This window comes from Durio zibethinus, chromosome 5 (genome assembly GCF_047325235.1).
Source record: "Durio zibethinus cultivar Kanyao isolate XHJ-2024 chromosome 5, ASM4732523v1, whole genome shotgun sequence".
Taxonomy (NCBI): domain Eukaryota; kingdom Viridiplantae; phylum Streptophyta; class Magnoliopsida; order Malvales; family Malvaceae; genus Durio; species Durio zibethinus.
In genome coordinates, this window is record NC_143166.1 from 25,338,041 (window position 1) to 25,482,219 (window position 144,179).

At 30.7% G+C, this 144,179-nt stretch overlaps 1 protein-coding gene and 3 pseudogenes across 2 annotated transcripts; 2 read left to right on the top strand and 2 right to left on the bottom strand.

Annotated features, from left to right (window-relative positions):
• The first annotated feature begins 21,071 nt into the window (after window positions 1-21,071).
• LOC111282355 (glutaredoxin-C9 pseudogene) lies at window positions 21,072-21,837 on the top strand (annotated as a pseudogene). Its single transcript, XR_016342200.1, has one exon. The product of XR_016342200.1 is annotated as a glutaredoxin-C9 pseudogene (transcript).
• Window positions 21,838-22,366: 529 nt separating this feature from the next.
• Window positions 22,367-92,407, bottom strand: LOC111282354 (uncharacterized; annotated as a pseudogene).
• Window positions 92,408-101,310: 8,903 nt separating this feature from the next.
• LOC111281589 (homeobox protein HAT3.1-like) lies at window positions 101,311-102,191 on the bottom strand (annotated as a pseudogene).
• Window positions 102,192-136,226: 34,035 nt separating this feature from the next.
• LOC111282833 (zinc finger protein MAGPIE-like) lies at window positions 136,227-139,262 on the top strand. Its single transcript, XM_089761487.1, has 4 exons — window positions 136,227-136,394; window positions 136,520-136,668; window positions 136,824-137,220; window positions 137,797-139,262. The coding sequence occupies exons 1-4, from the start codon at window positions 136,315-136,317 to the stop codon at window positions 138,668-138,670; spliced, it is 1,500 nt and encodes a 499-aa protein (XP_089617613.1). The 5' UTR covers window positions 136,227-136,314; the 3' UTR covers window positions 138,671-139,262.
• Window positions 139,263-144,179: the final 4,917 nt, after the last annotated feature.

Consider the following 144,179-nt stretch of genomic DNA (forward strand, 5'->3'; position numbering starts at 1 on the left):
GCAAAATGTATTATAAAGATAAAGAAAAACCATTTTCTCACCTTTCAGTTCATGTCCATTGAAGTGAGCCACTTTTTTCTCTCTCTTCTTTGCTATGAGTCTTTTTTTTTTTTTTTGCTTTATTAGCATTAACCCAAATCTTCATTTGTTTTTGACTATCCTTGATGGCTCTTGATTCCTTGTAAGTTTACCTTTAAACCTTTTCTAAAATGTCACCATTTCCTAAATATTTGCTTGACAACCATCTCTATGACCCTTGATAAATGTGGAATTGGTACCTTTGACCTTTTTCCTATGAAGTTGTATTGGCAAATTTAAAAGACCTAAAAGAGAACTCTAATGCCTTTTTGACAACTTCCACATATAGAGTACTTAAAGGTTTGTTCACCAGTAGATCTTCCTTTCCAAAAATACAAACATGTTTGTCTTCAACAATGAACTTGATCTTTTGATGCAAAAAAGATGGAATAGCACTAGCCATGTGAATCCATGGCCTTCCAAGCAAACAACTATATGATTGTGAAATATTTATGACCTGAAACTCTATAGTGAATGTACATGGCTCGATTTCAAGGTTATCTCAATGTCTCTAAGTACTTCACATCAAAAACCATTAAATGCCTTCATGATCATATGACTTGGCTTTATATATAACATGTCAATGAGCAGCTTCTTTAAAGCGGTCATGGTTATGATGTTGATCAATGAACTATTATCAATGAAAACATTGCTTATGATGTGGTCTTTACACCAAATGAAAATGTGGAGGGCTTTGAAAACTTTCTTAACCTTTCAGTGAGATCTCATCATTATTAAAAGTAATGTAATTTAGTGCAATGATGTTCCCCATGATGTAGCCCACATTTTCAACTAATATATTTTGCTTTACATATGCTTCATTTAACACTTTCAATAAGGCATTCTGATGTGGTTTAGAGTTTAACAATAAAGAACAAACTATTTTGTGCCAAATTGCCTTAGAACACTATTAATGGGGCATAACTCACCATGCCTTATAGTCCTAATAATGGTATCCATGGCTCATTTCCTCTTTGATATAGTACAGGCACATGAGGCATCTAAGGCAACATCCATTCTATTTTCTCCTAGGTAAGCCTTTGTAAGAATGTGATCCATTCTTTCTTAGTTTTCAATGTCGACCATTAGCTTTTGCAAAATTCTTCAACTGGTGCCTTGTTTTGAAGATACGACTTTAAGAATGCACTATTGTCACACTTGAAGTGACTTTTTACCTACACATACAATAGCGATGCATATCCTATGAAGTGACCTTTTCCCTTTTGTCAGTAAAAAATTCAATGACTTTATAGTTTCAACTAAAATTGTTGGTGAATGATTGATTGCTTAGGTTTCAACTTGCTTGAAAAAATCTACCATAATTATCTCGATGTAAGTTAAAGTCTTTGGCAAGTCACCATGCCATATATTGCCAAAGCAAAAACAACCATCCCTTGATCCTTATCTAAATGCCCTCAAACAAAATTATGGAGAAAGTCTTAATGGATACCAAGATGTTCACCTTTGGGTTATATGAATGATCTATAGTTTCAACCTTAACCCTTATAAGTTTTGCAAACTTTTTACAATAACCTGATTTCTACTTTCGAGTAAACACCTTGTTTGAACATTGCAGTTCTATCCCAAGCAAAACCTAGTAATCCTCAATGGTTGGCATCAAATCTTTTTAGTTAAAAGTAAAGCATCTATAGGATGGATCCCCAAACTATATAGCTACTTGGATCAACTGTTCCTCAATCACCACCGAAATTAGGGATGCTATCTGCCTATACTTTTCACCAAATCTTTTCTTTCTCTCTTCATTTAGTTGACTTTAGATGATGAAAAAATCTTTTAAATTGTTTTGTGTGAGATCCAAATACACCTTTTTAGGTAACCATGATGCATAACCAGTAGGCAAACAATCTTTATTTTTTTACTAAGCTTTCTTCAACCAAATATGCACCTCACTATACAACTCACATTGGACACTTATGGATGATAAACAAATTTATAGTTTTACGAGATACATAAAAAGAAATTTTCAAAAAAAAAGTGTCCTAAAGAAATATCTCAATGAGAAACTGCATGATATGGCTTATACAAAAGAAAAAAAAAGAAACAAAATTGAGGGTACAAGGATATGATTTAAGATGAGAAAAAAATTTTTTTTCCCATAGTCATAAACATTTAGGGTGCTACATAACCAAATGAAATGACAGCCTTTTTTAATAATCCCTTATTATTTTTTAGTTCTAAAAAATGCTCATTTTTTGTGAATTTTGTTTTAAAACAAAAACCCTTTTTTTGTTTTTCATTTTTCTTCGTTTTGTTTTGGTTTGTTTGAAACACATGATTTTTTATTTTTTCCTATTTTGGAATTGTTATGAAATGTCTCCCCTATTTGTCCTAAACTTTTGGTCCTTCTACAACTAAGTTGGTGAGGCTTTACCTAATATTGGTTTCTTACGACATATTATCTACTCAATTTGGATTGACACACATCTAAAGGTTCTCAAATTATTCCTCATTGTCGTCCATACTGGATTAGTAAGGCATTCTAATCCTCACCTATTACAGGCTATGAACAAAAAATATTCAATTTGAGTGAAAATATTTCGCTTGCCATTACAGAGGTTATCACCATATGAGAGCATAGGTACTTTATTTCCTCCAATAAGAAACAGAGCTCGAGTATAGAATACATACATAAGATGCAAAATGTTATCATGTGTGCAAGGAAAATGAACAAAAATACCCCATAATTTATTGAGAATAATATACAGAAAAGAATAAAATAATTAAAAGGAGATGTAAATGATTTTTTTTCATTCATTCATTCATTATTATTATTATTATTATCATTATTTTTTTTTCTTTTGGTTTTTTAATTTTTTTAGACAAATCAAGGGAGTTAATGTTAAATATCGATTAAGACCATTAAATCAAGATTAAGGATAATTCATAATTAATTTTTGGCCTAAATTTTAAAAAAATGTCTCTAGTAAAGTCGTCAAACTATCATAACAGTTTTTGGACTGCTAGACGAATTTAAAAACAAATAGAGTTGTCACAAATATTTTTTAGCTAGTATGATTGACCAACTATTAAAACTTACCCTTTTAATAAAATTTTTAAATTAATTAAAAGTTTATTAAAAAGATAATTTTAGGGTCTACAAAAACAGTTTGAGTTTGAGAGTACGATTGTGCATGGGAAAGGATTAGTATCCACAGTGCCCATTTCAGAAATCGGTACCAATTAATTATGTAATATCCTTTAATCTTAACAAATGCTCTTAATTTTAATATTTAAGAAAATTCCTTAACTTCCATCTTTTAATTTATTTTCATTTCCACTTTTGTTAATTCACCACTTTTTAAAAAAAAATCTTTTTTTTAAGATTAATCCATTTTATTTAAGAAAAATAAATTAGAACCTTATTATTGAAAAAACTCTTAAAATGTTATAGTACGTTGGTAACATTGAAAGAATTTTTCTTACTTAGAAATTTCTTCGGAATCACTACTAAGATTTTCTTATAATCCCAACTTCTAAGGTTAACATTTAATGTTTCGTAATTGAGTGATATGCATGCAATGCAAATAATGAAACATAATATTCATACATTTATTTTTACATATTTATTTTATTTCATTTTATTTATTATTGTTATTATTTTTTAATTATTTATCTTTTTTTAGAAAATTTTATTTATTAATTTTTTTGCATTTTTATCTTTTCAAAATTTTTTTCATTTTTAGTAGGATAAAAATAAATTTTTATTTTGTTGAAAATTTTTTTTAAATATTTTAATTCGCTGGTAGTATTTAAAAAAACCTTCTCACCTAGAGATTTCTTATATATCACTATTCAAAATATCTTAGAATCTCATTTTTGGATAAAAATTTTCTTTTTCTCTTTCTTTATTTACTAATAATCTTTTTATAAAACAAATACCTTTTTCTTTTAGAAAAATTTGTTTATTAATTTTTGCACTTTTATTATTAATTATTTATTATTTTGCATTTTTTAATGGAAGAAAAAAGAATTTTTATTTTATTAAAAATTTTTTATAAATACTTCAATACGTTAGTAGTATTTAAAAAAACTTATCACCTAGAGATTTCATAGGAATAACTATGCAGATTTCCTTAGAATCTAATCATTAAATGAAAATTTCTTTTCCTCCATTTTTTATTATTTATATTTTTTATTTCATTTTGTTTTATTCTTTTTTTTTAGAAATAAAATTACCAAAAATTTCAATTTTTATTCTTATTATTAAAATAAAATAATAAATATTTATTTTGGAAACTTATAATTTAAAACATGCATGAATGAATAAAAATAAAATAAATAAAAATATATAACTAAAAAATAATAAAATAAAATGTAGAAAATAAAAAAAAATTGAACCTGCTAATCAACGACTTGCACCATTTTGGAGGTTTAGGATGGTTTTCTATCGATCTGGAGTGATTTTCTAGTGGTCTAAGGCATTTTGTATGGTTCAACTAGTATTTCAACGGTTTGGTTGAGCTGGTCAAAGTTCTAGTTAGACCAATTTTGGTTTGATGGGGAATCGGGTTGTCGGTTGGGTGCGTGAGTCAACGGGTGGGGTTGGTTTCATGCACGGATCCTCCCTAGGTGAAATAGTGTCATTTTGCCTGTTACTTTTTTTTTTAAAATAAAAACCCAACTTTTGTTTTTAAATCATTTTAGTCTCCTTTCAAAAAAAAAAAAAAACTTCAAATAAAAAAGAAACTTTAAAGCTACCTTTATTGGTAGCATAAAGCCCAGAAAATTGCCAATCGCCATTGTTGGTCACCATCACCATACTGATAGACATTGTCAATTGTTGAAAAATTCTCAAAAAACCTTTGAAAACTCTTCTCGTCCTCCCTTACCCACTTTCAACCTCTTTTTTGCCTGAAATTGCTTATAAACTCCTAGATTGACCAACAAACTTTTGGTCAAAATTTTTTTTTTTTTATGTTTTGGTTTTTTGTTTTTGGTTGTGGTTTGTTCTTGGCACTAGTTCCTTGTTCCAAGGGATATGGGTTTTGTTTTAAAGATTAGGAAAGGTTTTTTTTTTTTGTTAAAAAAAAGTTTTTTTTTGGCTTTTTTTTTGTTGAGGTTATATTTTTTTTTCTCGCTTTCTTTTTATGCTTAAGCTCTAAATTTATAGAGCTAAGAGAGAGACAAGATCCCTTGATTTCTAAGATTTTAAGAGGTCTTTCAGGTGTCACCGACGGCCTTTATGCTACCAAGGTGATTTCCGTGTCTGATATTGAAATTTTTGTCTAGTTTCCAGGAATTAAGGTTGTTGTTCATCTTATTTTAGCCCAAAGCTAGATATCTTCAAAGGATGGTGATGGCGGACATAACAAAATGTGGTAGGGTTTATCTAGGAAAGGGAAATTATGGGTAAGGGGTCAAATGGCTGCCAGGGATAAGGTTTATGGGTTGTCAATGCCATGCACAGCATCCATAGTCACAGGCTCTTCTTTTGTTCTTTTTATTTTCTTTTTTCAATTAATTAAGTTTTGTTATTTTCATTTTTATTTTACTCCTTTAAAAAAACTAGGGCCCTTACCCAGATTTTAGGTCACAACATCAGGCCTTGGGCCAAAGACACTAAATTTGGGCTTATTTTAGAATTTGGGTTTGTAAGTTCAATTGTCATTAGAATTCAAGCCCATAGACACAAAACAACCCAAATAATAGAGATTGGGCCTCGACCCAATCAACTTTGAATTTGACTTAGACCTGTACAATTAAACTCGATAAAACCTAAATTAATTTGGAGTCAAACAAATTAAATGTCAGCATACGATTGACATAACTTTTAAAAATAATTACGTGATTATTGATAAAGTGTTAAAATCCAAACTCACCCCTAATCTTTGATTCAATGACTCATTGGCATTTGACTATTTCTTAACAAATTAAAATTTCACTTTAACTAGGAATAAATAGCTTTAATTGATTCTCTTGCTTTATTTATGTCGGCCAAACAGTGGAAAGCCAAAGCCAGCTTTGACAAAAAGAAAAAAGAAAACAAGTAAGATGAAAGTTATCATCATATTATGAGATTAAATTAAAGAAATCTATGTTTTGGTTTTAGATGATGAAGTTTGTGACGTCAGGCTTGTAAGCTCAAGCAAGGGGTGGTATATACCCGGGTGGGTAAAATGGCTCTTTTCTAACATTGTTATTTTCATGGGGTCAATTTTCCTTTCTTATAGTAAAGGCTTCAGTAACATTTTTCCCTTTGGCCATGCCCCCCATTAACTCTCTTAACTCTATCATTTGTCTTCGTGTCTTCTCTTGCATTTTAACTATCCATTCTCGTATATCTTCCTAAGCTTTTTCCATTCTCTTTATCCTAGCTACCTACTTTTTTTCCATAATTTTAACTTGTAATTGTGTATTGTATAGGTGGCGAGTAGATCGATTTCAAACGTTTAATAGCTGAGCTATCATTAAACTTCTCATTACCATAATTTGAAAAATTAGGACGCCATATTATTTTTGTGAAAGCAAAATAATTTTTATTTTAATTTTTGAAAACATCATTTTAATGAGGTAGAATACTAAGAAAGAAAAATATGCTAAATGTATGTATGAATGCATTGAGAGGTATTTACTCTAAGACATATCTCAAAATTAGAACTTTTCATTGATTTCGATAAGTTTCTAATTATAAAGAGTCTATCATTTTAGCATTGTAGCCACAAAAACATTTAATTTGTTTATAGTGATCCTTGGCTTAAACTAAAAAGTTTAACAAACATTGCCCATAACTTCCAATTGGGTTAATTTCTTGTATTAAAGCTTCTACTCTATTGACCATCTTCATTGCTTTCCTTACTACCTTTCAAATTTGACTAGCTAGATGCTCTATGTATTGTTGCCTTCCCAAGCTCTCCATATTTCACTTCATACGAGCATCCACTTTAAGATAACAAGTGTATCTCTAATCTTCTTCTTTGTTTTTCCATTCTTTGATGATTGTGGAATTATGGTCTTTCTGGTTTTGTAATTGTTGTTCCTTCTCTTAAATTACTTGGCAAAATGATTCTTTTTTTTTTTTTTCATTTCATAATGTTTTCTTTTTTCATCTTTGATATATGCCTTCAATTTAGCACCCTTTTTTTTGACATCTATCAATCTTGTTGAAGCTGTTGAATACAAACCTTCCCACTCTTATTGTTCTCAAAAAATCTTGATGGCTTTTTCTTCATTTTTCTTGGCTTTGTCTTTCTAACTTTGCATCTCTTATTGAAGCTCAATCATTTCCTTTTGCTACCTAACACTAAATCCAATGCCTTTTCCCTTCTTTAATTGGGTTCATATTTTTTTGTTTTCTTGATGCAAATCCTTAAGATCATTTTAGGCTACATCCCGATCTTGCATTGCCTTTTTTAGTCTACTCTCAAGCTTTCACTTCATATTTCAGTTGTCCTATCTTTTCTTAGAGTTTCAAATTTTCTTTTCTCAAATTTTCTTTTTCTACTTTAAGTTCTTGCTTAATAAGCTTACTTTTGACAATGGTTCTTTTGCCCATGGGCTCACTTATTGAAATGAGAAATCATCTGTGGGGAGCACAATATCTCTAAAATACATTGCTTTACAAATTAAGTAATCGAGGGTGACTTTGTCAAAAATAGGTCCTAATCTTAGCCTCTGAGTCTTCTTCCATATTTGAACTGGCTGCTTCATTTTTCTTGACAAACTCACTTCTTCATAAACAAATTCTACTAAGGTAAGTCTATACATGGTAAGGATAAGCTGTTTCACACCAAATTGCCTTAACACCATTAGTGGAGTGTAACTTATCACTACCTACAATCTCAAAAGTAGTACCCATGGATCATCTCTACCTCAATATAACACTGGCATATGAGGCATCCATGGTGCCATCGATTTGACCTAATCATTAGTATGCCTTTGAAAGAATGCTACCCACTCTTGTTTAGATTTCAATGTTAGCCACTAACCTTCGTAAAATTCTTTAACTGAGACTCTATTTCGAAGATATGACTTGGAAAAAGAACTTTTCCTACATCTAAAATGGCTTTACATCCAGATAAATAGTAGCTATGCACTCTTTGTGAAATGTCTTCCATTCTAGCAACAAAAGTTTAATGATTTGATTGTCTTAGCTAGGATGGCTAGAATGGGATTCATCACTTGACTTTTAATTTATTCAAATAGATCAACTACTGCCAATTCAATATATCCCAAAGTTTTTGGAAAAATCACCATGTTGTAAATTGCTATGGTGAATATTGCCATGTTTTAATCATCTTCTAAGTGTCTCAAAATGAAATCATGAAAAAATGCCAAGGTAAGCTGACATCTTTACCTTTGTCTTTAGTCAAAGCATCCAAGACCTCTAACTTCATTCCCATCAATTTAGCTATCTTTTTACGGTACCTTGACTTTGGTTTTCTAACATATATCTTATCAGGGTATTGCAATTACAATCCTACCAAAATCGAATATTCCTTAATGGTCAATGTCAAATTCTCCTTATTAAATGTAAAACATCTATATGATAGGTCTTAAAATTGAACAATTGTTCAAATCAAATGTTTCTAGATCATTACTGAGATAAGAGATGCAATCTACCCATATTTTTCACAAAACTTTTCTTTCCTAGCTTTACCCATTTGATTCCATATAGTAGCCAAATCTTCTAAATTATTCTGGGTAAGACTCAAATGCACTTTTTCTAGTAACCCGACACAAAACCAATAGGTAAACAATCTTCTTCCTTTTGCTAAATTTTTTTAGACCAATTATGCACCTCATTATATGATTCACACAGGGTAGTTATAGAAGAAAAGCATATCTATAATATTGTGGGATCCATGAAAAGAACTTTGCTGGAAGATGTCTTAAAGCAAATACCTCACTATGTTATTGTATCATGCCAAAGTAATTTATTAAAAAAAAACATAAAATAAAAAAATAAGTCATTAGTATGAAAGAGAGAGAAATAAGAAAAATAAAAAATAAAAAATAGAGTAATAAAAGCTTGAAAAATAAAAGAAACAAAAAGAAATTTTTTTTTTTTAAAAAAGGAAATGGACAAAGATCTTATTGTATTTTTTTTTTTGAAAAAAAAAAACAAATATGAATGCCTACATTTATGATTTTCTTAAAAAAATACAATACAAATATTCCCTTTTTTATTATAATTCATGGAGACAGTCTATGAAAAGGGTGGATATGACTCTACTTCGAGTTCGCTCTTATGGTTTATTAAATGCTGGATTCGAATTGATTTGCATCTAAAGGTCCCCTATCTGTTCCTCAGTGGCGTCTACTATGGACTAGTAAAGCATCCTAATCTTCATCCATTACAAGCTACAAATGGAAATGGTTCAATTTGGGTAGGAGTATTTCGCTTGCTATTGCAAAGGTTATTACTTCACGAGAGCATAGATATTTTATTCCCTCCTAAAAGAGTTGAAGCCTAAGTATAGAGCTCATGCATGATGTGAACGTGTCGTGTGTGAGCAAAGGAACAAAGTATTATCATTCTTATTCTAAACACTTCATAATAACAATAATAGTACATACAAAGCATAAAATAAAAGATCAAATAATAAATAAATAACATGGATAAAATAAAATGTAATTTTTCGTTTCCTTTTTTATTATTACTGCTATTATTATTATTAGAAAGAATTAAAATTAAGAAAATTAAAGTTAAATATCAATTAAGACCATTAAATAAAATTAAAGATAACATATTATTAATTTTTGGCCTGACTCACTCTAAAAAATGATGTCCCTAGTAGAATTGCCAAGCTGTCGTAACAGTTTGGTGGACCATTAGACAAATTTGGAAAACAAAAGATTGAGTCGTCACCAATTTTTTTTGGTTAGGTGTGATTTGGTCACCTATTAAAACTTATCTTCTTAATAAAATTTTAAAATTATATTACAAAGATAATTTTGGGTCTACAAAAATAGTATTGGTTCGGGAGTTGATTACGCATGAGGAAGGATTAGCACCCCTATGACGTCCGTTTAAAAATGGTACCAATTAATTCTATGTTATCCTTTAATTATGACTAAAATGATCTTAATTTTGGTGTTTAAAATTTAATTTCCTTAGTTTTCTTTGAAAACATATTTTTAATTTTTTAGTAAGCTTGAAAAATAAATAAGAACCTTATATTGAAAAATTTTTAAAAATATTCCAATACACTAGCAATATTAAAAGGAACCATCTCATCTAAGAAAATTTTTAAGAATCACCACTCAAAAGTCTTAAAAATCCCATCCTCGATGGTTTATAATTATTTCCAGTATTTATGTTAAAAAAACCATAAAATATGATATCTATAATTTTAAAAACAAAGAGTATTTTCTAAAACTCATTTTTATGCTATTAAAAAAAAGAGAAATCTTTATTGAAAATTAATCTAACTACTTCAATACATTTGTGACATTTTAGATACATTTTCTTACCTAAAGATTCCTAAAAAATCACTACTCGGATTTCTTTATGATCTCATCCTCGGAAATGTTTCATTTGTTTTTAAAAATTATTAAAAGTAATGTAATAATATAGAATCACTACTCGGATTTCTTTATGATCTCATCCTCAGATGTTTTATTTGTTTTTAAAAATTATTAAAAGTCATGTAATAACATAATTATTTACATATATATTTATTTCCAAAAAACACATTCTTATTTATTAAGAAAATTGTTTAAATTATAGAAAATAATTATAAAATGAAAAATTTTCATATTGAAAAGAAACTTTTAGATATTCCAATTCTTTGGCAATTTTTATAAGGTTTTTCTCATCTAGGAAGTTTTCGAGAATCACTACTCGAATTTTCTAGAGTCCCATGATCTGAAATTCTCATTACTTAATTTTATTATTAAAAAATGCATGCTTTTATAAATATTTATACTTTTTTACATTTTAACGAAAATTATTTAAATTAATTAAAAAATCTATATCAAAAAAAGTTCCTAAATATTCCAATACTTTGGTAATTTTTAAAAATATTTTCTTATCTAGGGGATTCTCGGGAATTACTATTTAGACTTCTTGGAATCCCATCATTGAAAATTTTTATTACTTAATTTTGTTATTAATAAAATTTTTATGAATATGTATTTTTTATTTTTTATGAGAATTGTTAAAATTAATTAAAAAATTTTGTATTGAAAAGAGTTTATAAATATTCCAATACTTTGATAATTTTTAAAAATCTTTTCTCATTTAAGGAATTCTTGAGAATTACTACTCGAACTTCTTAAGGTCCTATCATTGAAATTTTCATTTGCATTTAAAAATATGTAATGTAAACATTAAAGTAGAATATGCGTGCGAAAAATATAACACTTATTATTATGTTATACATTTTGTTATTCATTATAATTATGCCTTAATCTTTTTAATTATTTCACAATTATCATTAAAAATTTTTGAAAGGAAAAAAATAAATAAAATCTTTTTTTGAAAATATTCTTAGATACTTCGATTCAGGTAACAAGGGATCTTATAAGGGGGCATTTGGTTTGGAGGAATTCATATATTTTTCTCCAAAATCTTACTGTTGAGTATTTGATTCCAACGTTTGGTTCAGGGTAATCTGACTCTAGAAAAATCTGACATATTCCCAACAACAATACCTAAAGTCTCGAAATAAAAAAACCTACATCTACTTGTGGTATTCTAGGATTCTGGGGGGGAAAGTAACATGATTGCCAAATTTGACCTAACTAAAAAAATTGTGAAATAACCATTACCATTTTGAAATGCATGTTTTAAAATGAATGTAAGTCAATTGTCAGTTTATGTTGGTAAAAAATTTGGGTAATATATGGCATTTGGCATGAAAAACGCCTTCAATAATCCCTTACAAAAAATTGAATCGGGTTATTCAAGGCATTTCAGGCTAAAAAAGCTTTGAATAATCTCCAAAAACTTTTATGAAGGGATTATTGAATGTGATTTTAGCTAAAAATACTTTCAATAATCCCCTGAATTTTTTTGGGAATTATTCGAGCCATTTTTGCCTAGAAATACCTTGAATAATCCCTAAAATAAAAAATTTAATAGAGATTATTCAAGGCATTTTTAAGGCATTTTTGACCAAATATGCCTTTAATAATCCACTTCAATTTTTTTGAGATGATTATTCAAGGTGTTTTTGCCTATAAAATGCCTTGAATAATCCCCTCATAAAATTTAATAGGGTTATTAAAGGCATTTCTAGTAAAAAATACCTTCAATAATCTCCTTCAATTTTTATGATGTGATTATTCAAGATATTTTTAGCTAAAAATGCCTTAAATGATCCCCTTTAATTTTGTATTGAGGGTTATTCAAGGCTTTTTTTTCTTAAAAAATGCCTTGAATAATTCTTTACAAAAAATTTGAATAAGTTATTCAAGGTATTTTTTACTAAAAACACCTTTAATAATCCTCTTCAATTTTTATTAGGGGATTATTCAAGGTATTTTTTTACCAAAAACACCTTGAATAATCCCTAATAAAATTTGAATGGAGGTTATTCGAGGTGTTTCTGGCTAGAAACATCTTAAATGATCATTATTTAAAAACTATTCTTTTTTATGTTCATAGATCAAATTGTTATGACATGTTCTTTCATCAAATATGCCTATAAATAAATGATTAAGGTGTTTGTATGGAAAAACACCTTCGTTGGTTGTCAATTGAAGCATTTTTTTCTTACAATATTCCCATACTAAAATTTTGTTTTCCCTCTCAATGATTGTTTTTTGACAATATAAACGCTCTAACATTTAATCATGAAACAGAATAGATATAACTATCAAATATGTCTTCTTCATGTTTCAATTATAAATACAATTGAAATTTATATTTCAACAGATCTCAGCTCATAGCATTTATTTTTCTCTTTGAAAAAATTTCAACTTTTTCATCTGTCATTTAATCTTTTGTATTGTTAAGTTCATCATTGGTTTTTACATAAAGCGATGTGTATACTTTTCTGATTGATAGTGTATAATCTATGTTGCCTTCCAATGAACTTATTTTTCCTTTTTTAGATGTCATTTAGCTCTGGATTTAAGGCATTTTCGATATATATTATACGTTTTGTGATTAAATTATTTTAGGTCCTTCCAATCTTCTAATGTTTTGTTTGTGATTTATATTTTATTTGATGATGTGGGGGGATTCTATCCACCATATGCCAAGATTTGTTTTCCATTATGTTTTCAACCTTAACGAAATTGTTTCCTCTAAACAATTATGGTTGATTTTTCACTAAGGAAGATACGATTGATTACATTACTTATGATGCAATTGAACCAGATGGAGACTTCGTTGCATTTGTTATGTTTTGTTGCTATAACTTTATTAAATGTTAACGTAAGAAAACCATAGAGACTATCTTATGGTGGAATATCTTATGATAACCTACATATTAAAGAGTTAAACTTAAATGCAATGGTATTTAAAAGCGATATATAGTGTGTAGATCATATTAGAATAGACAGGAGAGCTTTTACAAAATTATGTCATTTGCTTAAAATAGAATGAAGGTTACAGTCATCTAAACAAATGTTAATAGAAAAATTAGTAATTAACTTCCTCCATATTATTGCCTATCATACAAAAAATAGGCTTATGAAGCATCAAGTGATAAGATCTGGAGAGATAATTAGTAGATAATTTCATTCTATGTTGAATTCTGTATTAAGATTACATACATTGTTGTTTAAAAAACCCAAACCCATACCAAAATATTCAACAAATAATGTATGTAAATGGTTCAAAGGTTGTTTGGGTGCTTTAGATATGCAATTCATATATGTTCTATTGGGATGGAAAGGTTCTACAACAGATGGCAGAGTTTTAAAGGATGCCATTATATGCAAGAATGAGTTATGGATCCCATAAGGTGTTATTTGTATTATGTTCGCGTAATGTTAATAACGAGGTTGCTTATTTCGATATTAGTAATGTTGTTGATCATTCTAATAGGTAATTACTATTTTTGTGATGTCAGATATACAAATGGGGAAGGATTCTTGACATTTTATAGAGGTCAACAGTACCATTTTAATGATTGGAGGGTAGAACTCCAACTTATGATCCTATAGGAATACTTCAACATGAAACACTCTCAAGCAAGAAATTATATCGAGAGATGTTTTTGTATTTGAAAGCTAGATGGGCAATTTCAAAGGAGAAGTTATTTTATTCAATTAAGACATAGTGTAGAATTATTTCTGCTTGTTGTCTTCTGCATAATTTTATTAGTTTTGAGATAGTTTTTGATCTTATTGAAGGAGATGTTACCGAAAGAAGTATTTTCCAACTAAATGAATCTGATCATCAACATTTGATTACGTATGTTGAGCCATCTGATTATTGAACTCAGTTTAGAGATAATCTCGCTAATGATATGTTCACCCATTGGTTGCGATCCGAAGGATAATAACATTATAGATATGTTTTGTATTTTATTATTTGTTTTCCCAAATGGTTTTTATTTTATGTACCATATAGTTGATATTGTGCAATGAATATTAAAATTTGGAAAACACATTGCTTTCTCTCCATGTATATTCATTTATTTCGTTCCCTTAATTGTTTTTTATTTACTATATTGATATTGTTTCAAAATGTCTAACCATGTGATTAGGAATAAAAATGTTTTCATTACATGACAAGCCATCACAATCCGTTTGACATGTATCCAGAAGATGATTGGATAGTTCTGGCTTTGGTAACCACTCATGGACTAGAAAAGAAGATTCACATTTGGTTCAATGCCTACATTCTTTAGCTAATTATCCTAATGAAGAGCAGATAATGGGACATTCCACGTTAGATATCTAGTTTATATTGAACAAATGCCGGAGCAAGTCATTCCTACTTCACAACTTAAAGCCACGTCCCACATCGAATCCAGGGTTAATCTACTTAAGTGACAACATTATGCAATTTGTGATATGAAAAATTTTAGTAGATTTAGGTGGAATGATCTAGAAAAATGTATCACAGTTGAGAAAGAAGTATTTTATGAGTGGGTTTGGGTAAGTTTTTTAGATGATATTATGGCTTATCTATCTTTTTATTTTTTTTTCAATGGCTTTTATTTGATTCGTATTTGTTTGAACTTTACCAATCACACCCACATGCTAGAGGGTTATGGAACAAACTTTTCCCATTTTTTGATGATTTTAAAATGATAGTCGGATATGATAGAGCAACTGGTCAAAAAGCTAAAATAGTAGTTGATGCATTTGAATTATTAAATGCTAATAAGGATGATTACTTCTCTCCTGAGTTTGATATCAATGTCAAAGAAAATGAAGAGAGAGGAGATGATGAAGACAACATTGTATCTGCCACTCTGAGCAATGCTAGGATGACATTATCAGGTAAAAAGCATGCTAAGAGCAATGATGAAGCAATCAATGGGTTGGTGCATCAAATTGGCAATATTGTTGCTTCATATGATTGGGTTGTGAATGTTATGGAGGACATTTTAGTCTACTTTAAGATAAAAGTCAAGCATACAGATAGAAAAAAGTCAATTTTCAATGACATTATGCAACTCAACGAATTCACATTTGATGAAATACTCACTGTTTGTGAGTATATAATGAACGAAAATCATAAATTTGAGTTTTTCTTTATGATGCGGGCTGTATTTAAAAGTAATTACATTATGAAATAATTAAACAAATGAAATGCATATCATCTATCATTTGACTTTCTTCATTTTAGACACATGTAGATCACACTACATGTTGTTAACAGATTCATTGTATAATTTTGGAAACCTTTTTCTTTAATTAAGATAGGAAATGGAAGGTTGTAAATATGCAAATCATTACTTCGCATGGTAAGCATCCTTTTATTTATATCGGATTTGTACTTATGTGAATCAAATACATATTTTTGATATCTCAACCTAATGACATCCAAATACCTACCATGTGTAAGCTTAAACAACCTTGAAAAATGAAAAAAAAAAAAAAAAAAGAAACACAAGGACTATAAAGAAGAACACCTAGAAGATGAAATTACAAGGATGTATTTTTATTTAAAAAGAGGTGTTTTGGCTCTTAAATCTTAGGAAATTTGACAACCAAAATAAGAGAATTAAGAAAGAGAAAAAAATAAGGTATACCTATAAACAACTCTCCAAACTATGATTGATATACAGTAACAACTCGGTTTTGGCTTCTTTAACCCAACAACACTATGAGGTTCCAGTTTAACTCTTAAGATAGTTAAAACAAGTACAAAGGCCGGGGTATAACCTAATAAGCCAATAAAGAAACTGATGGGGGAGGTAATAAAATACCAACCAAAACTGCCACTGCTTAATGAGAATGAATAGAGTAAAAATAACATTTTGCCATAAAAGGTGCAACCTCTTTCCTAAATTTACATCTAATACTAGCTAAATGAAAAAGAAATAATAGACAAATGGTCTTAAAGTGGGACTACCTATAAGACCCATAAACATCTAAAATTTTTAGCTTTTCTTCATAGATCATTTATTACAAATAAACATCATTTACATAATGAACTAATGAACATAAAAAGGAGTTTTTCCATGCATAAACTCCTTATTGAAATGAAGAATGGTACACCCATGCAAAAGATGAAGTTTCAAACATCAGTTGACATGCCACATTCAATAAGGTTTAGTATGTTGGGAAAAAATAAATTTTAAACTTCAAACAAAATAGCATGCATTGCACAACTATATGAAAAAAAAAAAGAAAATGTGAACATGAAAGGATAAAGACAATAGGGTTCTTATGAAAACAAACTGAAAGGAAAATGAAGGAACTACCTTTTCAAAAAAAAATTTCCCAAGAATTATAACTTTCTTTTCTTTCGTTAAGCTCCCATTTTTCCTTTAAACTTTCCTTTTCTTGAGTTTCTCTTAGTTGTAAGACCTTTATTTTTTTGGCCACTAAGAAATCTTCTTCATTTCTTCTTTCTGGTTTCCTAAAAAACTTTCATCCTATCAAAGTATTTTTTTTAGAGCCCTTCCTCTTTTTTTTTTCTACTTTTTTTAGAAAGTTCATTTTTTTTCTCCTTTCTCCCCTTCCTCTTTTTGATAGACTATCTCCCCCTTAATGGTCACCTTCATTTTCATTTTAGACCTTCCAAAAATATCTCTTTTTAATGAACATAAACCCTAAGATCAAATCTCATCCAAAGATCAAACTTTTTTTTTTTTTAGGAGTATCTTTTGGCCATTGGATCAAGAACAATGAGAGATCCAATGGTCCCTATTATTCATTGTAAAATTTTAATTTTTATAGCTTCTAAACCCATGGAAAGATCATTTTACCCATAGTATAAAATTTTTGGTGTATAGGCTATTTTCTTGAAAATCAATGTTCTCATGCTCATTTTTTAGATTTAAAAATATCAAAAATCATGAAATATTATAAAATTGAGATCTAAAATATTTCATAAAAATCCAAGCTCGGAAAGGTCAAATTACAAAAATACTCCAATAGGGGTATTTTGATAATTTCATACTTTTTGAGGTACTACTGTTATTTCGAATGCACCAAAAATCATGAAATATTATAACATTAAGATCTGAAAAGTTTCATGAATCCAAGCTCGGAAAGGCCAAATTATGAAAATACTCTTATAGGGATATTTTGATAATTTTACACTTTTCGGGGCACTGTTGTGATTTCAAATGCACCAAAAATCATGAAATATTATGAAATTAAGATATGAAAAGTTTTATGAAAATCCAAGCTTAAGAAAGCCAAATTACAAAAAAACCTCTAAAGGGTATTTTAGTAATTTTATATTTTTTCCAATGCAATAAAAATTTTCAGTGTTTTAAAAACTCACCAAAAATAATTTTAAATCACATTGATTCCAATTAGGTTGTGAACTTTGAGGATTGACCTCGGTTTATTCATTTTGACCAAATTTTGTGCAATTTTAACTAGAGTTGACTTTAAGGTTTGCTCGTTTAATTTATTTTTTATTTCTCATGCATCTATGTGAAAAGGTATCATTCATATAAATTTCATGTGAAAGAATTTGACAGTAACCATACGAGTTTTATTTTTCTTTGTTTATTAAGCCTAAATATCGATGCATTTTATGAGCTCTTTAAGGGATCTTTTTACAAGCTTCAAATGGGTTTTATTCAACCATACTAAAATGTTTCAGACAAAATTTGATGTCTACACTAGTATAACACCCTAAAATTGAAACCCATCTCAAAACCTCACCTCACATCTACTCTTTTTATTTTTATTTTTATTTTTTGGCAATGAAAGAAAGAAATAAAGAGTTTTCTTTTTGGATTTTGTTTGTTTTAGGACTATGAATGAGGATTGCCAAAGCTATTTCTTTTGTGGGTTTGTTGTTTGTGTAAAAAAACTTTTTTTTTTATCTTTTATTAATTTGATTATTGATTTTGATGCATGCAAAGTTTGAATATGAAAGTTTCTATTTTTCTGTTGGGTTTGAGTGATTGATGGTGATGACAACAAGGGCAGTGGTAGGAACAGTGATGGTGACAACGATGGTTGTGGAAGTAGTGATTATGGCAGTGGTGGTTGTGGCAAATGTAATGATGGCTAGCAGCAACAACATTAAGATGGTGTCTTAAATTGTCAATTGTCAAGAATAACTTAAACTTATAAAAAACTTTCAACTTTGTCCTAAAAATGACGTGTCACACATGTCAGCATAAGTAAATATAATAATATTTAATAAAATTGATGTGGTAATGAAATATAGTTAATAATTAATTAATTAATTACTATAGTTATTTTTAAAAAATGATAAGTTAATAAAATTTTTAATATTTAATTTTTTTGACACTTGAGACTGTTAAAATTTAAATCTTAATCATTAAAATTAAGAGTATAATATTCTAACAACATATCATACGATTGTTGGCATATCTATAATTTCTTATCACCAAATTAAAATTTTAAAAAATTAACTCTAATATAAGATAAGGCTTGAAACATTTGGAGGTTGATAGGTTAAGATGTCAATCTTATCCATTCTTGATGAGTAATCCAATTTTTCATTCGAATGAGGATGGGATGGGTATTATATTATGAAGATTGAGAGATGTATGATTTTAAATTTTTATCGAATACAAGAATATAGATGAGTAATATAGTATCCACCTCATATTCGTACATTATATATATTTATATATATTTAGTAAATAAAATTTTTATTAAATAATATAAATTATTATTTTAAATTAATTAAAATGAATATATTTTTATTTAAAAATATATATTAACATATATTTATATTTTAAATATATATTTTAAAAATTTTATATTTATTTTTTAAAAAATTATGAATGCAAAAATTACTCATATTTATTAAATATTTATAAAAAATTAATTTAAAAAACTATTAAATATAAAAATAATAAAGAATACTCTAACCATACGTCACATTTACCCATTGATATCTCTACTAACCGGCGCCGAATGGCTGATGAGAGACAAAGCCCAGAGGAATGAAACAAAAGTTAGAAAGGCCATTTTTATGACATCATGCAAACGTTATCAGTTCGGGAAGGTCCACGTATTATTTAGCTAACTTGGTAAGACAACGAGATGTGGCTTTGGAAATTTTAGACATAGCAACGACAAAATGGAAGGAATTGCTCTGTTTGCCACGTGGTGGGCCCAAGGCGTGACATTACAGCATACGTGTGGTGATGTATGGTAATGGTAAGCTTTGTGTTGGCCCCTCGCTGACTTGGGCTTCCCTCACCGTCCACCAACTGCCTTTTTCTCCGCTCAAAGCTCATTCACAATGACGTGAGCAACTGGGTCACAATAATATCCATTAGCGCACAAAAGAAAAAAAAGGCTTCGAATTTCCAGATTTAAACCTCGTTTTTTTTTTTTTTTATTGTCTGGAAAAATAAAGTTGAAATTTAATATTACTTGATTTTTGTGTTACCTCTTGGCAAATGGAAATGCAAAAATTCCATGCCCAGTAAGATTTCTTTTTTCCTTCATTAAAGCTATCTTACTTTTTTTGTCAAGCCAAATGACGCTAAATCCAAGAACTTAATAAATACTATAATATATTGATCAATGAAATTTATGAATGAGATAACATATTTGAAAGACTTGTTTATAAATAAATATTGTCCGATGACGTATATAATATGTTAGAGATTCTTTTTTAAAGATGTTATTGAGTCCTGATTTATTGTTCAAGGGAGAGAATGAAATACGAGGATTGTTAGCCCTTATTTATTCAAAAAAAATTACGTTTTCATAATTTAAGGTAAAGTCACAATTTTAATAGTCAGTTTGGAAAATCACGTCATTTATAGATTAAAGTTAGACAGTTAATGAATTTTTGATTGGTTAAAAAACACTTGAAAGTATAAAATATTTGTACAAAATCTGCAATTATAGATAACATGCATATAGAACCTGATGATTAAAATATAATGATAAAAGTAAACGAAAACATGCTACATGCATTAATCCATATATTTTCTTTAGATAATAGACATATGATCTTATTACCAGCAATGTTAATCTATTGTTGTAGACTGTCAGCAAATGCGTACATTGTTGTCTTTAATTTTGGTAAACGTCACCGCATGCTGATGGCGTACATATTTAAATCCGGGCTTTCAACAGTGCTTTTGACAACTAATTGGACCAACTAGGTAATTAGATATACATTGGATTTGGAAAAAAAAAAAAAAGGGGTCGCCTTCACTGGAACAAAGCAAATAGGGAATCAGATATACAAAAAAAAAATCAATGAGAACATTTTTGGTATCTGGACATGAACGAACACGCATTGCACAACAAAAAATAATGACACCAAATAAACGTCAGCCATTAACCCATGTACAGTATACAGCCACTAACCCATGTACAGTATACAGCCACAGCCGCGTAAGGAAAAAGGCAAACCTTTGTTGACGGCTGACCCTTTCAAAATCCCAACTCGCCTCCCCTTCTTTACCCTGTACTCCTTCCTATATATATTTATTCTCCTTTTCATCTCCCAGAGCATAAAAGCTTGCTCACATTTTCATTTCCATCAGTTAGTAAGCTCTTTGCTTCTAATTTTTTTTCTTTTCTTTTTTCAGATATATTATTGATTTTCAGCATGCAACAAGCAATTCCATACAAGTCATGGCCTCTGCCATGCGTCAACACTACTTCCCATCGTGCCTCATCAACAGTTGGCCACAACAACCTCGTACTAAGCAAGGGAGGAGGCAGTAAATACATGCTTAACATTGTATCAGAGAAGGCTGTGATTGTGTTCGCCAGGAAGGGTTGCTGCATGAGCCATGTAGTGAGGCGTTTGCTGCTGGCGCTGGGTGTAAACCCTGCGGTTAATGAGATTGATGAGGAGGATGAGGTTGGTTTTTTGAATGAATTGGGAATGATTTGTAAAGGTGATGGAAAAGATAAAACGCTGCAGCTTCCGATTGTGTTTATCGGTGGGAAGTTGTTTGGGGGATTGGATAAAGTTATGGCTACTCATATTAGTGGAGAGTTGGTCCCCGTGTTGAAAGATGCCGGGGCCTTGTGGCTTTGATTGATGCAGTTTTGTGAGTTTCTTTTTCTTTTTTTTTTTTTTTTTTTAATTTCTTGTATAGGTTTGGTTGGATAATTTCTGACTCGAAAGAGCTTTGTTCGCCAGAAAATGGAAGATTATTATTATTATTATTTTGGTTTTAGAATTAACCCAATTAGGAAGGTAACTTTGTTACAAAGAAATACAAATCAAGATAGTACATCTTCCATCAATTCTTCTTCTTTCTACTTTTCTGTTTCTTGACATGTTGAAATGGGATTATTGATTCGATTAGAATGATTCTCAAGGAATTGGATGATTTGATCTAAGTTATTTCTTTCTTGGATGACTGTCTTTTCTTGACTATTGGTATTCATAATTCAAATCTGCTTCCAGGCTTCCAGGCTTGTTGACTGAATTTTTCTATCTTAAAACATTTGTTTTGTGTTAAAGATGAGATGTTAGCTTCTTGCATCACATGGAGGTTAGCATATCTCTCCGTTTTGGTATTACGAAACACCTAATGCTAATTGCGTGAGCACATGGGCAGATGTTGTGCTCCTGTTGGTGTAATCAAGTAAAAGTAAGATAAGGTCCACTTAGCTTCTCCTCCTCACCTAAATCGTGGCCCTGAAATTGACATTCGGGCAACATGGCAAGCGTCTCACCAACATCAAATGTACAAGTGATACAAAATTCCCCAATACAGAAAGAGCCTATATACTATAGAAAGACGCCTGAATATATATTTCAGCTCCTAGCACGAAACAAAAAGCTAACGCATTGAACTTGGAAAGGAAGAGTACAGCCATATTGATCAGCAATTATCCATCAGTTTGGTTTACATGAGTGAGGTTTCTAATTAATAGCAAACCATCAAATCGTGTGGATGTTTCTTGTAATAAATCAAGAAGTAAACCATCAAAACTGGTAGTAATGACAGCAGATTTGGATGAATCAATGCCTTTTCTTGCAAGTTGTGGCAGAGATGGAGAACCTTCTCTGCGAAAATCACTTGAGGGTTTTTTGGAATTTAAGCCAGAATTATCAAGAATTTTAGTCTCATCGAAAGAATTAAGAAGCATATCCAATTCTGCCTCTGCAGCTGCCGCTTCAAATGACATATGCACACCCCTTTTTTTGCAAAGTTGACCGTCTCAGGAAAATCATTTAGATTTAGTTCTTCAGTTATCTTTGCACCTGCTATTCGATCAGATGTTGTTTGCATTTGGTCAGATTCCTGATTTCTGTTTACCTTTGATCTCTCTGCATTCTGGCATACAAACCAGATAATGTTTCAATAGATACTCAAGTGTAAATTAAAAACATATTTGTAGGCACAAAAACTGATATTATGCTATATGACTGGGAGGTTAAGTAAGCCTAATCTGCCACCATAATCCAATAATGTATATGGTCAAATTAATAAAGAAAAAAGGAACCAAAGGTTCAATACAACTAAAAACCTTTATATGAATGCACAAGAACCATAGGGAAAATGTAAACGAAATGCCAAGATTTTTAAGAAAGCTGTATCTCCCATTAGCTACCAATGACCTTCAGTCCCAGTCATCTCTCAAGGCATCTAAAGAATGATCTCTATAAGTTATTACTGAAACTCACAGTTTAACCTTCCAGCCCCATGGTTTTTACCTTTAGTGAGCGTCAGGAATTGCAGTTCCTCACCTTTGAGGCATTAAAGTATCATTATGAATCAACAGTAAATTGAATATCAATGTAAGGTATTGGACTTAAAAGCTTTGGTGGTAATAGATCTTCTTCAATAAAAAGCCTCTCAGATAAATCTACTTTTTCAAGTTGTTCAGCAAGTGCATGCAAATTCAGGGAGAGAAATGATGCCTACAAGAGAAAACACAAGAAAAAGGACGTGAAAAGATAATAAGAAGGTCAACTAAGTAACGCAAGGTGGGTGGATGGCAGTAAAAACATGATCAAGTAAATGGTCCAAGGATCATTGATAGGAGTATCAATGATTGCATCTAAACAGTATATTTCAATTTTAAATTTTCTTAGATTTTTGACATATGATAAATTTCTATGAACCATGCCTATTTAAATAAATAGCTTTAAACAATATATCATCCCTAACTAAACTATCCCAAGAAATTAAGATCAAAACCGAAAAAGCAACCTTTCTCTTCCACCATTCCTCTCCTCCCTTGTCTAACACAGATGCTTTCAACATGGATAGAGGATACTGAAATACATCCACCATGCACTTAACAATTAGCGGAGGCAGTGCATATTTATAACTTCCAAATCAGAATGACAATTTTTTCCCTAGTATCAAATACACACATCTATCAAACAGGATTTTCTTACACTTTTAGTCCCGTAAGACTGAGGAAAAGACAGATCATTATTAAGATACCCACAAAAACTTTGCAAAATAAATCACAAACACAAAAAGGCTTCATCTTCTTCATGCAATTAACATAATAGGAAATTGTAAGGCTTGCATTACTGGTTTTTGTAATTTGATGCATTAGGAATCCAATAAAATTCCAAGTTACTTATGCATATTGAACCTGCCACCAATATCAGATGTTGATGTTAACAACAATAATAACAATTCACTACCATCAAATTGCGAGATACATATTCTGGTTGTACTCTTACGGAGAAGGCAGCACAAATATGGGCATGCGTGCAGTGTGCAGCTGTGTGCACATAAGAGAGAGAGAGAGAGAGAGATGCTAGCTCATACCATAAGGTGAAAGACAAAACAAGAACATAGATGTACATATCCAGTAAACATCAAACAATGTGTTAATGGACTTGAGAATTAATGACTCAATCTGAGTCTTTACCATTATAATTTCTTGCTCAGTGTACATGAAAATAACAAATAAAAGAAAAGCAATTACCTCAGGAGGTGCAGTTGTTCTGTCTTCCACAACAAAATTATCATTCCCAGTCCATGACAGAATACCCTCTCCCCTGACTGCAAGCATAGAGCCTACAAACTGATTGAAGTCTCCTGGAAGATTACTGATATATAAATTTCCATCAAGAGTTTAAAATAAAAACTGACACCTACAGCAATTTTACTTTTAGAACACAAAGGAGACCGTAAAGATCACTCAAGGAAAGGTTTATGACTAATCCTAACAACTGGCAACTATGTCAGGGCAGCTGTGAGAAGACTATAACTTCCCAAAATTTTCTTTTTGTTATTCTATTAAAAATGGATGCTTAGTCATCTTCTCCTACTTGTTACCCCCTCTTCTTCTCTCATTGTGCAAAATATGCCTATTCGTAAAAATGAAACTACTATAAAATACAACCTGGTATCTTATTAGTTTTATAAATACACCAAATAATGGGTGGAACAAATGTAATACAGACGAAACAGAAACTTTTACACATTAAACCACATATAAAGATATAAGTACCTGGCAGAACATCATCTAAAGAAGGTAGGCTATCTGAATAAGGATTTGAGTGCAGCTGAGACTGTGCCTCGGCAATCAGGTGACGAAAGTCAGCCCCTTTACTCTTAGGAACAATAATATCAGGAGCTTGACTTGCAGTATCACCAGATGGATCTTCAGAACCCGAATCAAATTCTTCCTCATAGCGATCCCAATTCGATGCTAGTGCAGATACACGCTGAGCCTGACACGTTTTCTCTCTAATTTGCTTGCCTGTCTGCATTTTTGCATTTGCAGCATCATTAGCACCAGCTGATGGAGGTATTAGTTTTTGACTCAAATGAGACTTTTTACTATGGTGTTGAGAATGAGCTCTCTTTGATTTTGCCAAAGCTTTGGCATCCACCACAAATGCACACACTGTCAAAACGGATTGATCTCACCACCGTCGTGCAACGTATGAAAGTAACTAACACTATCAACAGGTGAATGACAACTCATTAGAATAGAATCTGTACTTCCAAGGTATAAAACTTAAAATTAGACATTAAAAATATAAAAATTATTAAAATATTCCAAATTTCATTACTATCTGTACTTGAACCAAAGTTTGGCAGTGGCACAAAATAAGTTGAATAAAAAGAATGCAAAAAAAAAAAAAAAAAATCCTGCAAAATAATGATAAAAATAATTCCCCAATAGAACTTTTTAGAACTAATCAGAAATTTTGTATTATCCAAACAAAAAGAGTTTTACAATGAAAACTAAAATGAAAAAGAAAAATTACGAATAACTAATAACTAAGCAGAAGCGGGAAATATCAATAAAAATTAAAAGAATAATGGAAGGGATGAGGGTTCTTAAGGAAAGTTGATTTTGTAACAGTGACGGAACTCCAGAATGTTTACATAAAGTGTGGAGAAAAAGTTTTAGGCTCCCAACGTCACCGTTTTCAACCAGTTTCCTTTAAAAAAGAGGATGAAAGGACATAGACTCGTTGGTGGTACAAGCCCAATGAGTCTGGCTCAAAACCTTTTCATTGATCAACATTTTTGGTGCAAGCCCAAGACGTAATCCAATTTGTGTGCTATAATCATTAAGCTCTTTTTATTTTATTTATTTTATTTTCATTAAAAATATTTGATATTAGCAATATTATTTGGTAAATAAATTAATGTATGAAAATTCTCAATATTGGAAATTTCATGAAACTGTCTAATGGTATTTTTCTAATAAACATCTTTAATGTTCATTTCTTCTGGCGAAAAAAAAATTAATAATAACAATAAACATCTTCAATGCAAGGAATAAATTTTTTTGGCTACATTGTAAGGAATAATTTAGAAGACTCCAAGAAAATTCTTCCAATATAAGGATTAGTTTTCAAATAATCATAATAAATAAAGATGAAAATATAAAAAAAATAAAATAAAAAATTAAAGAATTTATGAAAGATGAAATTCTGATGCACAATTAAATAATAAATAAAAAAATTAATTTTAAAAAAATTTTGATCTTCTCAAAATTTCCTGCAGTGTAACATGAGTAATTTGACATGTTTATTATTATTACATTCAACGATTGATCAAAAGAAAAATTAGTGGGATTTGGTTTATCCATACCCAATTAATCAATATAAATGTTTCATGCAATGCCTTCAAAATGACAACTAAAACTCTTCTTATACTATATTTTGTTAAAAAAAAAAAGAGGGAGAGAGAGAGAGAACCGAAAAGGAAAGGAAAAGAATATCGTATTTTTTCTCTTCATATTTAGTACAGTAAAATCATAATAAAAGTTAAAAAAAAAAAAAAAAAAACACTAAGATAGAAATTGAGACTCCATCACTCCACTTTAAAAAACGGTTAGAAATTTTTTTAGGCTTTTGAATTTACATTTTTTATTACCATTTTTTCTTATTTTCCTATTTTTTCTAAGTAGCACCATCTTCATTATTCAAATGCTAGTTTTTTAACCAACCTAAAATATTTTAATTTCAAGTATTAATCTTAAAATATAATCACATAAACTACCTTTTTGAATTCATTTAGGATGCTGTTTTTCTTTCCTTTTTTATTTTTATGAATTTAGGTTAATTGGTTTTCATTATTTTTCGATATGTGACTTAAAAACTGAAATAAATAAAACTTTATTTTTTGTTTTATCATGAACGAAGGTTAAATTACGATATTTTTAATTTTATACGTATTATGAATTTTAAATAAAGTTTTCTATGCCATTTGGATTTTTGGATTCTGCTTTGATATAATTTCTTGTGTTTTAGATAATTCAGTAATGCTTCCCTATTATCAACAAATAGTCGGATAACATTAATGGCTTTCTACATTCTTACAAGTATTTTATTGCTATGGCTAAGACGACCATAATTGATGAAAAGGGATACTCGGTTCTTCTGAAAAGAAAAGGTAAGTTTGATGCACAAATTAAAAGCCTCTCTAACAATAATGAGATACAAAAGCAGAAATGTGAGCAAGCATATACAAGTATGGACGTGGCAAGGCATACAAAGTTGCTTATTATAATTTTGTTAAATTTTCTCCTATGTCTAAAATGATGTTGAATTATTTAAAGATTTAATTGACAAGAATATGATTCAGCTTGCAAGGTACTATCATAATGTTGCAAGGTTTAAAAACAAAATGTTTTAATGAATCTTATGAGTGGGCAAAGAAAGAAAAAACTATATTAGCAACCATTGTGATTTTCATGTATTCTTCATTGGATAATGATTTATCTTTTAGTACAAAGATTTTCATTTATAAATTTGTTTTTGATTGTATGGTTTATTTATTTTAGATATTCATATAGTTTGAGCATGCCTTTTATTCATTAAATTGTTTTTTATTATACGGATGGCCTATTTATAATACAAACTCTCCTACATTACCTGACCATCATTGAGTCAAATACTTGGCTAGGGTTCTAGACATACTTCCTAGGTCAATGGCAGCACTTATTGAGACTTAGGTGTTCTAGTGTGTATTCGGGTTGGAAATGGTCCAAGCACTTTCGCTATAGTAACCGCCTGGAGCTCAAACCAATCGCCCAGACACAGAACATACTAGAGGCCCCGAGGCGTGGGCACTGTAATGGGAGTTCCTGAATCCTTTCTAAACCCGAATACACATCAGAGTCTGTAAAACACCCAATTCCCTAGAAGTGCTGCCATCGACCTAGGAAGTATCTAGCACCAGAGATGTGTGTAGAACCCTTTGTAAGACCCTTTTTTGTTCATGTAGTTTGTTCGCTCTGTCATTTTTTTTTTTTTTTTTTGTAATAAACGATAGTAGATAATGTACAATACATTATATAAAAAATAAAGAAGATTACAACATATTATATACAATATTTTTTCTTTTTGGTAGAATTTTTATTTGAAGTGTGGAGAGTAAAAGCAAAAGAAGAAAAAAATAAAAACAAAAAAAAATAAAAAGAAAAAAGAAAAATCTTTAAATCACTAAAAAAGTGGAATAAAAAAATTTGTTTGTTAATTTATTTTTTGCATTGCATTCTTTAAATTTCCGGTACTAATTTTTCTATGTTTTCATTTTTTGTTTGTTTGTTTGTTTGTTGTATGCATCATCCTTTAAAAATATAACATCAGGGATATACATTCTAGATAATTTGTTGATAGAAGTTCTCATGGCATATCAAGAGTCTTGACTAGGATCTTTGACAAGTAAGACATTTTGGGAAGTCAAGGATCAGTCAAAAAACAAGCAACAGATAGAAAGGGACTATTTGATAGATGGGTATGTTTCAAAATTGCTTGAGTTGGTTTATTTGGATTTGAGAAGATATGATATGATGGATTTAGAGGGTATGTGGAATCAGTGGAGTCTAGAAAGAAAGTTAGCCTTCAAAGTAGAGTACGAAGATATTGTTTTGTTAATACCGTTGAAACCTAATGATCAAATATTAAAAGCTGCCATAAGGTTTTGGAATCCAGCATATTGGTGTTTCATGTTCAACAGAGAAGACCTGATACCTACCATAGAAAAATATTCTGCCTTAGAGCTTTCAAAGGGGTACCGTGGACTTTTCTACGAGATATCACGTTTCAAAGTTCGAATAAAGATCGAGTTATAGATATGTTTGTTTTAGCTACTTATGGTTTGGTGATCTTTTTGAGAGCTTTAGGATATATAGAGACATATGTGGTGGACTTCTATGTGCAGTTGGAACATAAGATTAACCCTTCACTGACAATTTTGGCAAAGACCATTAGATCTTTGAATTATTGCCAAAGAAAGAGAGAAGGAAGATTGGTTTGATGCATTCAGCTGTTGTATATGTAGATTCAGAGCCATTTTTGGAACACTGATTAAGCTCTATTATTGATTTAGACAAGAGCCTTAGCATCGTTAACTAAGTTTAATGCAAATGAATGGTCTAGGAATCTTTCAAAGGAACAATGAATGGTTTTCTTCCAAAGTTTAGAACGAGATGGGGCGACTTGAAAAGCACCGTGTATGCCTCAAGTTTATATTCTATACAATTATGGAGATTAGTCTTGGGTTCCACTACTTGGTATTTGGAGAGCCATCAATTATGCACCATTAATGGTTAGATGACAATATGGGTCCCATTAGTTTATCCCGATAACTCAAGGATTAGATCAGGTTGAGTTTGACTATGGCACAGAAGTTTATATGACTAAAATGTGCGTCATCACTAAAGCTTGGGGGCATACGGTAAGGTCAAAATTAGGAAGAAATACAAATGATGTAACCACGATTTACCTAGATTGGAGAGCTAAGTGATTCAATGATTTGAAGTTGTCGACATGTCAGGAGATAGTATAACTAGTGGACCCATGGGCTAAGCCACCACCATTGGAATTAGCGATTGCTAGGAAGGAGTTTGAGGCTAAGACAAAAAAGTTGAAGAAAGAAAACCAAAAGCTGCAAGAGAAAATAGGTTAGCTCAAGTATGAAGAAGGTGTGCAAAAAGACATGCTAGAAAAGATGACAAATAAGAGAGATTTAGCTCAGAGTGACCTTAAGGAGCTACATTTGGAAAACCAAAACTTGAAGGCTCAATTACAAGACAAGGTAAAGGAAAACAAAGATCGATATGAAATAGAGCTACTTTAAAATTGGTATGAAATAGAGTGGTTTTAAGATGAAGTTTGTGTTTTCAAAGTGTAAAGCTTGGGATAGCAGTGACAAAATCAATATGATAGTACGAGAAAAGAAGGAATCATGCAAAGCCCATGCAACACATAAAAGAAAATTAAATAGAATCCATGGAGAGAATGAAGAACTAAAGAAAGAATTAAGATACGAGAATAAGAGGCATCTGGACACTTAAAGGAAAAAAGATTCATTGAGAATAGAAATCAAGGTCATAAAGATGTAGTTGCAAGAAAACAAGGATCACATTGTTCACTTCCATAGAGAATGGCAAGAAAAAAAGTTGAATGGAAACAAGTCTATAATCAAGAGATTGAAGCTCGTGAGTATTAGAAGATTAAAAGTCAGGGGAGATAGATGTATATCGACCACCTTAGTATTGAGATTTAAAAGACAATCAGACAGGTCAAGGTAATGATGAAAAAAAAGAAAGCTTTGAGATAGAAGGTCATCTCTACTAGTAGTCATAGTTAGCTTTTCTTAGACTTTTTAGATGAAGCAAAAATATAGTATGAGCAAGTTCAACATTTTTATGGCTCTAGTTATAAAATAATTCATGATGTGAACAACTTGAAAATTTTGAAATGAATGAAAATTTATTTAAATTATCTAGAAATGAATATCCCTACTTATATGTAAAAGTATGCTTAAAGGTGCTGATGAAAAAGAATGATGGATGTGAATATTGCTTTCATGAAACTTTTAAAGCAGAAAGAATTCCTTTAAATAACCTGGCTTAAATATAGGAGAGAATTTAAGCTTATTGTCAATAATAATAAAAAAACCAAAATTGCATTGCATGCATCATTAGTTTGAATTCATGATTTTTCATGTCAGTTAAGGATAAGAGATGGTGATTATAAGTATACTTTCATCAAACCTTCGAAGCAAAGAGATACTATTAAAGGTCTTACCTAAATATAGGAGTATTTTTAAACTATCTCTTACAGCTAATAATAAGATTCATATCATGCTTTCCTAACTTTAGGGAATCAATAAAAGGTTCAAGGATAGCACCTCTAAAGAAACAAGATTGTTTGGTTTTGCATACTTACAACATTCGAGCACATGCAAGATTTATGGAAAGTGAATTTGTCAATCGAGTAGACAGTGTAGACACCCATTTTTTTATTTTTTTATTTATTTTTGAATCAAGTTGTTCTCGGTGAATTGCAGATAAGTTAATGAAAAAATTTTTAAAAAATAAAGGTAGAGTTTTAGTCCTGGTAAAACTCTAAGATTAATGGTTTTGAGTTTTGAAACTATGATAAAACAAATGGGGATCCTTTTTAAAACAAAGATAACCAGATCATAGGATAGGTTTTTTTGAAATACAAGAGGATTTTGATTTTTAAATCTTTGTGTAATTTGGTGAACCATGGCTTATATAAATCATCAATCACACAGAGCAAAGATACACATAAAGAGAGGGAAAAAACAAGAGAGTAATCAGAATAAAATTTTTTTGAAAAAGCTATAGTTTTCAGTAGAAGGTTCATAGGGAATTCACTATTATAATTGGTGAAGTAGGTTTTTTTTGGAGATTTTTTTGAGTTTTTTGAAAATTTTCTGGAAATCTCCAGAATTCGATGAATTTTTCAACGAAAATTTAGGTTTTCCAACGACTTTTTGATGAAAAACCCAGTTTTCGATGATAAAACCCAAAAATCAATGAATTTTTCGATGACATTTGATGGAAAACGATGATCGAAAATTGCCTAGAGTGAGAAGTAAAAGAGTAGATAAAGTAAGAAAAGAAACAGTCTGAGGAAAAACTAGATTTTAGGCCTTTTATACTCTTAAAAAATGACACCGTTTTAAGTTAAAAATAAGGTAGGATTTGTGTGTTTTCTTTCAGTTTGAAACGACCCATTTCGTTAATTCGGAAACCCATTCCTGTCATTAGGCCACTAAGCCGAGCCGCACACCTAGCCATTCTAGCTGAGTCTATCTCTAGAGTTGCACTTCTTTCAAGCCTAGCCAAACCGCACCAAGGTTTTTAATCTTATTTATATATTTATTTTATTATTTATTTATTAATATTATTTTTTTTTGGGCTTATTTATTTATTGATTAAATTGCTGCATTTTCTTTATTTAATTTAGCATTATTTAGATTTCCAATGATTTTTAGAGTAAAATTTTTAAAAATATATACTTTAAAGAAAAGTTGAAAATATCAATTTTCCTTGAAGATCAAATTTCAAAAAAAAAAAAGACTTTAACAAAAAATTGAAAGTATTAATTTTCCTTAAAGATCAAATTTTAAAAAAAATATACTTTAAGGAAAAGTTGAAAGTATCAATTTTCCTTAAAAATCATATTAAAAAAAAAACCTTTAGGGAAAAGTTGAAAGTATCAATTTTTCTTAAAAATATGAATTTCAAAAAAAGTATTTTTGAGAAAAAGTTGAAAGTATCGATTTTTTTTTTAAATAAAAAAGTTCAAAAGAAAAATATTTTAAGGAAAAGTTGAAAGTATCAATTTTTCTTAAAAATAAAAATTTCAAAAAAAGTATTTTTGAGGAAAAGTTGAAAGTATCGATTTTTCTTGAAAATAAAAATTTCAAAAAGAATATTTTTGAGGAAAAGTAGAAAGTATCGATTTTTCTTGAAAATAAAAATTTCAAAAAAATATTTTTGAGGAAAAGTCGAAAATATCAATTTTCCTTAAAAAAAAAATTTCAAAAAGATATTTTTAAGGAAAAGTCGAAAGTATCAATTTTTTTTTAAATAAAATTTTCAAAATAAAAATATTTTAAGGAAAGTTAAAAGTATTAATTTTCCTTGCAAATAAAATTTTCAAAAAATATTTTGAGTAAAAGTTGAAAATATCAATTTTTCTTGAAAATAAAAATTTCGAAAGAAAAGTTGAAAGTATTAATTTTTCTTGAAAATAAAATTTTCAAAAAAAGGCATTTTGAGGAAAAGTTGAAAATATTAATTTTTCTTGAAAATAAAAATTTCAAAAGAAAATGTGTTAAGAAAAAGTTGAAAGTATCAATTTTTTCTTGTATAAAGGCATGAATTTAAAAAAGGATAAAATGAAATAATAAAAGAGATCCTATAAAAGGTTCAAGCATTATTCTTTTTTTTTTATTTTCATGGAAAGTTCTTAATATTAAATAATTTGACGACGAAGCCCCTGCAAGAGAAAAAGTAGTTTTCTTATATACTCTTAAGGTGAAAGAATTTTTTCAATTTTTTTCCAAAAGTATTGAAGTCAATTAAGAATAATTTTCAATAATTAATTATTTGGTAAGATTTTTTAAGGCTTAATAGATAACACAAAATCGAGCTAGTACCTTCTTCTAATGGGCATTGTGAGGGTGTTATAATCTTCCATATATGTAATCGTACTCCCAAACCTAGTTATGGTTTCGCAAACAATTAATCTACCTTTTAAGGATCTCTAAGTCAAACTTAAAATTTCTTTTTAAAAAAGGACTATTCAGTTAAGTGGCCAATCATACCTCAATAACCAAAAATTGGTGGCAACTCTTCAAGTCAATGTTTAGTGATAGGTCCATGGATTTAGACGTTATGACAGTTTGACAACTCCATTGGGGACATATCAAGAGTCAGGTCAGCAAATAAATTTGTGTTATCCAAAAACCTAATAAAATTAAATTTTTTGTAAAGATTATTATTCATTCATTCTATTTATTTATTTTGCTAATTATGTCATTCATATGCATGTGCATAACATGAGCTTTATACTCGAGCTTCATCCCCATAGGAGGGAGTAAAGTACCTATGCTTTCGTGACTTTTTAATGCCTCCGCAGTGGCTAGCAAAATATTCCCACTCAAATTAAACCTTTTTTTGCTAGTAGCTTGTAATAGGCGAGGATTGGGCCTTATTAGTATGTGATGAATAATGATGTAAGGAGCAATTTGGAACCTTTAGATTTTTAACCTTTAAACCACATTTAATGAACCTTAGAAATGCCTAAACTATAGATAAAGCCATCTTATTCCCTTTAGAATTGACCAAAAGTGTAGGATTCATTCCTTTTATTGTGTATGATGTTTTAATTTATTTAGTTATTTATTTATTTATCTCCCTTTATTCAATGTACTATCCTATTTTCTTATTCATTTTTGCATGATTCATCTGCATATCATAAAGTTGCATAAAGAACATTTGCCTAAAAGACGGTCTTCAACAAAGAGTTTTTCATGGATTCCACAGAACAACTAGTTTGCTTTTCATATGTATTAGCTCATTGTGAGTCACCTAATGAAGTAAAGGTTCAGTAAAAAAATATCCAACAAAAAGAAGGGAATTGTCTACCAATTGGTCATGCTTCTACTTTGTCTTAAGAAACATCCATCCTCCTTAAACAAAACAATCTAAAGGATTTGGTTGATATATGAAAAAAGATGAGCCCATTAAGACAAGAGGATTTTTGCTAGAGACATGGACACATAGCACACCTTCGTGTGGTAAATGTTAAGAATCAACTAATTAGAGCTGCAACGTAATTCTGGGATCCTTCACACAAGTGTTTCATCTTCAAAGAAGTTGAGATGACATCAACCATCGAAGAATATTTGACTTTGTTGGGTCTGCACCTCAAGACTCCTGACAATATATATGTTAAAAAATATAAATTAGGATTTCATAAGAATCTAGCCTTTCTAATGGGCATAAACAAAAATATCATAAATTCTCATACAAAAAAGAAATAAGAGTAGGTTTGCTTACTTTTGAAGGTTTTTCATGATTTTCTAGTGCAGCATGCCAACAAGGAGTAGAGGTTAGATGTGTTTGCCTTAGCCATATATGAATAGTGATTTTTTCAAAGGTTTTAGGTTATATCGAGATAGAAATGGTTGACTTCTTCAAAATTGTGGTAAATGGCTGCAATCCTTCAATGATAATATTAGTAGAGACTATTAGATCGTTGAGTTACTATCACCAGAATGAAGGGCATTTCACAGGCTGTATACAACATTGTATCTATAGATAAAAAGCCACTTCGAGTCTAAAAAAAGTGCATTCTCGAAGCTTTTATTTTCGTAATTAAGCTCCAATAAAAAATTTTTATGAAAATGAGTGGCCAGAATAAAAGTCTAAAAAAGAATGGATAGCTTTCTTACAAAAGCTAGCAAGCACCGAGGTGAGATGGTTGGTCCTATGGATGAATCATGAACCCATGCTATATTAATGTGGAGACAATACCATGGTTCCACTTTTGGGTTTATAAGTGGCAACAAGTTATGCACCAATTCTAGTGAGAAGATAGTTTGGGGTAGAACAGTTCATTCCTATGACACATAAACTTTATCAGTCAATTTTTTGTTATAATGAACCAAAAGCATTTTAAAAGATGAATGATGTGATTAAAGCATAAAAAACCCCCATAGGGTTAGTCTTGGACCTTTTACTGATAAAGTCATTCATAAGTACTTGGTTTGGAGAGCAAGACGAGGAAGAGAAGCTGTATTCATTCATGAAGATTTTCAATAACTAACAAAAAAAGAGCTTGAAGAAATACCATCAGAATTAGAGTTTGCAAAAAAAGAGTTCGAAACTGAAAAAGATAAGCTAAAGTGAGAGATCTAAAAGCTTCAAGAGGAGAGGTATTAGTGGAAAGATAAAGCTGAAAAACAAGAAGTCAAAGTTTACATGATTTCTAGAGAACATGATGCAACTGTTAAAGATCTAGCAAAGCTACACCAAGAACATAAAAGGTTATGTGTGAAGGTAAAAGCCAAAGAGGTAACAATCATTAAGCTGACTGATGAGAATGAGTGATTGAAGCAAGAATATGCTGAGTTGAAGAAAAAAAGTACCCAGGTGTAGACAAAAAATAACATGTTGAATAGTTACCTAAGCAGGTTGAAACAAAGGTTGAATGACCTAAAAGACTATATTGTTGCATTGGTTAGAGAGCATAGAGAGTTAACATACCTAGTATAGTATGGTAAAAGAGAAAACTTGGAGAGACAGGTATATTGAGCACTTAACAAACCAAATTTGTAAAGGGGTATGTAAGGCAAGAGAAATGGTCGAAGAGGCAGAAGCACTGAAACAAGTGGTGGCCCTAGTAGGAAAACATGGACAACATTTGCTAAACTTCATTGAGAAAGCAAGAGATCAGTATAAACAGATCAAATGATTCTATGGTTATAATTCTAGGATGATAAATTCCATGTAAACAAAGTTCTTTAGAATAAATGAAAATTTTTGGTTGAACACTATCTTAAGGCAAATGTTTTTGCATGCATGCATTTTCATTCATTATATTTAACAAAATAACCATTTTAGGTTTTCATTAGATAGTCATATAACCTTGTTAATTCTGAGATATGGTATTAAAGGTTCAAGGATAGCTTGACCGTCAACAAATTCAAGCCAATCTGTATGTCACTCGTATAATAATCAATCATGAGCAAGGCGAATAGAGCAGGAACAAAATACCCATATGGACAAGATTGAGAAAGCTCAAGAGGAGATAAAATGGGAGTTGTGGAAGATGATGAAAATGTTGAAAAAATTGGATAACGGTAAGATAATAAAAGAGACCCCAAATCTGAATGAAATACAAGAAATTATGGATCCTTTATACCCTTATGGGTTTGGTCCCAAACCAAGGTCAACCTTTTCAGGAAACACAGGCCCCACCCATGCCATTTTTCATGGCATATGCTTACACATATCCCTAGGTGCCCTATTGTAGTTACATTAACTCTACCTTTAGGGTAAAGATAACAGACCCGATTAAAGTCCTTGATTTTGATGACCTTAAAAAGAATGAAAGGTTGAAAGTAAAAACCTTTAAGGTAATAGAAAAGTTAAGCTCCCAACAGAAGATGAATATTTTAGAAGAAAGAGTTTGAGCCATTAAAGGTATGGATTATTTCGGCTTTATGAATGCAGCCCAACTATGTTTAGTACTAGATGTGGTTATCTCACCGAATTTTAAAATTCTCGAATTTGAAAAAAATGATGGGACTAAATGCCTGGTAACCCACGTTACCATATATTATCATAAAACGGCTACCCATGCTCATGATGAAAAATTACTGATGCATGTTTTTAAGATAGCCTTATAGGCTCTATAACGAGATGGTACGTGTAGTTAGATTGAGCTCATATCCATTCCTGGAACGATTTGGCAAAAGCATTTGTAACATAAAATAGACACATAATGGACTTAGCATCTAATTGCCTCTCCCTACAAAGTATGGAGAAAAAAACCATAGAAAGTTTCAAGCAATATGCTCAAAGATGGAGAGATATTGCTTTCCAAGTCCAACCACCCCTCACAGAGAAAGAGGTGATAGTGCTTTTTATTAGTACACTTAAGTCCCCTTATTATGAAAGATTAATAAGAAATGCTATAAAAAATTTTACCAATATGGTTATATCAGGCGAGATTAAAAACGCCATTAAGAACAACAAATTAGATGGAAGAAAGACAATCGATGTAAAGAAAAATGGCCCACCTAAGAAGAAGAAAAAAAAAGCTCATACTGTGAGTTATAAAGGCCAACGGTTTAGAAGTTATGTTCTTTTTTATGACTAGCCTATGTATCCAGCCCAAGTAGCCACTACCTACTACCCATATCAACCATTATACCAATAGGTTTACTAACCCATGTTTCAACCACAACCACCCACTCACATATATAACTCATCCACCATACCCCAAGTAAGATTTACCCCTAAACCAAATACCCACCCAAGCAATTCAAAAAGATCACGAAATAATTAAGAAAAGGTCACATTTGACCCGATCCTCATGCCCTATGTAGACCTACTCCCACAGCTTGTGGAGAAAAATTTAGTAGTCCATGTCCTTATAGATCCTGTGAAACCACCTTTCCCTAAATGGTATGACCCAAATGCTCATTGTGATTACCACTATGGGGTCGTAGGCCATTCCACTTAGAACTGCATCTCTTTGAAACATAAAGTGCAAAACTTGATAAATAAGGGATTAGTAAGCTTTGAAGAAGAAGGGCACCTAATGCTAATGGTAACCTTTTGCCAACCTATGTTGGAGCAACAATTAATGTCATATATAAGAATCAAGCCAACCAGATCAAAAAAAGAGTAGATAATATCAAAACCTCTTTAACTAAGGTGTTTGATGCCTTATTTGAGGCAAAAATAATGTATCCAGTGGACTCACGTACTTACCATGGAGAATATAATTCGACCCAAAAGTGTAAATACCATAAGGGAGCTATGGGGTATTCAATTGAAAATTGTGATCAATTTTACCAAAAATTACAATAATTGATGGACTCATTCCAAGTTGAGTTCTATGAAGATGAGGGGGCTCGAAAAATGTTGAGATATTCACTATTGAGTTGGTTCCAAGTTTTACCTCAAAACCAATGACAATATAGTATAAGAAGTCAAGCCAATAGAGAGTGAACCCACTTCTAAATTGGTTATAACCTTTAAAATCCCTAGCCCTTTCTTATACTAGAGTAATAAAGCGATCCCGTGGAAATACAACTGTGATGTCGTAACACCAAGATTGAATATGAAAGATATGTCAAGCAATTTTTATACCATAAACATAATCGAGGTGGGTGGCATGACTAGAAGCAGGATATGTTATTCTTCAAAAATGTTGGGGAAGGCTAGGAAAGAGAAAAAAAAGTTAAAGAAAAAAAAAGGGAATAGGAAAAATTTTGGGGCAATGCCAAGTCAAGAGTACTAAAAACCCATTTCTGAAAAAGAAGCTTTTGAGTTCCTAAACTTAATCAAACATAACGAGTATAGTGTGGTGGAACAGCTGAATAAAATGCCAACTAGGATTTCATTTTTATCACTATTGTTGAATTCAGAGCCTCACCATAATGCTTTATTAAAGGTTTTGAATTAGGCGTACGTATCCCATAATATATCTAAAGAATACATAGATAACCTTGTAAGGAATCTAGTAGCCTCAAACTACATTACTTTTAATGATGATGAGATCTTCCCAGAAGGGAGAAGAAGTACTAAGGCTCTTCATATTACGGTCAAATGTAAAAGCCACATAATGACGAAAGTTCTTATTAACAATGACTCCATGATTAATGCGATGCCTATGTCCATTATGGCCAGGTTGCCCATTGACATGTCTTACTTGAGAACTAGCCATATAGTTGTTAGAGCTTTTGATAGAGCTAGACGAAATGTGGTAGGTGATATTGAAATACAATTACAGATCGGGCCATGTAATTTCAATGTCAAGTTTCAAGTGATGGATATCTTACCATCATATAGTTATTTATTGGGTAGGCCATGGATCCATATGGTAGGTGCTGTTCCATCCTCACTACACTAAAAAATAAAGTTCATTGTCAATGGGAAACTAGTGTGTGTGTCGAGAAAAGAAGATCTACTTGTGACCCAACCAATAAATACCTCATATATGGAAGTTACAAACGAAGCTTTAGAGTGTTCTTATAGATTCTTTGAGCTTGTTAATGCAACCTATGTTGGTGAAGGATCTAGGCTGTATATGCCACAATTGTCAATAGCTACCATGATGGTTGTTAAACAAACAATTGGGAAAAGATGGAATCCCAGAATAGGATTAGAAAAGAAACAATAGAGATTTCAAAAGCTACCAGCTATGATCAACAACCAAGAGAGGTTTAGCTTAGGTTATAAGCCTACGAAGGTGGATAAGGAAAAGCTAATAGAAAGCAAGAAAGAAAAAATGATTGCCAAGTTTAAAAGATAAGAGCTAGAGTTAAAAAAAATGATTATTCCCTATCTTTATGACACCTTCTGATTAGGGAGATGTATTTATCTTGGAGATGATAACCAAGATGTGTGGTTGGAAGAATTATTTTCTAAACTTAACATTCAAATGATAGAAATGGAGGTATTTGATAGTCAAGATAAAGAGCTACTAGTGTATTCGAACCTGCAAGGTTTAGAATTGAAGAATTGGAAGATCATAGAGTTGCCTATTATCCTTGAATCTTTCCAAAAGTAATGTAGTGAATAAAATTCCTACACTTCTAACCCAAAAGTACTAGGACATTTTATGTATGGGCCATTCATTCATTTTAATAAAAAGATTGATGTGTTGTATTTTCATTTTTTTTCCATTCTCTGATTTTCATCCTATGCATCTTGCCAACATTTCTTCTTTCTTACTTATTCTTATGTACCTAAATAATAAATATGAAGATAATCATGATAGTAACCCAGGGTTTGACTTCAAAAATCCAATCTATACTGGTAAACTTGATCATGAAAAGGACTAAGATGATGACACTTTGCCTCATGACCTAGTAAAATTGGTAGAAAAAGAGAAAAAACTAATTGAACCTCACCGAAAAAATATAGAATTAATAAATCTAGGAGATGATAATAATAAAAAAAAGGTTAAAATTGGCATGTCATTACCCCAGGATGATAGGCAGAGGTTAAAAGAGTTACTTTGTGAATATGTGGACGTATTTGTATGGTCCTACCAAGACATGCCTGGACTTAGTATTGAAATAGTATAGTATAAGTTGCCTTTAAAGCCAAAGTGTAAGTCGATGCAACAAAAATTAAGACAGATGAAGCCAGAATGTTATTGAAGATCAAAGAAAAAGTGAAAAAACAATTTGATACAGGTTTCTTAGAGGTGGCTAAGTATCCAGAATGGGTAGCAAACATCTCCCAGTATCGAAAAAATATGGAAAAGTTTGAATGTGTTGACTATCAAGATTTAAATAGAGCAAGCTCAAAGGATAATTTTTCCTTCCCTTACATTGACACTTTAGTAAACAACACAGCCAAACATTCCATTTATTTTTTATGGAGAAAAATACTTTTGTAACTATATGAGGAACATTTTGCTACAAAGTGATACCTTTTAGGTTGAAAAATGCTAGGGCCACTTATGAAAGAGCTATGGTAACTCTCTTTCATGACATGATGCATAAGAAAATAGAAGTGTATGTGGATGATTTGATTGTGAAGTCTAGCGAAGGAGAAGATCATGTTGCCAACCTCTAAAAATTATTCAAAAGGTTAAAAAAATTTTAGCTTAAATTGAATCCATCTAAATACATATTCGAGGCTAAAACAGGGAAATTATTAGGTTTTATAGTCAGTGAAAGGGGAATAGAGGTGGATCCCGATAAAATCTAGGCCATCCAAGATTTGTCACCTTTGTGCACACCAAAAGAGGTACAAAAATTCTTGGAAAGATTGAATTATATATCTCAATTCATTTCCTAGCTCACTCTTAAATGTGATCCTATTTTCAAACTCTTCTGTAAAGATAGTTCTGAAAAATAGGATGATGAATGTCAGAAAGTTTTTGACAAAGTCAAAGAATATCTATCAAATGCACCTGTACTGGTACCCCCTATTCTAGAAAAACCATTAATTCTATATTTAACAGTGAATGAAAGTTTGATGGGATGTGTACTGGGGCAACAAGATAAAACAAGCAAGAAAAAGTGAGCTATTTATTATTTAAGCAAAAATTCATTGATTATGAGTCGAAGAATTCCTTATTGGAAAAAATATGTTGCGCCTTAGCTTGGATGACTCATTGACTTAGGCAATATATGCTATATCATACCACATGGCTCATAGCAAAATTTGATCCTCTCAGATATGTTTTCAAAAAATGCTCATTATCTAGAAGAATTGCTCGATGGGAAGTAATACTTTTTGAATATGATATTATCTATGTAACTAAAAAAGTGATCAAAAGAAGTGCTATAGTTGAATTTCTAGCGAAACAGGCTACTGATGATTATGGATTGATGAGGCTCGATTTCCTAAATGAAGATCTAATGGTTGTTTCTCAAGTTAATGAGGAAACTGTGGAGCAATCTTGGAAGATGTACTTTGATGGAGCTGTAAATGCCTTAGGGCATGGAATTGTGGCAATCTTAATATCTCCAGAAGGAAATTATGTCTCCACTATAGCTAGATTAAACTTCAATTGTACTAATAATGTAGCTAAATATGAAGCCTACGCCATGGGCTTACAAGCTGCAATTGAAAGAAAAATAAAAGTATTAGAAGCTTATGGACACTCAACCTTAGTTGTTTACCAATTAAGAGGATAATGGGAAATAAGGGATATAAAGCTGATTAAATACCACAAGTATGTCACTGATTTGGTTAAACAGTTTGAAAAGGTTCAATTTGAACATCTACCTAAAGAAGATAATCAAATTGCTAATGCCCTAGCCACATTGGCAGCTATGATCAAAGTGAAAATAGTTATTAAAATTCAACCCATTAAGCTTGATGTGAGAGAATTCCCAATGCATTATTATAATGTCAAAGAGGAGATTGATGGGAAGCCTTGGTATAATGACATCTTATAATATCTAAAGAGTCAACAATATCCAGAGCATGTAACTAAAAATGACAAGAAGATCATTAAAAGACTGGTCATCAGTTTCTTCCTTAAAGGGAATATTTTGTATAAGAGAAATCCTAAGATGTGTGAATGCAGTAGAGGCATGAAAGATCATGAAAGAAATTCATGATGGGAATTATAGAGCTTATGCAAGTGGCCATATGATGGTAAGACAAATTATAAGAGCAGAGTATTACTGGTTGACTATGGAAAATGACTACATAGATTATAATAAAAAATGCCATAAATGCCAAATCTACACAGATAAAATACATGCCTTTTCAAATGCTCTACATGTTATAGCACCCTCATGGCCATTTTCAATGTAGGGCATGGATGTTATTGGACCCATCACGTCGAAGGCTTCAAATTGACATATGTTCATTTTTGTAATGATTGACTATTTCACTAAATGGGTTGAAGCTACATCGTATGCTAGTGTCACCCAATTGGTGGTATGTAAGTTCATTAAGAAATAAGAGATATGTAGATATGGGCTTTCGAAAATAATTATCTCATATAATGCTAATAATCTTAATAGTAAGATAATGAAAGAGATTTGTGCCTAGTTTAAGATCAAGCATCATAACTCGACACCCTACCATCTGAAAATTAATTGGGTAGTAAAAGTAACAAATAAAAATATTAAAAAATTCTTGAGAAAATGATCGAGACCTACTAAGATTGGCATGAGAAGTTACCTTTTACTTTGCATGCTTATCATACATTAATATGTACCTTTATTGAGGCAACCCTATTGTCTTTGGTCTATAGGATGGAAGCTGTATTGCCAGTGGAAGTAAAAATTTCCTCTTTGAGAATCCTAAGGGAAGTTGATTTGAAAGAAGCCAAATGGATCTGAAAACATTATGAGCAATTGAATTTTATTGAAGAGAAAAGATTGACAGTGCTATTTCATGGTCAATTATGCCGAAAGAGAATGATACGAGTGGATGACAAGAAAATTTGACCCTGATGTTTTAATGAAGGAGAGTTGGTTATAAAAAAAATTCCCCCAAGTCAACATGACAATAGAGAAAAATAGACTTCAAATTAGGAAGGTCTGTATGTTATCAAGAGAGTGTTCTCATGAGGAGCTTTAATCTTAACATAAAAGGATGGAGAAGACTTGCCTAATCTAATAAATTCAGATGCTATGAAGAAGTATTTCTCTTAAAAAAAAAAAGGGCTCAAATTGAAAACCCATAAAGGGTGATTTTAGTTAAAAAAACAATAAAAAAGATAAAAAAGCTTAAATTGAAAACCCGTAAAGGGTGGTTTAAGTTCAAAAAAAAAAAAGAAAAAGAGCTTAAACTAAAGTTCGCAAAGGGCTGTTTGGTTCAAAAAAAAAGGGGGGGGCTTAAATTGAAAACCCATAAAGGGCAATTTGAGTTAGAAAAGGATATCCAAGTTGAAAGCCCAAAAAGGTAGCATAAAGGTTCAAGACATTACACTTATAGTGCAAGGGGCAAGTGTGATTTGATGAACTCGAAAGGATTAAGGAATTCAGTTGGATGGTTTTTTAGAAAAGCTCTAAGTTACTTTGATCATGATTATCCGATAGCCCATTTTAGCCCATCTTTGTAACTTAGTTCCATTCAATCAATAAAATCCATTTCTTTCCTAATGTCAACACTAACATCTTTTATTATTTTCATTTTCTTTTTGTTTGCCCCTTTACCTGGGTCAGAAGAAATGTGCATTTGCTTTACATCTGCTGTTATATTGAAATGATAATGAATGAACAAATAATGATATGAAAATTCTCTTCATTGCTCTGGAAAGCTAAGAGTGGCATGGGTAAGCAAAATGAAGGCGATGGAAACTTAGTGAAATGGTGATCTCGGTTTAGCCGAAACTAAAAGACAATGATAATTTGATTCCTTAATCGAATATGTTCAAAAGTTAAATGATCCATAACTGGTGAGAAAATGAAAATAAAAAAGAGCTTGGGAATCTTTTTACCATAATCAGATAAGCCCGACATCTCATAACATTTCATGCATTCTAGGAAAATTAACATTCCATAGCATTTCATGTATGCATGTCATGAGATTTTATCGAAGGTGTTTCGACATCACAAATGACTGAAGTTGTCAAGAATGAAGTGATAGTCATTTCAAAATTTTTTTTTTGATGTATTACAGCTTAGTCCAAGTTGTTTATTTTAGACTTCGTTTCAATCCAAGTCATTTTGTTTTTGGGTTTCAGCCTATGCCGAATCCTTCTTCGATTTAGTCCAAGTTACTTATTTCAAACTTTGGTTTAGCTCAGGTCATTTCATTTCGGATTTCGACCTATGCTAGATCTTTTTTCGGCTTAGTCTAAGTTATTTATTTTAGAATTTAGTTCAATTCATGTCATTTTATTTTCAGGTTTCGACCTATGCTAAATCCTTATTCGGCTTAGTCTAAGTTATTCTTTTCAGACTTTGGTTCCATCTAGGTCATTTTGTTTTGGATTTTGGCCTATGCTAGATCTTTTTTTAGCTTAGTCCAAGTTACTTATTTCAGATTTTGGTTCAGTCCAGGTCATTTTATTTTAGATTTTGGCCTATGTTAGATCTTTCTTTGGCTTAGTCTAAGTTACTTATTTTAGATTGCGATTTTGCCCAGGTCATTTCATTTTTGATTTTGGCTTATGCCAGATCTTCTTTTGACTTAGTCCAAGTTATTTATTTTAGACTTCGATTCAATCCACATTATTTTATTTTTGGATTTCGACTTATGCCAGATCTTTCTTTGACTTAGTCTAAGTTATTTTTTTTAGACTTTGATTCCATCCAGGTTATTTTGTTTTGGATTTCGACCTATGCTAGATCTTCTTTAACTTAGTCTAAGTTACTTATTTCAAACTTCAGTTCAGTCTAGGTCATTTGGTTTTGGATTTCAGCCTATGCCAGATATTTCTTTGGTTTAGTCTAAGTTATTTTTTTTAAGACTTCGATTCCATCTAGGTCATTTTGTTTTGGGTTTTGACCTATGCTAGATCTTTCTTTGGCTTAGTTCAAGTTACTTATTTCAGACTTTAGTTCAGCGCAGGTCATTTTGTTTTGGGTTTTGGCCTATGATATCCTTTTTAGGTTCAGCCTAAGTTATTTATTTCAGACTTCGATTCAATCTAGGTCGTTATGGTTTTGGATTTCGACTTGTGCTGAATCTTTTTTTGACTTGGTCCAAGTTATTCATCTCGAATTCTAGTTCAATTTGAATTTTCCTATCTTCAGACTTCATATTAGTCTGACTTGTTCCTTTCTTGTATTAGATCATGATCGGTGTCTATGTTTTTGCATAATTTTTATTTCACAAAAAATATGTAAAGATGGGCAACTGTAGACACCTTTTTTATTTTTATTTATTTATTTATTTATTTTGAATCAAGTTGTTCTAAGTGAATTGCATATAAGTTAATGAAAAAATTAAAAAAAAAAAATAAAGGTAGAGTTCTAGTCTTAGTAAAACTCTAAAATCAGGGGTTTTAAGTTTTGAAACTGTGATAAAAGAAAGAGGGATCCTTTTTAAAACAAAGATAATCGGATCAGAGGGTAAGGGTTTTTTTTTTAAATACAAAAGGATTTTGATTTTTAAATCCTTATGTAATATGGTGAACCAAGGCCTATATAAATCATCAATCACACAGAGCAAAGATATATAGAAAGAAAATGAGAAAACATGAGAGTAATTAGAATAAAAATTTTTTGAAAAAGCTATAGTTTTCAGTAGAAGGTTCTTGGGAATTCACTATTTTAATTGGTAACATAGGTTATTTTTTTTTAGATTTATTTGAGTTTTCTTGTGATTTTTAGGAAATCTCCAGAATCCAGTGAATTTGTTGATGAAAATTTAAGTTTTTTGGTGATTTTTCGACAAAAACTCAATTTTTGATTATAAAACCCAAAAATCGATGAATTTTTTGGTGACATTTGATGAAAAACATCGATAAAAAATCACTTAGAATGAGAAACAAAAGAGTAGAGAGAGAAAGAAAAAAAGCAATATGAGGAAAAAATAGATTTTAGGCCTTTTATATTGCTTTAAAAACATCACCGTTTTGGGTCAAAAGTAAGGTAAGATCTGCGTGTTTTCTTTCAGTTTGACCCAACCTATTCAGCTGATTTAGAAACTCATTCCTACCATTAAGCTACTGAGTTAAGTCGCACACCTAGCCATTCTAGCTGAGTCTATCTTTGAAGCTGTGCTTCTTTCAAGGCTAGCTGAACCCGCCAAGGTTTTTAATTTTATTTATCTATTTTTTATTGTTTATTTATTAATATTATTATTTTTTCTTTTTTTTGGGTTACTTATTTATTGATTGAATTGATGTCTTTTATTTATTTAATTTAGCATTCTTTAGATTTTCAATGATTTTTAGAGTAAAATTTTTAAAAAATATACTTTAAGAAAAAGTTGACAGTATCAATTTTTTTTAAAGATCAAATTTTAAATATATATATATACTTTAAGGAAAAGTTGAAAGTATTAATTTTTCTTGAAGATCAAATTAAAAAAAATGCTTTAAGAAAAAGTTGAAAGTATCAATTTTCTTTGAAGATCAAATTTTAAAAAAAAATACTTTAGGGAAAAATTTAAAAGTATTAATTTTTCTTAAAAGTATGAATTTCAAAAAAAGTATTTTTAAGGAAAAGTTGAAAGTATCAATTTTCCTAGAAAATAAAAATTTCAAAAGAGGTGAAAATAAAAATTTTGAAAAAGGCATTTTTGAGGAAAAGTTGAAAGTATCTATTTTCCTTGAAAATAAAAATTTCAAAAAGGGTTTTTTGAAGAAAAGTTGAAAGTATCTATTTTTCTTGAAAATAAAAATTTCAAAAAGGGTTTTTTGAGGAAAAGTCGAAAGTATCAATTTTTCTTGAAAAGAAAATTTTCAAAAAAATATTTTGAGAAAAAGTTGAAAATATCAATTTTCCTGAAAAAGTGGAAAGTATCAATTTTTCTTGACAATAAAAATTTCAAAATAAAAATATTTTAAGGAAAAGTTAAAAGTATCAATTTTTTTTACAAATAAAAATTTCAAAAAATATTTTGCGAAAAAGTTGAAAATATCAGCTTTCCTTAAAAATAAAAATTTCAAAGGAAAAGTTAAGATTATCAATTTTTTTTGGAAATAAAAATTTCAAAAAAATATATTTTCGAGGAAAAGTTGCAAGCATCAATTTTCTTTGAAAATAAAAATTTCAAAAGAAAAATACTTTAAGGAAAAGTTGAAAATATCAATTTTTTCTTGTATAAAAGCATGAATTTAAAAAAGGATAAAACAAAATAATAAAAGAGATCCCTATAAAAGGTTGAAGCATTATTCCTTTTTTTTTCTATTCTTGGAAAGTTCTTAGTGTTAAACAATCCAACGACATAGCCCCTACAAGAGAAACAATAGTTTTCTTGTATACTCTTGAGGTGAGAGAATTTTCTTAAATTTTTACCAAAAGTATTGGAGTCAATTAAGAATAATGTTCAATAATTAATTATTTGGTAAGATTTTTAAGACTTAATGGATAACACGAAGTCGAGCTGGTATCATCTTTCGATGGGGATTGTGGGGGTGCTATAAACTTTCTCATATGTAACCATACTCCTGGACCTAGTTCTGGTTTCGCAAACATTGAATCTACCTTTTAAAGATACTTAAGTCAAACTTAAGATTTCTCTCTAGAAAAGGACAGATTCAATTAGGTGGCCAATCACACCTAAATAAAAAAGATTGGTGGTGACTCCTCAAGTCAATGTCTAGCGATAGGTCAACAATCTAGATGTTATGACAGACAAAATGGAAAGGGCCCAGCAGAGATTAGAGAAATAGTTATGGGAATACAACAGAATATGGATAGACAAATGTTAGAGTTGAAATAGATGTTGGTTGGTTTGGTTAAAGGAAAAAGCACTATTAAAACACAAGAAAATTGTCATAGAAAAGCCAGTATATATAGGGTTCACATATCCTTATCCACATATTGCTCAAGCACCGCCAGCCACTCATCAATAATATACTGGTACTTCTGCTAGACCACCACCAATTCAAGTGAATATCAATCTTGGATCCACTCTATTTGATCCCATCACTATGCCAAACCTTGATAATATGAAAGAACAAGAAAAACTAAAAAGGGTATTTGATCTAGTGAAAAGCACTAAAATGAATAATAAGCATAATCTATTAGAAGCAAGATTGAAAGCCATAGTAGGGCATGATATGTATGAAAATGTGGATGCTCGAAGTTACGCTTAGTACCTAATCTAGTCATTTTATCAAAATTTAAAGTTCTAGATTTTGAGAAATAAGATGCAAAGTACCCTTTAGCTTATATCACAATGTTTGGTAGAAGGACGACTTGTCATACCCACAATGACAAGCTGTTAATACATTATTTTCAAGATAATTTATTGCATCTATTGTGAGGTGATATGTTTAACTAGATCGTAGCAAGATACATTCTTGGAAAGATTGGCTAGGGCCTTTATAGCATAATATAAGCATATTGAGGATATGATGCCAAATAGGTTGTCCTTGTAGAATATAGAGAAAAAGGTAATTGAACTTTCAAAGAATATGGATAGAGGTGGAGAGATATGGTTGCACAAGTCCAACCACCATTGATACAAAAAAAAAAACCATTTCTCTCTTTAATAATACCTTGAGAGCCCTATACTATGATAAGTTAGTGGATGGTGCGACCAAAAATTTTACAGATATGGTGATATAAGGCAAGATGATTGAGAATGCTATAAAAAATGGCAAGATTGATAGTCAAAAGGCCTTTAGCAATAAAAAGACTCCAGTAACAAGAAAGAAAAAATAAAAATTCCATGAAATGACTGTCTCTAGCCCTTTAATCATTCCTTATCATCTATATCCCATATGCACACCCTACAAACTATCTACCAATTAAATATCTTAGGCATCATGCCTATATACACCACTACTATGACCAACATATCAACCTAACTTCAGACTTAAAGCTCTTCAATTCACTTTTACCCTAATTATGTGGCCTTTTTCCCTACCAAGTAACCCCACCCTTGAATAAAAAATCCTCATACCACTTGAGAAAGAATTCTTATTGACCCAATTTCCATGTCATATATTGATCTTTATCCTTAACTTCTAAAGAGCCATCTTATTACCCTAATTCCCATTGAACCTTTTAAACAACTATATCTTAACTGGTATAACCCCAATGCCTGATGTGAATATCATTTTGATGTTGTAGGCCACTTTTTAGAAGATTGCATTATTTTGAAATATAGAGTGCAAGCACTAATAAAAGATTGGCAGCTCAATTTTAATACTTGCACAAGGCCCAATATTAGAGGAAATCAGTTGCTTAACCATGCCAAAGGAACTACCATTGTAATAAAAAATGGTAGAAAGGTCAAAAGATGGATAAGAGAGGTAAAGACTCATTTAGAAATGGTGTATGATTGTCTGGCCAAGGTTGATATGATCCAGGTAGAAGGCTCTGAAATTGATTTCAATCATTTAGAATTTGATCAAATTTGCAAATACCATGGCCTGGTGAAAGATCATGTAATCAAGGTCATAAGTATAAATAAATAGTTCAGAGATTGATGGATATTGGAATTTTTTAGTTCTACAATGAAGAAGAAGATGATGAAATAGACATAATAGCAAGCAAAGGATCTAATAGGTTGTTTATCCTAAAATCTGTGACCATTTTCTATGAAAAACTAGAACCAATGGCAAATAAGTGCACTCCCTATTTCCAAGTAGCTGTCACGGTATATATACCCATGCTTTTCCTTACAAGAATGATAAGATATTGCCCTAGAAATATGATTGTGAAGTAGAGATCTAGAGATCGAAAAGTAGAAACATAAGGGATAGAACTAATATATCCAACATTGGAGGCAAGACCTAGAACGAACGAATTTATACCCTTGAGACACTAGAGCAAGCAAGGAAAGAAAAAAGAAAAGAGATGGAGGGAAACAGAAGCGAAAAAAAATCCTATTGTAATAAACCTGATAGTAAAATATAAGAGGTCAATAACAAAAACAAAGCTTGTGAATTTTTTAAAATCATTAGGAATAGTGAATATAGTGTGGTAGATCAACTCAACAAGATGCTAGCCAAAATTTCATTGCTATATTGTTGTTAAACTTTGAACCCCATAAGAATGCACTGTTGAAAGTACTAAACTAGACTTATATGGATCATAACATTTATGTAGATAAGGTAAACCATTTGGTAAAAAGTATAGTGGCTTTGAACTATATTGCCTTTAATGATGATGAGATCCCGCCAAAAGGATGAGGAAGTGTGAAGGCTTTACATATTAAAGTGAAGTGCAAGAGCCACACTATGGCAAAAGTGTTGATTGCTAACGAGTCCTCCATTAATGTAATGCCAACGATTACACTCTCTAAGTTACTGGTCAATTGTTTTTACATGAAAAATAGCCATATGATAGTTAAAGCCTTTGATGGATCAGGGAAAGAAAGGATTAGAGATATAAAAATTCCTATACAAATAGGACCTTATATATTCAAAATGGAATTCCTAGTCACATATATTTCTATCTTTTAGTTGTTTGTTAGAAAGATCATGGATTCATACCACCAAGGTAATGTTGTCATTTCTGTATCAAAAAGTCAAATTTGTAGTTAATGAAAAACAATTTTGTGTTGATGGAAAGAAAGACTTGTTTGTTACCAAGACTTTGACAATTCCTTATATGAAAGCTGAAGAAAAAGTGCATCAATATTCTTTTCATGCCTTTAAGGTTGTTAATATCACATATGTAGGAGAAAGCTTAGCCATCCCTATTCCTCATTTATCAAAAACTACAAAATGATGGTTAAATAGATGTTGGGAAAATGATGGCAGCCCGATCTAAATTGAGGGCCAGCATTTCAGAAAATGAAAAAAAATGCTAGATTTTATGGATAACAAAGAAAGATTTAGATTGGGATACAAGCCAACTACTGCTAATAAAAAGATAACTATACAAGATAAGAAAGAAAAGACAATGGCTTGCCTCAAGGGGCATAAGACAGATGGAAGAAGAAAAAAGTTTTCAAAACTTGATAACACTTTTCATTCATGAAGGTATGTTTACCTAGAAGGGTTAGAGGTAGGAATACCAACAAAAGAAGTTGAAGTGGTCTTTTTAAAGCTAAGTCTGAAGTTAGATAAGATGGATGAAGCAATGACAATAGAGGAAGAGATTTTTTTTCCCTTTCAATAGTTGAATGATAGAGAACTTGTCTGTTTGCTATGGTTATCCTTGAATCGAATCTAATTACTTTTACCCAATGGCATGCGTATAGTTTATATGGGTTTATTTTTCAATATCATTAATAAAATGTTGAATGCAATGCATTTTTCATGACATAATCTCTTTCATTCCTACCATTTCTTTTTTGCATTCTTTTATTTTTGCCAAATATGCCTTTGATTCTTTACCAAAATATCCATCTATATCCTTGCAATTTCAATAATTTTCAAGATTCTAAATATTGAACATCATGGATGATTATGATAATTATTTCGGGTTTAATTTTGACAATTTTGTTCAAGTTAATGAGCCTAATAAAGATTCAGAATATTGCGTCTTACCTTTCGATCTAAATAGATTGGTAAAGCATGAGGAGAAAGTAATAAAACCTTATTAGGAGCTTATAGAGTTGATTAATTTGAGGATGATAAGTATAAGAAAAAAATAAAAATTAGTATTTTCCTTCCACAGAAGAAGTGGAATAGACTGGAGAAATTGCTCAAAGAGTACATGATGTGTTTGCATGGTCATACCTGGGTATGCCTAGGCTTGACATGGATATTGTAGAGCATAAGTGGCCACTGATCCTGAATTATAAACTAGTACAATAAAAGCTAAGGTGTATGAAGCTAAAGATACTATTAAAGATCAAAGAAAAAGCCAATAAGCAATTTGATGCTAGCTTTTTAGTTGTGCCTAAATATCCCAAATAGGTCACCAATATAGTTTCAGTCTTGAAAAAGGATGGAAAGGTGAGAATGTATGTGGATTATAGAGATTTGCATAAGGCAAGTCCTAAAGATAATTTCCCATTACCTCATATTGATATTTGGTTGACAACAAAGCAAAGAATTCAGTAAATACCTTCATGGATAAGTTTTTATGGGTATAATCAGATAAGATGGCGAAGGAAGACATAAAAAAACCACTATTGTGACTAAGTGAAGAACATTCTATTATAAAGTCATGCCATTTGGGCTAAAAAATGTTGTGCTATCTATAAAAAAGCTATGATCACTTTGTTTCATGATATGATTTATAAAGAGATAGAAGTTTATGTAGATGATATGATTATGAAGTCCCAAAAAGGTAAGGATCATGTAGAGAACCTTAAAAAGCTCTTTGAAAACTTCATAAATATTAGCTGAAATTGAATCTAGCTAAGTGCACTTTTTAGGCAAAATCAGGAAAGTTATTTGGATTTGTGGTCAATGAGAGAGTAATTGAGGTAGATTCTGACAAAATTCAAGCAATCACAAAGTTAACTCCTCCCCTAACACAAAAAGAAGTGAAGAATTTCTTAGGGAGATTAAATTACATTGCTCAATTCATATATCAACTCATGGCAAAATGCGACACTATTTTTAAGTTATTGAAAACGTATTATATTGGAGAATGGAATGAAGAATGCTAGGATGCCTTTAATAAGGTTAAAGAATATTTGGTGAACTGACCAATACCGATGCCCCTTGTGGTAGGAAAACCTTTGATATTATTCTTGATTGTGAATGAAACCCTTATAGGATGTGTCTGGGGCAAAGGGAGAAATAGGTAAGAAAGAGTAGGCCATTATTCATTTAAGCAAGAAATTTACTTATTATAAAGCCAAGTATTCCCAGCTTGAAAAGATGTGTTATGCTTTGGTATGGACTGCTCATCGTCTCAAGCAATACATGTTGTATCATACAATATGGTTGATATCAAAATTAAATTCCCTCAAGTATATTGTTTGGTAGATCGGAGGTTAGCCACATCCATCAACTCTATGTGCTCGAATGCCATGGGTGCTTGTGTGTGTTGAATGCACTACAAGGTTAGGGCATGTGCCTTTCTAAAAGCAATTGCTTTTGGGAAACTTGGTAGTGCCTGAGGTCCTAAAAGTGTTATTAGAGCCAAGGTTATGGGTTCGAGTCACAGTGGTGTTGTTGGGAGAGAGATTATTGGTAGATCAAAGGTTGGCCATGTCCATCAATTCTATGTGCTTGAATGCCATGAGTGCTTGTTTGTGCTGAATGCACTATAAGATTAGGATATGCGCCTTTCTAACAACAATTGCTTTTGGGAGAGTTGGTAGTGCTTGAGGTCCTAAAAGTATTATTAGCTTAAAGACTTGAATTAAACTAAGAGGGGGGTGAATTAGTTGATAATAAATTTTTGAAAATTCAATATCCAACAAGCACAAAATTCACAAATAATTTTTTCTAAGCAAGTAAACACAACAAATATGAGTACTAATAATCTTAAAAGAAAGAGATAAAGATAAAAAATTTAACACCAAAATTTATAGAGGTTCAGCTCTTTTTTTAGGCACTTACATCCTTTCCTTTAGCCTCACTTGCCAAGGAATTCAATCCACTATATGTTAAAAGTTACAACCTAGCTCTTCAAAGCTCTATACAATCAATAACACAATCTCTTAAGGGTTATCCTCTTCCTTAAGCTCACAACCTCATAATACAAGTTTTTGAAATGTTTTGCAACTCAAATAACCTTTCTAAGGTTGAGTTTTTGCTAATTTGAAGTACAAATCAAGATTAAGAAGAATATCATGAGCAAATTAGATACAATAATAATTTTTGCACTTTTCTCACACTAAGATACTTTTTAATGCTTGGTGAAGATGGTAGATGGAAGCAATAAGTTTTCTTAGCTCTAAATTGCTCCAATTATGGTGGGTGACCTTTATTTATATGTTGAGAATGGAAGATAGCCATTGTTTGCATTAATTGTTTGGAGCTTTTACAAAATTTCAGACAAAAATAGCCATTGCAAGCATTATAGGCACAAAGGGATCGATCCCCTCTTAGGGGGATGATTGGTTAGTAAAAATACAAGAAAATTTTTTCATAAAAAGGTACAACCAATTGATCCATATTTAGTACCAATTGATACCTTTTTCAAGTGATTAATTCCCTAATCTAAGTGATCGATCCCTTTTCAAATTCTGGAACAAACTTTTCATTTTGTGTAAAAAATGAATCAATCCTTTCAAGAGGGGATCTCCTATCTTTAAAAACCTAGAACCAATTGATCCATACAAGAAGGGGATTGATTGGTTTTCATGAAATTTGCACGAAAATCATTTTTGGACAAAAAATCAATCGATTCCCCTTGAGGGGAGATCGATCCCTTCTATGCTACTTTGCCTAATTCTATTTTTAGATCGCGCCAAATGAATTTGAACATATTTTTAATTGGATTAAAAGTTAAAAAAATATTCAAATTAAGTTCAAATCATTTTAATTCAACTTTAGTAAATTTTTTTTTTGTCATTTCAAAATGTTTTATCAATTTAAGGCTTTGAAAACATTTTTCTCTTTTAAGAAAGCTCCCTCTAAATTTAAGCAAATCAAGAAAATTAAAGGGCCAATTTTGCATTATGAATGTAACAAATATATAAGGTAGAGGTCTCCCAAGCAAGTAAAAATTATCAATTAGTACCATAATAATTTAGCAACAAATTTTCACGAACAAATTTTTACAATACACAAAATAACTTCTCCCGCTTTTTGTCATGGCAAAATATATCATAGAGCAAGGCAACAATACTATAACCAATGTAAGATCAACTAACTCAATCAATTCAAGACAACAATATTATACTCAACATAAGGCCAATATCATTGAATATCAATACTATAGCTCAACATAGCATCATAATATCAAGAATGAGAATAACAACAATAGAACCTCCATGGCAACATAATCATGTACAATAAGTTTTGTACCTCAAAACCACATAAGCAAGCAAAGAAAAGTTCATGCCATTATATGCAAAGTACCAAAGTTGATGCTACAATAAACTATCTTGAAGAAAATTAAAAACTAAAAAAAAAACATAAAGGAAAAACATGTAGGAAAAAACATTTATGCTTTGCTCAAAGGATAGGTCACGAAAAAAGAGGATAAAGAGGAAAATGATGAAACTGCTACTCCATTTACTCTTGTACAATCTAGATTTGTCCAATGTCAGTCCTAACTTGTTGAACTTATGAAACCATCTCATTTTGGGTTAGTTTTATGTTTTCCATTATAGAGTTCATATCCCCAACCAATGAGTGTAAACTATTCATTTGAGTCATTAGAATTTGCAAAGATCTTTGGGTATCAAATAATGGACTAGAAGAACCTTCTTGTGGAATATCTTATGGAACTTCTTATGGAATATCTTGAAACTTATGCTTTTCTTCATGCGCAACTCCAAGTTCACTTTTCTTAATCCATATCCCAACAACATTTTGAGTGTATCTCATACTATGAAGTATATGAACTCCAATAATACTAGTAGGATCAAACACAATCTTTCTATCACTTCTGGTATTAATACCTACCCTTCTAAGTAGATTACTAAAGGTTATTCGATATATTAAAGTGTAGTCCCTATTTTGAACAACCCTTATCATATCATTAAAAATGAAGTACACAAGATTGGGTTTCTCCTTATGCTTGATCTTATACATCCATTAATAATCTTACTTTCTAATGGTGTAGTATTGGGTTTCAAATGGTGCTGACACATGTGTGACAATAAAATGAAGCAATCCATCATGCATGTTCAACCTAGAAGTCTGAGTTGGAACAACTCTCAAATTATCATTCTCATAAATATCTTAGGCCAATCCAAGCATATTATATCTAGTGTTTCTGTCTCCATTATCTTTTAACATGAAAGTTTTAGCCAACAAGTTCTTGTCCATAATTATTTCTCTACCCGTCACAAATGTCCTAAATTTATTAATATAATACCTATTCCTATGTCCATCAACCTCAATACAATTTGTATTACTATAAAATACTTTTACTAGATTCTCAAAGACAATGCCATTCAACCTAAAATAGTTCATCCAACCACAATTCTCAAAAGTATGTAGGTATGGAAATCTAATGGAAACAATGCAATAGTGAAAATAAGTAGGCTTATGTGAAATTGACAAAAGAATTTGTGAATATAGGTGATAATTAGTATTATATGTTTGAGAAAGCCAAGAAAATTTAGTGAATGAGGTAGTTTTAATGGAGCGCAAAAGAGGATCAAATTTTTAGAGAGAGAAGCATGAGTGAAGGTTTTTGTGTGATTTGAATAATTTTTGAAAAGGATTTTGTAAGAAATCAAATAGATATGAAGAAATTTGCAAAAGATTTTGGTTGAAAGTGACCAATTTTGAGAGAAAATGAAGCATGAATAACTAGGGTTTTAGGAGAAAATTTTGGGAAGAAGAAGAAGAGGCTATGGTTGGCCAAGGAATGAGGAAAGTCCAAATTTTTAAGTGGTCAAAATGGTGCGCATAAGGGAGACCACTCATGACCTGATCAATTGGGTAGCAAGGGGATCGATAGGGTAAGGCCTTGATGCACCTAAACAAGCTATAGATCGATTGATCAGGTCCAAAAGGGATCAATCAGGTCTAAGGTTTTCAACTTCACTTTGGCTATTGGAAAGAAAACCAATCAATCCAGTATGTGTAGGATCGATCAATTCATTTATACCAAAAAAAAATTTTTAAATAAAATACAATAATTTTTTTATTTTAAAAGCATGCAATATAACTATTCAAATATGTATCATATAATTACAAATATAGTCATAAATAAGATTTCAAAAATATATCAAGATAAACACACATTTGGTTAAACAAGGTACAAATATATCAATCTATCAAGAGTTTCATTTCAATGAGCATTCATCATGCTAAGTTTATCTCTAATTACATAAAATCTATCTCTATTAAGAGGTTTTGTAAAATATCAGCTAATTAGTGCAAGGGTATCAACATATTCAAGCATAATATCACCTTTTTGAGCATGATCTTTAATGAAATGATGCCTAATTTCAATATGCTTAGTTTTTGAATGTTGAATAGGATTTTTGGTGAGATTGATGGTACTAGGATTATCACATTTAATGGGAATGTGATCCATGGTAATTCCAAAATTCTCTAATTATTGTTTAATCCATAAAACTTGAGCATAACAACTATTGACTGTTTCATATTTGGCTTTAGTTATGGATTAAGCAACACTATTTTGTTTCTTGAAAAACCATGATATGAGCACATTTTCAAATAATTGACAAGTACTAGAAATGCTTTTTCTATCAATTTTACAACCACCAATATCCGTATTAGAATAAGCATGCAAAGCAAAAGGTGAACCTTTTTGATACCATAATCCTAAGTTAAAATTTTCCTTAAGGTATCTAAAAATTCTTTTAACAGTAAGTAAATGTGATTCTCTAAGTGATGATTGAAATCTAGCACATAAGCACACATTAAACATTATATCCAATTTACTTGTAGTAAGTTATAACAATGAACCGATCATAGGCCTATATAATTTAGAATCAATACATTTACCTCCTTCATCCTTGTCAAGTTTTGTTAAAGTGCTCATAGGTGTTGAGTAAGGCTTTGATTCTTCCAATCCAAACCTTATGAGCAAGCCCTTAATGTATTTGACTTGATTGATAAAGGTACCATTTTTTGTTTGCTTTACTTGTAATCCCAAGAGGAATGCAAGCTCTCCTATCATGCTCATTTCAAATTTACTTTGCATAGTCTTAGCAAATTCTTGACAAAGAACTTTATTAGAGGTATTAAATATAATATCATCAACATAAAGTTACATAATGAGAATGTCTTTTCCTTTTGTTTTAATAAAAAGTGTAGTATCAACTTTTCTTCTATTAAAACCATTTTTAATTAAAAACTATGATAATCTTTCATACCAAGCTCTAGGAGCTTATTTTAAATCATATAAAGCTTTTGTCAATCTATAAACATGATTTGGAAATTAAAGATTTTTAAAACGAAAAGGTTGCTCTACATACACCTCTTCATTTATAAAACCATTTAGAAATTCACTCTTAACATCCATTTGAAAGCACTTGAAATATTTGAAACATGCAAATGCAAGCAACATTCTAATGGCTTCTAACCTTGCAACTGGGCCATAGGTTTCATTGTAATCAATTCTTTCTTCTTGACTATACCCTTGAGCCATTAACCTAGCTTTTTTTCTAACAACATTGCCATGCTCATCCATTTTATTCCTAAAAACCCATTTGGTGCCTATAGTATTATGATTACTAGGCCTAGGTACAAGATTTTACACTTGGCTTTTTCAAATTGGTTTAATTCATCTTGTATAGCCAATATCCAATGATCATCTCTTAAGGCTTCATCTATATTTTTGGGTTCAATATGAGAGAGAAAAGTAACATAATTATACATATTATAAGAAGATCTAGTTCTTATCCCTTGTGTTGGATCACTAATAATCTCACTATCTTTGACATATCTCATATCTATATGGTGATTTGGTTCTTGCTTGATTTGTTATGGTTCTTCTAGAAACTCATCCTCCTCCTTTTAAGTATTCTCCTTAATGTCATATGATGCATCATTGATATATTTTTGCAGTATACCTACATTATCATCATCAAAAGACACATTTCTTGGAAGTGGATTAAATTCATCAAAGATAATATGTTAGACTTTTCACCAACTAATGTTCTTTTATTCAAGACTCTATAGGCTTTTGAATTGAAAGAATATCCTAGGAAAATGCTTTCATCACTTTTTGCATCAAATTTTCCAAGACTATATTTTCCATTGTTCAAAACAAAACATTTACAACCAAAAGGATGAAAATAACTTATGTTAGGCCTTTTTTCCTTTAAAAAGTTCATTGGGAGTTTTCTTCAAGATTGGCCTAATTATAGCTTTATTTATAATATAACAAGAGGTATTTAATGTTTTTGCCTAAAAATATCTAGGTAAATTATTTTCACAAAACATGGTTCTAGCCATTTCTTCTAAAGTTCTATTTTTCCTTTCTACTACCCCATTTGTTGAGGAGTTTTATAGGTAAAAAAATTATGGTTAATACCATTTTCACTACAAAACACATTAAAGTTAAGGTTTTCAAATTCTTTTCCATGATCACTTCTAATACTAGAAATTGAATAACCTTTCTCATTTTGTATTTGTTTGCTAAAAGTGATGAATTGTTTCAAAGCTTCATTTTTTGAATGCAAAAAGAGAACTCATGTATATCGCGTAAAATCATCAACAATAACAAACCCATATTGTTTTTCACCAAGGCTCATTGTCCTAGTAGAACAAAAAAGATTAATATGAAGTAGTTAAAAATGTTTAGTAGTTGAAATACAATTCATAGGTTTGAAAGAGATTTTTTTTTGTTTTCCTTGAGCAAATGCATCATAAACCTTGTCATTTTCATATTTCAATTTTGGTAAACCAACAACCAAATCTTTTTTAGAAAGTTTTGAAATTACATGCATACTTGCATTTCCAAGTCTTCTATACCAGATCCAACTTTCATTTTCTTTTTGAGCCATAAAGCAAACATTTTTAAAAGATAAATCATTCAAATGCACAACATAAACGTTTCCTTGATGATGTCCAATAAAAACAAGTTTGTTAGTCTTGATATAAATCACTTGATAGCATATGGATTCAAATACAACTCTAAGTCCTTTGTCACACAATTGACTAATACTAAGTAAATTATGCTTGAGTCTTTTCACAAGTAAAATATTTTCAATAGTAGTAGAAGAATTGTTACCAACTGAGCTAATCCCTTGAATTTGGTCTTTGGAGTTATCTATAAATGTAACATCTCCTCCACTTTAGCCTTTAAATCCTTGAATTGAAACTTGCCTCTAGACATGTGTTTTGAACATCCATTATCAATGTACCATGGATTATTCTTTCTTGAATTTACCTTGTAGCAATGCTCATCCACCTATAAGAACATAATCAAAATTTTGTTTTGGGTACCTAAACTTTCTTAGGTCCTTGAGTGTTAGCACTCATATTTCTTATAGCTTTTAGAATCCACTTCATCCTAGTAATCTCATCCTGAGATGTGCTAACTCTTTTTGGAATCCACACACTCTTAATGAGTTTACTTCTATGAGTGACTTTCTTCAATGAATAATATTGTATAGAATGACCCAATTTATGATAATATGTACATGTGCTAGATGAATAATTTGGCTTAATAAGGAAATTCTTTAAATGAGTCTCTTTATCACCACTATTATAGCCTAATCCATCCTTATCAAAGAATGCTCTTTGTGTTTCAAGCATGTAATTGAGTTTTTTATGTCCCATATAAAATCTAGAAAATGAGTTAGGCAAATTCTCATTTTTCTTAGTCAAATAATCAACATTCAATTTTAAAAGCTCAATTTCCTTTTCTAAGTCATTTTTTACTTTAGTCAATAGCTTATTCTCTACTTTCAACTTAGAAATCCTTTTCCTATACTTCATATTCATGCTTTCAAATTCTACAGCTAATTCATCAAAAGCATATTGTAATTCATCAAATGTGTATGAACTTAAATCATTTGGAATAGAAATTACCTTGGGCTCATCAAGAGCTATGAGACATAGGTTGGCTAATTCTTCCTCATTTGATTCATCATTGGAAAAGTCACTATCACTCCATGTTGTAACCATTACTTTATTCTTTCGCTTCATTGTGTTTTGTTTCTTTCATAAAGGGTAATAGAATTTGATATGACCAAGTTTGTTGCATTCATAGCAAACAATTTAATCCTTTTTCTCTTTTACTTGATTCTTTTTTGATCATTTCCCTTTGTGGTCTTTTTCTATTTAAGAACTTGTGCATCTTCGTGAATTTTTTGAACCTTTTAATAGACACAGCCATTTTTTCATCTTTATCAACCTCATTTTCTTCAAATTTTTTTTATCTTTTTGAAAGGTTGATTTGAGAGTAATACCACCTTTCTTGATTGGTTTTTATCCTATTTTGAGCTTCATCTCATAGGTAAAGAGAAAGCCTATTAGTCATCTAAGAAGAGTATGTGAGGGTCTTTGAACTCTTCAATGGCTATCACCTTAGCTTCTTAACATTTGGTAGACTATTTAGAATTTTTTTCACCATCTCCATATTTAAGTAAGTCTTCCTAAGAGCTTTTAAAGCATTAATGATGTTAGTGAATTAGTTTGACATTTCACTAATGCTTTCTTTTGATTTCATCTTGAATAGCTCATAAACATGAGTAAGCATGCCAATTTTTGGTCTTTTTCACTTGATTAGTACCTTCATGAGTAATGGCCAACTTATCCCAATTTGTTTTTATATTTTCACACAAAAAAACTCAATTGTACTTACTAGGCCTTAATGCATAAAAAAGTGTATGCATTACTTTGGCATTGGGTTGAGCCATCTTTATATCATTGTCATCCCATTCACTTTCTTGCTTGACCACCTCTTTACCATCTACCATCTTCATTGGAATTTGAGAACCATTTACAATGACCCTCCAAACTTCATAGTCGTTGGCTTGAATAAACCATTTCATCCTAGTCTTTCAATATGAGTAGTTGTCACTGACAAAAAGATGAGGCTTTCCAATTGAATAGGCTTCACCTCTAAGAGATATAGCAATTAATTCATTTGCCATGAAGCATATTTCTTGTTGCCTACTATATTTGTTGTAGCTTGAGGATGGTTCCTCCACATTGATTACCATACTTTTTTGAGCCATTTTCAAGATCACTCTTAGGTTGTTAGACCTATAATACTAGCCCTAATACCAATTGTTAGCTCAAAGACTTAAATTAAACCAAGAAGGGGTGAATTGGTTGGTAATAAATTTTTAAAAATTCAATATTCGATGAGCATAAAATTCACAAATAAGTTTTTTTATGCAAGTAAACACAACAAGTATGAGTACTAATAATCTTAAAATTAAGAGATAGAAATAGAAAATCAACCACTAAAATTTATAGAGGTTTGGCATTTTCTTTAGGCACCTACATCATTTCCTTTAGCGTTACTTGTTAAGAAATTCAATCCACTATATGTTGAAAGTTATAACCTAGCTCTTCAAAGTTTTATACAATCAACAACATAATCTCTTAAGGGTTATCCTCTCTTTTAAGATCACAACCTTATAATACAAGTTTTTGAAGTGTTTTGCAAACTCAAATAACTTCTCTAAGGTTGGGTGCTTGCTAATTTAAAGTACAAATGAAGATTACAAAGAATATCAAGAGAAAATTAGATACAACAAGAATTTATGCACTTTTCTCACACTAAGATGCTCTTTAATGCTTGGTGAAGATTGTAGATGGAAATAATAAGTTTTCTTGGTTCTAAATTGCTCCAAATATGTGGAAAAACTTCATTTATATGTTGAAAATATAAGATAGTCGTTGCTTGCATTAATTGATTAAAGCCTTTGCAAAATTTTAGACAAAAATAACCATTAAAAGCATTATGGGCACAAAGGGATCGATTGGGTTAGTAAAAATATAAGTAGATTTTTGTATAAAAAAGCACAACCAATTGATCCATATGTAGTGTCAATCAATCCCTTTTTTAGGTTATCAATCCCATAGTCTAGTTGATCGATCCCTTCTTAAATTTTGGAACAAACTTTTCATTCTATGTAAAAAAACCAATTGATCCCTTCAATAGGGGATCGATCCTATCTCTAAAAACCTAGAACCAATCGATCCATACAAGGAGGGGATCAATTGGTTTTCATGAAATTTTCACAAAAATCCTTTCTAATTAAAAAAAATCCAATCAATCCCTTTAAGGGGGGATCGATCCTTTTTATGCGACTTTGACCAATTTTATTTTTAAATCATGCTAGATGAATTTAAACATATTTTTTACTGGATTAAAAGCTGAAAAATTATTCAAATTAAGTACAAATCATTTTAATTCAACTTTAACAAATTTTGTTTTATCATTTCAAAATGTTTTATCAATTCAAGCTAACATATATATTTGAAAAGCCATCTTTATCAAGAAGAATAACAATGTGGCAAGTAATACTCTCTGAATATGATATTGTATATGTGGCTTATAAGGCTGTGAAGAGGAGTGCCATAGTTGATAGAGCTATTGATGTTTATGAGACAATGTGGTTTAAATTTCCCGATAAAGATCCAATGGCTATCTTATTAATAGAAAAAATAAAAAAAATTAGAACATGAGATTGTTGCATGGAAAATGTTCTTTGATGGGGTATCAAATGCTTTAGGGTATGGCATTAGAGTTATATTGATATCTTCTAAAGGAAAATACTTGACCAGCACTATAAGATTATCCTTTTATTGCACCAACTATATAGTAGAATATGAAGTCTGCATCTTGGAATTGTAAATGCCTCTAAATAGAAAAGTTAAGGTTTTAAAAGTCTTCAAGTATTCAACATTGGTAATTTATCAACTGAAAGGTGAATCAAAAACAAGGGATCCAAAGTTCATTTTATACCAAAAATTTATTACTTGGTTGGTAGAGCAATTTAAAGACATTTAGTTCTAACATGTGCCCTAGGAAGAAAACCAAATAGCTGATGTTTGGCCATACTATCAGCTATGTTCAAAATGAATGGAAACACTGAAGTTCAACCTATTAGGATAGAGACTTTTGATTTCTTAACACATTGTGTGAGTGTAGAAGAAAAAATTGATGGCCAACCCTAGTATTTTGACATTATGCATTATCTTAAGCACTAGAAGTATCCTAAACATGCATAAAAGAATGATAAAATAATTTTAAGAAGATTGGCAATGGGATTTGTGTTGGACGAGGCAATCTTGTACAAGAAAAGCAAGGATCAAGTCCTATTGAGATGTGTGAGCATTACAGAAGCAAGAAAAATAGTCAAAGTAGTACACGAGAGGATAATGGGATACATACCAATGGTTACATGATGGCTAAGCAAGTAATGAGGATAGGTTATTATTGGTTAACCCTAGAAAGTAATTGTTTTAATTATAGAAAAAGATGCCACAAATGTTATATCTAAGTAGATAAAATCCATGTTCCTTCTGCATTGTTGCATGTCTTGGCACCTCTATGGCCTTTCTTTATGTGGGAAATGGATATGATTAGACTCATCACCCCAAAAGTTTCAAATGGTCACAGGTTCATTTTTGTTGTAATTGACTATTTCACAAAATGGGTGGAAATAGTGTCATATGCTAATGTAACCCGATCAGCAGTTTACAAATTTGTGCAAAAGGAAATAATTTATCATTATGGGTTACTTAAAAGGATCATCATTGATAATGCCAGCAATTTGAATAACAAAATGATGAAAAAAGTATACACATAATTCAAAATCAGCCATCATAATTCAACACCCTATCGTCTAAAGATGAATAGAGTAGTGGAGGCCATTAATAAGAATATAAAAAATATTCTAAAAAAAAATGATCGAGACTTATAAAGATTGGCATGAGAAGTTACTATTTGCTTTACTTGTATACAAAACATTAGTCTACACCTCTATAGGGGCAACTCTTTTTTCTTTGTTATATGGAATGGAGGCAGTTTTGCCAATTGAAGTTGAAATTCTTCTTTAAAGGTTTTGATGGAAGTACAATTAGAGGAAGCTAAATGGGTCCACAACCGTTTCGAAAAATTAAATTTGATTGAAAGAAAAAAGCTGACAATACTCAATCATGGCTAAATGTACTAGAAGTGAATGATAAGGGCTCATGATAAGAAAGTGAAGCCTAGATGCTTTCATAAAGGGGAATTAGTCCTAAAAAGGATATTGACAATAGAGAAAAATGGACACCCAATTAGAAAGGTCCATATATAGTAAAAAAAGGCATTCTCTAATGGAGTCTTAATTCTGGTAAAAAAGGATAGAATGAACTACCAAATCCTATAACTTAGATGTCATCAAGAAATACTATGCTTGAAAAAAAATGAAAAAAAGAGAATGGAGGGTCCAGGCTGAAAACCTAAAAAGGGCGATCTAGATCATGTGAGGAAATATCTAAGTTGAAAACTCAAACGAGGCTTAGGTTTAAAGAGGAAATTTGAGGAAATTGGATTCCACGCTTGAAATGGAAAAAAAATGAGGGGTAGCACCGTTGGTTCAAATAAGAGAAAATAAAAGACAAATCATCGATTGACAAGTTAGGGGGCAAAATTGCCATCTAATGAGTTAACATTACTCAAAGCCGTTGATACCACATGATTCTATGAAGAAAATCAGGAGTGAATAATTTGGTTTCATCCTAATGTTCAGTATTTGGTAGTTTTGAAAATAGATTCTTGTCACCATTTTGTTTGTTTACTTTTCTCTTATGCTTAATTTTTCATTCCGTTTTAGCCTTGCAATTTTTGAATCAAATCTCCATAACTTCAATAGACACATTTTTCATCATTTTCATTCAAACCTTTTTGTTCATCAACGATTGAAAAAGTGTTGCATTTAACATGATATTGTTGATATTGAATGATAATTCTCATAATTAAACTTGAAACATGCATACATAAGGTTTTAAGATAACTAAGATAAATAGACATGGGCTCTTTTTTAAAAAATAAAAAAAGAGTAAAGGAAGAAAAATTGGAAATGATACCAAATGAAAGACATCAATTTGAATAGGAAGAAATGAATGATTACTAAACAAATGATAATGATGGTAGAAATAGAAAGGATTACTGAAAAGATGAATGATAAGATAAATGAAAAAGAAAGGAAAATGCTTTTGGTAGAATTTCACAACACAACCATTAAAGATCAAGGCTTTTATTTGAGAAACGAAAAGAGAAATGCTTGAATCAAATAGGTCCCATTTGACTACTAATGACCTAGCTAGAGTTGTAAATTTGAAGAATATTTGTGATTATTAAAATCATGTTTCGATAAGTAAAAGCACTTGATATGAACAAAATTTGAAATCATACTACTTTTCTTACATTCATCACATACATTGAATGCAAATTGAGTTTGACTTTGAAGAAAAAAATTTACTAGAAGAATGAATCCTTTTTGTCCTAAAAAATAACAAACCAAGAACTGAAAACCCAAAAACCAAATATGAAAATGAATCCTCTAAAGAAGATTAGACCCATTTCAGAGCTTCCTATCCAATCCAATTTTCCAAAATGAGACTTTTCAAATCTTTTCAAGACAGATCAACCATTTTCAGATAGATTTTTTAAAGTGTGAATCCTATTTTATAGGAGCCTTTTTCTAGATAAATATTTTTTAAGAGTTCGATACCTATTTTATAAGAGCCCTTTTCTAGGTAGTTTTTTTTTTTTTTTTAAAGTTTAATGCCTATTTTTTAGGAGCCCTTTTCTAGACAAATCTTTTAAAGTTTGATGCTTATTTTATAGGAATGCTTTTCCAAATAGAATTTTATGCCTATTTTATAGGAGCCTTTTCCAGACAGATTTTTTAAAAATTCAATGCATATTTTATAGGAGCCCTTTTCCAAAAAGATTTTATTTTCTAGGTAGATTCTTTTTTAAAGTTTGCTGCCTATTTTATAAGAACCCTTTTTGGATAGATTTTTAAAGTTTGATGTCTATTTTATAATAGCCCTTTTCCAGATAGATTTTTCAAAGTTGAATGCCTATTTTGTATGAGCCCTTTTTTAGACAAATTTTTTAAAATTTGATGGTTTTTTCATAAAAGCCATTTTAGACAGGTTAAAGGAAAAAAAAAAAAAAAACCCTCTTCCAACATAAAAGCAAGAGACAAGACAAACAAATTTCAATTCAACATTTAGTGTCGGATAAAATTGGTACCTTTAGTCTTTGCGCTGTTTCTTATTCTCAGAAATATATAAAATAGGGGCAATTGTAGATATTTAATTTTATCCGAGCAAAATTTTGGATATCTGTGAAGTGCTTAAAAATCAACCCGGTTCAAATCTAACATCTTGACAAGTTTTTAAAATCAAAATTTGGATCAATTTGACCAAATTACCCAAATTCAACTTTGGTCAAATATGATAAAAATTGGTCAAACTTGGTCAAAATTGGTCAAACTCAATAAAAATGTATAGAATCCAGGTTAACCCCCAAAATTTACAACAAAATTGGAATCAATATGGTTTAAAATTGAAATTGGTGATTTTTTAAAGCACTATAAAATTGGACTAGATTTTGGGAAGTGTAAAATTATCGAAACACCCTAAGGGTTATTTAAGTAATTTAGCTTTCTCAAAGTCAAACTTTTGAAAAAACTTTCAGATCATAAATGAATGTTATTTGATGATTTTTGATGCACTAAAAACCCAGATTACACCTTAGGAGTGTGAAATTACCAAAATATCTTTTAAGAGTATTTTCATAATTTGATCTACCTGAGCTCAGAATTTTACAAAAACCTCCAAATCAAGATTTTATAATATTTGATAATTTTTAAAAATTTGAAAACCTTGATTGTACCTTAGGAAGTATAAATTTATCAAAATGCCACTTAGGGTAATTTCATAATTTGACCTTTACGAGGTCAATTTTTTTATGAAGTACCTTAAGAGATATAAAATTACCAAAATACTCATTTATGGGTATTTTCATAATATGACCTTCTTAGGGTCGAATTTTAACTAAAATTTTCCAATCTCAATTTTATAATATTTCATGATTTTTGATGCATGAAACCTAAAAATGAACACGGGAACATTGATTTATAAGAAAATGGGCTAACATAGAAAATTTTGTTCTAAAGGCAAAATGGTATTTTCATTAGTTTAAGGGCTTTAAAAATCACACATTTATAGTAAACAATGTGGACCATTAGATCTCAAATGGAATCTTGATCCAATGACTAAAGATTGTTCCTTGAATTGAAAAAAGAGAGGAAATTTGGCCTTTGGATAATATTTGATCCGAAAGCCTATATCCAATCTCGAAAGATATTTTTGTTGCTTCTCATTCATTTAAACAAAAAAAAGATTTTGCTACATGAAACCAGAGCTGAAAGTGTGAAAAAAAAAAAAAGAGAAAAAAGGGAGGAAAAAAGTGAAAAAAAAAAGAGAAAATTTTTTTTCGTGCTTGGCTTAAAGGTATTCATTCCATATTCATTCTTTGCATTTTGTAGCATTTGTATCTTGTTTTTTCATTTCATTCTTCATCATATTTCATTGGTTTCTTGTATGATTTTGAAAAAGTTTTAGTTTACTTTTCTTGCAAAAAACTTGAACCAATTTTCATCTAACTAATCCATAGTTAGTTTGAAGTTATAAACCAAGCAAAAACATCAAAATCCACCATTGTTACAACCAAGTTAGGGTTTAACCATGCTGTCCTCCTTGTGGCCAAACCTCATCTTGGCTCATTTGACTGTTCCACTTACTTTTTAATCTTACTTGTGATGTTTAAATGATTGTTTAGTTTGAATCTTGTAAATATCATAACGTATAGATTTGTGGACTTATTGCTAGACACAGACTTAAGGAGTCATCACCAATTTTTTTTTTGTTTAGGTACAATTGGCCACCTAACTGAATTTGTCCCATTTTAAAAAGGAATCCTAAGCTTGACTTAAGTATCTTTAAATGATAGATTCTAGTCTACTAAACCAAATTTAGGTTTGAAAGTGTGGTTACGAGTGAGAAAGGTTATAGCATCCTCACAATGCCTATCCAAAGGATGGTATCAATTTGATTTCAAGTTATCCAAGCCTTAAAACATTTTTATAATTTTATCAAATAATTTAATTATTGAAAATTGATCCTAAAATTACTCCAATAGTGTGGTAGTAATTTCAAATAATTTTTTTATTTTAAGAGTATACATAGAGACTAGTGTTCCACTCTGAAGATGCTCCATTATTGGATTCATTTAATTTTTGTGAAAAAAAATTTTATTTGTAATAACCAATTAGAATCAAATTTTTATAAAAAAAATTATTTTTTCAAATATCTTCCAATATGTTAGGAAGATTTCCTATAAAAAAATTATCCTCAAATATGCTGCTAGGATTAAAAAATTATTTATTTTAAGAAAATTTATTAAGTCCTTCAATAGTTTGGTAAGATTTAATTCAAAATTTAAATCCTCCAATAATTTGGTAGGATTGAAAATTTATTTTTTTGAAAAGCCCTTTTTTTTAATTCAAAAAAATCAATAAAAATAAACAAAAATTATTATGCAAAAATTATCATGCAAATATATATCATGTAATAATATAAATATCATGTAATAAGGCAATAAAAGAAAATCATAAATAATAATAATAATAATAATAATAATAATATTAATAATCATAATCATCATCATCATCATCATCATCATCATTATCATCATCATCATCATCATCATAATAATAATAATAATAATCCATAGTTTGAAGTTGTAAACCAAGCAAAAAAATCAAAATCCACCATTGTTACAACCAAGTTAGAGGTTCGACCATGATGTCCTCCTTGTGGCCGAACCTCCTATTGGCTTATTTGATTGTTTCACTTGCTTTTTAATCTTACTTGTGATGTTTAAATTATTGGTTAGTTTGAATCTTGTATATGTCACAACTATAGATCCGTGGATTTATCACTAAACATAGACTTAAGGAGTCGCCATCAATTTTTTTTGTTTAAGTACGATTGGCCACCTAACTAAATCTGTCCCATTTTAAAGGGGAATCCTAAGCTTGACTTAAGTATCTTTAAATGGTAAATTCTAGTCTACTAAACCAAATTTAGGTTCAAAAGTGTGGTTACGAGTGAGGAATGTTATAGCATCATCACAATGCCTATCCAAAAGATGGTATCATTTGATTTCAAGTTATCCAAGCCTTAAAACATTTTTATAATTTTACCAAATAATTTAATTATTGAAAATTGATCTTAAAATTAGTCCAATAGTTTGGTAGTAATTTAAGATAATTTTCTCATTTCAAGAGTATTTATAGAGACTAATGTCCCACTCTGAAAAAGTTCCATCATTAGATTCATTTACTTTTTGTGAAAAAATTTTATTTGTAATAACCAATCAAAATCTAATTTTTATAAAAAATAATTTATTTTTAGAAATATCTTCCAATATGTTGGAAAGATTTCCTATAAAAAATTATCCTTAAATACGCTGCTAGTATTGGAAAATTATTTGTTTCAAAAAAAATTGTTAAATCCTCCAATAGTTTGGTAAAATTTAATTCAAAATTTAAATTCTCTAATAATTTGGTCGGATTGGAAATTTATTTTTTTGAAAACCTTTTTTAATTTAAAAAATTAAATAAAATAAACAAAATTTATCATACAAAAATTATCATGCAAATATATATCATACAATAATATGAATATCATGTAATAAGGCAATAAAAGAAAATCATAAATAATCTTACCAAATTTCTTTTTCTCATTTTTTTTAAATTTAATTAAAAAATAATAATAACAAACAAATCAAAAACTAGAAAATAATAAGGAAAAAAAAAAAAAAAACATACAAATCAGGTTACTCACCAGATGGGTCAAGGCGTGGATCTCTTTCAGGTTCACGTGGGTCAGTTTGTTGCTAAAACAGCATCGTATTAGGTCATTGTAAAAGGAAAAGAACTTTGACTTTTCTTGGAAACACTAGACCCCTTCTCTCTCTAACCCCAGAATGTTCCGACCTCTCTCTAAAAAGCCCAAATTGGAAACTTCAACCTTCTTCACAAATCGACCAAATTCCCAAATGCCAGGGTTGGAAAATTGAAATGGCACTAGAAAATTCAAGCGAAACCTAGAACAACCTACAAACCTAGAAAATGACTACCATAAAACCCTCTAACCACCATGAAAACCACTAAAAAATTCAAATAAAAAACCCATCAATTCCAAATGATTAGAATCAAACCTAGAAATTAAAACCTAATTCCCAAAAATCAAATTGAAAGACCAATAACTCATAAATTAAAATTTTAAATAGCTTCCAAGAACACCAAGAATCTGAATCTATCCCAAAACCTAGAAATTGAGGAATTTCGCACTAAATTCCCAAAACTAAAAGCAAACCCAGAAATTAAAACCATCGAGTCCTGAAATTAAAATAAAAACTTAAAAAGCTATCGTTACTAGAGTTTGTTTTTTGCTTTTCCTTATTGCTTTCTATATCTTTTTTATGTTCTTTCTGTTCTTGTTATGGGTTTATATAGGGATTCAATCCCTTTCTATTTGAAAAAAATTCAACCTAATGATTTTATTGATTTTTGGGATTTGATTTTTGGTGATTCGATTTATTTCCTTTTTCATGCAAATTCAATCCAATAATATGTCCTTTACTTTCTTTTGTAAAATCCCAAATTTGATATCTTAGATTAATACAAAGACTTCAGACCAATTTTAAACATGCTTTTGGGTTTTCAAGCTTTCCTTTTTTTTTTCTTACCCTTTTTTTTTACTTTAACTTTTTTTTCTTTTTTTTTTAACCCAAATAAACCACAAAATTAGAACTAAAACTAAATTAAAAAATTCTAACTCTAAATTAAAATTAAAATTAAAATCAAAATCAAATTACCACTTAAGATTAAACATTTTGGGCTTTTAATTTTTGGGCTCAAAATTCATATTTCGTATTATAGCCCAATTTGTGATTGAAGACCCATTTTAATTCTCATAGATCCACATATAAAATGGGGTGTCTACAATATAGATTTTGTTTGGTGAATGAAATATGTAGGTATTTGATTCATGTTTGATTTTTACATATTTTCTTTAGCTTTTTTTAGTTTACTTCATGTTTGATAAATGTTTTACTACTCCAAATGCTTTGCATGATGGATGAGTAAACAAATGATACTTGGTTAGATTTAACAGAATCAAAGTATGCTAAAAGAAAATCTAATGGAGGTTTGGCCATTGAATTGTTTCCCGTTAACCAAATGTCTTTGGCTTGTTGAGTATGCATTGTTTGACTCATGGTTGATAAATGATGTTTTAGCTATGGGTTCCAAGTTTCCATGTGGCTAGATCATGTTTCTAATGACGATTTTGTTGTTGTTTGGATAATATTTGTTCATGAGATCTTCAAGCTATATTCATTCATTTTGTGTTTGATGAAATTGTTACTTTGATTTTCACATCAATTATGCTTGTTTGGATGAAAGGAGATAAAGTAAAATGCTTGGAAAATAGATCAAAAGGTTTGGCCATGGTAGGCTTTGGGTTGGTCGAACCATGTTTTTTGTTTTATGGATGTTTGGTTCTTTAATTCATGATTTTCATTATGTTCATATGGTGTTTGGCAAATTTGTAACATGTTTTAACATAGTGTCATTGAAAAAAAGTTGCTTGATGGTGTTTTTTGATGAATTGTTGATGTTGTTTGATTGCGTTTAATGATGAACAATGGTGGGACATTTAAACCAAAATTCAAAGTTTTCTATGTTTGAATTATTTTAGTCTTGAATTTTCATGCATAACATGTTTGTGATATTAAATTTGAAAATACCTTGAAAATACCTTAGCTTATATAATTATGTTTCTAGGTCATGCATTTGGCAAATGCATTCATTAATGCATTCTTGTAATTTTGCGTTCATTTCATGTCCATTTTCCTAAAACCCAAAAAAATATCTTTATAAAACCCCAAACTTAAAACTCCAAATTGAAACCCCAAATCCAAACCCTAAACCCTAAACTTGAAACACTAAATCCAAACCCCAAACCATAAACCCAATCTCTAAACCCAAATCCAAATCATAAACCCTAAATCTAAATCCTAAACCCTAACTCTAAACTTTAAACCCTAAAATCTTAACCCTAACCTAAACCACAAACCAACCCCTAAGCCTTAAATCATTCATGCATTTGCATTTCATAATCTTTTGTCATCTTATAGATTCTTATATGATCATGCATTCATATTTTATTTATATTATATTGTCATGCATTCATCGTTTTATTATGTTCATACATTTCATGCATTTGTTTTTTTTTAAACTAGTTTTCAAAACAAAAATATTTTTAAAATAAGATAATACCTTAAGTAAATATAATTATCGAGATCTTGCCTAACTATAGAAAGACTCTTGATAATATTATTATGAGAGCTGTTATCTTTGTTTTATGGAGCAATTTGAAAACTTTTAAATTAAAAATATTTTTGAAGCTCTACCGAATTATATGATAGTAGAATGAGTATTTTGATATTTAAAGTGCTTTCTCTTTAATCCAAAATTTTTTTTAAAAATTTGTTTTTAAATTTAAGTTTTTTTTGTTTAAAAAAGAAAGAAGGAAGAGTTTTGTTTTAAATTTGATTTATTCTTGTTTAAAAAGAAAAGAAAAGAAAAGAAAAAGACAAAAGAAAGGAAGAAAAGGAATTAATTTAAACCATTAAGTGAAGATGATCACTTTAATTAAAATTAAAAGATAGCATGTAATCAATTGGTACCGTTTTTAATTGGCATTATGAGGGTGCTAATCTTTCTTCATGTGTAACTAACTTTTGGACTCAACTTTAATTTTGCATGCCTCAAATTTGTTCTTTTCTAAAACTTTTAAATCCGTTTAAAATATTTTATTAAAAGGACAAAAAATTTTGGATGATCAATCACACCTTAAAAAAAATTGAAGGTGACTCATTTTTATTTTAATTTTTATTGAAAATATTTTTTTTAATCCTTGTTTTCCAAAATTTTTTCATTCATCTGGCTTTCAGGTTAGTCCACTACTGGGTCCAGAGATGAAGCAACAAGCCTAAAAAAATCTTACTAGATAATTAATTATTAAGATTTGTTCTTAATTAACTTCAATACTTTGGCAAAAAATTAAAAGAATTTTCTCACCTCAAGAGTATACAAAAAACTATTATTTCTCTTGTGAAAGCTTCATCGTCGAATTATTTAACCTTTATTTTTTAAAAAAGATGTAAATTTCAAGGAAAAATTAATACTTCAACTTTTTCCTCAAATATTTTTGAAATATTTTTTATTTTAGAAAAATTGATACTTCAATGTTTTCTCAGACATTTTTTTAAAAATATTTTTTATTTAAGAAAAATTCATACTTTAACTTTTCTCCAAACATTTTTTTTGAAATATTTTAATTAAGAAAATTTGATACTTCAATTTTTCTTTGAAACATTTTTTTTAAATATTATTTTATTTAAGAAAAATTAATACCTCAATTTTCCTCAAAACAATTTTTTGAAATATGTTTTATATTTTTTTATTTAAAAAAATTGATATTCCAAAATTTTCATAATTTTTCAGAATATTTTTATTTTTTTTTATAAAATTCACTCAAAAAAATAATAAGTAAAATAACAAAAAGAAGAAAAAAAAGGATACCAAAAAGCAATCGTAGCTTGGCTTCAGGGAATCGGCTTGTGTTAGTCAACTCTAGACTCAAGGGTGGCTTAGGGAAGTATCAGCTTGGCTCGTGGCTTGGTGTAAAAAAGGCTTGGCATGTGGCTCACATGATACAGGCAGCGATCAAGTCGGATTGCTTGTGGAGCAGCACACAAATCTTTTAAAGATCTGATTTCTTAACTCTTCAAAAGAATGGCACCATTATTATATAAAAATCTCCATTTTTGGCCTTTCATTCATTTTCAACTCTTCCCTTATCTTTCTACATACTGGTTTCTTTGCCCCTCCCTCTCAAACCAGAAACTTGATTGCCTTTCCCAGATTCTTGCCTAATCTGTCGCCACCATTGCTGTACGTCATTGCTCACCACCGGTTTCTAGTGCCAATTGCCTCCAATCTCCACAAAATGGCTCCTCATTGACTCATTTTCTCCTATTTAAACCACACACAAAAAATTCCTAAAATGCCTCAAACCAAAATTTCACAAAAATCTTTATCGATTATGGTATTCGCCTGTGATTTTTTTTTTTGGTTGGTGAATGTATTTGTGAAATTTGGTTTCTGTTTTGATGGCTTTGGCTTTCGTTGATGATGAATTGGCTTTGAATTAGAGGCTTCGTTCTTGTGGTGGTAAAGTAGGTTAAATGTTTGTTGAATAATTGGTAGTGGTTTAGGCGTGCTGAATTCTAAAAAGGAAAGGACCGAAATGGATACGAATGGAATGTTGGTGTCGGGAAGGATAGTATGCTTATGTGTTGGTTTCTAGGTATTGTTTGAGGGATGACTTAGTGTGGCTGTAGGCTGCTGATGGTTTTTTGGCTAAGAATTAGTTACCAATTGCAAACAAAACTCTTTGTGTATTGTGTGTTTTCCCTTGGCTTAGAAACCCAAAAGCTGAAAATTCAAGAACATGAACCCTGGATTTTTTTATTAAACTACTTATGGTTTACTAAACTGAAACCCAGGATTTTTAGCTAAACCAAAACCCTCATTTCTATTTTTGCTACTTGCTTTTTGTTTTCTCTGTGGTTGTTGTACTATTTTTTCTTTGTTTCTGATGTGTTGATTACAGGTTTATTTATAAGACCAAAATCAGGAGAATTCAGATTACTTCAAATTCAAAAACTGAGAATTATCACAAAAATAAAAATTATCTTGAATTCAAATTCAATCATGATAAAACCAGCCTAATCATTATCTTCCTCTAACTTTATTTGGCCATTCAACCTTTCTCTTTTTTTTTTTTTAAATAATTTCCCTATATATATATTTTTTGATAATTTCCCTTTTTTTAATATCTAAATAAAATAAAATGAAAAAAATCAATAATAATAATAATAATAATAATAATAATAATAATAATAATATATGTATATATATAAAATATAAATTCAACAAATAAATAATAAAAATAAAATAACAATGCAAAATCCATAATTGGGCTTAAAAAACCCCGACTCCAACTAGTTTGGGCCTCATACTAAGTAGGGTGTCAGTAATTGACTCTTTTTGCACAGTTTTATAAAATAAAAACTGCATAAAAACATAGACATCTATTACGTTTAGGTTAAAATTATTCAACAATTTTTTTGTTATTTTGTTGTTTTTTTTTTTTTTCTAAAAAACTCTTTGAAAATAGAGGCACACAACTTCTAAAATAAAGGCTTATCAACAATAGAGGCACACAATTACAAAACTAAAGACAACACCTGAAGGTTTTGATGATCAAGCTTAGAGGCCTTATAAATCGCGTCAGAAGAACTAGGAGATTATGCCCAGAGATCTTACAAATCTCAATTCTAAAACAAAATCAACCTGAAAAGACTTATGAACCTTGCTTAGATGACTTGGAAATTATGCTCAAAGATTTTACAAATTTTAACTCTAAAATAAATTTAGCTCAAAAGACTTACGAATCTTGCTTGGAGGATTTAGAGATTACGCCTAAAAGTCTTTCAAATCTTGAATCTAAAATAGATTCGACTCGAAAGACTTACGAATCTTGCTCGAAGAATTTAGAGATTATGCCTAGAGATCTTACAAATCCTAACTCTAAAATAGATTTAGCTTTGAAGATTTACGAATCTTGCCCGAAGGACTTGGGGATTATGCTCGAAGGTCTTATAAATCTCATTTCTAAAATAAATTCAGCTCGAAAGACTTACAAATCTTGCCTGAAGGACTTAGGGATTATGTTTGGATGTTTTACAAATCAAACTTTGAAAAAGCTCCATTCATACGAATGTTACACAACTTTAAAATTTAGAAAGATATCTGAAGATTTAAAAAAAAATCATGCCTGGAGGTTTTATAGATCATGCCTAGAAGATTTAAAAGATCATACTCAAAGGTCTTATAGATCGTACCTAAAGGACTTGGTGATTATGCCTAAAGGTCTTATAAATCAAAATTTGAAAAAGCTCATTCCACACAAAGGCTTCTCAACTTTAAAATTTTGAAAGATACCTAAAAGTTTAAAAAAGACGATGCTCGGAAGTCATTTAAATCATGCCCAAATGACTTAAAAGATAATGCCCAAAGGTCTTATAAATCATGCCCAAAGGACTCGGAAATAAGTTTAAAAGTTTTAAAGATATACCCATAGGCTTTTAAAAAAATTACCTGAAGGTATTAGAAAATGATATTAAAGGTTTTCAAAATTGATACTTGGAAGTTTTAACAAAAATCCCTAAGGTAAAATTTCATTTGATGTCATCGTCACAGGTTTTATATTTTTTTAAAAAAATCTTATCTTGAAAAGTTTTCTTTTCTTAACCAAAGTTCCAAACCTAAACTTCTATATTTCTTATCTGCTAAAAGCAATAATAAGTGCAATATAAAGAATGAATATGATGCATAAAATGCATGCAATGAATGTAATGCATGCAATCAATACCATATATACTTAATTATGGTACCATGATTCTTTTAACCTTCATTTCAACTTTCCATATAGCTTCAAAACAAGCTGACAAGTTCTTTCGAAGCAAATATTCTCACATTTTCTTAGCTCAAGCATCTTGACTCTAGAAAATTGTTCTTCTCATATATGAATCTTTTTCACTAAATGTCACTTACATTTGGCATTTCTCCTTGGCCTAAAAATATCTCTTTCATCGTGGTATTCATCTGTTTCTCACAATGAGCATTAAGATTTAAAAGGCCACTTGAACATTTCTTAAAATTTTGACCCATAATAATGGAAATTGCCCTGCACAACTATCTTTCTAAACATGAACCAATTTTTCGCATATGATCAAATATCTTAAAAATTGATGATTACTATGTAGAATGAATGTGATGAATCACAACTTAGTTTTTCCAAACGGATCATGGCTTTGGTTACCAAAAAGAGTTTAGCCACCGAATAAGAAAGGGAATATCAATATCTCTTCATTTAGGCTCACAAATGAAGATAATCTTTTAAAATACAATCTATTTTGGCATTCTTTTAAGTTCCTAATATATAGTAGTTTAATAAATGCCAAGACTGGTCATGCAAGGTTCAAAGTTTTGGAAAATAAAGAAAAAGCTCAAATTTAAGAATAATTAATCAAAATAGGGTTGATCAAAAGTCTCTAATGGACCGAGGTTCATTAAAAAATGCCTTTACCTAATGCTTCTTATGTCAATCAATTTCATGAGTTACTTTTAAATTTTCATTCTTACCCTAGACCGTTTTTTCGAGTTTTCACCCTAGAGCTTTTTTTTTTTCTTTTCTTCATTTCTTTTTTTTTTAATGATTATTCCACCATGCATTTGAGTACTCAAAATTCATTTAAAAACAAATCGATGATTTCTTAGGGAACAAGTTTTCCAACATAGGTATCCATACATGATCCAAATAGACTTTGCAAAAGATGTAACAAAGGCCATGGTTTGAGTTTTTAGAAGAAAGGATAATAGGCCCAAAATACATGTTTAAGGGTAAATGAATCAATGATCATTTCTTTCTCAAAGGACCTTTCTCTTTCCTCAAAACACGTATTTTTATCTTTTTTTTTCTTTTTTCCTTTTTTATTTCCCTCCATTTTTTTTGCATGAGTTCAAAAATTTTGGAACTTAGCTTATTTAAAACTTACCCTCTTAACTTAAGATATTATTTCGTAGCCCTATAACATAAGATCAAATGCCCTTGATGAGATCCCTTTTTTTGAACTTACCCCTAAATTTAGAGGATGATCCTTAGTTAGTCACTCATAAAAAAAAATCAACAGGCTTACAAAAGGTAGCAAATGGATATTTTCTTTCATAAAAAGAATTTGAAAGATGGTCTTTTTTCATTTCAAGTATGGATACTTTCATTGAAAATAATTTATTAGAAGATGACTTTCTTTTCTTATTGATTTTAGATTATTTAAATATCTCACATGCATGATATTAAAATCACCTCTTTTCTTTTTTTATTTTTGTAACTCATACTCATGATGCATTTTCTCAACTTTCTACTTAAGTGAAATGAAACACAACAATTTTTTTTTCGTAACCCATTCAAATGTTCATTAGTCGGAATAGTCAAAAAGGTTATTTAGGATGTCAAGTAAGATTGGCTTTTCTATAAATTTGCCCCAAGATAAGGTTGAAGGATCATTTAGTGAATGACTGAAAAGGAGAAGAATGTTACACAAATCAAGATACTGAACAACTTGAGAAAATATAAAAGTCTAAGATTTATGAATGAATTTGGGTGGTGAAGTATTTGAAATAGCCTTGACATTTATCAAATCTCCACAATCTAGAAACTTAGGAAAGTGCCTTAAAAGATTTACAAATTAATCAACCATTTCATTGTTCATAGCCCAAATGCAAATCAATAATTTTTAAGGTTTATATGGTTAAATAGGGCAAAGTTTTGAAGCTTTTGTCCTTAAGGATTCTCAAGATTTTTTCATTTTGTTTTCCAATTGAAAAGAATGAAATGTTCAAGGGTAATGGCTTGGGAAACTTATTTTTAACACTAATCATTTAATTTCTTAAGATTTTTCATATGCCTGTGGAAAATTAATTATGCAAGAATCTAAACAACTAAAGTTAAAAAAAAGAAAAACCAAAACTTATTACAAACTTTTAAAATTTTCCTACAATGGATTTATGTTCAAGACATTAGAACAAAGAAAAATCAACCTATGACAAAGCAAATTTCCATTGTTCAAAAAGCTCTTGTGTTAATGTGCCATTTTGGATGAGACTTTCAATCTTCTTTTTCAACTTCCTACATTTTTCAATTGAGTGTCAAATTGCCACTATGTGATAATCATATTTACAGTTTAGATCAGAACTCTTCACTAATGGATTTTAAATTACTTTCAAAGGTACTAGGGTGAGGTACTGGTACTTTTCCAATAGAGACAAAAAACCAAAAATTTGATTTGAGATTTTTTTGAGAATGTTTCTTGATCTTTTTTTACTGCTTAATGGTTGAGCAGTAGATTAGGGATAAGGATTTGTATAAGGAATTAATTGTTGGGCTAACTAGCAAAAATAAAGATTTTGAGAAAAGTTATTTATGGTAGGGTAGCAAGGTTGGTACATCGAATAACGATGGTATGGCACAAAACCTATAACTTGTTTCCTTTCATAAAGCACAGATTTTACATCTTTTCTTTCCATTCTTGGTGCACCAACTTTCTTTATACTAGTTGCAGCATTCTCTTTAAGTTTCCCATTTTGATGGCATTCTCTATTATTTCCCTTGATATGACAATGTTAGCAAAATTCTTAATTGGATTTTCAATCATCTTTTTATAGTATAGAGCTATAAGAGTGTTGACAAGTAAAATTATGGTTTTTTTTTCTATTAGTGGTGGTTGAATCTAGGTAGCAGCATCTCTCCACTTTTGAGTATACTCTCTAAAGCTCTCAACATCTTTCTTCTCTATGCTTTGTAGAGACAATCGATCTGGGGCCAACTTTACAATGTGTTTGTATTGAGTTACAAATGCCTTAACCAATTCTTTCCATGAAGTGATGTGAATTTTGTTCAACTAAGCATACCATCTAGTAGCAAACCCCATAAGACTGTCTTAGAATACATGAATCAAGAGCTTGTCAATACATAGTGACATGAGTCATTAGACATTTAATCTTATCATATTTCTCAAATTCTGAGACTTTGAACTTAGGTGTAATAATAACAACTAGTACCAAGCAAAACTCAAATGCATCCATAGATCCATAAAATCTATTCTCTCAATAGCTCAAAGCTCTTTCTCCATGAAATCCATCTTTATTTGGGAACATGAATTTACTTTTACTTTAAATGAACTTTTTTTCAATTTTTCTAGTCTTTTAAGATCATCAAGGACTGGAACTAGTGTAATGGTTAAAGGTATTTCGAGATAAAAGTGTGCCTCAAAAGGTGGTTGTTGCTGTGATTATGCCTTTTAGGATGCTTGTATGCAGGCTTCTTTTACTTCTCCATCTTGATTTTTCAACATTCTATTATCTGGGCCAAGTTTCATCTCTTTTCACATTAAGCTTTCTCCATTTTCTCAATTCAGTTATATGGTTCTAACTCCATGAGTGGCAAGTAGATTACCTTAACGATCAAGCTCTTAAACCTTTATTACCACAATTAAGAATTAGGATAATGGCTAGCTATAAATTTATACAAATAAAAAAATATGAATGAATGCAATCATGCATTGAATAATATAAAAATAAAAAATCTTTAATTAAAAATTAAAAATTATCCTAACAATAAAAATCTCTAATTAACATTCTTAAACAATCTTAAAATCTATTGCCAGGTCCTATATTTTAACTTTAAGATCATGATACTACCATTGATAGGTTCTTCAACTGATATAATTAGGCAATGAACTTTCAACAATCTTGGCTCCCCTACATTCCTGAGCTAGCTTTTATTAAACCCTACATTTATGTTTAAAAGCAAGGCAATTTTCTATTGAATGGCCTGCATTCTCAGAATGTTAATCACATCGAGCACCAACATTATACCATTTAGGATAAAGAGTTCTATTGGATTTAGAGAAATTTATGCGATTAGATGGTTTTTAAGGAGATATGAGAACAATCCATTGTAAGTCATAGGGATTGGATCAATGATGGCTCTCTTTTTCTTTTTACTTAATGATTTCTTGGGTTAACCCATGGTTGGACTTACAAGTGTGGGTTTTGGAGTAAAATTGGGTATATAAGGTAGAAGGTTCATTAGGAAATTTGATTACTGGATGGATTAATAAGCACAAAGATTTTGGAAGGCATTGTGTATGAGAGGATGGGGATATGGATTCAAGCCAATCTATGTGGTTAAAAGGAAGTGGGTCTTGCTTAGGATGTCAAAAAGGGTGGTTGAAAAGTAACTAAATAAGAATAAAGATGTGGCTGTGAACCAATTTGTGGTGACTATGTGGAATTGGAAATCTTTGTCTTAACCATCTCTCTTATAGTTTGGTTTTCACTTAGGCTATTAGTAAGACTTGGACAAATGTTGGCCCCCAATGTTTATCCAATACATAGATAAGTTTAAGGGGATGAAGATTCTTTAAAATGGGTCCCATTAAGATTTTCAACTATTTGTAGTAGCTTGGCAAGTTATGTCTTCACTTATCGTAGTTCATGTTTGAATTCTTCTTGGTTGAGTTTTAAGGCTTGAATCTAAGCTTTTAATTGATCACCCATGTTTTCTAAGTTATTGCCCTAGATAAAGCAAAAAAATTTTATATTATGCAATGATACAATGGATATACTATATGAATAATGATGCTTTATGAATGAGTGAGATGCATGGATAAATGAAATATATAATCAAACAAACAAATAAACAAAATAATTGAAAACATAAATATGATTCTCACAAACAGGAAGTAATAAACAAGAATAGAGTTAGCAAAAAGACAAAACAAGTTAATGCATAACTCATGTATAACAAAAGGAATATGATCTAATTTTGGATTATTTCTAAAAAGAGAAAGATATGGCTCTACCTATGGATTAAGTCCATAATGGCTCACTGTATATGTGTTTTGGATTTGGAATATCAAGATTTTCAAATTGTTTCTTATATCATGGTCCATTATAGATTAATACACCTAAATTCTTGCCCATTATAGGCTACAAGTAGAAAATATTCAATTTAAATGGGTGTATTTCGCTAACGACTGTAAAGGCATTAAAATCTCACGAAAGCATTGGTACTTTACTCCCTCGTAGAAGGACGAAGCTCTGGTATAGATATCATGTTATGCACATGTAGATAGATAACAATATATAACAAGATTTAAAAATAAAATACAAGAAACAAAACAAAAATTTATAAATTTATTAAGTTAGGCTCGGATAACATGAAATTATTTACTGGCCTGACTCTCAATATCCCTAGTGGAATTGTCAAACTGTCATAATGTATAGATCTGTGGACTTGTTGCTAGATATGACTTAGAAATTGTCACAAATCTTTTTTGTTTAGGTGTGATTGGCCACCTAACTGAATCTGTCACATTTTAAAGAGAAATCTCAAACTTGATTTAGGTATCTTTAAAAGGTAGATTCTAGTCTACAAAACTAAGTTAGGTCTAGAAGTATGGTTATGTGTGAGGAAGGTTATAATACCTTTATAGCATCCATCAAAAAATAGTACCAGCTATTTTATGTTATCTATTAAGACTAAAAAATCTTACTAAATAATTAATTATTAAGAATTATTCTTAATTGACTCCAACGTTTTGGTAGAAAATTAAAGGAATTCTTCATCTAAAGAGTATACAAGAAAGAAAATTACTATTTTTCTTGCAAAGGCTACGTTGTCAAATTATTTAACATTTTTTTAAATTAAATTCTAAGGAAAAAGTGATACTTCAACTTTTTCTTAAAAATTTCTTTTCTTTTCTTTTATTTTATGAAAAAATTAATGCTTCATTTAAGAAAAAATTAATACTTTTAACTTTTTTCAAATATTTTTGGAATTTTTTTTATTTTAAGAAAATTGATACTTCAACTTTTCCTAAAAAATGTTTTTGAAATAATTTTTATTTAAGGAAAATTGATACTTCGACTTTTCCTCAAATATTTTTTTTGAAATATTTTACTTAAGAAAAATTGATACTTCGTTTGAAATATTTTTTTATTTATAAAAAATTAATACTTCAACTTTCTTTCAAAAAATTTTTTTGAAATAATTTTTTTATTTAAGGAAAACTGATGTTTCAACTTTTTCTCAAAATATTTTTTTGAAATATTTTTTTGTTTAAGGAAAATTGATACCTCAATTTTTCCTCAAAATTTTTTTTTGAAATATGTTTTTATTTAAGAAAAATTGATACTTCAATTTTTCTAAAATATTATTCTATTTAAGAAAAATTGATACTTTAATTTCTCCTTAAAAATTTTTTTGAAATATTTTTATATTTTTTAAGAAAAATTAATATTCTGAAATTTTTATCATTTTTGAGAATAGTTTTATTTTTTTTTTAAATTCACTCTAAATAAATAAAAAATAGTAAGGAAAATAACAAAAAAAAGAAAAAAAAAACCAAAAACAATCGTAGCTTGACTTCAGGGAATCGGCTTAGGTTAGTCAACTCTAGACTCAAAGGTGGCTTGCAAAAGTATTGGCTTGGCATATGGCTCACAGGATGCGGGTCGCAACTGGGTCGGATTGCCCCTGGAGCAGCATGTAAATCTTTTAAAGATCCAATTTCTGAACTCTTCGAAAAATGATGCTGTTTTACTTATTATGTGAAAATCTCTATTTTCTGTCTCTCCTTCATTTTCAGCTCTTCCCTTCTCCCTCTACAAACTGATTTCTTTGCCCCACTCTTTCAAACCAAAAACTTGATTGCCTTTCCCAGATTCTTTCCTAATCCCGTCGCTATCACAGCCGTATGTCATTGCCCACTACCAGTTTCTAGCACTGATTTGCCTCCAATCTCCACCAAATGGCTCGTTGTTGACTCATCTTCCTCTATTTAAACCACACAGAAAATTCCTAAAATGCCTCAAACCAAAACTTCACAAAAATCTGGTATTCGTTTGTGATTTTTTTTTTGTTGGTGAATGTACTTGTGAAATTTGGCTTCTGTTTTGGTGGCTTTGGCTTTTGTTGTTGATGAATTGACTGTGAATTAGGTTTCTTTGGGTTGGGCTTTGTTCTTGTGGTGGTAACAGGAGGTGAATGTTTGCTGAATAATTGGCATTGGTTTATGCATCTTGAATTATCAAGACGAAATGGCCGAAATGGAAAAGAATGGAATGTTGGTCTCAGGAAGGATAGTATGATTATGTGTTGGTTTCTAGGTATTGTTTGAGGGACAACTTAGTGTGGCTATAGGCTGTTGATGGTTTTTTGGCTAAGAATCAGTTGCTAATTGCAAATAAAACCCCTTGTCTATTGTGTGCTTTCCCTTAGCTTAGAAACCCAAAAGCTAAAAATTCAAAAACATAATCCTAGGATTTTTTATTAAACTACTTATGGTTTACTAAACCAAAACCCTCACTTCCATTTTTGCTACTTCTTTTTGGTTTTCTCTGTGGTTGTTCTATTGATTTTTTCTCCGTGATGTGTTGATTGTAGGTTTATTTATAAGACCAAAATTGAGATAATTTTAGATTACTTCAATTCAAAAACTTAAAATTTTCACAAAAATAAAATTTATCATGAAATCAAATTCAATCATGATAAAACCAGCCTTATCATTATCTTCTTCCAACTTTATTTGACCATTCAACTCTTTTTTTTAATAATTTCTCTATATATATTTTTTATAATCTTCCTTTTTTTAATATCTAAATAAAATAAAATAAAAAAATCAATAAAGATAATAATAATAATAATAAATAAATAAATAAATATGTATATATAAAAAATAAATTCAACTAATAAAATAATAAAAATAAAAATAAAATAACAATACAAAATCTATAATTGGGCTAAAAAAAATCCGAGCTTAATTGATTTGGGCTTGAATTAAATAGAGTGTCTATAAATTTAAATAAAAGTTCTTTGAATCATTAAAAAAAATTTAATGACCATAATTACATTTTTTTTTTATTTCTTTGAATCATTAAGAAAATTTTTTATTATAATGGCTCGTTGATTTAGCTTTGATATATAATTTAGGATATTTTATCTTATATATAAAGTAAGTTAATTGAAAATTTTTAAAAAAGTGAATATAATTAATGCATTGAAATATTTTAAAACTTTTATAAAATTAAATCAATTCATATCAATTAAAAGAGAAATAAATATATATAAATATTATTAATACAAGACATGTGGCGATTGATAAATATTGTCCATATGTCAATATTATAAATCATTTACATTGGACGTTTTCCTTTTTTACAAAAAGTTTTTACTTTTTTATATTTATATAAAATAGATAAACACAAATTAATTGAATAGTTTTAATTTGAAAATCAATCTTTTCAAATTAGATAACAGTCTTCCTTAATTAGCTCAAGTTAATTAAAGTTTTGGAATATTGCATCCATGAACCAAATAAAATGATAAATTGATTTAATTATCTCCTTTAATTTGTCATAATAGTTTTTGGAACTACTAGACGAAAATTTTAAAGATTTCAAAATAAAAAGAGTCGCCATCAATCTTTTTGTTAGGTGTGATTGGTTACAAAAAATATTTATCTTTTTAATAAAATAATAAAAGAGTTTAAAATTTATCAAAAAGACATTTTGGTCTACAAAAAGACATTTTGGTCTACAAAAATAAAGATAGATTCGGAAGTTGATTACATGTAAGAAAGAATTAATACCCAACAGCGCTAAAAATTAGTACCAATTGATCATATATTATCCTAACTATCGATACAAATGATCTTAATTTTAATATTTAAAATGATTTTTTTCTTTCTCCTTTTTCTAAAGTATCTTTATTATTGGAATAAGATGAAAACCTTTAGTATCGAAATATTTTTTTTAATTCTCCTATATCTAAGTATAATTTTGAGAAATATTTATCTACTTAGAATTCTCACAATATTCCTTAAAATTTGGCTTAATATTCCTTCATGAAAAGTAATTATTAAAAAGCCCTCCGATATCTAACCAGGGTTTTAATTATTATTTTCAAGTAATTATATTAAACATTTTTTTTATATATGAAAACCGATTTTCAAAATTATTGAAATACTAACTCACATTTTTATTTCATGATGTGATACAAGATAAATAATTAATAATGCTAATGTCATCCATAATCTTACTTTATATGTATCTAACCTTACATCTATTATGTCCATTATTATTTATTATCATTATTTTTTTTCGAAGAGAAAATTAAGAATGAAATAAATTCGACTTTTGTTATTATTTCTATAAAGGAAACTTTCTTTTAATTCCCCACTATCTAAGCAGAATTTGAAAAAATTTATTCTTTAAAATATGATTTGAATTTTCTTCAATATCTTAGCAAGGTTTTCAAAATCATCATTTTTTTAATAAAATATTTTTGAAACATTATGCAATAAAAGAGATGGTCAATAACATGTGTAGTGAATGTGCAACAAAGTATTATAAAAAACATTCCATGACAATAAGTAGGTGCCATGAAATGAATACAATATTCCATAAATCATGCAATAGACATAACTAGCTAATTTTAATCTTTTTATTTATTATTATTATTTTTTATTGAAAAAGGAAATTTTCCTTTAATTCCTTAATATCTAAACAAAAATTAAAAAATTTAATTTTTCAAAACAAGATTTGGATTCTTTCTAATATCTACGCAAGGTTTCCAAAATAATCATTTTTCATTTTTTTGAAACATCATCAATATTATTTTTTGCGTAAATCTAAAGTACATGGGAAATAAATTGTATCGCAAGTAAATTAAAGCATGAAGAATGAAATTGCATAAAAATTAAAATACACATTGAAATTTGACCACTCAAGGAAATTAAAAATACATGGAATTTAAATTGTGATTAAACCTAATCTACATAAAAGAAATGTGCATGGACATGTGTGATATGAGGTATGTATGAAAATAAATCTTATTGAACACAAACAAACTTTAGGTTTATTTATTTTTATGTTATCAATTTTTATTTATTTTTGGTGAAGGATAATTTCTTTAATTCTCTAATATTTAAGTGAAATTAAAAGAAATTAACCCTCTGAAATACAATTTGGATTCCATCCAATATCTACATAGAGTTTTCAAAATCTCTTTTTTTATTTTTTATTTTTATAAAAACATATCTTCTCTTTTTTCTTTTTTTTTTTTATGTTGATCTTTTTACTATGCACAACAAATAGTAAAACGAGGTAACCGGATGTCAGCAAATGTGGGAATAATGAAGCTAAAAACTTCAAAGACCTAATTGTATGCAACAAAAATCATAGCCCCCTAGATCTCCATGCAGAGAAGGGAAATAGTAACCATACAATGATTAGGGCATTAAAGCTCTATGCACAACCTATATGCAGAAGGAAGGAAAAAAATTAAGGCACCTGAACCAGGATGAAAAATTGACCTTTAGTTAATATAGTTAGCACATAAGGATCAAGCAAGAAAATAAAACAGGTTTTAAGCTTTTTCTTCTTTCCTTACAGGGCCATTTTCTTTTTTGTTTGGCATTTAAAAACTTTCAAAATTATAAAGGATGGTAAGCACCTTTTCAGCAAGAATGGAACTTTGAAATTCATGGCCAGTTGAAAGAAGAAAACAACATAAAAAAAAAACAAAATGCCAAGATTAAATTTCAAGCAATTGTGAACCGTAACCCCACCCATGCAGAAACAAACAAATAGGTAAGAGAAAGCAATTTTCAATCCCTGGGCAACAGGTTAGCATGGAAAGAAGAAAAAAAAAGAAACAACATTTATTCAAAAGAGTGAGGATTTAAACAAGCATGAGTGGGTGAAGCTATAAGCTTCCCAATAAGTGTTAAAGAATGATTCAAAATTGAGTTCATGTTTGGGCTCAAAGTCTTAGTTTTTAGGATATAGTTGGTAGTAGATGTTGGCTTTTAGGATTAGTTGGCAGTTGTTAAACATGGTTGACTAATTTCTAATATTCAACCACTTTCTCCATTTTTCCATTATCTGTTAACTGTTTGAGTTTTTTTCTCTGTTAGTTATCTTGTAAGCCTATTAAAAGGCTGATTGAGTTTAATAGAAATATAGAGTAATTTATTTACAATTACCCAAAATTAGTTATTTCTTATGAGTTAGTGATTTAATTTTAGAAAACCTACCTCTTTCCCTAACAAAATTCTTGGTATCACAGCTATAAGATCCTTTCCCATTTTTTGTATGCATTGAATTATCAACAATGGCAGTCAATGGCAATTTAAATATAGCCCAACCTCTCATTCCTATGTTTGATGGAAAACTTTACGACTTCTAGAGTATTAAGATGAAGACACTATTCAAATATCAAGATTTTTGAGATTTTGTAGAAACTGGATATGATGAGAATGATAACGATGATGGACGGTTGAAAGATAATAAGAAAAAAGATTTCAAAGCCCTATTTATCTTTTAGCAGGCAGTTCATGCGACATTTTTTTCTAGGATTGTGGTAGCCAACACTTCAAAAAAAGCTTGGGAAACCTTACAGAAAAAGTTTCAAGGTTCTTCAAAAGTTATTACTGTGAAACTCTAAATTCTTTGACATGAGTTTAAAATTTTAATAATGACAAGTAAGAAAACAACGCAAGATTTTCTTTCTAGAGTAATTTCTATTGTTACTCATTTGAGGTCTTATGGTGATAATATTACTGATGAGACTATTGTTTTCAAAGTTTTACAAAGCCTAACTCCAAAGTTTGATTATATAGTTGTTGCAATAGAAAAGTCTAAGGATTTGTCTATTTTTTCCTTTGATGAACTGATGGATTCTTTGCAAGCTCATGAGGTTAGGCTGAACAGATCATAAAAGAAGACTGATGAGAAGGTGTTTCAAGTGAAAGGGGAAAAAACTAGAAAAGAAGTGTCTGTTGCCAAGGACATGGCAGAGGAGGCTTTCGTAGAAGAAGATGTGGCAAAGGTAAAAGAAGAGATCATTTTGATGGATAAGAGAGGTAGTTTGTTGGTGAGCAAAAAGAGAATATAAGTGTTATCCAGTGTTACAATTATAAGAAATTTGGGCATATAAAGGTAAATTATTGGAACTAAGTGAGCTATGTGGAGGAAGAAAGCAAAGAAAGTAAGTTATTCATGACCTATTTACTTGCTAATGAAGTTCCAAATGACATTTAGTTTGTGGATAATGGGTGTTCGAACCATATGACCCCCAATAGATCACTGTTTAAGGATCTTAATGAGTCATAAAAGTTGTAAGTCAAAATTTAAAGATAAAAAATAGATGCAAGTTGAAAGAAAAAGTACTGTTACAATGAAGGTAAGCAATGGTAAAATAAAATTACTTTCTAATGTCTTCTTTGTTCCTAATTTGGTACATAGTTTGTTGAGTGATGGACAAGTGATGGCTGGTGAATGTGTGCAATTATGTTTGAAAATGGAGCATGTATGATTAAAGATAAATTTGGGCAACCTATAGTGAATATGTCTAAGACAAAAAATAAGATGTTTCTACTTAAAATTTTTAATGTGAAAAAGCAAGCTCTTATTGTTAGCAAGAAGGATGAATCAAAATTATGGCATCTACGATATGGACATCTCAATATCAAAGGCTTGCAGTTACTAAGTAAGAAAGGTATGCTTTTTGGATTGCCTAAATTTGGATCTCTTGATTTATGTGAATGGTGTATTTATAGGAAACAAGCAAAAAAGTTGTTTCCAAGTGGATAGTTATAGAGAACCTCTGAATGCCTTGAATTGATACATGTCGATCTATGTGGGCTTATGAGAACTACATCACTTAGTGGAAGTAAGTATTTTTTACTCTTTACTGATGATTATAGTTGTCATAATGTCTAGATCTGGGGATCTATCACTAGACATTGACTTAATGAGTCGTCATCAATCTTTTTTATCGAGGTGCCATTGGTCACCTAAAGAATCTATCCTTTCAGAGAGCACCTAAGTTTAAGGGTCCTTAAAAGAATAGGTTCGGGTCTACTAACCAGAACAGGGTTCGGGAGTTCGATTACGTGTGAGAAAGGTTATAGCACCCTCACAATGGCCATCAAAATATGGTACCAGCTTAATTTTGTGTTATCCAATAAGTCTTAAAAATTTACAAAGTAATTAATTATTAAAAATTATTCTCAATTGACTTTAATACTTTTAGCAAAAAATTGAAAAAATTTTCTCATCTCAAAAGTATGCAAGAAACTACTGTTTCACTTGCAGAGGCTCCATCGTCGGATTATTTAACATTAAAAAAAATTTTAAAAAATAAAAAAAAAGAAAAAAATGATTGCTTTTGTACAAAAAAAATTGATACTTTCAACTTTTCTCCAAAAATATTTTTTTTAGAAAGCTTATTTTCAAGAAAAATTGATACTTTCAACTTTTTCTCAAAAATATTTAAGGAACCAGATCCCAACAATGTAGGGACATCAGCAATGGCAAGAGAGCAAATGAGCCAACTGTATCTATATGAAGCCTTATCCTTGCCCACGTGTCCACCATAGCATGCGTCACCGCCCTTTGCAGTGGCTCCAGTGCTCACGACTTTGGCTATAACAGCTTCCACATCCTCAGTCTTGATGCAAAGCACACATCCAATTTTTTCACTTTTCACAAGAGCAGAGTTACCAGCAATGTCAGATACAAAACGGTAGAGCCAGCGAACTCAAACTGAACCGAGAGGATATGAAGAAGCTCTTGCTCAACCTTGCACTTTGGGTAAAGAGTACAATTATTATCGATAATGTCAAACGCGATCTTGTAGAATTACAGTGCATCAACTACCTTTGGTGCTTCCACCATCAGCTGTGGCTTCATCGTTGTGAACTCTACTGCCATTACTTTTTTGGCTCCTTCGTTCTGGCCTCCTGCAATTGAAGGAATGGATGAGGGAAGAGAAAACAACATCATAAATACGCTTCAAATATGGGTTGACCTTAGCTGGGGCTTCCAATTCCTCAGATGTAGAAGTGAAATCAGATTCATCAGAACTTGACTCATCTCTTCAATCCTTCTCATCGATTTCTTAACTATCAGGATTATAATCATTATTTTCAGAATCATCTGAAGGCAGTCCAAAGTTAGGATCCTGATTTTGTCCACCTGCAGCTACTGCTACCTCAAGAAAGACCTTCTCCCAACTGTCAATGAGAGAAAAACTTGTTCCTTGAGATTCATTAACCAATTCAATGCAATCAGCTTTGCAATCACATCTGGGGTGTAACCAATCCTCATCATCCGGAGGAATGTCTTCTTTTAACAAAGGCGGCTGTAAGCAATATTGATGGAATCCACAGTCACAAGTGCCATCACATAGAATGATATCATTGTTGGAAGATAGGTCCTTAGACCCACATTTTGCACAGAATATATCTTCACTATCAATTTGTCCCTCAGAATCAAATAATGATTCTGGGAGCCTTCCTTCAGCACATAGTGAATCAATACATTGAAATAGATCTCTAATTTTTAATTTGAGTCGAAGAATTTTAGATATAGCACGTGAAAGCTCTTTCTCTGGCTTTAACTTTTCTAGGCTTAAACCCTTCCAGCCTTCTGCAGAATATACCATCATATAACCTTTTGTAGTCCAACCTTTCGATGCTTCATTTCTTGGAAGCAGCAGCACCATCTTGTTTTGAAGCTAATTCCATTATTGATAACAGCTCATCATTTAAAGACTCATTTCTACTAAGTTTAGGTTTTTGTCTCTTGAAATCTCTAGAAGCATTGATAAACACTACACCTTCTTCTTTTTGAGAAGAAATATTATCTTCTAACATAGCACCAAGATCCTTAGAATCAGATGTAAAATCTGAACTTAAACTTTTTGACTTAATCGCATTATCATGTTTTAGACCATTAGGATCATAATCATCATCCTTTAAATCATCAGACTGAAGCTCCAATTATCCTTTTAATGATTCAAAGGGATCATCTGTGCAGCTAATGCAAACTAAATAAATTGATCCCTTCACAAGAGAGACTACCTGGTGTTTCTCAGCCTTCACCAATTTGACACGATCTCTCACATTCTCCACGAAAGAAATAATGGCTTGAAGTGTTACTGAAAAACTAGCTAGCTTGTGTTCATCACCATATCTAGAATATATTGGTTTGCCAAAATTACTCAAAATAAAGAAGTGTTTCTCTCGCTTCCTCCATGATATCGAAGCATCATCCTCATCGAAGTGGCGTTTACCGAGCACTCAAGAGAAAGCCTGAGAATCGGTGATTTCTTCGAGTGACACATTGTTTCTCACTACCTGAATCTCACTATCATCAATTTCACTCGCTTCATCGATCCTGGACGTGCTCGTGGCGTTGCTGCTCCCTCTGTCAGTGGCGTATCCGCTACTGTTGGAACTCAAAGACCCTTTATCGCCAAACATTTCCTCATTCTCCACTCACAATCGATCATTGTCTTCGTCGCCATCATTGATTCTCTCCTGATTCAACGATCCATTGGCGATTCCATCACCATTTTCACGATGATTATGTTTCAATCCGACCGGTTTAATCAATGTCAACAAACCAAACCATTCATCCACCAGTTTGAGATCGAAATTAAGGTTTACATTGGTGGGGTCATCACCGAAAGTCGAAGATGAGCTGGAATTCGACCACATTCTCTTTTCACTGCCATTACTACTTTCTCAACTTCGCTGCCTACCAGTCATCATGTTGCTGTTTTCTGTTGGTTGGTTTCACTTTTTTTTTGTTTCGAAACTTTGATGATTTTGTGAATAATATATTCTTCCAAATAAACAAATGAATACTTACATGTTGTACAGGTGATCTTCCACCTTCTTTTTCGAAGCAAAACCTTCTTTCTTCAATACGTAAATAGAAACAAGATGACAAAATAAACAAAGATTAAGGCAAAATGAACCTCAGCTATCAATAATATTTACCATGAACTGTCACCGTGGCTCTGCTTTCACATACAGATTCACCATTTATTTTCAATACCCACCAAATACCAGACTTCCCCTTTCTCAAGCAACCTTATCCTTTTGGATTTGATCGATTTATATAAAAAATATTTGAAAGACTTTACTTCTTTGGGTATTTGATTTATTCAGGAATCTGAAAGCCAAAAAAAAAAAAATTGAGTCCTCCTCAAGAGCTTTTTTTTGTAGAAGACGATGATGAATGAAGAATAAAAGGATGGCGTGGCAACAATGACTGTGATCTCTTTTTTCTTGTGGCTCTCCTTCTTACTATAAATTGTAATCATTTTATAAAATTATGTGATTGAGTTTTAGTGCAATTCTGATTATCACCCAAAGCTAAAAATTAGCACCAATCTTAATCTCATTCTTTCAGTTTTTCTCTTTTTTTTAAAAAAAATTAATCAGATAATGGAAAAAGAAAAAGAAATTAAACAATAGATGAACCATAAAAAATAAAAATGATAAATACAAAAATAAAAAAATTCTAAAATAAAAATGAATAAAAATCCCTACAATCGAGCTTAGATTAGTCTCGATTGATAGAGAACCCCGGACAAAATAGGGTGTCTACAACTGCCCCTCTTTACGTATTTTCTGTGAAACAGGAATTGTGTAAAGACGTAAACACCTGTTTAAGACTCAACTTGACATTTTTTTTTACTTTTTTTTCCTTTTTTTTTGTTAAAATTTTGATCAAAGCTCATCTAAATAGAGGCTCAACGACAGAGACTCAACAACTTTGGAAAAATAAATAAAGCTCCTCTAAACAGAGGCTCAACGACTTTTGGAAAGTAAAAGGCTCCTCTAATCAGAGGCTCAACGACTTTGAAAAATAAATGGCTCCTCTAATCAGAGGCTCAACGACTTTGAAAAATAAACAAAGCTCCTCTAAACAGAGGCTCAATGACTTTGAAAAATAAATAAATTCTTTAAGCAGAAGCATCATGACTTCAAAAATAAATGCTCTTCTAAGTAGAGGCACCACAACTTTGAAAAGTAAATTGCTCCTCTAAATAGAGGCACCACGACTTTGGAAAATAAATTACTCTTTAACAATCATGTTCAAAGGAGTTATAAATCATGACTAAAGGAATTTTGTAATGGGAACTTAAGGATTCACAATTTGAGTTCAACATTCAGAGGTTCAGATTCGCAAGAATCTTCTAACTTCGTAAGAATTTACTGAAATTTGATTCTCAAAATTTCAATTTCATTCAAATTTGTAATATCTCGATATTTGCATTTGCAACTTGCAAGACTCGCATCCAACATTTAAAGATCTTTATTTGAATTTTGAAGATTCACATCTAAAAGTTCAAGGCTTTTCAAAGGTTTTCATTTGGCAAACTTGGAATTCATATCCAAAAATCTAAAGCTTTTCATTTGAATTTTGGAGATTCATATGTAAAAGTTCAAAGCTTTTCATTTGAGTTCAAAGGCTCACATGCAATAAAACTTAGAGTTTCGCATCTAAGTTCAAAGGTTCTCATTTAAAACATTAGAAATTCATATCCAAAAAGTTGAAGCTTTGTATTTTAGAGATTCACATCCAAAACTTCAAAACTTTTCATTTGTTCGAAGATTCACATTCGACGAACTTTAAGATTTCACTCCTCAAAGATTCTCATTTTGAAACTCAGAGATTCTCATTTGAGTTCTCAAAAAATTATCATCAAAATATTCATAATTTTATTTTTTAAGTGACTCAAAAATTTGCATGAATGAATGTTATGACCAAAAATACAAACGCTTTCTTAATGATGCAAATGCAGCAACCTAGATTCTCATAGTGCCATGCATGTCCAAACATCAAATTATGTAAATGTACTATTTAAGCAACGATGCCAACATGTTGCATGTAATGTGAATGTCAATAATGTCATAAAATCCTAAATAATTGTGGAATATGGTCCTCAAGACCCTACCATCTCACATTCTTCCCTTATTTAGCTTTTCAACATTTTGGAACAAGCTTCACCATCCGAAGGTTTCTCAATGCCAACAAATTTTACCTATTACCCTACATGCCAGGCTTATTAGCACTAACCATTTCAAAATAAATTTCATGTTCTGTCACTTGGTCATCGTTCATAAGCTTCTCAATACTAGCCATTTCAAAACAAATTTTATCATCTATCACTTGGTCATCATTCATAAGCTTCTTAGCACCAGTTTTGTCTATTGCTCCATATCATTTTCATCACTTAACCATAACTCATAGGTTATATCAACCAATACATCCCCATATTCATCACTTGATTATACCACTTTTTAAGATTTGCCCCATCTTCATTTTATTGTCCAATCCATCATCATATTATTCATTTGGTCACATCATATGTCCTTTCAAATCATCTCTTTTAGGTTTCTACTATTTTTTCATTTTGTTACCACTATCATCTTAGATTTCTCTTTAAAAGAATGCAAGACTTTTTTATGCACATTGTCATTCATTCATCATCATTTCAATTCTTGACAATTATAATGCACTCACACATTTTCTTAATTTATTCTAGGGATGTAACAATAAGAGAATACAAGGTGAATTATGGTAAAGATAATCAATGAAGATCTATTTTGGTACAAAACAAATGGGAAAGGAAATAAATTGGATACATGTCATTGGGATGAATGGTATGTCCAAATAATGAATATTCAGACAATTATCAACATTAATCTAGGATTCTTTTTCAAAAACTCATTCTATTTACTGTTGAAGTCATTTTGAGCTTGGTGAACTTTACCCTAGTCTTTAAGGGATCTTCAGATGTCTTTGTTCTTTCATCCATGTGAACTATTTGACTTAGATCTTTTTTTACCTAAATCACCTTTTCAGGTTTTCAATTTGAATCTTTTTTTAATTTTCTCATTTTTTTCTTTTTTTTCTTTTTTTTCTCTATTTTTTTCATTTTTTCATTTTTCATCATCTTTTTTTCTTTTTTCTCATTTTTCATCCATTGTTGATATCTTTTCACACATCAAACTTTAGAGCAATGTAGCATGATTCCATTATTTCATCACGTGCATGCCTTCGCTCAACATATGATCATTCAAGTTGAGCATTCACACTTGATCCAAATGGACTTTTTAAGATTATAATGTAGGTCAAGGTGAGGGGTCATAAAAGAAATGGATATAATAGGCTCAAAATATGTATTAAAAAGGTCCAAGACCAAAGGATCATTGATGCAACTTGGCATTTTACCCCCACATCATTTTATCACTTTTTTCTTTCCGCACACAAAAGATTCTCATTATTTTACCCCAAATCATGTGTGACATTTATTTTATCTTTTACTTTTCTTTTTCTTTCCATCTTTGAGACCTTTTGTGATTTTTTTTTTTTTTAAAATTACCTCCCAGTATAGAGGGTGATCTTTGGTTGGGGTTCTTCAGAAAAAGAAATCATAATAGGCTCAAAAGGGTAACAATAAATGGTTTTTTCGAATGGTAAAAAAAATATGGCCATTTTTCATCTCAATTGTGAATACCTTTTTTGAACATCATCTATTGAACAAAGCTCATGAACCTGTATAAAAGATTGCACATCTTCAAGACATATTTGTTTCACCTCTAGTAACAGCTTACTTTTTTGCTCAAATGATCTCCTCATATTAATGTGGATAAGTTCTCAAAATTAAATCTCAGAATTATTATTATCATTGTCTAAATATTCATCATCTGAAATTTGAGAATGGGAATGTAAATTTATGAAAGGTAACAGAGCATGGAGTAATGGTCGAGTGAAAGAGAAAATGTAATGAAATGCATTAACTTGCCTTTATTAAATGATAACAAGTGAAATTATATTGCAAAAAAGAAATCCTAACATTACTTTAAAAGAACTCTTAGAATGACAAGTAGCATTCAACCGATTTTAACATCCTTCTTTAAAATCATGCCTCTATACAATCAGGTGAAAGATTTTTATCTCGCCCCTTTAATTCATTGCGACTCTTCAAGCCTTTTTAAATTAACATATTCTTGATTCTCATTCAGAGCATTGACATTATGATTAGGCAATGGATTACCACTAATATTAGGTGTTGTTGCTATTCCTTGATCAAACTTACCATTCCATCCTCGATTAATCGTTGCACTTTATGCTTTAGAGCAGTGCAATTTTTAGTGAAATGGCCAGCAATTCCATAGTGGTAATCACAATGAACGATAAGATCATACGACTTAGGATAAGATGGCTTGAACAACTCCATACAACTTGAGGGCAATCATGTGGCTATTATAGAGCTCTCGGTATAACTCTGTATAAGTCATAAGGATTGGATCAAATACGAGCTTTTCTCAAATAGTCTGTTGCTCTCGTGAACTACTTTTCAGGCTAATAGGATGAATGTAAGGTCTTGCAAGAGTTTGACTATTAAGGCTGTATATGAGAGCTTGGGGGATAAAATTGGGCTGGTATATGGATAAATTAGGTGGTTGTGGGGTTGGTTGGTATGGATAAGATGAAGTATTATTCATAGTAGGATAGTATAGAGAGTAATCTGAGGGTGGATAAGGTTGGTATCCCCTGAACAATTTGTCAAAGCCTACAGCTTGAGCTTCAGTCTCTTTCTTCTTAGGTGCTTTCTTGGTTTCTCCTCCTTTTAGCTTGCCATTTTTAATGGCATTCTCAATGATTTCGCCTGAAATCACCATGTCAGTGAAATTCTTTGTGGCATTTCCTATCATCTTTTCATAATAAGGAGATTTCAAAGTGCTGACAAACAATACGATGGTCTCTTTTTTAGTCAAAGAAGGTTGCACTTGAGTAGCCATGTCCTTCCACCTCTGGGCATATTCTTTGAATGATTCAGTTACTTTTTTCTCCATATTCTATAAAAAAAGATGATCAGGGGCCAAGTTTATTATATACCGGTATTGACTAATGAAAGAATGAGCCATATCACTTCAAGAACAAATACGGGTCCTGTCCAACTGAACATACCATCTAGGTGCAGAGCTTGTTAGGCTATCTTGAAAGACGTGTATTAAGAGCTTTTCATTATTGGCATGTGCAGCCATTTTTTGACAGTACATAGTAATATGAGTTTTTGGACACCTTGTATCATCATATTTCTTGAACTCTAGCACTTTAAACTTCGGAAAGATAACCATATCCGAGACTAAACAAAGTCCAATAGCATCGGCAGAACCATAAAAACCTACTCCTTCCACTACTCGTAACTTTTTCTCTAACAAGTTTATCTTTTGTTTAGCTTTTAAGGCTTTTACAAGCTCCTTCTCTTTGGGCCTTAATTTTTTTTTATTCTTTTAGATCATCCAAATTAGGGACTGATGTTGGTTCTAATACCTTTTTAGTAAAGAAAAAATTTATATAACTTTGGTACTGTCATTGATTTGAATCTCATGGCATTCTGAGATATGTGTACCCTACAAGATAGGTGAACTGCTGTGATGGTGGACCTTGTGCAGGTTAGACTTTATATGGCTTGAAACCATGAGGGTACAATGGGTCATCCTCCTATTGTAGGGGATGATCTTGTTGGCTAACATTCTCCTCTATTACCTTCCCCTTGTTTAACTTGTTCAAAGCCTCTAAAATCTTATTCAACTCCCCTTCTAACTTCTTCTGAGCTTTCTCTATTCTCTCGAGACGATTGAAATTTTCTTGTTCCATTAGTCTGGTTTAAGCCCTTGTATTGTATTGGTGAGTGGATTGCTTGGTGGAGCTATCCTTGAACCTTTAGAACCACAATTATGATTAGAAATGCTATGCTATGCTTTATGTATGATACGTTGATGCACGAATAAAATGTACATTTTTATGGATGAAATCCAATATGAAATGGATGCAAATGATTGTGTTAAAACATGATCATGAAAATAATGCAAATGCATAAAATCAGACAAACAACGTAGTTAGTTTCATAGATGAAGTGAAAGTGATGCCAATGCACAATGTTACATATGATAATGAAAATGATGCATAAAGTCAGACAATCAAAATGATTAGATAAACACCCTTTTTGTGTCCTAGTTTCAGGGTATATCTATCATTGGGTAGAAAATGCTCTATCTTAGGTTTAGGCACTTCTAAGGTTCACTATATATGGTTCAATGTTAAAGTCTAAAGGTTTCCAAATTGTTCCTTACATCATTGTCTATCACAGACTAGTAAGGCACCCTAATCCTCACCCATTACAGGCTACGAACGAAAAAGGTTCAATTTGAATGGGAGTATTTTGCTAGCCACTGTAGAGGCATTAACCTCATGAAAGTAATAGGTACTTTACTCCCTCCTAGAGGGATGAAGCTCGGGTATAGAGCTCATGTTATGCATATGCATATGAATGACATAATTAATAAAGTAAATAAACATGAATGAATTAAAAATCTATACAAAAGGTTCAATTTTATTAGGCTTTTGGATAACACAAATTTATTTACTAGCCTGACTCTCGGACTTCCCTAATGGAGTGGCCAAGCTGTCATAACATCTAGATCCGGGTATCTATTACTAGACATTAACTTAAAGAGTCACCACCAATCTTTTTTATCTAGGTGTGATTGGCCACATAAGGAATCTATCATTTCATGGAACACCTAAGTTTAAGGGTCCCTAAAAGAATAGGTTCGGGTCTACTAACCAGAACAGGGTTCGAGAGTTCGGTTACGTGTGAGAAAGCTTATAGCACCCTCACAATGCCCATCAAAAGATGGTACAAGCTTAATTTTGTGTTATCCAATAAGCCTTAAAAATTTACCAAGTAATTAATTATTGGAAATTATTCTCAATTAACTCTAATACTTTTAGCAAAAAATTGAGAAAATTCCCTCACCTCAAGAGTATGCAAGAAACTACTGTTTCACTTACAGAGGCTCTATCGTCGGATTATTTAACATTAAAAATAATTCAAGAAAATAAAAAGGAAGAAAAAATGATTGCATTTGTACAGGAAAAATTGATACTTTTAACTTTTTCCTAAAATATTTTTTAGAAACTTAAATTTCGAAGAAAATTGATACTTTCAACTTTTTCCCAAAAATATGTTTTTTAGAAAGCTTATTTTCAAAAAAAATTAGTACTTTCAACTTTTTCTCAGAAATATTTTTTAGAAAGCTTATTTTTAAAAAAAATTGATAATTTCAACTTTTCTCAAAAATATTTAAGGAACCAGATCCCAACAATGTAAGGACATCAGCAATGGCAATAGAGCGAATGAGCCAACTGTATCTATATGGAGCCTTGTCCTTGCCCACGTGTCCACCACAGCATGTGTCATGACCCTTTGCAATGGCTCCAGCGCTCACAACTTTGGCTAATAATAGCTTCCACATTCCTCAGTCTTGATGCAAAGCACACATCTAGTTTTTTGACTTTTCACAAGAGTAGAGTTACCAGCAATGTCAGATACAAGAACGGTAGAGCCAGCGAGCTCAAACTGAACGGAGAGGATATAAAGAATCTCCTGCTCAACCTTGCACTTTGGGTAAAGAGTACAACTATTATCGATAATGTCAAACGCGGTCTTGTAGAATTGCAGTGCATCAACTACCTTTGGTGCTTCCACCATCAGCTGTGGCTTCATCGTCATGAACTCCACTACCATTGCTTTTTCGGCTCCTCTGTTCTGGCCTCCTGCAACTGAAGAAATGGATGAGGGAAGAGAAAACAACATCATAAATAAGCTCCAAATATGGGTTGACCTTAGCTGGGGCTTCCAATTCCTCGGATGTAGAAGTGAAATCAAATTCATCAGAACTTGACTCATCTCCTTAATCATTCTCATCGGTTTCTGAACTATCACGATTATAATCATTATCGTCAGAATCATCTGAAGGTAGTCCAAAGTTAGGATCCTGATTTTGTCCACCTGTAGCTACTGTTGCCTCAGGAAAGACCTTCTCCCAACTACCAATGAGAGAAAAACTTACTCCTTGAGATTCATTAACCAATTCAATGTAATCAACTTTGCAATCACATCTGGGGCATAACCAACCCTCACCATCCAGAGAAATGTCTTCTTTTAACAAAGGCGGCTACAAACAATATTGATGAAATCCACAGTCACAAGCGTCATCACATAGAATGATATCATTGTTGGAAGATAGGTCTTTGGACCCACATTTTGCATAGAATATATCTTAACTGTCAATTTGTTTCTCAAAATCAAATAAAGATTCTGGGAGCCTTCCTTCAGAATCAAATAAAGATTCTGAGAGCCTTCCTTTAGCACATAGTGAATCAATACGTTGAAATAGATCTCTAATTTTCAATTTGAGTCGAAGAATTTCAGATGTAGCACGTTGAAGCTCTTTCTCTAGCTTTAACTTTTCTAAGCTTAGACCTTTCCAGCCTTCTGCAGAATACACCATCATATAACCTTTTATAGTCCAACCTTTCGATGCTTCATTTCTTGGAAGCAGCAGCACCATCTTGTTCTGAAGTTGATTCCATTATTGATAACTGCTCATCATTCAAAGACTCCCTTCCACTAAGTTTAGGTTTTTATCTCTTGGAATCTCTGGAAGCATTGATAAACACTACACCTTCTTTTTGAGAAGAAATATTATCTTCTAACATAGCACAAAGATCCTCAGAATCAGATGTAAAATCTGAACTTAAACTTTTTGGCTTAATCATATTATCATGATCTGGACCATTAGGATCATAATCATCATCCTCTGAATCATTAGATCGAAGCTCCATTTGTCCTTTTAATGATTCAAAGGGCTTCTCAGTGCAGCTAATGCAAACTAAATAAATTGGTCCCTTCACAAGAAAGACTACCTGATGTTTCCCCACCTTTCACCAATTTGACACGATCTCTCTTATTCTGTACAAAAAAAATAATGGCTTGAAGTGTTACTGAAAAACCGGCTAGCTTGTGTTTATTACCATATCTGGAATATATTGGTTTACCAGAATTACTCAAAATAAAGAAGTGTTTATTTCACTTCCTCTATGATATCGAAGCATCATCCTCATCGACATGGCGTTTACTGAGCACCCAAGAAGAAGCCTAAGAATTGGTGATTTCTTCAAGTGACCCATTGTTTTTCACTACCTGAATCTCACTATCATCAATCTCACTCGCTTCATCGATCCTGGACGCGCTTGTGGTGCTACTGTTCCTTTTCTTAGTGATGTATTCGTTACTATTGGGACTCAAAGACCCTTCATCGCCAAACATTTCCTCATTCTCCACTCGTAATCGATCATCGTCTTTGTCACCATCATTGATTCTCTCATGATTCAGCGATCCATTGGTGATTCCATCACCATTTTTTTGATGATTATGTTCCAATCCGATCGGTTCAGTCAATGTCAACAAACCAAACCGTTTATCCACCAGTTTAAGATCAAAATTAAGGTTTACATCGGTGGGGTCATCACCGAAAGTCGAAAATGAGCTGGAATTCGACCACATTCTCTTTTCACTGCCATTACTACTTTCTTAGCTTCGCTGCCTACCAGTAGTCATGTTGCTATTTTTTGTTGGTTGGTTTCATTTTTTTCTGTTTCGAAACTTTGATGATTCTATGAATAATATATTCTTCTAAATAAATAAATGAATACTTATAAGTAATACAAGTGATCTTTCATCTCTTCTTTCGAAGTAAAGCCTTCCTTCTTCAATACATAAACAGAAACAAGGCGATGAAATGAACAAAGATTAAGGCAAAATGAACCTCAGCTATCAATAATATTTGCCATGTATTGTCGTCGTAGCTCTGCTTTCGCATACAGATTCACCATTTATTTTTAATACCCACTAAATACCAGACTTTCCCTTTCTTAAGCAACCCTATCCTTTTGGATTTGATCGATTTATATAAAAAATATTTGAAAGACTTAGCTTCTTTGGGTATTTGATTTATTCAGGAATCTGAAAGGTAAAAAAAAAAATCGAGACCCCCTCAAGAGCTTCTTTTTTGTAGAAGACGACGATGAAAGAAGAATAAAAGGATGGCGTGGCAACAATGACTATGATCTCTCTTTTCTTATGGCTCTCCTTCTTGCTGTAAATTGCAATCATTTTATAAAACTATGTGATTGAGTTTTAGTGCAATTCTGATTATCACCCAAAGCTAAAAATTAGCACCAATCTTAATCTCATTCTTTCAGCTTTTCTCTTTATTTTTTTTTAAAAAATTAATCAGATAATGGAAAAAGAAAAAGAAATTAAACAATAGATAGACCATAAAAAATAAAAATGATAAATATAAAAAAAAATCTAAAATAAAAATGAATAAAAATCTCTACAATCGAGCTTAGATTAGTCTCGATTGACAAAAAACCCCGGACAAAATAGGGTGTCTATAATAGTTGAATGAGTTAGGTTTATTTTTTAACCAATAAGTTAGAGACTTAGGAGAGTTTCAAAAAATTTAAGGCTTTTATGGAGAAGCAAAGTAGAGCTTTCATTAAAACTCTTCACATTCATCAAGGAGAAGAATTTTTATCTAATGAGTTTAACCTCTTTTTGTGAGAAAAATGGCATTTGCAGGGAATTAACTGCACCCTATACTTCAGAGCAAAATAGTATAGTTGAAAGAAAGAATCATACTGTTGTAAAAATGGCTAGAAGCTTGTTGTAAGTGAAAGGACTACCAAATCATTTTTAGGCTAAAGATGTGGCAATTACTATTTACTTGATGAATTTTTCTCCTACAAAAGCAATCCTCAATCAAACACCTTATGAAGCTTGGAAAGGTACAAAGCCAACGATAAGTCATTTGAGGATTTTTGGTTGTGTTGCTTATGCTTTGGTTAATTCTCAGGCTCATCACACACTTGAGGAAAAATTTAAAAAATGCATTATTTTGGGATATTGCACTCAATCCAAAACATATCATCTATAATCTTTTTAGTGGCAAGGTGATTATTAGTAGAAAATATGATATTTGATAAAGATACAAGCTAGGAGTGGAATTGCAAAAATGAGACTACTCAAGTTATGATTTCAAGTGAAAGTGAGAATCCAAGTGAGGATGCAGCAAATGAAGATGTCGAATCAACTCGCACAAACTGTCCAAGCAATTTTTATTCACTAACTTCCTCATCTCACTCTTTACCTCCAACCTCACGACATAACAATTCACCTTCCTTGAAAGAGTTATCAGATGAAATACTTCAAAAAAAGTTCAAATCTTTGAAAGAGATTTATGAAACTTGTCAATTTGCTATCCTTGTTTTTAGATTTGACAACTTTGGAAGAAGCATCAAACTAAAAAGAATGGCATAATACAACGTAAGAAGAGATAATGGTAATGCAAAAGAATAAAATATGGGAGATGGTCGATTTAACTAAAGACAAGAATGCAATTGGCCTCAAATGTGTGTTCAAAATGAAATACCAGGCTGATGGAACCATACAAAAGCATAAAGCCTGACTGGTGGCAAAAAGATACTCATAGTAATAAGGTATTGATTTCGAACAAAATTTTTCTCCGGTTGCTCGATTTAAAACAGTGAGAATTATTTTAGCCTTGGCTGCATAATTTCATTGGCTTGTTTATCAATTTGATGTCAAGTCTACCTTTTTAAATGAAGACTTAAAAGAATAGGTGTATGTTAGTCAACCTAAAGGGTTTGTGATCAAATGCAAGGAGACAAAGGTGTACAGGCTAAAGAAAGCACTTTACGGGTTGAAACAAGCACCACGAGCATGGTATAGTAAGATTGATAATTATTTTTATCACAATAGCTTTACAAGAAGTGAGAATGAGCCTACTCTTTATGTGAATAAAGGAAAAAATGATCTTATAATTTTTTGTTTTTATGTTAATGATATTATTTATATGAGCTCATGTGATTTTCTTATTACTGAATTTAAAGCTAACATGATGAAGGAATTTGAAATGTCAGACATGGGTCTATTGCATTATTTTTTAGGGTTTGAGGTGAAGCAAGGCAAGGATGGAGTTTTCATTTCACAAAGGAAGTATGCAATGGATCTACTTAAAATATTTAATTTGCTCATTTGCAATCTAGCTACCACACCAATGAATGTGAATGAGAAGTTACAACTTGAAGATGGTTCAGAAAAGGCTGATGCAAAGACTTTTAGAAGCTTAGTAGAAAGTTTGATTTATTTGAACCATACTAGACCAGATATTGCATTTTCTGTTGGTGTAATATCCAAGTTTATGCAAAATCCCACAAAACATCATCTTGGAGTCTTACATTATATTACTGGAACTAGTGATTTTGAGATTTGGTATTGACAAATTACAAACTTCAGGTTATATGGATTCACAGATAACGATTGGGCAAGTTCATTGGATGATAAAAAGAGTACTTCGACAAATATCTTCACTCTTGGATTAGGTGCCATCACATAGAGTTCAAAGAAATAAGCTACAACAGGTTTATCATTTTCAGAAGTTGAGTTTGTAGCAGCAACTTCAGTAACTTGTCAAGCAATTTAGATTAGAAGACTTCTCATAGATCTTTGTTAGGTTCAAGATGGAGCAACTAAACTTTTTTGTGGCAACAAGTCAGTAATTGCTATGACAAAGAATCTAGCATTTCATGGGAGAACAAAGCAAATCGACATTCACTTTCATTTTATTCGTGACTTAGTTGCAGATGGCGTAATCAAAATGGAGCATTGTGGAATGGACGAGCAGCAAGTAGATCTTCTCACCAAAGCACTTTCAAGAGAAAATTTTTTCTACTTTAGATTATGTCTTAGAGTATGTGATTTTGAATTAAGGGGAAGTGTTGAAAAATGATTCAAAATTGAGTTCACGTTTGGGCTCAAAGTCTTAGTTTTTAAGATATAGTTGGTAGTAGACATTGATTTTTAGGATTAGTTGGTAGTTGTTAAACGTGGTTGAGTGATTCTTAATATTTAACCACTTTTTCCACTTTCCTATTATCTATTAACTGTTTTAGTTTGTTTCTTTGTTAGTTATCTTGTAAGCCTATTAAAACGCTAATTGAGTTTAATAGAAATACAGAGTAATTTTTTTACAATGATCCAAAATTAGTTATTTCTTATGAGTCGGTGATTTAATTTTAGAAAGCCTACCTCATTTCCCACAATAAGAAGCCCACGTGCAAAACAACCCACGTCCAGGAGAAAGAAACCAAAAATCATGGAGGAATGAAGCTTTACAATTCTACCTAAAGATCACATGCAAAAAGGAACCAGCAAACGAAAAGAAAGATGAAATTTTTGGTTTTTGTTAATGGGTTACACAAAATAGAACAACAGACATGGAAGCAACGAATATGACCAGAAAATAAACCATCTTCCCCTATTTTAGATGCCTTTTTACTATTTAAAAGAAGTTTTTATTTAACGTCCAAACTACAGAGCCATTGGACACCAACAGGAATAAGGACTCCTATGATAGTGGAAGAGAAACTAAGGAATTAATTGAAGGCTTTCTAGTCTTCTGAAAACTATGAACCTTTTCCCTTCCCTTTTAAATGGCTTTCGGTTCTTAAAGAGAAGGAAAAATTTTTTTGACTTCTACAAAAAAAGGGTTCCTTTTTATGAAAATGGAGTCTGAAAATTCAAAAGCTAATAACTTTCGTGGATAAAAGGACCAGAATGCTAACCTAAGCTTCCTTTCTGCCTATATTTGAAATCTTAAAAAAAACTTCCTTTATATTGCATTAGCTCTTAATACTTGTATCACTATAAAAACCTAGACTCTATGGACAATAAAGGAAGTCAAAACTAAAGCTCCTAAATGGAAACTAACTTTTTAAACTCAATAACTGTTTTAAACCTTTGCTCATTTTTTATATTTTTGGAAAGTTTTCGGTCAGCAAGCAAATATCGGTCATTGACAACCAGCAAAGTACCTATTCCAGATGGAGCATGAAGTTTCAGCATAACAAAAGACAGAAACTAAACAATCATCCCAAAAAGACAACCCTTGTTTAGGCTTCTAAAAACTAAAAAGTAAACTAGAAAAAAACTACTCCATGTTATCAAAAACCTTCAAACAATAAAATTACCTCTAAGAAGCAAGAAAGTTACTGACAATTTCATGCATGAAAGGAAACAAAATGCTAACTTTTCATAAGCTACGGTTTCCTTCTCTTTTGGCCGGACTCCCTTTCTTTTTTTTTCTTTTTTTTCATTTTTTAAAATCTGATTCATAGACCTCCCAAACTCTCCTCTTTTCTTTTCTTGTGTGGTTTTTTTTAAAGCTAAGACTTCTTTTTTCTCTTCTCTCTTCGTTAAAAGCCTTCCCCTAAAAACCAACCCCTTAAGCTCTCAGTTCATCATTCATTCATAGTAACCAAAACGTCCCCCCTCAAGTCTCGTATTTTTTCCCACTACCCTGCAATAGATTTGCCTAGCCACTAATGTGTTGATTTTGCCTGTTGCAGGTGCCACCAGCTCCTATCTGTTTGGTTGTCTCCTCTATGCATGGTCACGTGAAAATGGAGAGTAGAGTTGTACTTCGTTGCTCTTCTTAGTTCGGGCCCCTAAAGGAAAAGCATTCTTTGCTTTCTTTTTGCATTCTTTTTATTTAAAAGAAACTTTCCTTTTTTTGTTCCCATTGTCACGTGGCCCTTCCATGTAAACTTCTGTTATTTGCTATATTATACATGTTCTTTGTTTGGCCTTTTTCTTAGGCTATTTAGGTTTCTTGCTTTAGTCTTAGCCTATCTTGACTTTCATGCAAAAAGAAACATTCCTCAAAGCCTTGTAGGAATCAAATGAATGGGCCTTTCACTTTTGTTTGGTTGTTTAGGCTCTCCTTCTTTTGGGCCGTTGCTTAAGGCCAAGTTTTGGGCCATAAAAAATCTCTTTTTGTTAGGCTTTCTAAATGGGTCATGAAATCGATTGTGTACAGGGCCTTCAAATAGGCCAAGCTTATGCCACTTTATGAGTTGTGTGAAAGGCATTTAAATGGGCTAAGTTACGGGCCTATAAATAGACAGTATCATGGGCCCAAAAATGAAATGACATTTTCCCATATTGGGCTTCCTATGCTACGGGTCCAAAGTTGATATGAAATAAAAACATCAAAATTGTTCTAGATAAAATTAGGTGTCCATAGCTACCTTTCCTTGTATATTATTGAGAATCAAGAATAGGATAAAGACATAGACAATAATTTTGTCCAAAACTAACTTGAAGATTTTTTTGTTTTGTTTTATTGTTTTGTTATGATTTTTGTTTTTATTGTCCTTTCTTTTTTTGAAAACTTAAAGGACTTGACTATTTTGAAAATAAATTTAAAGACTCATTTTAGCAAAAGCTCTAGAACTTTCGAAAGTAAATTTAAAATCTTCTTTAAACAAAGGCTTAATACTTTTCAAAAGTAAATTTAAAAACTCCCTTAAGCAAAGACTCAACAACTTTTGAAAATAAAGTTAAAAGCTCTTTTAAGTAAAGGTTCAATGAGTTTAAAAATCTTATCTAAAAAATCTCCTTTAAGCAAAGACTCAACAATTTTAAAAATCTCATCTTGAAAAGTTTCTCATAAACGAGGCTTTGAAACTTTAAAAATCTCATCCTGAAAAGTTGTTTCTGAACAAAGGTTTTGAAACTTTAAAAATCTCATCTTTGATTGGAATAAAGCTTTTATGATTTAAAATTTGAAAATTTGAAAAGTTTTCCTTAACTGTAACTTGATCTATCATGTTTTGAATCTATTTGAAAATATTATCACCTTGTTTTGGTATTCTCAGTTTCTCATGACAAAGTTTGACCTCCCGTTTCCCATAATACTACAATATGCATGCAATGGATGAATGCAAAGAACATCATGCATGTCATGTGACCATTCATTTCATACCATGCATTCTAATGTCATAGTAACCAGACTCTTATAATCAACTTTATCTTTCAGACTCTAGGCACAACTCTAGTTGTCTTCTATTCATTCAAAGTCTCTTCTTAAGACTTCCTTTTTTCTTTTCATTTTCCTTTTCATCTTTTACTAATTTCACATCATAATTCCCGCATGTATCCATTTGCTTAAAAAATGTTCTTTGGCTACTTATAGCCCTTGGATATTAATGTTCTTCTTGGTTTTCCTTTCACTTCCTTTCTTGGATTTCTTTATTTTTTCTTTATTTTTTCATTTTTCTTTCTTTTCATTTTTGTTATCCTTAAGTCTTTCCAAAGTAATGTCTCGATTTGTTATGAACATTATCGATCATTATCTTAATTCCATAACAAATGCAATGAATTCATGACAAAGATAGACAAGAAGAGTTTAACCACAAGAAAATAAAGATATCCACTATTAACATAAAGGGAGTATAATAAAACATCAAAAGAAGGCATAAGCTTTTAAAGTACAAAAGAAAGAATATAATCAAAGGATTAGACATCGAGGAATCAATTATCAACTCCTCAAAATGAACATTTAGATGATTTACACAAACTTATTTACATCTTTAATTAGAAACCCATGCCATCAACAATGTTAACTTTTCTGAGTTCATTGGATCGGCCTCTACCCCTATAACTTGAGACTAATGTTGACCTATTTCTCGATTTAAACTATTTTTTGATACCGATTCTCTTTACATCCATGTCTCTTTATTGAGTTTTTCGGTCCATAATACCTTTTTTGCTTCTTCTTACATTTGATTTACCTTTTCAAGTTTTTAACTTGGATAACCTTTTTGTGAGTTAGATCACTCTTTTTGAGTTTTCAATCTTGGTCTTCTTTTCTTTTTTTTCCTTTTTTCTTATTGGGCTACCTTTTCAAGTTTTCAACTTGGATAACTTTTTTATGACTCAGATAATTTTTTTTGGGTTTTCAATCTAGGTCATTTTTCTTTTTTTTTTTTCTTTCTTTTTCTTCAGGTATAATACTTTTTTACAACATTTGAGTTTACCAAATTTGATAATTCATCTCCATCCATTTCTACTATAATCAATGCTTTACTAGAAAAAGCTTTTTTTACCACGTATGGACCTTCCTAATGGGGTGTCCATTTTTCTCTGTTATCATGTTGGCTTGGTAGTGTTAGTTCAAAGATTTGAAATAAACCAAGCGGGGGTGAATTGGTTGATAATAAATTTTTCAAAATTTAATATCCAATAAGCATAAATTTTACTAATCAATTTTTTAAGCAAATAAACACAACAAATATGAGTATACTAATAATCTTAAAAGTAAGAGATAGAGATAAAAAATCAAACATCAAAATTTATAAAAGTTTGACCATTCTTTTAGACACCTACATCCTTTCCTTTAGCTTTACTTGCCAAGGAGTTCAATCCACTGTGTGTTGAATGTTACAACCTAGCTTTTTAAAGCTTTATACAATCAACACCACAATCTCTTAAGTGTCATCCTCTCATTTAAGCTCATAACCTCACAATACAAGCTTTTAAATGTTTTGCAAACTCAAAGAACCTATCTAAAGTTAGGTATTTTCTAATTTAAATAACAAATCAAGATTAATAAGAGTATCAAAAGAAAATCTAACACAACAAGAATTTTTATACTTTTCTCACACTAAGATGTTTTTTAATGCTTAGAGAAGATGGTAGATGGAAACAATAAGTTTTCTTGGCATTTCATACTCTTCAAATGCAGTGGAAAACCTTCATTTATATGTTGAAAGAGAAAGATATATATTGCTTGCATTTAATGTTTGAAACTTATAAAATTTTAGATAAAATAATAGTTGTTGGGGCTTTCTAGGCACCCGGGGATTGATCCCCTCATATAGGGGATCGATTGGATCAGTTAAAATCAAGACCAATTTTGTGCATTATCAAACTACCCAATTGATCAAGTAAGGGACTTGATTGATCCCCTATCCTAGGTGATTGATCCCTTGTGTGAGAGGATTAATCCCTTCTGTAAAATTTTTAAACCTGTTTTGCTTCTGGATGAAAAATGGATCAATCCCTTTAAAGAAGGGATCGATCAGTTCATTTAGAAAACCTAGCCAATCAATCCTTACAGGGAAGGTATTGATTGAGTTTTGAAAAACTTGCACGAGATAGGCTATTGGAAGAAAAATGGATTGATCCTTTTAGCCAGGGAATCGATCGAGTCATGTGAAGGGATCGATCCCTTCCCTTAAGAGATCGATCTCTTCTATCCCAAATTGTCCAAAAATCCATTTTTGTTTCCAAAACTTGTTTTACTTTAGTTCAAAAATAATTTTTGACAAGATAGAAGGCTAGAAAAATGTTCAATTTGAGATAAAATAAATTTGATTCAAGTTAGGCAAATTTTTGTTTCGTCAATTCAAAAACTTTTATCAATTCAAGGCTAACAGAAAAGATTCTTTTTAAGACCAGTTCACCATTACGAAAGCACTTAGGTCATATCTTTTTATCATACACCAGCATCATTCTTTTTTGATATATTTGATTATGGGAAAGCACTGTGAGTCTTTTCTCTTCAATGAGATTTAACTCTTCAAAATGACTGCAAACCCATTCCACTTCTTCTAGTTTTACTTTCATTAAAACTCTTAGTGAATGAATTTCTACCTTTAGGTAGCACAACCTTTATCCAATATACTAGTGAAAATGAGATGACTCTAGTAGAAGTACAAACTGATGTTCTATAAGTATCAGACCAAAAGATAATTTCTCATGCCAATTTTTATAAATGTCAGTCATATTTTCCAGTATTGTCTTGATGTTTTTATTGGCTACTTCTACTGCACCATTCATCTTGAGGCGATAACGCACCAAATTGGGGTATTCTATCATGAACTATGAATAGATTTTCTTCATCATTTTGTTATTCAAATTACTAGCATTATTGGAGATAATCCTTTTTGAAAGTCTATACCGGTAAAATATTTTCTTCTTGTGGAACTTACATACTACTATCCTTATGATGTTGGCATTAAAAGCTACTTCAAGCCATTTCATAAAATAATCAATTGTCACAAAGATGAAGTGATGCTTGTTTGAAGCCTTTAGGGTAATAGGTTCAATCACATCCATTCCTAACATAAAAAATGGCCAAAGAGGTGCTAGCACAGACAATGGAACTGGAGGAGAATGAATTTTGTCTACATAAATTTGACACTTATTACATTTTCTGGCATAATTAATATAATTACTTTCTAATGTTGATCAATAATATCTTACTCTCATGACTTGTTTGGCCATCATATGTTTGTTCACGTGCTTCTTGTGTATTCTTTCATGCACCTCTTCAATAATTTTTTTTGGCTTTAATAACATCTACATATCTTAGGAGAATCTAATCCCAACTTTTTTTATACAAAATTTTTTTGTCAAGAATGAATCCATTGCCAATCTCTTGATTATTCTTTTATCATTCTTGGAAGGGTGCTTTGAGTATTTTTAGTATTTAATATGTTGTATGATATCATAATACCATGAGTGCCCATCAACTTATTCTTCAACATTCAAGCAGTGTGCTAATGACTCTCGTGTTTGTATCTTAATGGGCTGAATTTCTATGTTTGCACTCAATTTAAACATTGCAACCAACCTAGCCAAGGCATTAGTGATTTGGTTCTCCCCCTAGGGACGTGTTGAAACTAAACCTCATGCTTAATTAATTCAACTATGCATTTGTGGTAGAAGACTAACTTTTGGTCCTTTGTCTCCCATTCGCTCCGTAATTGGTAAATAACTAAAGCTGAATCACTATACACTTTTAATGTCTTAATTTTCCTTTCAATTGCTATCAGCAGGCCTATAACACAAGTTTCATATTTTGCCACATTATTGGTACAATTAAAACCCAACCTGGTAGTGGAGGGATAATAATTTTCAAACGAGAATATCAATATTACTATAATACCATGCCTCATGATGTTAGATGTACTGTCAAAGAACATTTTTCATACTTCCTCCATAAATTCCTTTTTTTACTTGTAATACTACATAAGTCTTTGTCTAAAACTTGAACCTTATGGGCTCATAATCATTGATAGCACGATTTATGAGAAAGTTTACTATCATACTTTCTTTAATGGCCTTTTATTCTATATATACAATGTCATATTCTAAGAACGTCACCTACCATATCACTATCTTTCTTGACAAAAAAGGTTTCTTGAAGATGTACTTGAGAGGATCTAATCTTGACACCAGTCATATGATAGAGCATGTATTGTCAAGCCTATGGGTAGCATACACCAATGCACAATACATTTTTTCCAACTAAGAGTACTTTAGTTTCATATTCAGCAAATTTCTTGCTTAAATAATAAATGGCATACTCTTTTTTACTAGTTTCATCCTTTTATCCTAGCACACATCCCATGGAGTTCTAGTGAATTGCCAAGTATGCAATTAGAGGTTTTTCGGTCACAAGTGGTCTAACATTGGTGGATGGGATAAATACTCCTTTATCTTTTTAAATACAACCTAAAATTCTTCATTCCATTCACCAAGATGACTTTTTCAGAATAACTTAAAGATGGGTCACATTTCGAGGTAACTTGGGAAATAAAATGAAAAATGTAATTCAGTTTCCCCAGGAATCCTTTCACCTCTTTTTGTATGCGTGGTGGGGATAGTCATTTAATGGCATGGATTTTGTCTGAGTTAACTTCAATTCTTCTTTTGCTAATTATAAATCTTAATAATTTTTAAATTTGACCAAAAATTTACATTTTGCTAGATTTAGCTTAAGTTGATACTTTCATAACCTTTTGAAAAGCTTTTTAAGGTTGGCAACATGGTTATTTTCTTTACGAGATTTTGCTATCATGTCATTAACATACACCTCTATTTCTTTGTGCATAATGTTGTGGAAGAAAGTCACCATTGCCCTTTGATATGTAGCATTAGCATTTTTCAATCCGAATTACATAACCTTATAGTAAAGTATGTCCTACATTGTCTCGAGCATAGTTTTTTCCATGTTCTCTAGAGTCATTTTGATCTAGTTATAACCAAAAAAACCATCCATGAAAGAAAACACAAAGTGCTTAGTAGTATTATCCATAAGAGTATTAATATGAGGCAACAAGAAATTATCTTTCAAGCTAGCTCTGTTCAGATCCTACTAATCTATGCACATCTTTATTTTTTCATCTTTTTTGAGGATTGAGACTATATTGGCTACCCATTTGGGCTACTTGGCTACTTTTGAAAAGCCAACATCAAATTGCTTCTTAACTTTTTCTTTGATTTTTAATAGTATCTTAGGTTTCAATTGCCTCAGCTTCATTGGATTGGCTTGCATTTTGGCCTTAAAGGTAGTCTATGCTCGATAATATCGATACTGAACCTTAGCATGTCCTGATACGATCATGCAAACACATCCATATATTCTTGAAGTAAATCTTTCAACTTTCCTTTTTCAATGGGTAAAAGCAATGTGCCAACCTTGATTTCTTTTTTGTTTTACTTATCCTTTAAATTAATCATGTTTGTAGCTTCCTAGTGCGGTTCTATCAATCTTTTTTTCTTGTTCCATTAATATTAAGAGATCAGGAGGTAAAGCATAGTTCTGTGAATCCTCATCATTGCCATGCTCATTAATGTGGATAAAATTTTTGAAATCAAACCAGATTTATTATCAAAACCATCCATAATGTTCATTACTTAGTCTAGAAAACATATAATATTGTAAATGTATGGGTGATATATCGGTGGAAGCAAAATGCCAATGTAATTTGTGCTAAAAAATGTAGAAACAAATAGAGATGAACATAATGTGGAGCAAAAAATGCATTACATTTATCATCTATTAATGATATTGAAAACTAAGCCTATACAACTTTCTCGCATGCCTTTGGGCAAAGGTAATTGGGGATCCCATCTATTACATTAGAGGTTTAAGGATAGCACAAATAGAACAAACTACATTTTCTATTGGGTTTTAGAATCTGCAGCAAAAAAGATAAACAACTACTTTTTCATCTATTTGTAATTTTTTACATTTTTTTTATTTGTATCATGTCTCTTTCACTTACTTCTTTTACTTGCAAATTTGAGTAAGTAGCCTTTAAACTTTCTTTGGGTTCATATTCTCTCTCTTTGAGGACCTCAAATGGATATATCCACTTAGGCAGAATATGTCATAGAGATAAAAAAAATCATTTTATCCTCATCTGACTCTTGCTCATTGAGATGTATTGTTCTTTTATATCTCTTCTTCTTCAACATATTTTTTTTGTCAATAATAGAGGGCTTATAACCCAAACTAGACCTTTCTTTACATTCAACAATAATAGGTGCTTCTTTCATTCCTTGGAAGTTTTTTCCTAAACCCTTTTTGAGTCATCAACCATTTTAAATTATTTGCTTCATTACCATTACTATGACTTTTGACAAGCTCGAGACTATTATTTCCTAGCCTACTCCTACATAAATAGCATAAACAACTTCAAAAGCCTTAAAAGAATATTTTAGTATTTTTTCTATGGCCTCAACATAAAGAGTGATCGAGGTCTTAATTACCAAAATGTCTTTCTCTTGTGCCAAACTTACTTGCTTCTTTTTAACAACAAACTTTCTAGTATAGAGATGATGGTGTAGAACTCGTTATATATTAAAGGCCTATTTAGCAAATAGCTATAAGAGAGAGAAATATTCATCACTTAGAACTCTACATTGAAAGTGCATGGGTTTACTTGTAGTAAGATCTTGATGTCTCTTAATACTTATCTTCTTGACCCATCGAAAGCCCTAACCACCATATGGCTACTCTTCATGTGGGACAAGTAAATAGGTAGCCTTGGTAGTTTAGTCATTGGCATGACATTCATTGATGATCCATTATCAATAAGTACCCTTGCTACAGAATGGCTCTTACACTTAACAGTGATATGAAAAGCTTTCATGTTGCCTTTTCCTTTGAGTGGTATTTCATCATCATTGAAGGATATAAAATTTACAACTAATATATTTCCCACCATATGATCTAGATTTTTAACTGAAATATTATGTTTCACATAGGCCTAGTTCAATACCCTTAGTAAGGTGTTATAGTGTAGCTCAGAATTTACTAGCACAATAATAAAGATATGCAAGTTAGCATCTTATTCAACTAGTCAACATGCTATATTCACTATGTTTAATGATTTTAAGAAACTCACAGGCTTTTTTATCTAACACTGGCTTTTTAATTTGCATTTTCAAGTTTACCATTGGTTGAGCCATTTCACCTTCTTTTTTATTTTTCTCTCCCATTTTATCCTTGCCCTTTCTATCTTTTTCTAATATTTTTAAAGTGTAGCACTAAACATTTTTGGTTATCCTTCTTATGCCAGTTATGTTCACGACACTATCTGAGCTTTCCAGAATAATATTGGCATTGGGCCCTTGAATCTCAACATCATAGTCGTATTTTTAAGGGACTATCTTGTCGTTTTCATAAGGTAAAGGGTTGGAGATATAAATTGTCAACACTACCTTAGGGAGAGAGATAGTTTCATCACTATGGGCTCTTATTTTTCATCATAGAAAATAGTTAATGGCTTAGGGACAAAAGTCCTATCAAAGGGTTCTCCCTCTATCACATTCACATCTTCGTCAAACTCAACATATAATTTTATCACATGTGCATCCATCAAAGTTTGTAGCATTTAGTGGAAAACTTTGCATTCTTAAATGGAATATCCAACCCTCTCCATGATATTTGTAAACATGAGCAAGATCATCATCTTTATTAGTATTTTAAGATACTGCCTCAATCATATTTGTCTTCACCAAACAACCATATACTTATTTGAAAAGGAGTCACTACCTCATCTACCTATATTTTAATTTTTACCATTTGTTCATCACCCATAACATTTACCTCTTCCTAATTATATTTGTCTTTTTTTTTATTATTGCACGAACTCCTATATTTATATGCTTGGATGGTTTGTGGGAACAAAAGGCCTAAGTTATTAGAGCAGAGATGTAATTAGGCATTTGGGGATGAAAACCCAATTGATACAGTGGTTAGTGAGGTGGTTAATAGGGATAATGTCTTTGTGACACCTGATTTATAGGAAAGGTAATAGGATGGATAAGTTGGGTAAGGCTGATATGGTGTGAATGGTCTAGGTGGTGTGTTTCCATAAGTCACTGCGTGAGTTTCACCTTTTTTATTTTTTAGAGCTATTGTCTTTTTGGCAATGGATGAATCATGCCCTTCAATTTTACTGGTTTTGATGGTATTTTCAATCATCTCATCAGAGATTATCATGTCGATAAAATTTTTTATTGCATTTTCATTAGTTTCTTGTAGTATATTGCTTTTAAAGTACTAACAAACAATATTATTATCTATTTTTTAGTTAGCGGTGGCTGTACCTAAGCTATTATATCCCTCCATTAGTAGGCATACTCCTTAAAGATTTCTGTAGGCTTTTTCTCCATATTTTGGAGTGATAACCGATCAAGGGCTGTGTCGACCACATGCTTGTAATGAGTGATGAAAGCCTATACCAAATCTTTCCAAGAGTGGATTTGACTTCGATCTAGTTGCATGTACCACTTAGCTACCAACCTAGATAAACTATCTTGAAAGCAATGGATTAGGAGCTTGTCATTATGAGTGTGCCTAGTTATTTTTTAGTAGAACATGGTAATGTGAGTAATAGGGCACTTGGTTCCCTATTATTTCTCAAAGTCAAGGACATTGAATTGTGCCAAGATAATCAAGTCAGATACTAGGCTGAGTTGATTAGCATCAATAATTTAAAAAATGTCATTTTCTTTAACTACCCTTAATTGTTCCTCAAGTAACTTGTATTTGTTTCACATGTCTGTGTTTTCAGCAAGCTCTAGCACATTTCTTAACTTTTCTTACACTTTAGGGTCATCTAGGTTGGGAACCATGATAAGGTCAATAGGACAGACCCTAGGTTAATATGGATATGGGTTGATTGTTGGCCAACTAAAGGGCCTCCATATATAAATGGTTGTCTTGCAATTGACTATTGATATGCTCTACAAGAAGTATGTACATGTAATGGAATGAAGCTTGTTGGATACATAGGTTCCCTAATATTAATTTTTTCATGCGGCTCAAATGCCCCAATAACTCATTTCCTTTTTGGCATCTCCAACAATAATTGCTTTAATTTTGACATCCATTTATCCGTGCTTTCTTGCATCACTGCCATTCTTTCTCTAATTTTTTTTGTGCTTTATTGACTCTTTCAATTGGGCTTACTATTTTTTTCCATATTTCTAGCATGCACCTATATATTATATGTACCTAGGACGAACTGAGTTAGATTCTTGGATCAAGCTATCCTTGAACCTTTATTTATTAATTACTATAAGTCAAAATCATGGTATGAAAATAACGTCATTTGCTGTAAAAGGGATTCTTTAATATCTTTCGATATTTAGGTAAGATTTTTTTAAGAAATCTCCTTTTGCCTCAAACATTTGATGAAAGTATATTTACATCAATCATTTTTTTTCTTAGGCTAGTTTAATAATGAATTACATGCGTATTATAGATGTCTGGTACAGATGCACTAAAACATGTTTATGTGTGTGATATTGAATTATTGTTTACCACAAAAGGGCTTCCTTAAGATCCTTAAATATCTAGGTAAAATTTTTAAGAGGCCACTTTTTGCCTCAAAGATTGATGAAAGTATATTTATAGCCATCATTTCTTTTCTTAGGTTGGCGTAAAAATGAAATAGGTGCATATTATGAATGTTTGTATGAGCATCTATTTTTTAAGAAGTTTCAAACAAAAGGATCATTCATTGATTCCAAAGTACTCAAAATTACATATTATCTAATATTCTTGAATTACAATCATAAAAATATTTAACTTGTTCATACTATTCTTTGGTTTCATTCAAAAAGTTTATTAGATGTTGCACATATCTATCAGTCAGTGTGGCTTCTTACTATAAGGCTTCTACTATCTTTACCATTTTCTTTGCTTTTTTTATTGCCTTGTAGATCTAAGTAGTCAAGTAATCTATATACATTTGCCTCTGAAAACTTTTTACCTTTCACTTCATGTGGGCATCCATATTCAAATTGCATGTATACCTCTAATTTGCTTCTTTATTTTGCCACTCAGTTCGTAATGCAGTGATGTGATTCCTATTTTCTTGCAGCTATTGTTCTAGCCCCTTAATTACTTGGTGAAGTGTATCTCTTTCTTTTCGCAATTTAGAGTATTTTTTTTTTCAATTCTACTTTCAACCTTTCATTCTCTTTCTAACTTTCTAACTTGCTGTGCTAGTTGAAAATAGATTTTTCCAATTTTGCTAAACCTGGGTGGCCTTTTTCTCGTTTTTCATGGCTTTTTTCCTCCAAAACTACATCTCTTCCTAAAGCTCACTTGTATCTTTTTGTGGTCTACTATCACATCTGATTCTCTCATATTTCTACTAGCCTCTTAACCTTTTGTTTTCTTCATGCAGTTCCTCAAAGTCACCATGGGTTACATCCTAGGCTTTTATTATCTTTTCCAATCTGCTTTCTTGCACAAGACTTCATATTTCAATTATCCCGGTTCTTCTTAGAGCTTAAGATTTTTTTTTTCATATTTTTTTTCTACCTCAAAATCAAGTCTAACAAGTTCAATCTCTATAGGTGGTGTCTTGCCTATGGGTCAACCACTTGAATAGAACCATCATCTAGAAGGAGCACTATATCATTAACCCACTTTACTTTCCTTACTAAGTATCCTAAAGTCACATCATTAGTGCACCTTTCCAAATTTAACTAGCATGTTTGCCCTGATGTTTTGGCAACGTCACGCCCTCTTCCCACATAATTAACTTTTTTATAATCAAACTCTAGTTGGTTCATATCAACAGTCATTGGGACAAACTACTTGGACCCGTATTGCCTTCTAACCATGAGCAACACATAACTTTGGCTCCATAAATTCCCAATAGTGAAACCCATAGTTTGTCACCAAAACTATACAATATAGATGCATGAGGCATCCAAGGCATTCTCTATGTCATGTTTTCATTTTCAAGATTCTGAAAGAATGTAATCCATTACTCTTTAATGAGGTTTCATAACCATTCTTTCTTATAGAATTAGGCAATAGAAACAATGATTTCTTGTATGGCTAAAGGGGATCTTGTCTTCACTTTAGAAATGGCTTTGGAATCGACATATAATAGTTGCACACAACCTAAAAATCTCCTCTCCCTATTTTTACGATAATAATTCAATGATCTAATAGTTTTTTGGTAAAATAACAGGTGAAAGGTTAACTTATTTATCTAGTTGGGTGAAGAAATCCACCACTAACTCTTCAACATGCCCTAATACCTTTGGAAAGATCACCAAACCATAGATTGTTAGGGCGAATATATTGATAACTCGATCTTCATCAGGGCTTTCAAGTATGATATCACGTAAAAAAACCTATGGGATGGCATTATTATTTTTTTTTCTTATCAATCATCATAGCATCTGAACCCATTATCTAAGCCAACTTCTTTGATACTCTAATTTTTTTTATTCTTTTTAATATATTCTATCTGGCTTGGGTACCTCTATAGCAATAGAATGGAATACTCTTTAATAGTGGACGTCATATCTTCTTTATTAAAAGTAAAGCACCGGTATGATGGGTTTTAGAACCGTATTATAGCCTTGATTAATTCTTCATAAAATAAGCAATGCATGTCCCTATACTTCTTGGTAAAAGCCTTTTTCCTTTCTGCCTCCTACTAGCTCCAAATACTACCTAACTCAGTTAAATTGTTCTGTCGTAAATCCAAATAGACTTCCTTAAAAAGTTTAGATACATATCTTTTTACCAAACAATCCACATCTTTTCATTACTTCTTTTCAGACCGATCTTGAACTTCTTCATATGTCTTACTAATGGCCGATACTAGACGTAAATTTTGAGGTTCCATAGTCATAATGATAGTTCTTTTTGCTAAAAATTATCTAAAAAATGAACACCCCTCAATGTAATCGTTTTATATCCTTAATGATGTATGCAAAAAGAAAAGAAAAAAAACAAAAAAACACAAAAATCAAGAAGTTAGCACAAATGAATTGTGTCAAATAAAATTTTAAGATAGAAAAAGAAACTAGTTTTATTGTTTTAAATTTTAACACTTGGGTTTTTATCGGGTACTGTGATACCTTCAGGGCCGAGCGTTATACCTATTACATGTGTTTGGATGCTATTAAATGTTACCTATTCTACAGTTTTTTTATTTTAAAACAAATGAAAAGTTCGAAGTGTTCCTTCATGTCTCATTTTTGGTATATTCTATGAGGAAGGGTTTGACATAGCTTTACCCTAGGTTGGTCTTTTAAGATTCATTATATGCTAGGTTAAGGTTTACACATCTAAAGGTTCCTAAATTGTTCCTCATATCATCATCCATTATAGATTAATAAGGCACCTTGATTCTCACCATTACAAGCTATAAATGGAAAAATGTTCAATCTAAATGAGAATATTTCGTTAGCCATTACAGAGGTATTCACCTCACGAGAATGTAGGTACTCATTCCCTTCTAAAAAGGTAAGAGCTTGGGTAAAGAATTTATGCATGCAATGCACGTTATCATGTGTATGAAGGAACATACAAACCCATGACACTTTCTTACCAAAAATACCTCTATCCTAAATACCCCACAATTCATTAAGAAAAATACATACAAAGCAACATAAAAAACAGAAAATGAATGGCATAATTAAAATATGAATGCAATGCAAATATCAAAATAAAATTTAAATATTAATTAAGACCACTAAATCAAAACTTAAGATAACATGTAATCAAGTTTTAACCTAACTTTTTAAATAAAATGACATCCTTAATAGAGTTGCCAAGCTATTATAATGGTTTTTAGGACTACTAGATGAAAATTTTAAAGATTTCAAAATAGGGGAAGTCGTCACCAATCTTTTTGTTAGGTGTGATTGGTTACCTAAAATATTTATTTTTTTAATAAAACAATAAAAGAGTTTAAAGTTTATCAAAAAGACATTTTGGTTTATGAAAACATATATGGGTTTAGGAGTCAATTACACATAGGGAAGGATTAACACCCTTACAACGCCTCAAAAATTGGTACCAATTAATTATATGTTATCCTAACTATCGATAAAAATGGTCTTAATTTTAATATTTAAAAATGATTTTTTCTTTCCCCTTTTTTTGAAGTATCTTTAATTGTTGGAATAAGATAAAAATCTTTAGTATCAAAATATTTTCTAATTCTTCAATATCTAGGTAGAATTTTGAGAAATATTTCTCTACTTAGAATTCTCACAATATTCTTTAAAATTTGGCATAACATTCCTATACAAAAATTAATTATTAAAAATCACTCTGATAACTAGGTAAGATTTCAGCGATTATTTTCATATATGTATATTAACCATTTTTTTTTATATATAACAACCAGATTTCAAAATTATTGAAATGCAAACTCACATTTTTATTTCATGATGCAATATAAGATAAATAAATAATGCTAATGTTATCCATAATCTTACTTTATATGCATGTAACCTTATATCCATCATGTCCATTATTATTAACTATCATTATTTTTTTAAGAGGAAATTAAAAATGAAATAAATTTCCTTTTTTATTATTTTTGTAAAGGAAAATTTCTTTTAATTCCCAAATATCTACGTAGAATTTGAGAAAATTTATTCTTCAAATTAGATTCTCTCTAATATTTAGACAAGGTTTCCAAGATCATCATTTTACATAATAAAACATTTTTAAAACATTATGCAATGAAAAGATAGTCAATAACATGTGCAATGAATATGGCAACAAAGTATTATAAAAAACATTCGAATGACAATAAGTAGGTGCCATGAAATGAATACAATATACCATAAATCATGCAATAGACATGACTAGCTAATTTTAATCTTTTTATTTATTATTATTATTTTTTATTGGCAAAGGAAAAATTCCTTTAATTTCTCAAAATCTAATCAAAATTTAAGAAAATTAATACTTCAAAACATGATTTGAATTCCATCCAACATCTAGACAAGGTTTCCAAGATCATCACTTTTCATTTTTTGAAACATCATCAGTATTATTTTTCACATAAATATAAAGTACATGGGAAATAAATTGCATCACAAGTAAATTAAAGCATGAAGAATTAAATTACATAAAAAATTAAAATAAGCCTTGAAATTTGACCAATCAAGAAAATAAAAAATGCATGGAATTTAAATTATAATTAAACTTAATCTACGTAAAAGAAATGTGCATGGACATGTGTGATCTGAGATATGCATGAAAATAAATCTTATTGAAAACAAATGACTTTAGGCCTCATATTTAAAATTTTATTTATTTTTAGGATTATCAATTTTTATTTAATTTTGGTGAAGGATAATTTCTTTAATTCTTTATTATCTAGGCAAAATTAAAAGAAACTAATCCTCCAAAATACGATTTGGATTCCCTTCAATATCTATGAAGGATTTCCAAAATCTCCTTCTTTTTTTTTTTTTCGAAACATATCTTTTCGTTTCTCTTTTCTTTTTGTGTTGATTTTTTTTAGTATGCCCCACTAATAATAAGAAGAGGCAACCGGATGAGCTTGAAACTTTACATTCCCAAGAACAAACCATGCAACAGCAATGCACAATAAACAAACCACGTACAAGGAGCATGTCATCAAACGCGGGAATAATGAAGCTAAATACTTCAAAGACCTAATCCCATGCAACACGAATCATAGCCCTCTCGATCTCCATGCAGAGAAAGGAAATAGTAACCATACAGTGATTGGGGCATTAAACCTCCATGCACAACCTACATGCAGGGGGAAGGAAAAAAAAACGAGGCACCCGAACCAGGATGAAGAACTGACTTTCAGTCAATATAGTTAGCACAGAAGGATCAAGCGAGAAAATATAGTAGGTTTTAAGCTTTTTCTTCTTTCCCCACAGGGCCATTTTCTTCTTTGTTTGGCATTTAAAAACTCTCAGATTTCTAAAGAATGGTAAGCCACCTTTTCAGCAAGAATGGAACTTTGAAATTCATGGGCAGCCGAAAGAAGAAAACAACAGAAAAAAAAAAAAAACGCCAAGATGAAATCCCATTCATGTAGAAACAAACAAACGGGTAAGAGAAAGCAATTTTCAATCCTTGGCCAACAGGTTCGCATGGCAAGAAGAAAAGAAAAGAAAATATCATTTATTCAAAAGAGTGGGGATATAAACAAGCATGAAAGGGTGAAGCTGTAAGCTTCATAACAAGCAGCCTACGTGCAAAACAACACACGTCCCATAACAGCCCACATGCAGGAGAAAGAAACCAGAAATCATGAAGGAATGAAGCTTTACAGTTCTACATATAGATCACATGCAGAAAGGAACCAACAAACGAAAAGAAGGATGAAGTTTTGGGTTTTTGTCAACAGTCTACACAAAACAGAACAACAGATGTGGAAGTAACGAATATGACCAGAAGATAAACCATCTTCACCTATTTTAGATGCCATTTTACTGTTTAAAGGAAGTTTTTTTTTTTTTTTTAACGTCCAAACTACAGAGCCATTGGACACCAACAGGAACAGGAACTCCTATGACAGTGGACGAGAAACCAAGGAACTAATTGAAGGCTTTCCAGTCTTTTGAAAATTATGAACTTTTTTTCCTTCCCTTTCAAATGACTTTCGGTTTTTAAAGAGAACAAGGAAACAACTTTCAGACTTTTACAAAAAAAAGGGTTCCTTTTTATGAAAATGGTGTCTGAAAATTCAAAAGCTAATTACTTTCATGGATAAAAAGACCAGAACGCTAAGTTAAGCTTCCCTTTTGCCTAAATTTGAAAAGCTGTTTGTTTCCTAAAAAAATTCCTTTTTATTGCATTATCTCAGAAGACTTGGATCATAATGAAGACCTAGATTTTATAGACAATGAAGGAAGTCAAAACTGAGGCTCTTGAATGGAAAATAACTTTTTAAACTCACGAACCGTTTGAAACCTTTGTTCATTTTTTGCGCTTTTGGAAAGTTTTCGATCAGCAAGCAAAGGTCATTGACAACCAGCAAAATACCAGTTCTAGATGGAGCAGGAAGTTCCAGCGTAACAAAAGACAAAAATGAAACAATCATCCCAAAAAGACAACCCTTGTTTAGGCTTCTAAAAACTAAAAACTAACTAAAAAAAAAAACTACTCCATGTTATCGAAAACCTTCAAACAATAAAACCACCTCTGAAAAGGAAGAAAGTTACTAATGATTTCATGCATGAAAGGAAACAAAATGCTACCTTTTCATAAGCCCTTCCTTTACAAGCTACAGTTTCCTTCTCATTCGGCCGGACTCCCCTTCATTCTTTTCTTTTTTTCTGTTTTTTTTTTTTTTTTTGTTTAAATCGGATTCCCAGGCTTCCCAAAGTCTCCTCTCTTCTTTCCTGTGTTTTTTTTTTTTTTTAAAGCTCAGACTTCTTTTGTCTCCTCTTTCTCGGTTAAAAGCCTTCCCAAAAAAAAAAAAAAAACCCTCAAGCTCTTGGTTTATCTCTCATTTATAGCAGCCGGAGCCTTCCCCCTCAAGTCTCTTATTTTGTCTTATTTTGTTTTCTTCCACGTCCTCTACCCTGCAACAGAATTGGCCGGCCACTAATGAACTGATTTTGCCTGCTGCAGGTGCCATCAGCTCCTGCTCCACTTGGCTGTCTCCACTGTGCATGGTCACGTGAAAATCGCGCGTAGAGCTGGGCTTCGTTGCTCTCCTTGGTTCGGGCCCCTAGAGGAAAACCATTCTTTGCTTTCTTTTTGCATTCTTTTTGTTTAAAAGAAATGTTCCTTTTTTTGTTCCCTTTTTTCACGTGGCCTCCCATGCAGACTTTTGTTACTTGTTATTTTATACATGTTTCTTGTCTCGGCTTCTTCTCAAGCCATCCACGTTTCATGATCTAGTCTTAGCCTATCTTGATTTTTCATGCAAAAAGAAACATGCCCCAAAGCCTTTTAGTTCTTTTGGGTCATTTCCTAAGGCCATATTTTGGGTCATAAAAAAACTCTTTTCTGGGGCTTTCTAAATGGGCCATATAATGGCCTGTGTACTAGGCCTTCAAATGGGCCAGACTTGTGCCTCATTACAGGTCGTGTGACGAACTTTAACTGGGCCGATTATGGGCCATATCATGGGCTCAAAATGCAATGACATTTTCCCACATTGACCCCCCATGATACGGGTCCAAAGTTGTTGCAAAATTAAAATATCAAAATTATTTTGAAAAAAATTTGGTGTCTATCATAATTAGTCAAGACTATTGGTAACCAGCCTTCATTTTGGAATGACAATAGTAAATGCTACATGTATATGACAAATTGAGATAATCACTTTTTTACTAAATTAATTAGTAATCACAAACTAATGATTGTTCTATGTATATGATTTACTATTCAATTGAGGAACATTAGTTGAAAGAAAACACACTTGACTAACGTATTTTCCATTATTGGCCATTGCAGGCATTGTGGGTCATTTTTTTCCTTCTTTTTTCTTTGGATTAATGAGTAATTTTACACTCAAATTATATCACTTTTGCTAGTTTAGTCCTTAGAAAATAAAAATTCACAATAAGATTTTTTAACTTTAATTCCTCAAGTACTTTGTTTCATTGACTAATACTGTTAATATTAAGTTGACATGATCTATAAGCACTCGATGAAATATTGACACGTGACCACAAATTGACAAATTGACATGTAAACTTTTTAAGAATTTTTTTTGAATTTTAAAAATTTTCAAATTAATAAAATTTAAAAACTAAAATATAAAATAATCATATCTTTTCCTTCCCCATTCTCTCCTTCTTTCCTTTCCCTTCTCTCTCTCTCTCTCTCTCTCTCTCTCTCTCTCTCTCTCTCTCTCTCTCTCTCTCTCTATCCATTCCCTTTCCTTTTTTTATATTTTTCCTTTTTTTTTGAAATTTTTTCAGTTAATTTTCCAAATTTTTTAACTTTTAATTTCAAAATAAAAACTTTAGAAAAGAAAAAAATTTTATTTTCTTTCCAAAAAATAAAAATTTTAACACAATAATTTTTTTTAATTTGTGAAAATTTTTCCTTTGTTAAAATTTTTAATTCTATTCTTTTAATTTTTAATTTAAAATGAATTTTTAAAAAATTAAAATAAAAATAAAACTACATTTGGTGCAAGTATATTGGCTAATTTTTACCATGTCAATATTTACTAACGATGTTAGTCAATATGATATATAATGTGTTGGACGAAATTAAAGTTGAAGTATCTAATTACGAATTTTTATTTTTTATGAATTGAGTTGATAGAAATGATAAGTTCATTATGAATTTTTTTATGTACAAAATTTACAATTAACAAAACAAAAAAGTTCAGTATGTTTTTTATTTTTTTTTTAAATTTAATTGTGATGAAAAATTGATATATCCTTGAAATTTTTTAAATCATTGAAAATTTTAATTTACAATAGTTTTACTTTTTCAATGCATTTGGTAAATTATTTTTTTAAAAAATTAATGAAATATTTTTAATGAAAAAGTGTTAAATAATTAAGGACTGACACAATAATGATTATTATCTTTATAATTATCTTCCTTAATTAGTCATGTAATATATATATATATATATATCAAACCTCTTGAATTATGTTTTGGATTTACAATAAATAAAGGTCACTTTTCCACCAAATTATCAGCAATTTTCTAATTATTATTAGTTAGTCTCTGCTTTTCCTACATTTGGTGCCATCGGTAATGATAAATTGAGTGGCAGATGGGCCTCATTTTGAATGTTTGAATTCCTTTAGCAAAGGGGGAGGCTTTGAATGAAACCTTGTCTTTTCTTAATTTCTTCCCTCTATCTAAATTCCAATAATCCAATCAATCAATGATTGTTGATGCCTAGAGTGATGAGTGTTCAGTCTCCAAACAAAAATATCTTCCCATACATTTCACACATCATGTCTTCTTTAATTTCCTTAGTGGAACTTTTAAGTGCTCATAAGTTTGATGGCGACATTGTTCAATTAATTAATTAGCTTCCCTCAACTTGTAATTTTATTATTAATTTCATTGTCATCCATACCAAATACTTAATTGAATAATCTTCTTGATATATGCTTAATACTTAAATAAATACTAATATTTATTTTTGTTTAGGCATTATTTGCTCTGTCCCTCTCTTTCTCATTGTATTTGGTGCATTTTTTAATATTTTATAAAGGAAATGAAATGGCTGGTCCCTACCCATTCTCTTAAAAATGGATGCTGGCTAAGCTACCTATAATTGATGGATCTTTATGGGAAAGAGAGAAAAAGTGGGGTGTGCTTTAGCTTTTCTTTCCCAAGCCAAAAGGAGAATCTTTGATCTTCTTACATGGAATTGCATGAGAACATTATCATTTTGGTTTGATTGAGCAAATCTTGTGAATTTGGGTCTTTAATTTTCCATGTTTCTTAAGAAGAATGCTAGCTAGCCCTATAGCTCCAATCACAAGCAAACAAGATAAAATTAAGAGATAATATTGTCAACTCATCTTAATTAATATTATCCAAAAATTTCATGCAGCTTCATGGAGAAGCATTTTGATTAGCACCCAAAATTATTGCAGTTGTCTTTATGTAGTTGTTTGTATCTGGCATTTTTCCTTGTTTAATTATAATGTACTAGCCAGTTTTCATTTAACAAATAAAAATATAATAAAAATGGACCTTAAACTATAATGAAATTTTAATATGATACGTGAATTTTAAAAATCTTTAATGTGATATTTAAATTATAAATCTGTTAATTAATATGATAACTCATTTATATTATTTTTAACTCCAAATGATGATATGTAATTGACAAATAGTCTCTCAAGTATCATATTAATTAATATGTTAATAGTTTAGATATAATATTAAAAGTTTTTAAAGTTTAACTACAAAATTCATGACATTATCCTATAATTTAAATTTAAGTATATATATTTGCCACACACACAACAAAATGACAACTGCTTGATTGTAAAGTATATATATTTCCCTCACCCGGTAATATTTCTTTTTCAAAACATGAGCAGGAGGGAGTCCACGAGAGAAGTAAAAGGATCATTCAAGGGTGGTTAATGACTTGGTCAATATTCTAAATAGAACTATATATATAATCCAGTTCCACTAGTTGACACATACATGCTTTGCTTTAGTCTTTGTCTCATCGTATCTCTATGATGTTTATGCATGATCAGAAGAGTGAGTCATTAGACCAACCATTTGTCGTCATCGATACTGAAAAATCGTGTCCCTTACTATTCTTGCATTGATGGAGGGAGGACTAAAAAAGGAGGAGGTTCACCCTTTTATCTCCACTAGATAAATATATATTAATTACAAGCCAACTATGTATAAATATAATGCACTAGATAGGTGAAAATCTGTTAATTCATGGGATGAAATCATGCATTAACGGTTTTGTAAGTTACTTTTACTTAAAACAATGTTAGAAATCTAAAATTCATGCGATGTACAGATATGTATTTACATAAAATAACTAATAAAATTTATAAATGAAATTCGAATTTTAATGCAAAATGAGTAAGGAAAAAATGTAAATATTGGATATCATATTTAGCTATAATAAAGTTTAAAGAAAAAATCATTTTTATATCATATCCCATTCAATATTGATATCTAAATAAAATCTCATCATGTTTTTTTTTTTTTTCATCTCAAACAGTTTGAATTTACAACAATAAAAAAAATGAGGTTATTCTGTTGTTGAGATGAAAAGGCTTCAGTTGATGTTTTTATAACTAAAAAATAAAATAAAATAAAAGCCTTGCATTGCTTAATTAAATACAATAAATATCAATCAACTATTAATTTTTTTATAACAAAGAATAAAATATATAATTATATTAATTATAATGTAAATTTTAAAATTGATTTCAATTTTTATGCTTATATGTTATTTCAATAAATTATTATTTATTTCATAGATTTATTTTATAATTTAAAAAAATAAATAAATGAATATATAAAAATAATATACTTAATTAAAATTAAATAAAATAGGAATAAATAATGCATTTGAAAAATTCACTTACTTATATGTACTATACTTTTTTTTATAAAAAAACGATATAATGCATTAAAATTATATTCACGTTTAACTTTATTTTTTAAGTATTTTTTGACGGATGAAAGAAACTAACTTTTTGATAAGAACATATGTATAATTATCATTAAATAAAATGTTTAAGTGTTAATTTCATCTTTTATCTTACATATACTTTTATTAAAATAAAATCTTGTGAGTTTTAATTAATTATGTCAACTAAAATATGTAAAAAATTTAAAATTTTAAAAAGCAACTAAACAGAAAATTGTATATCATAGCGAAGTAGGGGGAAATTTTCGAGTATACATGTAATTCATAGAGCATCGAATAAATAATTTTGGCAATGTCGAAAGATAGGGGACTTATTGTTTGAAATAATCTTAAAATAAAGTACCAACCTCTAATATCCAAAAAAATATTCATATATTGCGTTTTTGAGGCCTAATTTAAAAGGTTAGATTATAATTCACCGCAAAATTATAAAAAAGGTAAAGAGAACAAGAAGAAAAATACTAAATATATATAAAGATAAAAAAAAAAAAAGAAGAATAAACCGGGTTGGAAAATAGGCATATATTCTCCATGTTTTTATAAGCCAAAGCATGTGGGTTTCTGTGATGGATTCTTATATCAAATCTACCCTCCTTTACACTGCGTTTCGGAGGAAGAAGGATGAAGGAATAAAGGAAAGATGGTGGAAGCAAAAATTATTTTCTTTCAAAATTTTCTTTCATTTGGTCGGAGAAAAAAAAAAAAAAGAGTGAATTTGCACATTTAATTTTTCTTCAAGTTCAATCCTTGCAAGATGAAAGGAAAACACACATTCGAATTAAATTAATAATTTTATTTATAATTTTATCCTTGATTTCTTTTTTATATATTTATCATCTTTTATATCAAATAAAATTAATAAAAAATAACTTTCTTTCCTTTCCTTTTTTTTCTTTTTTTTTCTTTCTTTTCATTTTTTCTTCCTTCATACCGTAGAGTTTCCTTATCATTTTTTTTCAACAGTAAAAGGAAAATAATTACCTTAATTTCCCCCCTAAAAATTTCAACATTTACTTTCCCAAGTTGCCTTCGAAACTTTAGTTATTTTACTGCCAAAACATAAAGCAACTTAATAATAATTACATATTTTACAAAGTGTCATCTTATCCAAATTTGTCCGTGATGATGAGAAAAGAAAAAAGTAAATTTGGGTTTTGTGTAAAGTACAAGAGTATCTAAATTTATTTTAATTCGATCACATGTGATGATATATTTGCAATCACCAAATTACAAAAGTAAATTTGGAATTGATTCTAGGCTAAACCACAAGTGTTTTTTTTTTTTTTTTTTTGAGTGCTTAACTACAAGATAGATATTCTTCATAAGGCTAAATACTTAATTTAGGATTAAACATTTGAGGTGTTCATCAATTTAGAATTAAATATATTATTTTATCCAAATCAAGATAAAATGTTATTGATTTATAACAATTAAAGACTTTGTTAAATAAAAAAAATAAAGTGAACACACGCACCATTATCTCGTGTAATAAAATAAATTGTTATTGTTAAGATGACTTTTTACTTGTCTGATAAATATATTTGAAGTGAAAAATAAAATAATATTAAAAATATAAATTATGATTAAAATTTTGTTCTTTTTTTCTCATGAAAAGCTAAAAATAAGTCACTAATTTACTTCTAACAAATTTTTCAATAAATTATAAATTTCAAACTAATCAACACAGTCACAATATAAACACTTTATTGTGAAAAAATTAAAGGAGGAAAACACAAAACTATCCAAAAACTTGTAACAAAAGCTTATTCAAATTCAAATAACATTTGAAATATTTTCAAATTTCATTCAAATTTTACGCTCATAAAAGATATTGATCATCAATTAAAGAAACACCTAATAAAAAAATGACTAACCTACTTTATAAATGAAGTTGGAGCAAACCCATTGACAACAAGCTGAGGATTGTCGAGTGTTTGCTGGGTCCAACTAAGGTCAAGCTAAGATTGGGTGCTTGTACTCAAGCATCAGCTGGTTTTCCTCATCAATCACTAGACTCTTTCATGGAAACTTCACCCCCTTTCCTTATTTTGAACTATCACAATAATACCTACTAGCAAATAGCCACTAAAAAAAGCCAACAAATAAAAAACAATCCAAATGAAAAAAGAACCAAAACCCATTTCAAAAATAATCTCAAAATTCAATTCATGATAAGAAAATGAAAGTAGTCTTTTTATTTACTAAAAATGAAATTGTATTTTCAAGATCAAAGTTTAGTAGTTTCAGAAAAAATCTTTTATTTTCTTTCAAACCCATCATTTCCTCCCTTCCGTTTTCCACACCAAGACCCAAACCCAAACTAGTCATGCCATTATTGATTCTAATCTCATGTCATTATCATGGATGCTATAAACAACCCAAACTTAGATGCCTACATCATTATTACTAATTTAATAAAGCAAAATCAAGCTCATTTTACTCAAAACTCAGCTATGTTATTGCCGCTTTCATATGCTTAATTGCAAAAATATCATCTTCTTTTTTTCTCTCAGATAAGCATGCAAGAGGGTTTTAGATAAAAGAAAGATTTGAAAGATTTTAGAGAATGGGAAGAAAGAGAAAAGTATGAGAGAGAAGATGAAGAAAATGAGAGATGTAAAAAAAAAATCATTTTAACTTTTATTTTTTTGTTTGATTTGTTTACCATATTTTAGATTTTTGACACGTGTTATTGTTAAAGAGTTAATTGCACATATATTTTACACTCGTTAAAAAGTCTTAAGTTATTATAAATCGAAAACGTTTGATTTTGATTTGGATAAAATAATACGTTTAGTCTCAAATTGAGCAACATTCCAAACATTTAGTTTTAAATTAAACATTTAGCCTTTTCAAAACTATAAAAAAGATATTACATAATGCTAGAGCTGAACACATATAATTTCTTTTTATGAAACTTAATTTATACCTAATGGTTGAGTAAAAAATTAAATATGTTAAGGATGGAATAAATTAAGGAATAATGAATCCGTGGTTAATTAGTAGTTAATTAGTAGGAGCTGAGACATAAATATTATATCCATTTGTCTTGAATTATGAGACCCTACTTTGGGATGATTATTTTGAATTGCTCAAACATTTTCAAAGTAAAAAAGACAAGCACAGAAACAAACATGCCCTTGGTGACAACATTTTTGCTTTTCCCTAACTCCTCCATCCGTTTCAAAAGCAAAAACTATGTCTTTCAAAGTTAGACATGTGTTAATGTCAAATTTTCAGGGTTTTGTTTTTTTTTTTATTTTTTTAACCCCAAACCGAGAGAGAGAGAGAGAATTTTGGGGTTTGATTTGAATACAAGAATCCCATAAGGCTCGAACCTTGAAAGTTGAAGCCTTTTGGGAGTGTTGGAGAAGGAGAGAATATTCCAGTGCCGCCACAGTTCAACAGCAAAACTCCATAGGTTATATACTAAACAAAGGCAGAAAGCAAAAACATCATTAGATTATGATTAAGAGTTTAGCAGGAAAAGTCAGCCCACGACGAGACGACTGCTCACACTTCCAAAAATTCACTGCCTTTGTCAGCTCTCTGTCTTTTAATCTCTTCCCTCCCTTCACCTATGCTATATTTTATAGGTACAACTTTTATATTATTATTATTAGCAAGCACCTATTAATCAGTTTGGTTAAAAAAAAAAAAACTATTAATCGGGCCATCTAAAATTTTATTTTTTTATAAAAGGGTTACAACTTAGAATAAAAATATGTAAATAATAAAATTTAAATTCTAAATTTATTAAATATCATCTCTTTAATTGAATAAATTAATTAAATTTAAATTTAAATTCTTCTTTGTCCAGAATGTTAACCCTACAATTTTGCTACTACTGCTCTCGTGAAATAGTGCTAATAAAAAGCCTATATATGAAAATAATGTAACGCATGATTGGACAGGAAAGAGAAAAGGCACTCCTGGATTTTATGTTATACAAGATAACGCTTTTTTCACACTAAATAAAGTGCATCCAATACATTCACAGTCCAAAAATCATATACCATCCAATTGATGGATGTATCTTTAAGACCTGATTTGAAGCAGAAATCTGTCAAATGAAAAGAAAAGATAGAGAGCCAGAAGGAAAGTGGAAAGAAAAAACCAACCAATCAGACTTCCCAAACAACTTCCTCTTCATATATATGTAGAACCAGAAGCTATAAATTAAAATTGTATTTGCTTCAATATCACTGATGAGTAATTGCAGTAACTCTAAAACTAAGCCAAGTTGATAAAACAAATCAGTCATCGGACAATTGTTCCCTTTGTGTTGTTTTGTTTCGTTGTTTCTCTTGGATTTACATTGTTGACTGTTGAGCACGTACATCCATGCACGTGCATGGCAGATTTTGTGAGACAACCAAGTTATTGTTTAGCAACCATATGATTTACTTGGAAACGAAAGATTTAAATCAAAGAAACAATATGATACGGCCATGTGAGATGAGCAAGTCTAATATTTCAGACATGAATTTGGCATCAATCTTCTTTTGAAAATGCTTCAAACTTTCAATTTGGCTATGTAGCTAGATAGAGGACCGAAAAGATTTTTACTTTGGTGGAAAATGTGGAACAAAATAAAGTGTCATGACTAGTTTGGCTGCAAGTCACAATCATTAATTTGGAGACTCTTCTTTTATATATTATTGTTAAATTCATCTTTTTGACAAAAACAGCCCAAAATTCTTTTTTCCACTTATGAAAATGATTAAATAAGTTGGTGATAAGTGGATCACATACCAAACCAGCTTTCAGTAATTTTAGAATTTGATAATAAATCAAATATTTTCACTATGCTTTATTATTAATTTTGTTGATACAACTGATCAAAATTGTTGACATAAGAATTATTGAATTACACTTGTTAGGAAATAGTCCGGACAATTTTATCTTTCAAGAAAAGATGTGTCGATATGAGAATACAGGAGAAGAGTGACTTTGTTTATAAAGTGATAATCTAATAATTGGCAAAACTGTAGTTCTATAAAAACCCTGAGGTTTCTTCCTTGTAATCAGATGTACAGTAATTCTCATATGATTGATCAGTTATCTTTCATTTAAATCAGGAAAGGAAAAGGATGCCTGCTTCCTTTCCACAAGTAAACTTTGTTTAGCCTCAGAACCGAACCAACAGTGATTTTACTTTTAAGGGCTGGGCTTCTGGATGGTAAAATGTGATTCAGACAAAGGATTCCCTTAAACATTTCTTCAGCTGGTTTTTCAAATATTTGAAACTGTAGATGTAATACATTTTATTTTGTAATGAAGTAGAATTAAAAATTGCAGATTGGAAGGCAGCAGAGACTAGAAAAATGGATAAAACGAAAAGCATACAAATTATGAGATAATCATTCCAAATGAAAAAAGCATGGAGATTAGCTTTCTTCCAACCTCATCATGTGTCATAATGCAACTTTGGGCTTTGGATTTTTGCCTACCTCTCTCTCTTCAACCTTCTTCCTTACCTCCCAAGTCCCAACTTTACCTTTTCACCGCCTTTCATAAAAATACTAGAATTATTTTCCACCTAAAAGCAAATAATTATAATTAAAACCAATGCACATTTTAAAGAGAGAGGGAGGAGAGATCCATATTCCTTTGTATATATCAGCTTCCGTTGTTAGGGTTGAGAAACCGTAAGAAAATAACGAAACCATAAGAAAAATACTCAGTTTCGTCATGAGTTTCTTTTAATCACAGCATTAATATATAGTCCATTTGGTTAGCTTATCTTAGTTTTTGTGGCTTTTTTTTCTTATAGATTGGAGTCAACAGAGAAGAGAGAAACTTTTAACAAGATGTTAGAGAAGATGACAGAAGAATCAATTTCAAATGGTTTTGTCAAAAATCCTATCACTGGATCCAGTCCCCCTGTTTCAAAGAAGAAGAGAAACCAACCGGGAACACCAGGCAAGTACCTTCTCTTTCCTAAAAACTGCCTGACAGCTTTTCATTTTCCTTCTATATCTAATTTCTCTAAGGGTTCATTTACAATGATAAATTCAAACTTATTCCTTTGCAAATAAAATGTTTGCTTTCCACATGACAATATGTGGTTTTACCAGATCCGGAGGCTGAAGTTATAGCCTTGTCCCCCAAGACTCTGATGACAACCAACAGATTCTTGTGTGAAATATGCGGTAAGGGTTTCCAAAGAGATCAAAACCTTCAACTTCATAGGCGAGGCCATAACCTTCCGTGGAAGCTGAAGCAAAGGACTACAAAAGAAGCTAGAAAGCGCGTCTATGTCTGCCCTGAAAAGTCCTGCGTGCATCACCATCCTTCAAGGGCTCTCGGGGACCTAACTGGTATAAAGAAACACTTTTGTCGGAAGCATGGAGAGAAGCAGTGGCAGTGTGAGAAGTGCTCAAAGCGATATGCTGTGCAGTCAGATTGGAAAGCACACTCAAAAACCTGCGGCACCAGGGAATACAAATGCGACTGTGGTACTCTATTTTCAAGGTAATCTATTGCTAAAGATTTTTACCATACCAAATTTTACAAAAGATAGCCAATACTATAGTAATAGTAGTAATAGAGGGTGAATATGGCATGAAAGTGATTTTTTGTGGTTCTGGTAGTTTTGTCGGTGTGATAGACGATAAAGCATCGCTTTCTTCATGCAACACTCAATCAAAATTCGATAAAGCATCCCTTTCTTCATGCAACACTCAATCAAAATTCCATAAAGACTAAAATCAGCTTAGGAAAAATGAAGTCTGACAATGATTTATTGTGGTTGTTATATCTTTGTCTATGTGACAAGCTATAGAAACACCGCCCTCTGACCTCTCTTTAGCTAGCTTTGAGAGAAAAAGAAAAAGCCGAAGAAAAGACAAAGTGTTAGAGCACCATGGTTAAGAAAACATAATGTCGATGTCTATCCACCGCAATATCTTTTTATAAAAAAAAAAAAAAAAGTGTTTTTCCTTACTATCTTCAAGCACACCCTTAGAGTTAGAGGGCAATATACGTCATGCCCGTATTCGATTTATTGTTATCTGAGACATGCACTGTTTGTTAATTCTTGGTGAGCAGAAGAGATAGCTTCATCACGCATAGGGCCTTCTGTGATGCCTTGGCTGAGGAAACAGCTAGAGTAACTGCAGCTTCCGGCCTGTGCGGCTTGACCACCAGCAATATCAATTACCATCTCATGGGGAATCCAGTAGGGCAGGCCACGGCACAACATTTTTCTTCTATTTTCAAACCAATTTCAGGCAATGATGAAACGATAGATCAAACTAGACGTGGACTTTCCTTATGCATGGGTCAAGGCCAACCATCTAAAGGCCATGATTCAATCGGCAAAAGTCTCCAAGAGATTCATCAATTTGGTTATGTGAATTCGGGATTAATATGCAGTGATCCTCTAGTTTCAACTTCAAGTCATCCTGCATCTGATTATCAATTAAATTGGGTGTTTGGAAATAAGATCTCATCAAGTAATACGGATGAGCTAACAAGCACTTCTCTTCCTTTGAACAATGTCAAGGAAAATGGACCTCCGCTTGTCAGTGTTCCTTCATTATTTAGCACTCAACTGCACTCCCATCAAAGACCATCAGCAAACATGTCTGCCACAGCTTTATTGCTGAAAGCCGCCCAAATCGGTGCAACTTCTACGGACACATCATTCCTAGGAATCTTGGGAACGAAGTATAACAACAGTCAAGTTCAAGATGGAAACCAGTATAATGGTCTGTATGCTTCAACCACACCACCAACTTCTCTAGGAAGTGATTTAGAAAATTCAGCAAATGATATTTCCACGTTGAATCAATTACAAATGTACCCTGCAAAACGCCGGTACACGCAGAATGAAGATGGGACTGGAGGAAAAACAAGAGATTTTTTGGGTGTTGGAGTACAGGCCATCTATCATCCGTCTTCAATCAATGGATGGATATGATATGGCATGGGAAATTTTTGCATATTTTCTTGATGGAAAGCTTGGCTGATAATAAAAGTGGAGTTGGATGTGGAGTCAGAGAGATGGAAAGGGAGGGACAGAATTTAGTATTTGGAGCTTTGCAGGGAAGAAAAGTGGCATTGGGTGCTTGATGGAGGCTAAAAGTTTGCCTAGAGAACTATTGAAGTCTGAAGAGATGAAGGATGAGATCCATGCATATTCTCTTGAACCTTTGAAAGCTGATCCCATTAAAAAATGTGGCCTTTAACTTTGATAAAAGGGAATAGAGTAGTGAGGAAAATTAAAGCAAAAACCCCTTTCGAGTTCCATTATTGCATAGTTTCATCTCTATTGTGGTCGCTGTCCTGTCATACTAGACTTAAAAGAGTATTTCCATACGCATAAAAGCTTGATTATTCTAGAACAAACAGGCTTTGAACTGTTTCTTAAAATAATCTATTGTAGCTTTTCCCTACCAAACCATGCATATATGCCTGTACCATAACAAAATTAGCACTACAACACGCAAAAAATAGAGAGAGAAGCGCATTAGTCTTCAATATTTGGCTCAGTAATAGTACAACCATTATCTATTTGTATTCCCAATTAAATCCACTTCTCTATCTTTTACAATAGCAATTGTGTAGTTCTACTTCCTTAGCAACTAGAACTCTACAACCGATCAACTAGCCATTTATTAGTCAACTTTTCTGTTACCCAAATGAAACCCAGGTGTTTGAATTTACTGTCTAATAGAAGCCCTTCATTAAGCAAGTCCCATTTTTGGTTTGTGTTATTTACACTGAAGGGATTCTATTAGAATCATCTAGCCACGTATAATAACTACTGTCAACTATATCCTAAAACCAAGACAATGAACCAAAACGTGAACTAAATTTTGAATCACTCTTCAACAACAATGACCATCCTCTCAACATTTCTTGAATGGTACATATATATATATATATTTCAATGCTTGCTACAGAGAAGAAAAAAAAAACTAACATTGGAAAGGAAAATATGGAATGAAGAGGAAAAAGAACAGTCTACAGGGAAAAAAATCACATGATTGTGTATCCCTTTTGCTGAATTGACTGAATGCTGAAATTGAATGGTCCGAGACACAATTTACAAGACTCTATATGGTACACAACACAAATTCAGGTAAAGTTGAGTACAAAAGGAAAAAGCCCCAAGTCCTAAACTTGACTCATTGTTGTAGCATCCCTAAACTCTAAACTTTAAAATACCAAATTTAGGGTAAAATGTCAAGGGAAAAGAAAATTTGTTATTAAGTGTGCACCATCCCTCGTGTTTATGTTTGCCTTCAAAATAAGACATGTAAAACAAGTGGACAATGGATAAAAGTTTTACTTTGTGGCTAATTTGATTGAATGAGATGTTGATAATATATATTGCAGCCCCATATATTTTGACTTGTTTTACTTACATTTCTCCAAGTCCTAACACTACAAGGAAATGGGTATCTAGTATAGGTTTTTAGTGACATTTCACTAATAAACACCATCAAGTTTCATATTTTATAAAGGTAGTGGCATTTTTATCATAAATACCATTAAATATTCATAAAGCGATGTATATAACATAAAATGCCACTAATCATTAGAAGTTAGTGGCATTTATAAACTAAAATGCCAAGAATTAATTCTTAAAATTCATTAAATTAAAAATATAATTTCTGAAAACATGAAACGCAATGTTTTAGTATCATTTAGTAGCATTTATTTTAATAAATGTTGTTCAATAGCAACATTTAGTGGTATTTATTTACACAAATGCCGCCAAATTTTTTCCAATTTGAATGAATTGATCAAGCCCCTTCTGCCCAAATTGCTTTTTGCCTTACCTCACCTTTTGATTTTCATTTCCCTTATACCCTTTTTTGCCCAGATTATTTTCTTTTCATTTTTTCATTGAATTTTCCATTTGATTTTCCTTTCCTTTTCCTTTTTAAATGGTACCTATTTGGTTTCCCAAAAGCAACGTCTTTGATGGTGAGTGGTGGTTTTTACTGACAGTTAGGCTTGTTCTTTGACAATGAGTGGTGACATTTGCTTTTAGTTCCCAAAGTCAACTTCGTTCATCTTCCCCCCTCTCTCTTAATTGGTAAACCCATTTTCATCTATTACACTGTAGTTTTTTAGTTGCATGAAATTTTTATTAAAAAACTCGTATGAATTTGTAGAAACCAAGAAAGGAAAAGAGAGCTCATAAGGGGTAAATGAGAAGAAAACTAGTGAAAAAAATGAAGAAATCGACAAAGAAAAAGGCATGCATAGAAGAATTTGCAGCAAAGAAATTTCATGTTCCACATTGGGCTAGTATTGTTTGATTTTTCGTCCTATTTTCCTTAGCATTTGCTTAATATATTAAACTTGCATGGTTTGTGTTTGTTAATAGTTTCTACAGTAGCATTTAAAATTGACGTTTTCTGTGATGCTCAAGGACTAGTCTTAGAGTTTTTGTTTTTGTTCTTGTTAAAATGGCTTTTAGATTAAGACATAGGCTAAGGTTGTTTTTGTATAGAAGTTTGGGGCTCTTATGGTGAAATTCTATTATATTGCAAATCATGTAAAAATAATAATAATAAAAATGAAAAATGAAAAAGAAATAATGCTAAAAAATGATAGTGTCCTTGAAACAAAGAAAAATAAATAAATTTGAATAAAATAAAAAATAAAGAAATAGTGGTAAGTAAAAATAAAAATAGTAGGTAAAAAGTTAGGGCTTGTGAATGTTATATGATATTTTACTTTGTCATTATCATTACTTTTATTTGTTCTGCTAGTATCATGCTTATTTTGGCTTATATTTAATTTTGAGTGATTAATGATATTATACATATATTAGCCTTTTAATTGGCATGTTTATATTCTTTGATTGTATTTTATGTGTTTTAGTTGTTATTTGCATTTTTAAAAAATTACCTAAAGTATAATAATAATAAATAATAAGAAAAAATAAGAAAAAAAAAATTGAAATCCCTACCTAGATGGTGGAGGCAATTAAAAATAAGGTTTTAAAAAATAATAATTCCACCTAGATGTTGGGTAATTGTTAAATTATAAAAGTAAATAATAATAAAAGTAATAAATAACAATAATAAATTTTTTATGAAAAAGAAAAAAGAAATAATAAGAAATAAAATTTTAATAAAAAGGAAAAAGGTATAACAACAATAACAACAACAACAACAACAATAATAGTAATAATAAAATTTAATGAAAAAGAAAATATGTGAAAAATAAAACATTATTTTTAGAAAAATCATTAAAAGTGAGGTTACTCTGAAAATCTGCTTAGGTATTGGAGATTTTTAGATATATTAGTAAATTATTTTAAAACCTTGAAAGTGAAACCTTAAAAATGAAATCCTAAAATAAAGTCCTAAAAGTAAAATGCTAAAAGTGAAACCTAAAAACCAAATCCTAAATAAAACCCTAAATCTTATGAAGGACCTAGAACTAAAATGAAAGCCTAGATGAAACCCTAAACTTTAGATAACTAAACCCTAAATGAAACCCTAAACCATAGGCAAAACCTTAAACCTTGAATGAAATTCTAAACCATAAGCAAAATCCTGAAGCCTTAGTTAAAACCCTAAATATACCCAAAACCCTAAAAGCATCTTAAAATTCAAGGATTTATATGAAAAACTTTTATGAAATAATCTGTTACTAAATGTCGCTTAGAAGATGAGGTATTTAGGAAATTTTATTTTATCAAGAATTTTCATATAATTTTATAATATAAAATAATAAAATTAAATAAAAATAAAAAATAAAAAATAAAAATAAAAATAGAATTTTAAATATAAATAGACACACCTAAACTTTGCCTAGAGGTTAGGGAGTTCTGGTGGTCTCTTTATATTTAAGGACTTGATTCTAAAATTATATTTCATTGTCATACAAGCCATCCATTCACACATGTTTGTTTTCTAGATTATTATTTGCATTTATTTCACATGCTTTTATTTTTAAATTGTTATTATTATCCTTTGTTTAATTGCAGCATCATTTTTTTTTTTACGTAAATATCTTTCTATGAAAAATGTTTTTTAGAAATGGATTTAAAAATAAATAAATAAATAAATTTAAAATAATATTCTAGGAAATATAATTTTTGATACTCTACCTAGATATTAGAAAATCATCAATAATTATCATTTTCAAAAAATATAATTTTTATTTTTAAGGAAATGCTATGATAAATCTTAGATGAAAATGATTATCTCTGAATTCTACCTATATGTTAAAGGATGTTAAGGTTTTTCTTTAATTTAGAGACTTTCATAATATTTCTAAATAAATATTTTTTTATTTTATTTTTTAAAAATGAAGGGAATTATAATTAAAATTCATGTCAAAACCATTTTTATCCAAAATTATAAATAACATACAATTAATTGGTACCGAACTTATGAGTGTTATAAGGGTGCTAATCCTTTCCCATATGTAATTGACTCTCGAACCTAATGTTATTTTCGTAGACCAAAATTATCTTTTTAATAAACTTTAAACTCGTTTTATTGTTTTATTAAAAATATAAAATTTTTGAATGACCAATCACACCTTAAAAAAGATTAGTAGCAACTCTCCATTTTTTGTAATTTTAACGTCTAGCGATCGAGTCTCCAAATCGATACATTATGACAATGGTAGCCTACTGACATATATTGTTTTTATCCTTTAAAAAGGAATCAATGTATGATACATAATTGGTTTTTTTTTGTTTACATTTAACGATAATTTGTTGATTAGATTCTAATGTTAAGCATGTAGGTGCTTGAATTTGAGATTGACCTTTGAATTAGTTAATGGCTTTGTAATTGGTCTAGAATGTAAAGTTTAGGGACTTCTAGGAAAGAGAATAAAGGTTTTAGTCTTATTAATTTCCAAATTTCATACTTGATCGGTTTAAACATATACTTTCTTTCAAAGATTCAAGAATAATCTTTTTTTTTTCCAAAAGATATTTTACCATGTTTCGTGCATAAGATAGATGCTCAAACTCATTTCTTTATATCATGTATAATATACAAAAAAGTTAAATAATTTGTTTAGTAATATCATCTTGTTGTTATTTTTAGTGTAATACTTAGTCTAATTAAGTATGATAAAGTTCAGTTTTATATAATTAATTGTATAACTTTGGTTTGACAATGTAAGTACCAAATAGATAAAAGTTGGATGGAAAGTTGAGGTTAAGTCAAGAGTATCAAGAAAGAGTAGAAATTTTTCTTAATTTTGCATTTCAGAATGCAAATGAAGATAATATGATATTATATCTATGTTTGAGGTGTGCTAATATCGATTGAAATATGTGTGAAGTTGTTTTCAAACATTTAATTTGTATTGGATTTCTCATAGGATACACTGATTACACTACAGGAAAATAGGTCTTTAGTGATTTTTTTTTCATGTTTAGTGGCATTTATAAATGCCATTATACAATTTGAGGTGTTTGTAAAAAATGCCAGTAAAAA

Bases quoted from the DNA above. Each gene is read 5' to 3' on its own strand.
- LOC111282833 (XM_089761487.1), top strand. From the start codon at position 136,315: ATGCACATTTTAAAGAGAGAGGGAGGAGAGATCCATATTCCTTTGTAT. The intron at 136,395-136,519 runs GTAAGAAAATAA...TTTTTCTTATAG, and splicing joins GTTGTTAGGGTTGAGAAACC to ATTGGAGTCAACAGAGAAGA. The intron at 137,221-137,796 runs GTAATCTATTGC...CTTGGTGAGCAG, and splicing joins TGTGGTACTCTATTTTCAAG to AAGAGATAGCTTCATCACGC.